At 42.9% G+C, this 125,912-nt stretch overlaps 1 pseudogene; it reads left to right on the forward strand.

The window, feature by feature from the left end:
* Positions 1-28,402: 28,402 nt before the first annotated feature.
* LOC123729192 (cholinesterase-like) lies at positions 28,403-109,416 on the forward strand (annotated as a pseudogene).
* The last annotated feature ends 16,496 nt before the right edge of the window (positions 109,417-125,912 follow it).

Below are 125,912 nucleotides of genomic sequence, written 5' to 3' on the forward strand. Positions count from 1 at the left end.
TTGGGTTCCACACATTGTGTCTGTGTGTGTTTGTGTGTGTGTGTGAATGAGGACTTATCAGTGGAAGAATTTGTTCTACGATGAGGAACAACATCAATATGCGCCAAACACACAGTAATTAAACAAGCGAACACACACAGACGCTCACTCGCACACACACACGCACTCACTCACACACACACACACACACACACACAATTAAGGCACACAATAAGGGACACTATCTTACTGTAGAGAAGTGCCCTCACAATAAGGAACACTATCTTACTGTAGAGAAGTGCCCTCACAATAAGGGACACTCTCTTCCTGTAGAGAAGTACCCTCACAATAATGGACACTCTCTTCCTGTAGAGAAGTGCCCTCACAATAAGGGACACTCTCTCACTGTAGAGAAGTGCCCTCATTAGGGTAAATCTTGATAGTGCACTTAACCAGACGCAATCCATTTGGTGTCCCTCCCTGTGCATGCCCACACACACACACACACACACAACAAGTTTACAATGTACCTCTGTAGTGCTTCTGAAGTGTTGTTCTTATATTGAAGCCATATTTCATCTTGGCCTAGTTTCATCTAGTGTCATGGAGTTTCCTTAAATTGCCTTTGGGGTTTGTACATGGAAGGGAATGTTGAGATTTCTTTCTCTCTCTCTCTCTCTCTCTCTCTCTCTCTCTCTCTCTCTCTCTCTCTCTCTCTCTCTCTCTCTCTCTCTCTCTCTCTCTCTCTCTCTCTCTCTCTCTCTCTCTCTCTCTCTCTCTCTCTCAACCCTGCCGTGATTGGGAGTCCCATAGGTCGGCGCACAATTGGCCCAGTGTCGTCCGGGTTTGGCCAGGGTAGGCCTGTCATTGTAAATAAGAATTTGTTCTTAACTGACTTGCCTAGTTCAATAAAGGTTAAATAAAATTAAAAAATTAAAAAATCTCTTTCTCTCTCCTTCTCTCTCTTGCGCACTCACCCTCTCTTTCTCCCTTCCTCCTTTCTTTCTGTCTGGTCTAAGTTTAATTGTTGTGGTGACTCACAGGTGGGGAGGAGGGATAACAAAAGGAAACACAGGGGGTGGGGGTGGAGAGGTAGAGTTACCAGGGAAACACTGAGGGGGTGGAGGATGGAGAGGTAGAGTTACCAGGGAAACACTGAGGGGGTGGAGGATGGAGAGGTAGAGTTACCAGGGAAACACTGAGGGGGTGGAGGATGGAGAGGTAGAGTTACCAGGGAAACACTGAGGGGGTGGAGGATGGAGAGGTAGAGTTACCAGGGAAACACTGAGGGGTGGAGGATGGAGAGGTAGAGTTACCAGGGAAACACTGAGGGGGTGGAGGATGGAGAGGTAGAGTTACCAGGGAAACACTAAGGGGGTTGGGATGGAGGATGGAGAGGTAGAGTTACCAGGGAAACACTGAGGGGGTGGAGGATGGAGAGGTAGAGTTACCAGGGAAACACTGAGGGGTGGAGGATGGAGAGGTAGAGTTACCAAGGAAACACTAAGGGGGGTGAGGGGGGTGGAGAGGAAGAGTTACCAGAAGTAGACTTTTCACCATAACATTTTATTCCCATTATTCCCATGTGCAGACTCCACCGTCAGAAATACAGAAAGTGATTTTTGTAAGATTGATAAATTGCTGTTGCATGGTTCCTGGAATTTGTTTATTTTCCTGCCATTGCATCACAAATTTTGTAACAAAAGTAAAATACATCCAGTCTGTAAATTGAAATGACTTATGCTGCTGCATTTTAATGTTTGTGTGTGTGTGTGTGTGTGTGTGTGTGTGTGTGTGTGTGTGTGTGTGTGTGTGTGTGTGTGTGTGTGTGTGTGTCTGGGTACCAACAGTTCCATGCAGCAAAGTGAGGGCATTAACAGACTAATACGTGAGTAATCTCTGTGTGCCACAGAAGCTGACCCTCCCCAGACAATATGTCCATCACTAAAATAGGACTTGGCCTACATAGCAGATGGACTTAAAATGGCATTTTAATGCCCAAACTGATAAGCCTCTCTCTCTCTGTGTGCTTCTGACTGAGTGTGTCTGCATGTGTGTGTCTTTACTATTTTCTACGTTGTCCATGTTTCATTTTCATCAACAGAATTACAACTAACCTGGGACCGTTTTTCCTTACTCCTCTCTTCTGTTTGTCCCCCAGTTAAGCTGGTCTGCGCCCTGCATATGTTTGTCCCCCAGTTAGGCTGGCCTGCTCCCTGCATATGTTTGTCCCAAAGTTAGGCTGGCCTGTGCACTGCATATGATTGTCCCCCAGTTAGGCTGGCCTGCGCCCTGCATATGATTGTCCCCCAGTTAGGATGGCCTGCACCCTGCATACGTTTGTCCCACAGTTAGGATGGCCTGCGCACTGCATATGTTTGTCCCCCAGTTAGGATGGCCTGCGCCCTGCACACGTTTGTCCCAAAGTTAGGCTGGCCTGCACACTGCATATGTTTGTCCCACAGTTAGGCTGGCCTGCGCCCTGCATACGTTTGTCCCCCAGTTAGGATGGCCTGCGCCCTGCATACGTTTGTTCCACAGTTAGGATGGCCTGCGCCTGCTACGTTTGTCCAAAGTTAGGCTGGCCTGCGCACTGCATATGTTTGTCCCAAAGTTAGGCTGGCCTGCGCACTGCATATGTTTGTCCCCCAGTTAGGATGGCCTGCGCCCTGCATACGTTTGTCCCCCAGTTAGGATGGCCTGCGCCCTGCATACGTTTGTTCCACAGTTAGGATGGCCTGCGCCCTGCATACGTTTGTCCCAAAGTTAGGCTGGCCTGCACACTGCATATGTTTGTCCCACAGTTAGGCTGGCCTGCGCCCTGCATATGTTTTTCCCCCAGTTAGGATGGCCTGCGCCCTGCATACGTTTGTCCCCCAGTTAGGATGGCCTGCGCCCTGCATACGTTTGTTCCACAGTTAGGATGGCCTGCGCCCTGCATACGTTTGTCCCAAAGTTAGGCTGGCCTGCACACTGCATACGTTTGTCCCACAGTTAGGCTGGCCTGCGCCCTGCATATGTTTGTCCCCCAGTTAGGATGGCCTGCGCCCTGCATATGTTTGTCCCCCAGGTAGGATGGCCTGCGCCCTGCATACGTTTGTTCACCAGCTAGGATGGCCTGTGTACTGCATACGTTTGTTCCACAGTTAGGATGGCCTGCGCCCTGCATATGTTTGTCCCCCAGTTAGGATGGCCTGCACCCTGCATACGTTTGTTACCCAGTCAGGATGGCCTGCACCCTGCATACGTTTGTTGCCCAGTCAGGATGGCCTGCATGTCTGTTTTCTAGTTAGGGTCACAAAGCTACCGGTATTTTACCAAAAGTTATGGATCATTCAGTAATTTTGGTAATTAACGTGTAATCTATGGCAATCTATTGTAACTTTGATAATTTATACTTGGATAACTTTAAAAAATGTGTTCATATGTAGTATTCATTTTTCTATATATGTTTCCATATTGTCCATGAGTTTCAAGTAGATATATCATGTGTTTCAAGACAACATAGCTTAACTAATTAAAAAAATCAACAATGGCATTATTTTCAATTAACTCTGCAACTCTTTCAACTACTGACTGGTTAGGTGCCAACACATTTACAACAAAGACATATTGACATGGTAAAATAAATACAAGTGTGTAAAAATTACAAAGGATATTTCATGCTGAAATCCTTATATTAAACAACAATGGTATTCAATATGTTCATGGTTTATATTTAATGTAATATTTAACAGCTTTTATAGTCTAGTTTATAAATATATATATCTTTTTAAATATATATTTTTTCATACTTACATACACATATAGAAATGTCCTTGTTTTGGATAGAAAAGCACATTTCTTGTCCATTAAAATAACATCAAATTGATCAGAAATACAGTGTAGACATTGTTAATGTTGTAAATGACTACGGTAGATTTTTTTATGGAACACCAGTCTCAACGTCAACAGTGAAGAGGCAACTCCGGGATGTTGACCTTCTACGCAGAGTTCCTCTGTCCAGTGTCTGTGTTCTTTTGCCCATCTTAATCTTTTCTTTTTATTGGCCAGTCTGAGGTAAGGCTTTTTCTTTGCAACTCTGCCTAGAAGGCCAGCATCCCGGAGTCGCATCTTCACTGTTCACATTGAGACTGGTGTTTAATGTGTACTATTTATTTAAGGTACCAGTTAATGACTTGCGAGGAGTCTGTTTCTCAAACTATACAATCTAATGTACTTGTCCTCTTGCTCAGTTGTGCACCAGGGCCTCCCACTCCTCTTTCTTTTCTGGTTAGAGCCAGTTTGTGCGGTTCTGTGAAGGGAGTAGTACACAGAGTTGTACGAGATCTTCAGTTTATTGGCAATTTCTCACATGGAATAGCCTTCATTTCTCAGAAAAAATAATAGACTGATGAGTTTCGGAAGAAAGATCTTTGTTTCTGACCATTTTGAGCCTGTAATCGAACCCACAAATGCTGATGCTCCAGATACTCAACTAGTCTAAAGAAGGCCAGATGTATTGCTTCTTTAATCATCACAAAAGTATTCAGTTGTGCTAACATAATTGGAAAAGGGTTTTCTTGTGATCAATTAGCCTTTAAAAATTATAAACTTGGATTAGCTAACATAATGTGCCATTTGAACACAGGAGTGACGATTGCTGATAATTGGCCTCTATCCGCCTATGTAGATATACCATTAAAAAGCTGCATTTTCCAGCTACAATGGTTATTTACAAGATTAACAATGTCTTTCTGATCAATTTTATTTTATTTTAATGGACAACAAATGTGTTTTTCTTTCAACAACAAGGACATTCCTAAGTGACACCACACTTTTTTTCTAAGTGACGCCAAAGTTTACATACCATACAGTTGAAGTCGGAAGTTTACATACACCTCAGCCAAATACATTTAAAATCAGTTTTTCACAATTCCATTTAATCCATGTAAAAATTCCCTGTGTTAGGTCAGTTAGGATGACCACTTTATTTTAAGAATGTGAAATGTCAGAATAATAGTACAGAGAATAATTTTTTTGCTTTTATTTCATTCATCCCAGTGGGTCAGAAGTTAACATACACTCAAATAGTATTTGGTAGCTTTGCCTTTAAGTTGTTTAACTTGGGTCAAACGTTTCGGGTAGCCCGTTTCGGGTAGGCCCATTCCTCCTGACAGAGCTGGTTTAACTGAGTCAGGTTTGTAGGACTCCTTTCTAGCACCCGCTTTTTCAGTTCTGCCCACAAATCCTTAAGCCATTTTGCCACAACTTTGGAAGTATGCTTGGGGTCATTGTCCATTTCAAAGACCCATTTGTGACCAAGCTTTAACTTCCTGACTGATGTCTTGAGATGTTGTTTCAATATATCCACATCATTTTCCATCCTCATGATGCCATCTATTTTGTGAAGTGCACTAGTCCCTCCAGCAGCAAAGCACCCCCACAATATGATACTGCCACCCCCGTGCTTCACGGTTGGGATGGTGTTCTCCGGCTTGCATGCCTCCTGTCACGAACGTCGTAATAATTGGACCAAGGCGCCGTGTGAGTAGCGTTCCACATCTTTATTATAATGTGAAACTTAGCCAAATACAAAAACAATAAATGAACAAACAAATGTGAAGACAGTGAAGTGCAAAATAGGCACCTACACAAAACCAAGATCCCACAAACACAGGTGGGAAAAATAACTACTTAAATATGATCCCCAATTAGTGACAACGATTACCAGCTGCCTCTAATTGGGAATCATTCAAATCACCAACATAGAAATAATAGCCAAGAACCCCACATAGAAATAATAAACTAGAATAGCCCCCAGTCACGCCCTGACCTACTCCACCATAGAAAATAAGGACTCTCTATGGTCAGGATGTGACACCTCCCCTTTTTCCTACAAACATAACGATGGTCATTATGGCCAAACAGTTCTATACTTGCTTCATCAGACCAGAGGGCATTTCTCCAAAAGGTATTTCTACCCATGTGCAGTTGCAAACTGTAGTCTGGCTTTTTTATGGCGGTTTTGGAGCAGGGGCTTCTTCCTTGCTGAGCGGCTTTTCAGGTTATGTCGATATTGTACTTGTTTTACTGTGGATATAGATACTTTTGTACCTGTTTCCTCCAGCATCTTCACAAGTTCCTTTGCTGTTGTTCTGGGATTGATTTGCACTTTTCGCACCAAAGTACATTCATCTCTAGGAGACAGAACATGTCTCCTTTCTGAGAGGTATGACGGCTTCGGGGTCCCATGGTGTTTATACTTGCATACTATTGTTTGTACAGATGAACGTGGTACCTTCAGGTGTTTGGAAATTGCTCCCAAGGATGAACCAGACTTGTGGAGGTCTGCAATTTTTTTCTGAGGTCATGGATGACTTCTTTTGATTTTCCCATGATGTCAAGCAAAAAAGCACTGAGTTTGAAGGTAGGCCTTGAAATACATCCACAGGTACACCTCCAATTCACTCAAATGATGTCAATTAGCCTATCAGAAGCTTCTAAAGCCATGACATCATGTTCTGAAATTTTCCAAGCTGTTTAAATGCAGAGTCAACTTAGTGTATGTAAACTTCTGACCAACTGGAATTGTGAAAAAGTGAATTATAAGTGAAATAATCTGTCTGTAAATAATTGTTGGAAAAATGACTTGTGTCATGCACAAAGTAGATGTCCTAGCCGACTTGCCAAAACTCTAGTTTGTTAACAAGAAATGTGTGGGGTGGTTGATAAACGGGTTTTAATGACTCCAACCTAAGTGTGTGTAAACTTCCGACTTCAACTGTACATACCACAGTGACACAGTACCCCCCTGTGAACTGAAGCTGAACCTTATTACAACATTATATTTAACCTTGTTTAAAATAAGCAATGCTGAGGTGGTAGACCTGACAAAATTGAATTAATTACAACCTACAGTGTAGGAAAAAAGTAATTGATCCCCTGCTGATTTTGTACATTTGCCCTCTGACAAAGAAAGGATCCGTCTATAATTTTAATGGTAGATTTATTTGAACAGTGAGAGACAGAATAACAACAAAAATATCCAGAAAAACGCATGTCAAAAATGTTATAAATTGATTTGCATTTTAATGAGGGAAATAAGTATTTGACCCCCTCTCAATCAGAGAGATTTCTGGCTCCCAGGTGTCTTTTATACAGGTAACGAGCTAAGATTAGGAGCACACTCTTAAAGGGAGTGCTCCTAACCACAGCTTGTTACCTGTAAAAGAGACACCTGTCCACAGAAGCAATGAATCAATCAGATTCCAAACTCTCCACCATGGCCAAGACCAAAGAGCTCTCCAAGGATGTCAGGGACAAGATTGTAGACCTACACAAGGCTGGAATGAGCTACAAGACCATCGCCAAGCAGCTTGGTGAGAAGGTGAGAACATTTGGTGCGATTATTCGCAAATGGAAGAAACACAAAAGAACTGTCAATATCCCTCGGCCTGGGGCTGCATGCAAGATCTCACCTCGTGGAGTTGCAATGATCATGAGAACGGTGAGGAATCAGCCCCGAACTACACGGGAGGATCTTGTCAATGATCTCAAGGCAGCTGGAACCATTGTCACCAAGAAAACAATTGGTAACACACTACACCGTGAAGGACTGAAATCCTGCTCAAGAATACATATACATGCCCGTCTGAAGTTTGCCAATGAACATCTGAATGACTCAGAGGACAACTGGTGAAAGTGTTGTGGTCAGATGAGTCCAAAACGGAGCTCTTTGGCATCAACTCAACTCGCCGTGTTTGGAGGAGGAGGAATGCTGCCTATGACCCCAAGAACACCATCTCCACTGTCAAACATGGAGGTGGAAACATTATGCTTTGGGGGTGTTTTTCTGCTAAGGGGACAGGACAACTTCACCGCATCAAGGGACGATGGACGGGGCCATGTATCGTCAAATCTTGGGTGAGAACCTCCTTCCCTCAGCCAGGGCATTGAAAATGGGTCGTGAATGGGTAAACCAGCACGACAATGACCCAAAACACACTGCCAAGGCAACAAAGGAGTGGCTCAAGAAGAAGCACATTAAGGTCCTGGAGTGGCCGAGCCAGTCTCCAGACCTTAATCTTATAGAAAATCTGTGGAGGGAGCTGAAGGTTCGAGTTGCCAAACGTCAGCCTCGAAACCTTAATGACTTGGAGAAGATCTGCAAAGAGGAATGGGAAAAAATCCCTCCTGAAATGTGTGCAAACCTGGTGGCCAACTACAAGAAACGTCTGACCTCTGATTGCCAACAAGGGTTTTGCCACCAAGTACTAAGTCATGTTTTGCAGAGGGGTCAAATACTTATTTCCCTCATTAAAATGCAAATCATTTTATAACATTTTTGACATGCGTTTTTCTGGATTTTTTTGTTGTTATTCTGTCTCTCACTGTTCAAATAAACCTACCATTAAAATTATAGACTGATCATTTCTTTGTAAGTGGGCAAACGTACAAAATCAGAAGGGGATCAAATACTTTTTTCCCCCACTGTATTCTACAGGTTAAAGGTTGCTTGGCTCATGTCTGTTAGTTCCATATTGTCACGCCCTGATCTGTTTCACCTGTCCTTGTCATTGTCTCCACCCCCATCCAGGTGTTGCTGATTTTCCCCAGTGTATTTATCCCTTTGTTTCCTGTCTCTCTGTGCCAGTTCGTCTTGTATGTTTCCAAGTCAACCAGCGTTTTTCCCGTTCTCCTGCTTTTAGCATTTCTCCTTTGTCTAGTCCTCACGGTTTTGACCGTTGCCTGTTTCTGGACTTTGTACCCGCCTGCCTGATCATTCTGCCTTCCTTCACCACGAGCCTGTCTGCCACTCTGTACCTCCTGGACTCTGATCTGGTTTTGACCTTTTTCCTGTCATCGACCATTCTCTTGCCTACTCCTTTTGGATTAATAAACATTGTAAGACTCCAACCATCTGTCTCCTGTGTCTGCATCTGGGTCTCGCCTTGTGTCTTTATAGTACGAACTGGCCATGACAGACCCAGAAGACATGGACCAGCTCCGCCACGCTGTCCCCCTGCAGGGAGCCACCATTTTGAGACATGAGGAGTTGTTACAGGGCCTTTTGCAAGGGCTCAGGTCCTTTACGGAACGCCACGACCCTGGGTTAAAGGCTGATATGAAGCAAATCAGAGAGTTAGCCTGCCACCTCTGAAAAACACCAATCACCCAGTCATTTTTTCCCTATCTGTCGTGAGTTTATACAGCCTATCCCAGCTCCCCGAGAGCCACGCTTACCTCCTGCAGAGCGATATTCAGGGAATCCTGCGGGGGTTTTCTTTCTCAGTGCTCGCTTATTTGTGAGCAACAGCCATCTTCGTTTCTTTAACCTCTCTAGGGCAGGCGGGACGAATTCGTCCCACCTACGTAACAGCCAGTTGAATCCTGTGGCGCGATTTTCAAATACCTTAAAAATCCTATTACTTCAATTTCTCAAACATATGACTATTTTACAGCTATTTAAAGACAAGACTCTCGTTAATCTAACCACACTGTCCGATTTCAAAAAGGCTTTACAACGAAAGCAAAACATTAGATTATGTCAGCAGAGTACCCAGCCAGAAATAATCAGACATCCATTTTTCAAGCTAGCATATAATGTCACAAAAACCCAGAAGACAGCTAAAAGCAGCACTAACCTTTGATGATCTTCATCAGATGACAACCCTAGGACATTATGTTATACAATACATGCATGTTTTGTTCAATCAAGTTCAGATTTATATCAAAAAACAGCTTTTTACATTAGCATGTGACGTTCAGAACTAGCATACTTCTGGGGAATTTACTAACAATTTACTAAATTACTCACGATAAACGTTCACAAAAAGCATAACAATTATTTTAAGAATTATAGATACAGAACTCCTCTATGCACTCGATATGTCCGATTTTAAAATAGCTTTTTGGTGAAAGCACATTTTGCAATATTCTAAGTACATAGACCAGGCATCACGGGCTAGCTATTTAGACACCCGGCAGGTTTAGCCTTCACCAAAATCAGATTTACTATTATAAAAGTTTGATTACCTTTTGTTGTCTTCGTCAGAATGCACTCCCAGGACTGCTACTTCAATAACAAATGTTGGTTTGGTCCAAAATAATCCATCGTTATATCCAAATTGCGGCGTTTTGTTTGTGCGTTCCAGACACTATCTGAAAGGGTAAATAAGGGTCGTGCGCATGGCGCAATTCGTGACAAAAAAATCTAAATATTCCATTACCGTACTTTCGAAGCATGTCAACCGCTGTTTAAAATCCATTTTTATGCCATTTTTCTCGTAAAAAGCGATAATATTCCGACCGGGAATGTCCATTTAGCTAAACAGAGGAAAGTAAACAAAGCTTTCGGTCGACGCGGGCACGAGCCTGAGTCTCACAGTACTGTAACCAGCCACTACCCAAACGCGCTACTTTGTTTCAGCCAGAGCCTGCAAAGCCACGATTCAGCTTTTTACCGCCTTCTGAGACCCTATGGCAGCCGTAGGAAGTGTCACGGGACAGCTAAGATCCTCACTCTTCAATAAACAGAGACAAGAAGAACGACACCTTGTCAGACAGGCCACTTCCTGAATGAAACCTTCTCAGATTTTTGGCCTGCCATATGAGTTCTGTTATACTCACAGACACCATTCAAACAGTTTTAGAAACTTTAGGGTGTTTTCTATCCATATGTAATAAGTATATGCATATTCTAGTTACTGGGTAGGAGTGGTAACCAGATTAAATCGGGTACGTTTTTTATCCAGCCGTGAAAATACTGCCCCCTAGCCATAACAGGTTAATTAATTTCATTCAAGTGATAAGTGGATTGAGCACACATAATACTTTATGTTCTCTATCCATCTGCCCTCTTCTGCCACTTTCTCTGTGTATTTTATGTTGCTTTCTCAGGTTCCTGTTTGTTACTGTCTCCTTTTTCTATACTCTTCTGTTATGGCCTGCTCTGTTCTTCTGGTGACTCTCTCCATCATAACCTGTTGTTCTGTTGCTGTCTCTGTGCCTTGTCTGGTGTCTCTGTCCATCATAACCTGTTGTTCTGTTGCTGTCTCTGTGTCTTGTCTGGTGTCTCTCTCCATCATACCCTATTATTCTGTTGCTATCTGTGTCTTGTCTGGTAACTCTCTCCATCATACCCTGTTGTTCTGTTGCTGTCTCTGTGTCTTGTCTGGTGTCTCTCTCCATCATATCCTTTTTTTTAACAGTTTTTATGTGTTGTGTCATTCTTATGTGGCTGTCTCTGTGTCGTGTCTAGTGTGTCTCTTTAGTTTTTCAATCTAAAACAATCAAGGGGATACTGGGCCAGCTTAAATTGTTTTGGGCCTGTGTCAGGGCCACCAAAATCATCATCTTCCCTACCAGTTGCCCCTGGCTGCAGCTGTTCTAAGTGCTGCTCTGGCCTGCTGTTCTAATTTGTCCTCCTTCTTGGCTCATCTGAAAGGTATCAAGGCAGAGGTGCAACATGTTTTTAGTTATTTTTAAAAGGAGACTGCACTCCTGATTTGCCCTTGTTTTCGATTTGGTTCATTAAGAAATGTGAGTTGCCTTGACTAAATTCAAATGTGAGTTGGTTTCAGTATGTGGTTGGATGTTAGGTGTCTTGTGTGTGTGTTCGCAGGTGGGAAGAGTTAGCTAAATGATTTAGGCAATTACCTTCAGCTGGCTGGTGTGCGACCTGACTTTGACTTTGCATAGCTTTGTATAAATTACACAATGTCAATTTTTATGTTGTAAACCTTTAGTCAAGAGGTGAGTGTAGCTGGTGCATCGAAGTCAGGTGCAGGAGAGCAGAGATGAGTGGACAAAGCACTTTACTAAGGCAATTATATGCACAGTATGGAGCGAACGGAGTACGCCGGGGCCCCCTCGATGTCCAGAGGGGGCGGAGGAACCTCCCGCACCTCAGACTCATGGAGCGGGCCTGCCACCACCGGCCTGAGGAGAGACACATGGAACGAGGGGTTAGCCTCTTACATCTAGATGTTCCACTAGCGGAACGCCTCGCCAATATCCAATGATAGAGCGTGGCGCGAATTACAAACTCCTCAAAAATCCCAAAACTTACATTTTTCAAACATATGACTATTTTACACCATTTTAAAGACAAGACTATCCTTTATCTAACCACATTGTCCGATTTCAAAAAGGCTTTACAATAAAAGCAAAACATTAGATTATGTCAGGAGAGTACCCAGCCAGAAATAATCACTCACCCATTTTTCAAGCTAGCATATCATGTCACAAATACCAAAACAACAGCTAAATGCGTCACTAACCTTTGATGATCTTCATCAGATGACACTCCTAGGACATTATGTTATACAATACATGCATGTTTTGTTCAATCATATTTATATCAAAAACCAGCTTGTTACATTAGCATGTGACGTTCAGAACTAGCATACCCACCGAAAACTTCCGCTGAATTTACTAAATTACTCACGATAAACGTTCACAAAAAACATAACAATTATTTTAAGAATTATAGATACAGAACTCCTTTATGCAATTGCGGGTTCCGATTTTAAAATAGCTTTTCGGTGAAAGCACATTTTGCAATATTCTGAGTAGATAGCCCGGCCATCATGGCTAGCTATTTTGACACCCACCAAGTTTGGCACTCACCAAACTCAGATTTACTTTAAGAAAAATTGGATTACCTTTGCTGTTCTTCGTCAGAATGCACTCCCAGGACTTCTACTTCAACACCCAATGTTGTTTTGGTTCCAAATAATCCATAGTTATATTCAAATAGCTCCGTTTTGTTTGTGCGTTCAGGTCACTATCCGAAGGGTGACGCGCGAGCGCATTTCGTGACAAAAAGAATTTAAGCATCTCCAATCCAAAATTAAATCTAGAATCGGCTTCCTATTTTGCATCAAGGGCTCCTTCACTCATGCTGCCAAACATACCCTAGTAAAACTGACTATCCTACCGATCCTTGACTTTGGCGATGTCATTTACAAAATAGCCTCCAACACTCTACTCAGCAAATTGGATGCAGTCTATCACAGTACCATCTGTTTAGTCACCAAAGCCCCATATACTTCCCACCACTGCGACCTGTATGCTCTCGTTGGCTGGCCCTCGCTACATATTCGTCGCCAAGCCCAGTGGCTCCAGGTCATCTATAAGTCTTTGCTAGGTAAAGCCCCGCCTTATCTCAGCTCACTGGTCACCATAGCAACACCCACCCGTAGCACGTGCTCCAGCAGGTATATTTCACTGGTCATCCCCAAAGCCAACACCTCCTTTGGCCGCCTTTCCATCCAGTTATCTGCTGCCAATGACTGGAACAAATTGCAAAAATTACATAAGCTGGAGACTTATATCGCCCTCTCTAACTTTAAGCATCAGCTGTCAGAGCAGCTTACCGATCACTGTACCTGTACAAAGCCCAACTGTAAATAGCACTCCCAACTACCTCATCTCCATATTGTTATTTATTTTTTGCTCTTTTTGCACCCCAGTATTCCTACTTGCATATCATCATCTGCACATCTATCACTCCAGTGTTAATGCTAAATTGTAATTATTTTGCCTCTATGGCCTATTTATTGCCTTACCTCCCTAATCTTACTACATTTGAGCACTCTGTACATATATTTTTCTATTGTGTTATTGACTGTACGTTTGTTTATCTGTGGTGTTGTTTTTGTCCCACTGCTTTGCTTTAACTTGGCCAGGTCGCAGTTGTAAATGATAACTTGTTCTCAACTGGCCTACCTGGTTAAATAAAAGTGAAATAAAAATGTAATTAGAAAAGTAGGATGCAAAAGCATAATCAGTGTTCTAACTCCCCCTTGCGCTGGTCTGGAACAATAAAGTGGTGACACAGGGTACCGTACTAAACCACAAATTACCTTTTAGGTACCACAGCATAATCACAAAACTTTTAGTGGAGAAACCACTGTAGCAACATTTGTAATTCACTCTGCTGTGAAGTAGTGATGTGTGACATACGGCTAGCTTCCTGAAACGGGTCATAAATTATACAAGATGAAAAAGGAAAACATGGTTTACAAATAATTTGCAGGTGAGGTGACAAAGCCTGTGAAATGTATATTAAGACAATTGCTACTTTTACACTTTTACACAGATACAGTAGACTGTATCACTTAAAGCTGCTCTACGGATTCTAATTACTGCACTGTGTGTGTGTGTGTGTGTGTGTGTGTGTGTGTGTGAGAGAGAAAGCGAGAGAGAGGTAGATGTAGGGTCAGAGAGGCTCATTGGATGGGTCAGAGTCTATGTTTAGAGTTGTTGACAATACACTAGAGGTACTGTATGTGTTCCAGAGTAGAGAGTGTTCCAGAGTAGAGATTGTTCCAGGGTAGAGAGTGTTCCAGGGTAGAGAGTGTTCCAGGGTAGAGAGTGTTCCATAGTAGAGAGTAGAGGGTGTTCCAGAGTAGAGGGTGTTCCAGAGTAGAATGTCCCAGAGTAAAGAGTAGAGAGTGTTCCAGAGTAGAGAGTGTCCCAGAGTAGAGAGTGTTCCTGGGTAGACAGTGTTCCGGATTAGAGAGTGTTCCATAGTAGAGAGTAGAGAGTGTTCCAGAGTAGAGATTATTCCAGATTAGAGAATGTTCCAGATTAGAGAGTGTTCCAGAGTAGAGAGTAGAGAGTTTTCCAGAGTAGAGAGTGTTCCTGGGTAGAGAGTGTTCCAGAGTAGAGAGCGTTCTGGTTTAGAGAGTATTCTGGATTAGCGAGTTTCCTAGAGTAGAGTGTCCCGGAGTAGAGAGTGTTCCAGAATAGAGAGCTTTCCAGAATAGAGAGTGTTCCAGAATAGAGATTAGAGAGTGTTCCAGAGTAGAGAGTGTTCCAGAGTAGAGAGTTTCCCAGAGTAGAGAGTGTCCCAGAGAAGAGAGTGTCCCAGAGTAGAGAGTTTTCCAGAGTAGAGAGTGTCCCAGAGTAGAGAGTGTCCCAGAGTAGAGAGTTTTCCAGAGTAGAGAGTTTTCCAGAGTTGAGAGTGTTCTGGTTTAGAGAGTATTCTGGATTAGCGAGTTTCCTAGAGTAGAGTGTCCCGGAGTAGAGAGTGTTCCAGAATAGAGAGCTTTCCAGAATAGAGAGTGTTCCAGAATAGAGATTAGAGAGTGTTCCAGAGTAGAGAGTGTTCCAGAGTAGAGATTGTTCCAGGGTAGAGAGTGTTCCAGGGTAGAGAGTGTTCCAAGGTAGAGAGTGTTCCATAGTAGAGAGTAGAGGGTGTTCCAGAGTAGAGGGTGTTCCAGAGTAGAATGTCCCAGAGTAAAGAGTAGAGAGTGTTCCAGAGTAGAGAGTGTCCCAGAGTAGAGAGTGTTCCTGGGTAGACAGTGTTCCGGATTAGAGAGTGTTCCATAGTAGAGAGTAGAGAGTGTTCCAGAGTAGAGATTATTCCAGATTAGAGAATGTTCCAGATTAGAGAGTGTTCCAGAGTAGAGAGTAGAGAGTTTTCCAGAGTAGAGAGTGTTCCTGGGTAGAGAGTGTTCCAGAGTAGAGAGTGTTCTGGTTTAGAGAGTATTCTGGATTAGCGAGTTTCCTAGAGTAGAGTGTCCCGGAGTAGAGAGTGTTCCAGAATAGAGAGCTTTCCAGAATAGAGAGTGTTCCAGAATAGAGATTAGAGAGTGTTCCAGAGTAGAGAGTGTTCCAGAGTAGAGAGTTTCCCAGAGTAGAGAGTGTCCCAGAGTAGAGAGTGTCCCAGAGTAGAGTTTTCCAGAGTAGAGAGTGTCCCAGAGTAGAGAGTGTCCCAGAGTAGAGAGTTTTCCAGAGTAGAGAGTTTTCCAGAGTTGAGAGTGTTCCAGAATAGAGAGTTTTCCAGAATGGAATATAGAGTGTTCCAGAGTATAGAGTGTTCCAGAGTATAGAGTGTTCCAGAGTAGAGAGTGTTCCAGAGTGGAGAGTGTTCCAGAATATAACGTTTTCCAGAGTAGAGTGTGTTCCAGAGTAGAGAGTGTTACAGAATAGAGAGTAGAGAGTGTTACAGAGTAGAGAGTTTTCCAGAGTAGAGAGTGTTCCAGAGTAGAGATTATTCCAGATTAGAGAGTGTTCCAGATTAGAGAGTGTTCCAGAGTAGAGAGTAGAGAGTTTTCCAGAGTAGAGAGTGTTCCTGGGTAGAGAGTGTTCCAGAGTAGAGAGTGTTCTGGTTTAGAGAGTATTCTGGATTTGCGAGTTTCCTAGAGTAGAGTGTCCCGGAGTAGAGAGTGTTCCAGAATAGAGAGCTTTCCAGAATAGTGAGTGTTCCAAAATAGAGATTAGAGAGTGTTCCAGAGTAGAGAGTTTCCCAGAGTAGAGTGTCCCAGAGTAGAGAGTGTTCCAGAGTAGAGAGTGTTCCAGAATAGAGAGTTTTCCAGATTGGAATATAGAGTGTTCCAGAGTAGAGAGTGTTCCAGAGTAGAGACTGTTCCAGAGTAGAGAGTGTTCCAGAGTGGAGAGTGTTCCAGAATATAGCGTTTTCCAGAGTAGAGTGTGTTCCAGAATAGAGAGTTTTCCAGAATGGAATATAGAGTGTTCCAGAGTATAGAGTGTTCCAGAGTGGAGAGTGTTCCAGAATATAACGTTTTCCAGAGTAGAGTGTGTTCCAGAGTAGAGAGTGTTACAGAATAGAGAGTAGAGAGTGTTACAGAGTAGAGAGTTTTCCAGAGTAGAGAGTGTTCCAGAGTAGATATTATTCCAGATTAGAGAGTGTTCCAGATTAGAGAGTGTTCCAGAGTAGAGAGTAGAGAGTTTTCCAGAGTAGAGAGTGTTCCTGGGTAGAGAGTGTTCCAGAGTAGAGAGTGTTCTGGTTTAGAGAGTATTCTGGATTTGTGAGTTTCCTAGAGTAGAGTGTCCCGGAGTAGAGAGTGTTCCAGAATAGAGAGCTTTCCAGAATAGTGAGTGTTCCAAAATAGAGATTAGAGACTGTTCCACAGTAGATAGTGTTCCAGAGTAGAGAGTGTTCCAGAGTAGAGAGTTTCCCAGACTAGAGAGTGTCCCAGAGTAGAGAGTGTTCCAGAGTAGAGAGTTTTCCAGAGTTGAGAGTGTTCCAGAATAGAGAGTTTTCCAGAATGGAATATAGAGTGTTCCAGAGTATAGAGTGTTCCAGAGTAGAGAGTGTTCCAGAGTAGAGAGTGGTCCAGAGTAGAGAGTGTTCCAGAGTGGAGAGTGTTCCAGAATATAGCGTTTTCCAGAGTAGAGTGTGTTCCAGAGTAGAGTGTTCCAGAATAGAGAGTAGAGAGTGTTACAGGGTAGAGAGTTTTCCAGAGTAGAGAGTGTTCCAGAGTAGAGAGTGTTCTAGAGTAGAGAGTGTTCCAGACTAGAGAGTGCTCCAGTGTACAGTGTTCACCAGTCCCTATTTTAATTGGGTATCGACTGTGTCTGCTGTGGCAGGTAGAGGTAAAAGTTAAATAAAAAATATCTAATCTCTCAATGTTGTAATCTCTCAACGTATTAATCAAAGGCACCAAATTCATGCATTTAGCTGTTTAAATTCCTTTCTTGCCCCCGGAACCTCTACTATATTTAGGCTAAGTCTTCAATGTCTTCAAATCCAAGAGACACCCCTGCTCTAAATAGCCTACCTTATTCCCCACCTCCATCTCTCCCTTCCAACCTCCTGTCTGTCTTTTGATTTATTTTAAGCGTAAACGAGAGAGAGAGAGAGAGAGAGAGGGTAAGAGAAAGAGAGAGAGATCACTTTGTTTCAATGACAGTGTGTCATGTCTCCTGCCTCAGAACGACATAACGGTTCTAGACACTTATTATCCGCAACCTTGATACGCACGCGCACACACGCGCACACACACATGCGCACACACACACACACGCACACACACAAAATGCGCATACACACACACGTGTACACACACACTCATTCATCATTCCAACTTGTAAATTAATCGCTTAATTCTCCCCAACCCCCTGCTTGGACGAATATAGAGGGGAGAGCAAACAACCCCACACAGACAACCAATCTGGCCCACATATAATGACTGGTGTTTATAAGCCCTTTCAAATGCTCACATCACATCACCCATAAAGCTGTGTGTCAACATGGCACATCAAAAGCTGTGTCTGACCAAGTTATATGTCTGTCGTCTTCTTCTAGGCCCAAAATGTGGGTGGAATAAATATACACAGTGAATATAAATAAATAAAGGCATTAAAAGAGAGGAGTGTGAAATGGGGCAGTTTGAAAGGCAGTCATTTCATGCCACGTCTTGCCATCAGCTGTAACACGGCTGGAGTGCACTGGGGACAGGAAGACACATCATAGCATGATGAATCACCACCGCTGACATGTCAATGTGGAGAGGAAGGGGAGGACAGGGAGGATAGGGACGAGAGGGAGGAGAGGAGGACAGGGAGGATAGGGACGAGAGGGAGGAGGGGAGGACAGGGAGGATAGGGACGAGAGGGAGGAGGGGAAGACAGGGAGGACAGGGAGGATAGGGACGAGAGGGAGGAGGGGAGGACAGTGAGGATAGGGACGAGAGGGAGGAGGGGAGGACAGGGAGGATAGGGACGAGAGGGAGGAGGGGAGGACAGTGAGGATAGGGACGAGAGGGAGGAGGGGAGGACAGGGAGGATAGGGACGAGAGGGAGGAGGGGAGGACAGGGAGGATAGGGACGAGAGGGAGGAGGGGAGGACAGGGACGAGAGGGAGGAGGGGAGGACAGGGAGGATAGGGACGAGAAGGAGGAGGGGAGGACAGGGAGGATAGGGATGAGAGGGAGGAGGGGAGGACAGGGAGGATAGGGACGAGAGGGAGGAGGGGAGGACAGGGAGGATAGGGACGAGAGGGAGGAGGGGAGGACAGGGAGGATAGGGACAAGAGGGAGGAGGGGAGGACAGTGAGGATAGGGACGAGAGGGAGGAGGGGAGGACAGGGAGGATAGGGACGAGAGGGAGGAGGGGAGGACAGGGAGGATAAGGACGAGAGGGAGGAGGGGAGGAGACACACTAACCAAGTTACCATAGAAATGTAATCTTTAAAAAAAGGCTTGGAACCTCTAACAATAGCCATTTGACCGCTAAACTCATGGGTAAACTCACAATGGCTGCCCAGTATGCCGTCATTGACTTGAATGGGGAAGGTACGTTCAATAGATCCTATCTCTATGCGGGTTACGTCACAAACAAAATGTAGGGTTCCTTGGTAAGGGTGATGGGTCCATGTGGAACCATACTTACCCAAAGAACCCTTTGAGCCCTTCAATGGTTCTTTGGAGTTAATAAATGGGTTCTTGCCTCTTTGAGTGATCATAAATACGTAGGGATGCGGCTCATTAGAATATTATGAGGCGTGGTTTGCTCATAGCTCTTTTTGTGCATCCATTCCAGTGTATCTAGTCTGTTGTTTATTTCCATGACACATTATATATGATTATGGCTTGTGATGGTGTCTTATGAAAGACTCACATAAGGCCTTGTGTCAATTAAGAATGGTTGACTAAATCAGTCAGTGGTTCTCAATTCTCTGTTCCAGAGGTATCTCACTTGATTCCGTATACGTAAGAACAAAACCTATGGAATTTGAACAATGTAACATGGCAATTAACCCCCCCCCCAAAAAAAAAAAAAAAAACTGTGGGAAAGGAACATTCTCCATAAAGGTTCTATAAAGAACCATGAAAAAAATGTTCTTTAATAGCCCCAAAGAGTTGTAACCATAGTGGAACCCTTTTGTTGGTGCTATATAGTTCCATTATTAATGGTTGTTTATAGAACCTTAGGAAAGGGTTCTTTGTAGCACCAAGCAGGTTCCATTTAGGACACATGGTTCTTTATAGAACCTTAAAAAAAAGATTCCACATAGCACCAAAAAGGTTTTACTAGGGTTACAAGTGCTGTCTTCATCAGCATCATAAAAGCTGATAGTTTCAAACAGATAAAATATGCATCCCAACTGAACTGAAATATTTTCAGAAACATGTTGGGTCGTTTTCACAGCTTTCCTTATTTCCTTACAGCGGTCAAACATTTGGAAATTTAGCACATATTTTTTGGTTTTGTTTTGTTATTGCATTTTGCTCCTCAGTCCTTAAAAATCTTTTAGAGATGACAGAGAATACTTTACCGATGTTGACAGAATGAATTCTTCAACCTTGTTATGTATGACATTATTCTGTTGGGCAAGGGTTGATTTAGTCTTCTAGGTCAACATATAATGACAGAAGAGAAGCTGCATGTATCAAATTACAGACAAGTTGACTAACAAATAGCCTACCAAAATTTTGGAAATTATCAGCAAAAACATATATCTAAATCAGGCAACAACAAGAAATCCTGCACCCCCTGTCAACATTATTTTGCACCGATTACTGGGTTAGGGGAGGGTGAGGGCCTCCAATGTTCACTTCATCACATAGCCTATAGTTGGGCGGTTGTGGGTGGGTTATTAGCAATTGCGTGCAGGTGCGGGTGAACAAGCAGCTTGACCTCTATGCTAATTGCACGTGTGTGCGCGCACCTCTTCTACTGTTGAATTGGCCAAGTGTTCCCTTTAAATCCACAAGTCCTCTGTCCTGCTACAGAACGCTGCCATACGAATTCATGTTTTGACAATTTGCCATGCTTTCCGTTCTTTAGCATAAAGAAAGCACTTATATGAATAAGATTTATTTATGCAACACACAGATGATTTCAATATCGTCAATGGCCTTAATATGCTTCAAGTGAATGATTATTATAGGAGGCATAAAAAATTGAAGTTTATTAAAACAACTTTATTTTTGTTTTAATGTGAAACAGTGAATGGGTTGGCAGGGAGGTATTGTTTGATTTAAATCTAATCACCTTCCCTCTCAAACACACCCCAGGGACCTCCTATTATCTTTTAAAATAGTTTGAAGAAGTTCCCCGTTATGAAATTAAATAATATGCTATATATGAAATATAGTTGTTAGCTTGGGTTATACCACAGCATTGTTGTATAATAATTTCTGATTTGCTAGAAGGGCATTCTAGACTTGACATTAAAACCAGACAACAGGACAGTAGAAAATATATCAAGACCATTGGAAAAGATATCGGGACAGTTGGAAAAGATATCGGGACAGTTGGAAAATATATCGGAACAGTTGGAAAAAATATATCAAGACAGTTGGAAAAGATATCGGGACAGTTGGAAAAGATATCGGGACAGTTGAAAAAGATATCAAGACAGCTAGAAAAGATATCGGGACAATTTGCAATCATGACGCAATAAGCACCTACACATGCAGACTGTACTTGCTACAAAATTCCAGAAAGCTAAAACAACAACTACACAAACTAAAATTGGGTACATTGTATATGCAGGTCCAATAAGGAAAAAACATAGCTAGCTGGAATTTATTTGATTTGGCAGGTATTCATTTTTTGCTAGCATCTGATGACCTAACGTGGTGAGTGATGAATATGAATTTCGCATTTAAAGCTGTCGAATCCTCCCACATGTTTCTAGTTTGAACAGCTGTTTTCAGCAACTTATATTTTTGAATTTGGTTGTCATATTGTCAGGTTTGCTAGCAATTGGCAGGTTTTGCTAGCTTCTAGCCTGGTGTTTGATATGCAATGCAATCCCCTCATAAGTAACAGTCAGTGTTGACTAACAGGACAGGTGAAAAACATTTCTAGCTATGCCAGGCAAAATGGGGCATTATAAGCTCATTGTTATGAATGTCAATAGAAAACAGCTATTTTGTAATCTATTTAGCTAGCTTCTAGCCTAGTGTTTGGGATTAGAACGTTGCCAGTGAGCGTGGCAACAAAACATAAAGAACGAACACCGACTGGGTCGCGTCCATAAATATCGAACTAATCGAATTAATGACTGGGTTGCGTCTCTAGCAACCACGATATGAGAAAGTTTGAATTTGCTTATGTTGACAGAATGAAAAATATATATACACTGCTCAAAAAAAAATAATAATAAAAAATAACACTTAAACAACACAATGTAACTCCAAGTCAATCACACTTCTGTGAAATCAAACTGTCCACTTAGGAAGCAACACTGATTGACAATAAATTTCACATGCTGTTGTGCAAATGGAATAGACAACAGGTGGAAATTATAGGCAATTTGCAAGACACCCCCAATAAAGGAGTGGTTCTGCAGGTGGTGACCACAGACCACTTCTCAGTTCCTATGCTTCCTGGCTGATGTTTTGGTTACTTTTGAATGCTGGCGGTGCTTTCACTCTAGTGGTAGCATGAGACGGAGTCTACAACGCACACAAGTGGCTCAGGTAGTGCAGCTCATCCAGGATGGCACATCAATGCGAGCTTTGGCAAGAAGGTTTGCTGTGTCTGTCAGCGTAGTGTACAGAGCATGGAGGCGCTACCAGGAGACAGGCCAGTACATCAGGAGATGTGGAGGAGGCCGTAGGAGGGCAACAACCCAGCAGCAGGACCGCTACCTCCGCCTTTGTGCAAGGAGGAGCAGGAGGAGCACTGCCAGAGCCCTGCAAAATGACCTTCAGCAGGCCACAAATGTGCATGTGTCTGCTCAAACGGTCAGAAACAGACTCCATGAGGGTGGTATGAGGGCCCGACGTCCACAGGTGGGGGTTGTGCTTACAGCCCAACACCGTGCAGGACGTTTGGCATTTGCCAGAGAACACCAAGATTGGCAAATTCGCCACTGGCGCCCTGTGCTCTTCACAGATGAAAGCAGGTTCACACTGAGCACATGTGACAGACGTGACAGAGTCTGGAGACGCCGTGGAGAACGTTCTGCTGCCTGCAACATCCTCCAGCATGACCGGTTTGGCGGTGGGTCAGTCATGGTGTGGGGTGGCATTTCTTTGGGGGGCCTCACAGCCCTCCATGTGCTCGCCAGAGGTAGCCTGACTGCCATTAGGTACCGAGATGAGATCCTCAGACCCCTTGTGAGACCATATGCTGGTGCGGTTGGCCCTGGGTTCCTCCTAATGCAAGACAATGCTAGACCTCATGTGGCTGGAGTGTGTCAGCAGTTCCTGCAAGAGGAAGGCATTGATGCTATGGACTGGCCCGCCCGTTCTCCAGACCTGAATCCAATTGAGCACATCTGGGACATCATGTCTCGCTCCATCCACCAACGCCACGTTGCACCACAGACTGTCCAGGAGTTGGCGGATGCTTTAGTCCAGGTCTGGGAGGAGATCCCTCAGGAGACCATCCGCCACCTTATCAGGAGCATGCCCAGGCGTTGTAGGGAGGTCATACAGGCACGTGGAGGCCACACACACTACTGAGCCTCATTTTGACTTGTTTTAAGGACATTACATCAAAGTTGGATCAGCCTGTAGTGTGGTTTTCCACTTTAATTTTGAGTGTGACTCCAAATCCAGACCTCCATGGGTTGATAAATTGGATTTCCATTGATTATTTTTGTGTGATTTTGTTGTCAGCACATTCATTTCATTCATTCAGATCGAGGATGTGTTATTTTAGTGTTCCCTTTATTTTTTTGAGCAGTGTATATTTCTACTGGTAAATGTGTGTTAGTGTTGTTTTCTTTGGCAACTGTGGTATAAGTGGGATAAACAGCTAGTCGTATCTAGCAAGCAAAAAATAAGAAAGTTGCCACTGAGCATGGCAACCGAACATAAAGAATGTATGACTGGGTCACTTTCATAAATATTGAGCTAATCGAACAAACAACTGATTCGGGTCTCTAGCAACCAAAAGATGAAAAAGTGATTTTGCTCATAAAAATACAAATATTTATACCAGTAAATGTGTGCTTTCATATTATTTTCTTTGGCAACTGTGGTATAAGCAGAACAAACACCTCCGTTTTGTACATTCCTTTGGAAAAATGAACTCAGCAAAGGGACTTGGTAGAGTCTTCCATTGTTTCCAAGGTAATGTAGAGAACGTTGGCTTTTATCCCTTACTTATACCATGCATTGTTGAATACTCGTATCTGATTGGCTAGAAGGGCATTCTAGAGCGTGCATTATTTTCCTTTTATAAACTGGGTGGTTCGAGCCCTGAATGCTGATTGGTTGATGGTATATCAGACCATATATCACATTTATTTTTACCTCTCTACTTACGTTGGTAACCAGTTTATAATAGCAATAAGGCACCTCAGGGGTATGTGGTATATGGCCTATATGCCATGGCTAAGGGCTGTATCCAGGCACTCCATGTTGCATTGTGACTAAGAACAGCCCTTAGAAATATACCACACCCCCTATGGCCTTATTGCTTAAATAATGTATGGTATCCCTTACTTATTCTCATGGGATATTTACCACCATGTTGACACCATCCCTGTCCCCTTCTCTACCATCCCTGCCCCCTACCCCTCCAACCCTGTTCCATACCCTGCCATCCCTGCCCCCTACCCTTCCAACCATGCCCTACCCTACCATCTCTGCCCCCTTCTCTATCATCCCTGCCCCCTACTCTACCATCCCTACCCCCTACTCTACCATCCCTACCCCCTACTCTACCATCTCTACCCCCTACTCTACCATCCCTACCCCCTACTCTACCATCCCTACCCCCTACTCTACCATCCCTACCCCCTTCTCTACCATCCCTACCCCCTTCTCTACCATCTCTATCCCCTACTCTACCATCCCTGCCCCCTACTCTACTTTCACTACTCTCCCTATAGGCACATGTGTTGCCTACCACAATGTAAAAAATTCTCCAGCACATCTGGATTTTCCGAGACACTGTTAGTCCTTTATCCCTTTACTAGAACTGCTCTGGCTGGTTAGTTGGTTAGTCAGTTGCAGTTGACTTTTCTGTAGAAAAGTATGTTGTACTTTTACAGGCTCCCAGCATGGCACCAGGACTAACACAAGAGCCACATGCGTGGATATGTAATATTGTGGTGATGTGTATGATTTGACACTAAAAGGTCTCCCTGGGATGTTATTGACAACGGCTGTGTCCAGCATTGAGGGTGTGTTAAACATAGACAGGAATGGGGAAATAGGCTATGTCAAGGGTCCCCCGGGCCGAATGTAACCCTCAATCCAATTTAATTTGGTCCGTCAATGACTTATTGCCCGCAATACCCATTCACACAGTGTTATTTGTTGTTGCTGTTTGTATACTTTGGGGACATACATTATCATCTGTATTATTCAATATCTTGCAATTCCAAAAAGCAGTATGTAACCCCATGAGGTCACAACACATTGAGCAATGGGAATGAAACAACAGTTTCTCAACAACAACGTTCTTACCACCATTTTGTCTGTGTTGTTGTAACCCTTTGTGAGGTTGACTTTCGTCCAACCAGTGAAGGTGTCAGTGGGTCACAGCAGCATGAAGGATGGTCCCCCACCACCGCTTGTGCTGTTGTAGCTTTCTCCTCAAACCACACCAGAGATTAGTACTTCAAAATACATTATTCACCCTAACAATGTGGCAGAATACCCATGGGGTGTGTCTGACATTTAGCTAGTTTGTTAGCTTGTGTGTGTGTTTGTGTGTGTGTTTGTGATAATAATACGCTGGGGGTTGCTTATATTTGTGTTACACACAACTGTTTAATGGAAGTGTGTTTCTTGCATATCCCAACTCCCCACTGAGATACTCGCAGGGAGTGGGGTCACAGCCAGGGGTCACCATTGTCCAGCGCCCCTGGATCAGTTAGGGTTCAGTGCCTTGCTCAAGGTCACAGCGACAGATTGTTCACCTTGTCGGCTCCAGTATTCCAACCAGCGACCTTTCGGTTAGTGGCCCAACACTCCAAACTCTAGGCTACCTGCAACCCTGTGTGTGTACATGTACCAGCTGAGTTGGTGTGTTTCTGTTTGTCTTTGTGCTACTTGATAAAGGTGCTATTTACTCTCATGAGTTAGCTATGACTGGCTGATGTGGCGATCCATTCTTTCACCACACACATAAAAGTGATGTCTTTCTTTAGTAAAGGGATAGTGGTCAGATACTAGTGTGTGTATTTGGGTGTATTTGGGTGTGTGTGTGTGTGTGTGTGTGTGTGTGTGTGTGTGTGTGTGTGTGTGTGTGTGTGTGTGTGTGTGTGTGTGGTCATATGGTTTGGGAAGGTGATATTGATTATGATAAGAAGTCATAAGATTCCTCCTTTATTTCTCTCGGGCCACCCCACACCACATCACACCACGCCACGCCACACCACGCCACAGCACGCCACGCCACGCCACAGCACACCACGCCACGCCACAGCACGTCACGCCACGCCACGACACACCACGCCACAGCACGCCACAGCACACCACACCACAGCACGCCACACCACGCCACAGCACGCCACACCACGCCACACCACGCCACAGTACGCCACAGCACGCCACACCATGCCACACCATGCCACAGCACGCCACAGCACGCCACACCATGCCACACCACGCCACAGCACGCCACGCCACGCTACACCACGCCACAGCACACCACAGCATGGGAATATTTGAATCAGAAACATATTTCAACTGCACAGGTAAGCTATTTCCACAAACACAGCAGCCATCTAGGTTGGGTTTCATTTAAAGTCCATGAGAAAAGGTAGATATGGAATTGATATCCTGCCTGCCAGATCTATTCATTCTGCCTCTAAGGTCATGTGAGACTGCTGGGATAATCTGTCTGGTCAGTGCAGACCTGATTAATCCAGGATTTATCCAATATCACAACAAGCAATCACGCTCTCTAATTTTAGATATTAATTTGTTTCCCACTTTCAGCTGAGTAATCTGTTTGGCAAGAAGATGCAGGCGGGTGGGTGGGTTTCTGCACGCCTGTCTGGTGTTGAAAGAGTCAGAGGGAGAGATTTGATCGTCTCCCACTGTGCACCCGCTCACATAGTCTTATCCTGAAATCAGCTTAATTCAAGGTGTCATTAATAGCTGTCAGTCTCCCTCACTCCATTTTTTTCTCTCCTCTCCCTCTGCCTTACTTGTTCTGTGCTTGTTGAAGCCAGTGGAAATCTTTGGAAAATCTTGAATGCTTCAACAAACTAATGGATTTGTAACTATATCAATCATCTCCAACTATTACTGAGTAATAGTATGTGTTTGTGTTTGTGTTTGTTCTGTGTGTGTGTGTTTGTTGATGTGTGTTTGTTGATGTGTGTTTGTTGATGTATGTTTCCTGATGTGTTTGTTGATGTGTGTTGATATGTATTGATTTTGTTGATGTGTTGTGGATGTGTGTTTGTTGATGTATGTTGATGTGTGTTTGTTGATGTGTGTTTGTTGATGTATGTTTCCTGATGTGTTTGTTGATGTGTGTTTGTTGATGTATGTGTCTCGATGCTTGTTTGCTGCGCATGCAATTCTTGATGTGTGTTTGTTGTGTCTGTGTTTCCTGATGTGTGTTTCTTGATGTGTGTTTGTTGTGCGTGTGTTTCTTGATGTGTGTTTGTTGTGCGTGTGTTTCGTGATGTGTGAGTGTCTATTAATCTATGTACCAAAATTGATATTTGTGTCGACTTCCAAAATCTTCAATGTGTTTTGACCTCTCCAGACATGAACATGTTACCATGGTGACCATTCACAAACACACATCACCCTGTCACTCCTGCTGTTCCACATACTCCCGGCCCCAGTGGCTCAGGTTGATGACCTCATCGACGACCTCACTGTCGCCACAAATCGTGCCAGAGTTCGTGGCACTCAGCTTCCTTCGCCAAGTGGTGGATATGTCAGAGCATTCCTGAGAATACCCTATTGGAACCCCCCCACACTACATGCAACTCCAACTCCTTCCAACCCCGGGATACAACTTCTCCTGGTAGGGATATGATATCAGAATGATGACATAGGCCTGTATAGTAAACAAACATTGCTTATGACATAGGCCTGTATAGTAAACAAACATAGCTTATTACATATACATGAATGTACTGCATATGTTTGTGTGCCTTTAAACCTGTTGATGTTAGTGACTGTCTACAGTCATTGAGTACAGTTATATGCACACAATAATGTAATTATTGTGGATAGTCAGGTTAATATAATAGTTTGTTTAAAACGTTTACATGTTTTGTAAGAAGAACGATTCCCCTAATAATCCTGTTTACATGGACACATCTGAGATCAGGAGACCTGATGTCACTCTGATAAATGTAGAAAACCTGTTTATATAAATGTTCTACCACAGTGACCATGTTATTTTTGGGAAGCATATTTGATTCTGAGTTCGGTCATATAAAGTTTGTTCGTGAAAACTACTTCTAAGACCTATACATTCAGTTGTTCCAAACTCACTTCACTTCACAAAGAGGGAGGCTCGCTAGGCTGGTGCTGGAACATGCTCAGATCACATATACTGCTGGAACGCCCATTAAGGTGTTTACATGTCCTAATCATTTGAAAGATTGCTCAGAAAACCAGGTGTTTTAATCAGCGTAGGCTTACTTCGATTTTGATTAAGATAAGCAGAGTAAGGTGTTTACATGACTATTGTATAATCTGTTTACTGACATAATCCGTTTAGTATCAAATTATTACTGTGTATGTAAACATGCTCAATGTTGTTTTGTAATCAAGTTGTTAACTGCACGTGTTTGACTATGATTTCCTTCCTCCCGGGGTTCCATGGAGCTGAGATGTGGAACCCCAACAGCAAGATGAGTGAAGACTGTCTCTACCTCAACATATGGACTCGTCCCCAAATGGACACACCCTAAACGTACCAAGAGCTCTTCCCCTGGTTCCTCATTGGCTCCTGTCATGATGTGGCTCTATGGGGGCGTGTTCACTACAGGCACTGTCCTGGAACTATAAAGTGAAACTAATATACTTATATTTATGTTTTCAATGTACACCAATTGTAAAGTTTGTTTTGATTGGACACAGGCTCGGTCCGTTGTATTTCCTGTCTCTTCCTGATAGTGAGGTTGTCCGTGGCGACGATGGAATGCATGACCAGCGCTTGGCTCTGTGCTAGGCAGCCAATAACATCGCTGCCTTTGCCAGAGACCTTTCAAAAGTTACTCAGCTTTTTTTTCTGTTACTCTTTTTTTATTCTCAATCTTTGTTTTACCATGTTTAATTAATCTCCTTTTTATGTTGGCTGCATCTGTGGGTCTTCATCTCCTCTCCTCTGGCAGCCATGGTCTGCTCAACAGGGCGATACTACAGAGTGGTTCCCATAACACTCCATTGGCTGTCATGACTCAACAGCAGGTCTGGAACAGGACCCTGTCCCTAGGTAGGCTGATGGGTTAGTCCCCTGACACCTCTGGCTGTCCTGGAGCAGTGTCTACAGAGAGGATATCATCAACCAGCAGTACACCGTTCTGTCTCTCCCCGCACTCATAGCATTGCCATTCACTCCTTCTGTCGACCAAAACTTCCTACCAGACATGCCCGAGGTGTGTGTGAATCTGTGGTTGCTTGTAGGGCCAAAAGGCACTGAACAAACAAGCAGTTGACATTCATGCATTCATGTTTCCAATGGCATTATGTCATAATGTCTAATCTTCTCTGTCTGGTCCTATAGGTTCTGCTCCGGACGGGAAACTTCCTGAAGACGGAGGTGCTGATTGGTTCGAACCAAGACGAGTGGACCCACTTTCTGGTTTACAGGGCACCGGGATATGACATCACTAGCCAGAGCCTGATCAGCAGGGAGGACTTCCTGAAAGGGGTGGACCTAGTGTTTATGGGGTTCGGTGATGTCACAAGGGAGATGGCCATCTTCCAGTACAGTACACTGATTGGACAGATGAGAATAGTGGGATGAAGAATCATGATTTGCTTGCACGAATGGTGGGTAGACTTTTGCCCAGAGGTAAGGACAACATATTGAAGAGTTCCACAAAGCTCTAATGCGGGGCTCTCCAACTCTGTTCCAGGAGAGCTACACTCTTATATGTTTTTTTATCCAACCCCAATTGTAACTAACCTGATTCATTTTATCAAGCAGTTAATTATTAGAATCAGGTGCATTAGATTAGGGTTGGAGTGAAAACGTACAGGATGGTAGCTCTCCAGGAACAAGGTTGGAGAGCCCTGCTCTAATGTTTGCCACAAATCTTGAATGTAAATCAACGTATTATTTACATGGAATGTTGAGTTGTGTAGTTAGTATTTGGCCCCTTCTGCTCAGTTTGTAATGAACTGTTCGCTGCTCTGGCACCCCAATGGTGGAACAAGCTCCCTCACGACGCCAGGACAGCGGAGTCAATCACCACCTTCCGGAGACACCTGAAACCCCACCTCTTTAAGGAATACCTAGGATAGGATAAAGTAATCCTTCTAACCCCCCCCCCCTTAAAAGATTTAGATGCACTATTGTAAAATGGTTGTTCCACTGGATATCATAAGGTGAATGCACCATTTTGTAAGTCGCTCTGGATAAGAGCGTCTGCTAAATGACTTAAATGTAATGTAATGTAAAATGTAACTCTCTGATCATCACCATACCTACACACAGAACACAGGGGGTAAGCCCTGCCTCTTCCTGTTTGACCACCACTCCTCCAACAATCCCTGGCCTGCGTGGATGGGCATGATGCAAGGCTATGAGACTGAGTTTATCTTTGGAATGCCGCTGAACAGTACCATGGGATACATAGAGGAGGAAGTTGTCATGAGCAGGAGGATGATGAAGTCCTGGGCCAACATGGGTAGGACCGGGTGAGAGAGACCTCATATAGATATTATACAGACATGGCTGAGACCAGGTGAGGCCTCTTATACAACACATTGGGAAAGTTTTCAGAAACTTTGACTTTTCCACAGTACTGTGCAGCCTTATACTAAAATGGATCAAATATACACTACCTTTCAAAAGTTTGGGATCACTTAGAAATGTCCATGTTGTTGAAAGAAAAACAATTATTTGGGCCTTTAAAATAACATAACATTGATCAGAAATACAGTATAGACACTGTTAATGTTGTAAATTACTATTGTAACTTGAAACGGCTAATATTTTATGGAATATCTACATAGGCATTCAGAGGCCCATTATCAGCAACCATCACCCTTACGCTCCAATGGCACATTGTGTTAGCTAATCCAAGTTTATCATTTTAAAAGGCTAATGGATCATTAGAAATCCCTTTTGCAATTATGTTAGTACAGCTGAAAGCTGTTGTGATGATTAAAGAAGCAATAAAACTGGCCTTCTTTAGACTAGTTGAGTATCTGGAGCTTCAGCATTTGTGGGTTCGATTACAGGCTCAAAATGGCCAGAAACAAATAACTTTCTTCTGAAAATCGTCATTCTATTCTTGTTCTGAGAAATGAAAGCTATTCTATGCGAGAAATTGCCATGAAACTGAAGATCTCGTACAACGCTGTGTACTACTCCCTTCACAGAAAAGCGCAAACTGGCACTAACCAAAATAAGAGGAGTGGGAGGCCCTGGTGCACAACTGAGCAAGAGGACAAGTACATTAGAGTGTCTAGTTTGAGAAACAGACGACTCATCCCCACAGTGAAGCATGGTGGTGACAGCATCATGCTGTGGGGATGTTTTTCAGCAGCAGAGACTGGGGGCTAGTCAGAATCGAGACAAAGATAATAGGAGCAAAGTACAGAGACATCCTTGAATGAAACCTGCTCCAGAGTGCTCAGTACCTGACTGGGTTGAAGGTTCACCTTCCAACATGACGACTCTAAGCACACAGTCAAGACAATGAAGGCATGGCTTCGGAACAAGTCTCTGAATGTCCTTAAGTGGCCCAGCCAGAGCCTGGACTTGAACCCGATCGAACATCTCTGTAGAGATCTGAAAATAGCTGTGCAGCAATGCTCCCCATCCAACCTCACATATCTTGAGATGATCCGCACAGAAGAATTGCAGAAACTCCCCAAATACATATGGGACAAGCTTGTAGTGTCATACCCATGAAGACTCAAGGTTGCAATTGCTTCCAAAGGTGCTTCAACAAAGTACTGAGTAAAGAGTCTGAATACTTATGTACATTTAATATTTCGATTTTTTCTTTGTAATACATTTGCAAAAATTTCTAACAACCTGTATTTCCTTTGTCATTTTGGGATATTGTGTGTAGAAAAAAAAGCTGTTTAATCCATTTTAGAATAAGGATGTAACGTAACAAAATGTGGGAAAAGTGAAGAGGTCTGAATACTTTCCAAAGGCACTGTATACTGAACAAAATTATAAAGAGCAACATGTAAAGTTTTGGTCCCATATTTTATGAGCTAAAATAAAAGATCCCAGAATGTGACGGTTGTTTGAAGGAGCGGACCAAGATGCAGCGTTTTCGTAGTTCCACATATTTATTAAAAGTGAAACTGAATGCAAATACAGAAAACTTGAATTACAAAAACAACAAACCGTGGCGCAGAGAGGAAAACACCCCCTGTCATGCCCTGCCCTACACTACTATAGAAAATGACATCTTACTAGGGTCAGGACGTGACACAGAAATGTTCCATACACACAAAAAGCTTTGTGCGAGGGGACAATAAAAGGCCACAAATGTGCAATTTTGTCACACAAGACAATGCCAGAAGTTTTGAGAGAGCATGCAATTGGCAGGCTGCCTGCAGGAATGTCCACCAGAGCAGTTACCAACATCATTTTAGAGAATTTGGCAGTACGTCCAAACGGACTCACAACCGCAGACCACTTGTAACCATGCCAGCCAAGGTCATCCATATCCGGCTTATTTACCTTCTGGACCGTCTGAGACCAGCCACCCGGGCAGCTGATAAAACGGAGGAGTTTTTCTGTCTGTAATAAAGCCCTTTTGTGGGGAAAAACATATTATGTGACCGACCGGCAGAAATCAATCTTATGTAGCAACATTTGAAATTGTGTTTTTTACATTGGATAAAAGTAGAGACTCAGAACTACAAAATGGTATATCATACACTACAGTTGAGGAACAATGACAAAGTAATTTTGCTTTGAAAGTCGATAAACTTGTAAACTCACTTTTGAGAAAATGGCCTTTGAATGTTTTTATTATACTACTGCAGAGCCCTTTTTTGTCTACACCCATTCAGTATCATTCACACCATCTTAAGTTTTAGCCCTAACCATCTCTTTAAGGGTTGATCCGAGCGTTCTGTATTAACAACAGCAGTCAAGCACCCAAGCTAACTTGCTAGCTACTACCAGACACAAAAGAGAGAACAGCTCAATGAACATTACTCACCCTAGCAGAGCTGGTTAGGCTGTTATGTTATCCAGTGAGTTGGTGAGTTTCGTAAATTCATAGCGTTTCACTCTCAGCGCGTTCAAGCGCACACTGGACACTCTGGCCAAGGAGTAGGGTTGATCTGAGTAGGGTTGATGGCTAGCTTGCTAGCTACTTCCAGACACATAACGAGAGAACATCCCACTCTGACCATTTTACTCACCCTAGCAGAGCTGGTTAGGCTGTTTTCATGTTAGTCAGAGCATTGGTAACTGTAACTGTGCTCCTGGCAACAATTTAATTACACTTTTTTTGCTGACATTTACTGACACCGGCCATATTCAATGGGTGTTGAGCGTTTGTAAATTCATCAGTTATTCTGCGCAATGGCAAACTCAGACCAGAGTCTTTTGTTAAGACATGTAGCTGGCTAGCTAGGTAAACAATGAACCATAATCCCAACTCATGACGTTACTACCCTGCATGAATCTGCAGGTAGCTAACCAACCAAGTTCAATAGCTAACATTAGGCTATAACTAGTCAAGCAAATAGTTCTGAGATACGAATAATAAGATCATACACATAATGTTAGCTAGCGAGTCAGACAGCTGATGTTAGCTAGCTAGCTTACAGTACACTTTAACTTGAAATGAAACCACTTTCTGTCAAATTTAGAAATGTGTAATATCTGAAAATGTAGCTAGCCAGACTATTTTACCTGTGGTCTGGTCTGAAATCGTAGTAGATAGCCAAAGCAAATTAACCAGCTAGTAAGTCTATCAACAGTTGGTGCAGAGACATTCTATTGAAATGGATACTTGCATAGTGGAGTCTTTTGTTAAGACATGTAGCTAGCTAGCTAGCTAGGTAAACAATGAACCATGAATCTGCAAATAGCTAACCAACCAGGTTCAATGTTCGCAAGCTAACATTAGGCTATAACTAGTCAAGCAAATAGGTCTGAGATACGACTAATAAGATCATACACATAACGTTTGCTGCGAGCCAGCCAGCTAAAGTTAGCTAGATAACAGTACACTATAACTTGAAATGAAAACACTTTCTGTCAAAATTAGAAATGTGTAATATCTGAAAATTAAGCTAGCTAGACTATCTTACTCGTATACATCATCGATGGACGCGTCTCATGTTGGACGCCATGGTTGCCGTTAGTTTGAAGATTTAAGCCGGATACAGGTTTCTCCATCTCCTTACCTATCATACTCGAATTCCACTGATTTCAAAACTCAGTCTGACAGAAAGTGGAGAGCATACAAGTAAAGTTAGCTAGCGAACAGTAAACTTTAACTTGACATTAGACTTATGCAGTTTTACTATGCGATACATAAAAAAAGCAGTGTTAGAGAGGGTCATCTAGGCATACTGACCAGCTCAAATAGACAGAAACTTGCTATACGGCAGGCCAATCCAAACTCATCTCTTGGCACATCCAGCCCAATCATTATGTCAGCCATTCATGGCTAGAGGGGGAAGGTTTCTGTCTTTTTCTGTGGCTAAACTAACTAGGCTTGTAATTTAACCATTTTATTCATATTGACCGATGGCATACAAGTTTGTTATTAAGGCACATGAAAGTTCACATGTTCCAGAAGGCATTTCTACCCCCAAAAAAGGTTACGTTCGAACAGCTCTACGGTGAAGTAGTGACCCGCAACAATCGTCTAGTTTCCAGAAACGGGTCACATATTCTGATTGGCTGGGTCTGGCTCCCCGGTGGGAGTACCCCTGCCCAGTCAAGTGAAATCCATAGATTAGGGCCTAATTAATTTATTTCAATTGACTGATTTCTTTATAAACTGTAACTCAGTACAATCTTTTAAATTGTATACAGCTGAAGTTGGAAGTTTACATACACTTAGGTTAAAACTCATTTTTCAACCACTCCACAAATTTCTTGTTAACAAACTATAGTTTTGGCAAGTCAGTTAGGACGTCTACTCTGTGCATGACACAATTCATTTTTCCAACAGTTGTTTACAGACAGATTATTTAATTTATAATTCACTGTATCACAATTCCAATGGGTCAGAAGTTTACATACACTAAGTTAACTGTGCTTTTAAACTGCTTGGAAAATTCCAGAAAATGATCTCATGGCTTTAGAAGCTTCTGATAGGCTAATTGACATCATTTGAGTCAATTGGAGGTGTACCTGTGGATGTATTTCAAGGCCTACCTTCAAACTCAGTGCCTCTTAGAGTGAAATCATGGGAAAATCAAAAGAAATCAGCCAAGACCTCAGAAAAAAAATGGTAAACCTCCGCAAGTCTGGTTCATCCTTGGGAGCAATTTCCAAATGCCTAAATATACCACATTCATCTGTACAAACAATAGTATGCAAGTATAAACACCATGGGACCACGCAGTAGTCATTCCAGTCAGGAAGGATACACGTTCTGTCTCCTAGAGATGAATATACTTTGGTGAGAAAAGTGCAAATCAATCCCAGAACAACAGCAAAGGACCTTGTGAAGATGCTGGAGGAAACAGGTAGAAAAGAGTCTATATCCACAATAAAACAAGTCCTATATTGACATAACCTGAAAGGCCGCTCAGCAAGGAAGAAGCCACTGCTTCAAAACAGCCATAAAAATGCCAGACTACCGTTTGCAACTTTTCATGGGGACAAAGATCATACTTTTTGGAGAAATGTCCTCTGGTCTGATGAAACAAAAATAGAACTGTTTGGCCATATTGACCATCGTTATGTTTGAACGAGAAAGGGGCAGACTTGCAAGCTGAAGAACACCATCCCAACTGTGAAGCACGGGGGTGGCAGCATCATGTTGTGAGGGTGATCTGCTGCAGGAGGGACTGGTGCACTTCACAAAATAGAATGGCATCATGAGGTAGGAAAAATATGTGGATGTATTGAAGCAATAACTCAAGACATCAGTCAGGAAGTTAAAGCTTGGTCGCAAATGGATCTTCCAAATGCACAATGACACCAAGTATACTTCCAACAAAGTCAAGGTATTGGAGTGGCCATCACAAAGCCCTGACCTCAATAGAACATTTGTGTGCAGAACTGAAAAAGCGTGTGCAAGCAAGGAGGCCCACAAACCTGACTCAGTTACACCAGCTCTGTCAGGAGAATGGGCCAAAATTCACCCAACTTAATGTGGGAAGCTTGTGGAATGCTACCCGAAACATTTGACCCAAGTTAAACAATTTAAAGGCAAGGCTACCAAATACTATTTGAGTGTATGTACACTTCTGACCCACTGGGAATGTGATGAAAGAAAGAAAAGCTGAAATAAATCATTCTCTCTATTATTATTCTGACATTTCACATTCTTAAAATAAAGTGGTGATCCTAACTGACCTAAGACAGGGACTTTTTAACATGATTAAGTGTCAGGAATTGTGAAAAACTGAGTTGAAGTGTATTTTGCTGAGGTGTATGTAAACTTACGACTTCATATGTATAGTATATATATCTGAGTCCTTTAGATGCCTTTTGGCAAACTCCAGGAGTGCTGTCATGTGCCTTTTACTGAGGAGTGGCTTCCGTCTGGCCACTCTATCATAAAGGTCTTATTGGTGGAGTGCTGCAGAGATGGTTGTCCTTCCGGAAGGTTCTCCCATCTCCACAGAGGAACTTTGGAGCTCTGTCAGAGTCACATTCGGGTTCCACGATTGCTCAGGTTGGCCAGGTGGCCAGCTCTAGGAAGAGTGTAGGTGGTTCCTAACTTCTTTCATTTAAGAATGATGGAGGCCACTCTGTTCTTGGGGACTTTCAATTCTGCAGACATTTTTGGGTACACTTCCCCAGATCTGTGCCTCAACCCAATCCTGTCTCGCAGCTCTAAGGACAATTCCTTCGACCTCATAGCTTGGTTTTTCCTCTGACATGCACTGTCAACTGTGGGACCTTAAATAAACAGGTGTGTGCCTTTCCAAATCCTGTCAAATCAATAGAATTTAACACAGGTGATCTCCAATCAAGTTGGAAAAACATGTCAAGGATGGTAATTGGAAACAGGATGCACCTGAGCTAAATGTTGAGTCTCATAGCAAAGGGTATGAATACTTATGTAAATTTGCAAACATTTCTAAAGACCTGTTTTTGCTTTTTCATAATGGGATATTTTGTGTAGATTGATGAGGAAACAATATAATTTCATCCATGTATATTATATATTATATACACAGGACCAGTCAAAAGTTTGGACACACCTACTCAATCAAGGGTGTTTCTTTATATTTACTATTTTCTACATGGTAGAATATTAGTAAAGACATCAAAACCATGAAATAATACATATGGAATCATGTAGTAAGCAAAAAAGTGTTATTCAAATCAAATTATATTTGAGATTTGAGATTCTTCAAAGTGGCCACCCTTTGCCTTGATGACAGCTTTGCAAACTCATTATCTCAACCAGCTTCATGACCTGGAATGCATTTCAATTAACAGGTGTGCCTTGTTGATTTGTAGAATATCTTTCCTCAATGCGTTTGAGCCAATCAGTTGTGTTGTAACAAGGAAGGGGTGGTATACAGAAGATTTGGATTTTTTATTTGGTAAAAGACCAAGTCCATTTTATGGCAATAACAGCTCAAATAACAAAAATGAAAGACAGTTCATAATTTCTTTAAGACATCAAGGTCAGTCAATCCTGAACATTTCTAGAACTTTGAAATATCCTTCAAGTGCAAAAACCATCAAGCGCTATGATGAAACTGGCTCTCATGAGGAACGTCACAGGAAAGGAAGACCCAGAGTGACCTCTGCTGCTGAGGATAAGTTCATTAGAGTTACCAAGCTCAGAAATTGCAGCCCAAATATATGCTTCACAGAGTTCAAGTAACATACACATCTCAACATCAACTGTTCAGAGGATACGGCGTGAACAGGCCTTCATGGTCGAATTGCTGCAAAGAAACAGCTACTAAAGGACACAAATAATAAGAAGAGACTTGCTTGGGCCAAAAAAGATGAGCAACGGACATTATAACGGTGGAAATCTGAGATTTATTGTCCCATCCACCGTTTCTTTGTGAGACTCAGAGCAAGTGAAAGGATGATCTCCGCATGTGTGGTTCCCACCGTGAAGCACGGAGGAAGTGGTGTGATGGTGTGGGGGTGCTTTGCTGGTGCCACTGTCAGTGATTTATTTATAATTCAATGCACACTTAACCAGCATGGCTACCACAGCATTCTGCAGTGATAGACCATTGCATCTGGTTTATCTTAGTGGGACTATCATTTGTTTTCAACAGGACCTCCAGGCTGTGTAAGGGTAATTTGACCAAGAAGGAGAGTGATGTAGTGCTGCATCAGATGACCTGGCCTCCACAATCACCCGACCTCAACCAATTGAGATTGTTTGGTATGAGTTGGACTGCAGAGTTAAGGAAAAGCAGCCAGCAAGTGCTCAGCATGTGTGAGAACTCCTTTAACCTCCCTGGGCAAGCGTCCCACCTAGTCAACAGCCAGTGGAATCGCGTGGCTTGAAATACAAATACCTCATAAATGCTATAACTTCAATTTCTCAAACATATGACTATTTTACACCATTTTATAGATACACTTCTCCTGAATCGAACCACGTTGTCCGATTTCAAAAAGGCTTTACAGCGAAAGCAAAACATTAGATTATGTTAGGAGAGTACGTCGACAAAAACAACCACACAGCCATTTTCCTAGCAACTAGCATGCATCACAAATACCCAAACCACAGCTAAATGCAGCACTAACCTTTGACGATCTTCATCAGATGACACTCCTAGGACATCATGTTACACAATACATGCATTTTTTGTTCGATAAAGTTCATATTTATATATAAAAACAGCATTTTACATCGGCATGTTAAACTGTAATTCAAAGAATTATAGATGAACATCTCCTTTATGGAAACGCTATGAAAGATTTCAAAAAAGCTTCACGAGGAAAGCACTCTTTGCAATAATCTGAGTACTGAGCTCAGAAAAATACACAAAGCTATACAGATAGCATCATCTAAAATCATACATTGCATTACAAATATTCCCTTACCTTTGATCAACTTCATCAGAAGGCACTTCCAGGAATCCCAGGTCCACAACAAATGTTGTTTTGTTCGATAAAGTCCGTAATTTATGTCCAAATAACTCCTTGTTGTTCGTGCGTCCAGTAAGCTACTCCAAGAGTAGAAAGCGCGCGGACGATGTCGGGACGAAAAGTTACAAAAAGTTGTATTTACGTTCGTTCAAACATGTTAAACGTTGCAAAACATCAATCTTTAGGGCCTTCAGAACGTGAAGATTCAATAATATTTCAACCGGACGGTTCCTGTGTCTTGAAAAAGGTTTTGGAACGGGAGGGATCCATGCTCATGAACGTGCTCCAAGAAGTGATGTCACCATCTGCCTCAACAACTTCCCCTCCTTGTCATTTGGGCTCTGTTCATCGTAGAAGCTTCAAACAACTTTGTAAAGACTCCCGACATCTAGCGGAAGCCGTAGGAAGTGCACAATTATTACTACGTCACTGTGTATTCAATAGGAAACGACTTGAAGAGAGCCCATGCATCCAGATTTCCACTTCCTGGTAGGATTTCTCTCAGGTTTTTGCTTGCAATATGAGTTCTGTTATACTCACAGACTCCATTCAAACGGTTTAGAAACTTCTGAGGGTTTTTTCTATCCGTATCTACTAACAATATGCATATCCTAGCTTCTGAGTTTGAGTAGGAGGCAGTTTAATATGGGCACATATGTTTTCCGAAATTGTCAATACTGCCCCCTAGCCCCAACAGGTTTTAAGAGTTAATTCCAGGTGAAGCTGGTTTGAGAGAATGCCAAGAGTGTGCAAAGCTGTCATCAAGGCAAAAGGTGGCTAATTTGAAGAATCTAAAATCTAAAATATGTTTTGATTTGTTTAGCACTTTTTTGGTTGCTACCTGATTCCATATGTGTTATTTCATAGATTTGATGTCTTCACTATTATTCTACAATGTAGAAAATAGTAAAAATAAAGAAAAACTCTTGAATGTGTAGGTGTGTAGAAACTTTTGACTGGTATTGAATATAACAAACAATAAGTTTAAGTCAGTGTAAAGTTTCTCTCTGGCATAATTGGTTGGTTGTTGTGTTTTCCCTGGCAGGACCTCAAGCATAGAGGAAGAGAATTGTCCACTTTTCATCCTGCATGGACCAACAGGAATACATCACACTAAACTCCTCCCTCTACACACTCAAAGGACGCTTGCAGCTCATCAGTGCCAGTTGTGGAACAACTTCCTCCTCAAACTGCAGAACGTCACTGGTGAGAACACACATAGGCAAACACATAGGCAAGTGTGACGGCCGTGTCAGACTACGCATAAAAAATATCCTTTCTTCTTATGCACGTTAACCTTGCATATAGTGGGCAGGGAGTGGGTGATGCTGCGTCAGGGCCCTCCAGGGGCCTCAAATGCCTAAACTAGCCTGTGGCGGTGCACTATGGCTGGGTTGGCTCAGTCTCCAGCTCCCCCTCCAGAGTGCTGGAGGTCTGAGTGGGAGTCGGGTCAGTCTCCACTTCACAGAGCACTGACTGTGGAGTGTGAATAACACTCTCACTCCCCTGCACTTAGCTCATTACGCACACACACGCACACACAGATGCACACACACTCACACACGGGCAAATGCAATCACACACACACACCTGCATTGGGCTCATTATACAAACATCATCCGTGGCCTCCCAGTTTTGAATTATCATGATAAACATCTTCTGTTTTTTTCATGTTGTGGCAGTGCATGCATATGATGTTTAACCCCAGGGAGTTTTCAGGTCAAGATCATTTTGTTATTCAACTACTTAGTCAAAGATAACTCACCAGAAACTATGCATTTAGAAAGGATTTTAGATCCTCTTGCCTTATTTAAATGTTTAGGATTTTTGAAAGACTAAAGTATTGTGTAGATATGAAGTTGTTTTCTAAATGGAGGCAGAGTTTTCTAAATGTGTGTTTTTTTTATAAGTTCTCATGGCACAATGCAAAAGACCATTGACTTTTAGTTGTTTTTCTATAATCCTGAGAGATAAAAGCTGATAGTTTAACAGTGTTTTGGAGCTGTGTGTGTGTTAGTGTGTTTGTGTGTGTGTGTGGGTGCGCGTGTGCGTGTGTGTGTGTGTGTTTTGGGGTTTGTCTCTGCAGATTGTATTTGTCAGCTTTGTGCTGTGCAAAAACACACATGGAGATACAGAGATAAACTCAGCAAAAAAGAAACGTCCTCTCACTGTCAACTGCGTTTATTTTGTGTAACATGTGTAAATATTTGTATGAACATAACAAGATTTAACAACTGAGACATAAACTGAACAATTTCCACAGACATGTGACTAACAGAAATGGAATAATGTGTCCCTGAACAAAGGGGGGGGGGTTAAAATCAAAAGTAACAGTCAGTGTGTGGTGTGGCCACCAGCTGCATTAAGTACTGCAGTGCATCTCCTCCTCATGGACTGCACCAGATTTGCCAGTTTTTGCTGTGAGATGTTACCACACTCTTCCACCAAGGCACCTGCAAGTTCCTGGACATTTCTGGGGGGAATGGCCCAAGCCCTCACCCTCCGATCTAAGGTCGGAGATGTGCTCAATGGGATTGAGATCTGGGCTCTTCACTGGCCATGGCAGAACACTGACATTCCAGTCTTGCAGGAAATCACGCACAAAACGAGCAGTATGGCTGGTGGCATTATCATGCTGGAAGGTCATGTCAGGATGAGCCTGCAGGAAGGGTACCACATGAGGGAGGAGGATGTCTTCCCTGTAACGCACAGTGTTTAGATTGCCTGCAATGACAACACGCTCAGTCCGATGATGCAGTGACACACCGCCCCAGACCATGACTGACCCTCCACCTCCAAATCGATCCCGCTCCAGAGTACAGGCTTCGGTGTAACACTCATTCCTTCGACGATAAACGCGAATCCCACCATCATCCCTGGTGAGACAAATCAGCGACTCCTCATTGAAGAGCACTTTTTGCCAGTCCTGTCTGGACCAGCGACAGTGGGATTGTGCACATAGGCGATGTTGTTGCCGGTGATGTCTGGTGAGGACCTGCCTTACAACAGGCCTACAACAGGCCTTCAGTCCAGCCTCTCTCAGCCTATTGTGGACAGACTGAGCACTGATGGAGGGATTGTGCATTCCTGGTGTAACTCCGGCAGTTGTTGTTGCCATCCTGTACCTGTCCCGCAGGTGTGATGTTCGTATGTTCCGATCTTGTGCAGCTGTTGCAACATGTGGTCTGCCACTGCAAGGACGATCAGCTGTCCATCCTGTCTCCCTGCAGCACTGTCTTAGGCGTCTCTGTCTTAGTACGGACATTGCAATTTATTGCCCTGGCCACATCTGCAGTCTTCATGCCTCCTTGCAGCATGCCTAAGGCACATTCACGCAGATGAGCAGGGACCCTGGACATCTTTCTTTCGATGTTTTTCAGAGTCAGTAGAAATGCCTCTTTAGTGTCCTAAGTTTTCATAACTGTGACCTTAATTTCCTACCATCTGTAAGCTGTTAGTTTCTTAACGACTGTTCCAATTGTTTATAGTTCATTGATCAAGCATGGGAAACAGTGTTTAAACCCTTTACAATGAAGATCTGTGAAGTTATTTGGATTTTCACAAATTATCTTTGATAGACAGGGTCCTGAAAAAGGGACATTTCTTTTTTTGCTGAGTTTATTTACAAGGTTGAGGTCAATTGTGTTTGTAACATTGAACTGGGATGGATCTCCTGTCTGCTGTGTGTGTGTGTAAGTGTTTGTTTGGAGCGGGACTTTGGAGTGTCTGGCCTTTGTGATTCGGGGGAAAGTGATTGATTTTGACGCTGAGATGGAAATAATCATTTGAGTCTAATTCCAGTGCAGACTTCCGCTGGGTTTTGTGTTTTGTTGCACAGAATGGCAGAAAAAAGGTTATCTGTATTAATTTGCACACACCCACACACACACACACACACACACACACACACACACACACACACACACACACACACACACACACACACACACACACACACACACCTCCTGATGTTCAGAGGTGGTTAATTCCAACACTATGTCATGTCCATTACCAATTGTGGTGTTATTTGATGTTGGCTTTGTCCTCAGTGTATTAGTTTGGGATGTTCGCTTTGCCCTCAGTGTATTAGTTTGAGATGTTGGCTTTGTCCTCAGTGTGTATTGTTTGGGATGTTGGCTTTGTCCTCAGTGTGTATTGTTTGGGATGTTGGCTTTGTCCTCAGTGTGTATTGTTTGGGATGTTGGCTTTGTCCTCAGTGTGTATTGTTTGGGATGTTGGCTTTGTCCTCAGTGTATTAGTTTGGGAGGTGCGTTGCATTTATATCACAAAAGATAGCAAAGCATATTCAAAGAAGAACAAATTGAGCAACGTGAATGACATAGACCTTTGGAAATGATAACGCATTGGGCAAAGCAAGAAGCAAAGGTTGCTGCCTAATTATTAACTTTCCTCACGAGCTGTCCCTTTACTGAAAAAAATGCTTCCGAGTTTATATCATTTTTTCTTGCGCTCTCTCTCTCTCGGTTGCTAGGTGATGAGTGTTCTTTAGGTCTGGTAACGTGACATAGTGAGTGTTCATTAGGTCTGGTAAGGTGGCATGGTGATTGTTCATTCAGAGAAAAGAAAGAAACCAGCCAAGCTAAGGAATGCAACAAATTTTCAGTATGGGATCAGTATGTTCCCATGGCAGTACAATCACATGGGATCAGTCTGTTACCATAGCAGTACAATCACATAGGATCAGTCTGTTCCCATGGCAATACAATCACACGGGATCAGTCTGTTCCCAACTCAATACAAACACATGGGTTCAGTCTGTTCCCATGGCAGTACAATCACAGGTATCAGTCTGTTCCCATGGCGGTACAATCACAGGGAACAGTTTGTTCCCATGGCAGTACAGTCAAATGGGATCAGTCTGTTCCCATGGCAGTACAATGACATTATATCGGTCTGTTCCCATGACAGTAGAATCACATTATATCAGTCTGTTCCCATGGCAATACAATCACATGGGATGAGTCTGTTCCCATGGCAATACAAGCACATGTGATCAGTCTGTTCCCATTGCATTACAAACACAGGGATCAGTAAGTTACCATGGCAGTACAATCCCAGGGATCAGTCTGTTCCTATAACAGTACAATCACAGGGATCAGCTGTAGATACAGTACAGAAGGATGGTAGGAGTAGATTAGTGTTTGAGGATGATCTGAATGCCAAATTATAATATCTCACTCTGATGCTGAGAGTTTAAGTTATGCTGAGTTGGAAAGTGTTTGAATGTTGGAAACACTTCATTTGCAGCCCCTTCTTGGGCAAGCTAAATCATGCTCACACCTCTGTCTCTCTCTTCCTACACATTCCGTCCTGATCCCTCTTTCTCTCTGCCTGCCTGTTTCACAGTCTGTCTGTCTGTCAGTGAGTGTTGGTAGAACAACAGTGGAATAATCACTACTCTGACCAGAGACTGAGTTGTCCAGAGGGACAGAAGCAGCAAGACTGTGACCAGAGCCTGAGCTGTCCAGAGGTACAGAAGCAGCAGGACTGTGACCAGAGCCTGAGCTGTCCAGAGGGACAGAAGCAGCAGGACTGTGACCAGAGCCTGAGATGTCCAGAGGGACAGAAGTAGCAGGACTGTGACCAGAGCCTGAGCTGTCCAGAGGGACAGAAGCAGCAAGACTGTGACCAGAGCCTGAGATGTCCAGAGGGACAGAAGTAGCAGGACTGTGACCAGAGCCTGAGCTGTCCAGAGGGACAGAAGTAGCAGGACTGTGACCAGAGCCTGAGCTGTCCAGAGGGACAGAAGTAGCAGGACTGTGACCAGAGCCTGAGCTGTCCAGAGGGACAGAAGCAGCAGGACTGTGACCAGAGCCTGAGCTGTCCAGAGGGACAGAAGTAGCAGGACTGTGACCAGAGCCTGAGCTGTCCAGAGGGACAGAAGTAGCAGGACTGTGACCAGAGCCTGAGCTGTCCAGAGGGACAGAAGTAGCAGGACTGTGACCAGAGCCTGAGCTGTCCAGAGGGACAGAAGTAGCAGGACTGTGACCAGAGCCTGAGATGTCCAGAGGGACAGAAGTAGCAGGACTGTGACCAGAGCCTGAGCTGTCCAGAGGGACAGAAGTAGCAGGACTGTGACCAGAGCCTGAGATGTCCAGAGGGACAGAAGTAGCAGGACTGTGACCAGAGCCTGAGCTATCCAGAGGGACAGAAGTAGCAGGACTGTGACCAGAGCCTGAGATGTCCAGAGGGACAGAAGTAGCAGGACTGTGACCAGAGCCTGAGCTGTCCAGAGGGACAGAAGTAGCAGGATTGTGACCAGAGCCTGAGATGTCCAGAGGGACAGAACAGCAGGACTGTGACCAGAAACCCTTGGAGCCCTAGACCTGGGACTGGACCATTACTCTGGTCAGCACTGGACCCATCCATTCCTCTGGTTTGGACTGGACCACAGTGGTTTGGATTAAATTGGACTGGATTGGACTGGAGCTTCAATTATGCATCACATGTATTAATGAGTTAATGATGAGCTTTGCTTTTCACTGAGACAATAAAGTGTCAGTAAATAAAAGTTCACAAGATACATTTGTTTCTTAATGTAATGCCAGGCCTTTTCACTGGTCACTGCCAAATCTGTCTGCACCGTCATATTTCTTCTTGTCCTTTCCATTGTAACTGTCTTGCTTTGTGTATCTGAAGATTTCATGTTTAGGTGTGTTTGGTGGGGTAAAGTAACGGGAGAGATGTTTCTGTGTGTTTGGTGGGGTCAAGTAACCGGAGAGATGTTTCTGTGTGTTTGGTGGGGTATAAGTAAAGGAAGAGATGTTTCTGTGTGTTTGGTGGGGTAAAGTAACGGGAGAATTTTCTGTGTTTGGTGGGGTAAAGTAACAAGAGAGATGTTTCTGTGTGTTTGGTGGGGTAAAGTAAAGGAAGAGATGTTTCAGTTGGTTTTGTGGGGTAAAGTAACGAGAGAGATGTTTCTGTGTGTTTGGTGGGGTAAAGTAAAGGAAGAGATGTTTCTGTGTGTTTGGTGGGGTAAAGTAAAGGAAGAGATGTTTCTGTGTGTTTGGTGGGGTAAAGTAAAGGAAGAGATGTTTCTGTGTGTTTGGTGGGGTAAAGTAACGGGATAATTTTCTGTGTTTGGTGGGGCAAAGGAGCGATAGAGATGTTTGGTGCAGTAAAGTAACAAGAGAGTAAACAGTGTCACAACGCAAAGGTCACATAGTGATGACTTAAAGATAATCAATAGGAAATAAACTATTCTGGCTGGATTCAGTTTTATACGATGATTTACAGACCTTTTCTGCAAGATTAATTCCAGTAAGTGTGTGTCTAGGTAAGTGTGAGTGTGTGTGTCTGTAAGTCGCTCTGGATAAGAGCGTCTGCTAAATGACTTAAATGTAAATGTTAAATGTGTGTGTGTACCTACAGTTGAAGTCGGAAGTTTACATACATTTAGGTTTGAGTCATTAAAACTCGTTTTTCAACCACTCCACAAATTCCTTGTTAACAAACTATAGTTTTGGCAAGTTGGTTAGGACATCTGCTTTGTGCATGACACAAGTCATTTTTCCAACAATTGTTTACAGACAGATTATTTCACTTATAATTCACTGTGTCATAATTCCAGTGGGTCAGAAGTTGACATACACTAAGTTGACTGTGCATTTAAACAGCTTGGGAAATTCTAGAAAATGATGTCATGGCTTTAGAAGCATCTGATAGGCTAATTGACATAATTTGAGTCAACTGTAGTTGTACCTGTGGATGTATTTCAAGGCCTACCTTCAAACTCGGTGCCTCTTTGCTTGACATCATGGGAAAATCTACAGAAATCAGCCAAGATCTCAGAAAAGTCTGGTTCATCCTTGGGAGCAATTTCCAAATGCCTGAAAGTACCACGTTCATCTGTACAAACAGTAGTACGCAAGTATAAACACCATGGGACCACACAACTGTCATACCGCTCAGGAAGGAGACACATTCTGTCTCCAGGAAATGAACGTACTTTGGTGTGAAAAGTGCAAATCAATCCCAGAACAAGAGCAAAGGACTTTGTGAAGAGGCTGGAGGAAACAGCTACAAAAGTATCTATATCCACAGAATAACGAGTCCTATATCGACATAACCTGGAAGGCCGCTCAGCAAGGAAGAAGCTACCGCTCCAAAACCGGCATAAAAATGCCAGACTATGGTTTGCAACTGCACATTGGGACAAAGATTGTACATTTGGAGAAATGTCCTCTGGTCTGATGAAAAAAAAAATAGGACAAATTTGGCGATAATGACCATTATATTTGAAGAAAAAAATGGGGAGGCTGGCAAGCCGAAGAACACCATCCCAACTGTGAAGCACGGGGGTAGCAGCATCATGTTGTGGGGGTGCTCTGCTGCAGGAGGGACTGGGGCACTTCACAAAATAGATGGCATCGTGAGGTTGGAAAATGATGTGGATATATTGAAGCAACATCTCAAGACATCAGTCAGGAAGTTAAAGCTTGGTCGCAAATGGGTCTTCCAAATGGACAATGACCCCAAGCATACTTCCAAAGTTGTGGCAAAATGGCTTAAGGACAACAAAGTCAAGGTATTGGAGTGGGCCTCCTTGCGAGCAAGGAGGCCCACAAACCTGACTTAGTTACACCAGCTCTGTCAGGAGGAATGGGCCAAAATTCACCCAACATATTGTGGGAAGCTTGTGGAAGGCTACCCGAAACGTTTGACCAAAAGTTAAACAATTTAAAGGCAATACTACCTAATTCTAATTGAGTGTATGTAAGCTTCTGACCCACTGGGAATGTGATGAAAGAAATACAAGCTGAAATAAATAATTCTCTCCGCTATTATTCTGATATTTCACATTCTTATAATAAAGTGGTGATCCTAACTGACCTAAGACAGGGGATTTTTACTAGGATTAAATGTCAGGAATTTTGACAAACTGAGTTAAAGTGTATTTGGCTGAGATGTATGCAAACAACCGACTTCAACTGTATATTCACTGTTTATTTACTGTATCTATGGGTGGACTTAAACAAATCATTTCTTCATACAGGACTATGTATGGTATGTGGTGGGGATAACGTTGACTACTCTGAGTGAGATATCTATTTATCTATTCATCTCTTTTACTTGTTATGTATGTATTTTTCTGTAACAGATGGTCTGAGATCTTTAAATGCCATAGCCTTTTATTTGGGCCATAACCAGTCTGGATCGTTTCTCAAAAAGTCATACACACACACACATAGACACACACACACACACACAGACACACACACACATACACACATTAACACACACAGTTTTGGACTGTTCCTTCCTGTGTGACCTTTTAAAAGTGACTCGGCATAACATGGCTGCCGGCTCCCACCTCAGAGTGTGTGTGTGCATCGGTGTGTGTGGAGGTTGAAGATAGGCCGTTGGCATTACGCATGACGGTGTGCCCTCGTTTTTGAAAAAGTTTTCCAACAAGAGAGAACATTGTCTGTGGTGGGACTTACGCATTGTGGATCCTTGCATCGAGAGAGAGAGACAGAGAGAGACGAGACAGAGAAAGAGATAGAGAGAGAGAGACAGAGGGAGAGAGAGGTAAACTATAAATGAGTGTGTAATGAGTTGTCTGCGTGATACAGAAGGATCGGTTTTAAGCAGGTTTGTGTGATGGCACATGAGCAGTGTAGGTGATGGACCTCTTATTGCCTTGAATGCCTGTGAGGTTTAAAAAATATTAAAAATTCACTTTAAATAAAGTTTGAGTTGATTTGATCTGTTTAACATTCCCTTCATGTCCATATGTGTTCCAAAATAGGTCATTTTTCATCTAATGTTTTATTTTGAATATCACATCATGTCTGTTTCTTAAGGGTTTCGGACTGACTAGAACTTGGAGAAATTATTTTTGATGTCATTGTTTCTTTTCCCCATCGAATCACTGTCAGAACAGATTTGAACCTGACACTTTAACATTGATGCGAAAACGGCATTCTGATTAATGTGTGTTGTCACTGTGAGCTTAATAAGATCAATTAAACAGATCAAATAATTTTCCTCAGAGCCAAGTCAAATTACCGTGGCAACCTGAGAGAAGAACCGTCACGAGAACCACATTACTGTCATTTTAGATAATGGCACTTTAATATGAATTGTTTAAGTGTGGTTTTTATATGTTTTATTGTGTCACACACACACACAGTACACACACTAGAGCTGCCTTCTATTCAAGGTTCTTTATCTCAATGACATTTCCTGGTTTAAATAAAAGTTTAAAAGCAACATGAATATAAAGTGACAGCCAGCCTTACACCTCCTGGTCACTCCTCTGGGGTGGCTGTGAGGTGAGGCTTGATGCAGAAATGTGGAGGCTGGACGACTGCTCATGAAGGCAGGGACAGTCTATTTAGGGTCAGACACTAGACTAACATGTTTTAATAATGTAGAGACTCTAAATGATCGCTCACTTACGTTGATAGAAAAAATATTAAAATATATATAGAAAGGACCAGACACGAGAAGGAGGGAAAGCGGGATGGACAGAGAGAGCTCCAAGAGAGAAAAAGTGACAGAATGAGAGAGCTGTCTACAGGGACCTGGGTTATTTCTCCTAGTGATTTCCACTGTGGCCACAGTAGGTTCCTGCCCTAGAAAACAACTGCCTTGTCTCTAATTAGACAGCTAATTGCAATCCAAAGCTGGCATGGCTTTAGACCAACAGTTTACCGCTCTTCTTTTTCTCTCCTCTGCATCTCTTCTGTTACTGGGTTTCAAATGGGTATTGGCCACGGAGTCTTATCATAGGCAGTTACAGACAGGCAGACTGGGTTACACCCGGGTATTGGCCACAGAGTCTTATCATAGATAGTTACAGACAGGCAGACTGGGTTACACCTGGGTATTGGCCACAGAGTCTTATCATAGATAGTTAGACAGGCAGACTGGGTTACACCTGGGTATTGGCCACGGAGTCTTATCATAGACAGGCAGACTGGGTTACACACGGGTATTGGCCACAGAGTCTTATCATAGATAGTTACAGACAGGCAGACTGGGTTACACCCGGGTATTGGCCACAGAGCCTTATCATAGGCAGTTACAGACAGGCAGACTGGGTTACACCCGGGCATTGGCCACAGAGTCTTATCATAGGGCGTTACAGACAGGCAGACTGGGTTACACCCGGGTGTTGGCCACAAAGTCTTATCATAGGGCGTTACAGACAGGCAGACTGGGTTACACCCGGGTGTTGGCCACAAAGTCTTATCATAGGGCGTTACAGACAGGCAGACTCTTATGCAGGCAGCATTTCAGGGCCTAACGAAAGGAGAGATGCAGAGGGTGAGATAGGAATGAAGACAAAGAAAAGGGTGAGACAGGGAAAGACAGAGAGAAAGGAAAGCGGGAACATAGAGGGGACATGCTCGTCCCTATGATAGCATGCATTTAGAATGATTTAAATGGACCTTGTGGTTAGAAAAGTGTCCACATCCCGTAGTCCACATACTGTGGTCCACATCCTGTATACCACATCCTGTATTCCACATCCTGTAGTTCACATCCTGTAGTCCACATACTGTAGTTCACATAGTCAGATATTAGACTGTTACTCTGACACTAGCTTGATGAACACATTTGAAGATTTGAAGAAAAAAAGAAAAATGAAAAAAAAAATCACCTCCAACTGTAAGACTCGATAGGTAGTCCCCGCCCCCAACTAACATTAATTCCCCCAGACGGACACTGATTCTCCTTCCGAAGAAATCATAAGATGCCAGGGAATAAATGCCATGGTAACTTGAGAGCTGATGTGACCGACACTGTCATCGGGGACAGAGCGACGCATCATTCAAATGAGACAGACGAATGTTAGAGAAAGATAGAGAGAAAATGAAAAGCCGCTTCTCAATGTGTGGAGGGATTTCTTGACATTGAACAACAGAGGGGGACACAGGTGAAATGTAAAAGCTTATCATGGAGAAAAGTATCATACAATTTTTTGAGGATGACTGGACAAGTTTTTTTATCAACTCTCCTACCTCATGATTTTATGCATACATTGTAGTTTAGTGATGGCTGGGCAGATAATTGTTTTAAATAGAGCATCAAATGTTATTGCTTTTATGTCTATAGGTAGATTAATTCAAACACGCCTCCCCGGTGTCTCGCAGAAGTGCATACACCTTTCTCATGTATTCACTTTAATTTGACCTCTCTCTCTCTCTCTCTCTCTCTCTCTCTCTCTCTATAAGGGCACAGGGCGAGACCCAGATGCAGAAACGGGAGGCAGATGGTTAAAGTCTCTGATATTTATTATAATCCAAGGGGCAGGCAAGAAAATGGTCGTGGTCAGGCAAAAGATCATAAACAAGGTCAGAGTCCAGGAGGTACAGAGTGGCAGGCAGGCTCGAGGTCAGGGCAGGCGGGTTCAGAGTCAAGGCAGGCAAGGGTCAAAACCATGATGACTAGCAAAAAGAGATAAGAAAAAGCAGGTGCACGGAAAAAACATGCTGGTTGACAAGACAAGACAAACTGGCGACAGACAAACCTAGGAATACCCAGAAACTAGGGGAAAACGGGTGACAGCTGGAGGTGGGTGGAGACAATCACAAAGACAGGTGAAACAGATTAGGGCGTGACACTCTCTCACAATTCAATTGAATGTATTGGCATAAGAAACATATTTACGTAGCCAAAGCAAGCAAAATAGATCAAAAACAAAAGTGAAATAAACAATATAAAATGAACAGTGAACATTATACTCACAATAGTAAAAAAATTTTTTTAGACATTTCAAATATCATATTATGTCTATATATAGTGTTGCAGCTATATGTAAATAGTTAAAGTACAAAAGGGAAAAAAAATAAACATAAATACAGGTTGTATTTACAATAGTGTTTGTTCTTCACTGGTTGCCCTTTTCGTGTGGCAACAGCTCATATATCTTGCTGCTGTGATGGCACACTGTGGTATTTCGCCCGATAGATAAGGGAGTTTATCAAAATTGGATTTGATTTCGAATTCTTTGTGGGTCTATGTAATCTGGAGGGAAATATGTGTCTCTAATATGGTCATACATTTGGCAGGAGGTTAGAAAGTGCAGCTCAGTTTCCAACTCATTTTGTGGGCAGTCTGCAGTCTTCTAATGAAAGCCAGGTCTACCTACGGCGGCCTCTGTCAATAGCAAGGCCATGCTCACTGAGTCTGTACATAGTCAAAGTGTTCCTTAATTTTGGATCAGTCCCAGTGGTCAGGTATTCTGCGACTGTGTATTCTGTTTAGGGCAAAATAGCCCTGTTAATTCTTTCCAATGTGTCAAGTAATTATCTTTTTGTTTTCTCATGATTTGGTTGGGTCTAATTGGGTTGCTGTCCTGAGGCTATGTTTGTGTTTCTGAACAGAGCCCCAGGACCAGCTTGCTTAGGCTTCTCCAGGTTCATGTCTCTTTAGGTGATGGCTTTGTTGTCTTAGGTTTGGGAATTGCTTCCTATTATGTATTTGTAGAATTTAACGGCTCTTTTCTCAATGTTGATAATTAGCAGGTATTCTGATCTGCATGAATTATTTGATGTTTTACGTTCTACAGCGAGGATATTTGTGCAGAATTGTGCATTCAGAGTTTCAATTTGGTATTTGTCCCAATTCGTGAAATCTTGGTTGGTGAGAGAACCCCAGACCTAACAATCGTAAAGGGCAATGGGTTCTATAACTGACTCAAGTATTTTTCGCCAGATCCTACTTGTATGTCAACTTTTATGTTCCTTTTGATGGTGTGGAAAGCCCTTCTTCCCTTGTCTCAGATCGTTCACAGCTTTGTGGAAGTTACCTGTGGCACTGATGTTTCGACCGAGGTATGTAGAGTTGTTTGTGTCCTCTAGACAATGGTGTCTATGGAATTTGATTTGTGGTCCTGGCAACTGGACCTTTTTTGGAACACCATTTATTTTCTCCTATTAATATTTACTGTCAGGGCCCAGGTCTGACAAAATCTGTGCAGAAGATCTAGGTGCTGCTGTAGAACCTCCTTGGTTGGGGACAGAAGCACCAGATCATCAGCAAACAGTAGGCATTTGACTTCAGATTCTTGTAGGTTGAGGCCGATTACTGCAGACTGTCCTAGTGCCCTCGCTAATTTGTTGATATATATATGTTGAAGAGGGTGGGGTTCAAGCTGCATCCCTGTCTCACCCCACGCCCCTTTGGAAAGAAATGTGTGTGTTTGGCACACTTATTTGTGTACATTGATTTTATGTTGTATTTTTTTCCAACAATAACTCTTTCCATCAATTTGTATAGCAGAACCTCATTCCAAATTGAGTCAAAAGCTTTTTTGAAATCCACAAAGCATGGTAAGACTTTGCCTTTGTTGTGATTTGTTTGTTTGTCAATTAGGTTGTGCAGGGCAAATACGTGGTCTGTCGTACGGTAACAAGTACATTGTTTTCGCTGAGGAAATGAACGAGTCTGCTGTTAATGATAATGCAGAGGATTTTCCCAAGGTTGCTGTTGATGCATATCCCACAGTAGTTTTAAGGTCAAATTTGTCTCTGCTTTAGTGGATTAGGGTGATCAGTCCTTGGATCTAAATATTGGGGAAGATGCCAAAGTTTAAGTATAGCCAATTGGAATTTCCAGTTTGTATATTTTGTCATTTCATTTAGGACACCACCAACACCACATGCTTTTTTGGGTTGGAGGGTTTGTATTTTGTTCTGTAGCTCATTCAATGTAATTGGGTTCTGGTAGTCTTTAATAGTTGATTCTATGATTTGTATTTGTTCATGTATACATTTTTGCTGTTTGTTCTTTTTTATTGAGCCAAAAGGTTTGGAGAAGTGGTTTCTCCATACATATCCGTTTTGGATAGATAACTCTTCATGTTCATGAAAAGCGTCCAGACATGCAACAGAAACAGAGTTAATAACACTTAAGGAAAGAACCAAAGGGAGTGACAGATATAGGGGAGGTAATCAGGAAGGTGATGGAGTTCAGGTGAGTGTTTTGAGGTGCACATGCGTAACAATGGTGGCAGGTGTGCGTAATGATGAGACAACTGGCGACAACAAGCGCCAGAGAGGGGGATCGGGAGTAGACGTGACATATAGGCTTTCGAAATAGCTTCGGACTGAACATTACTTACTCAGTTACAGGTTAGATTATATTTTCGGCTTTCTGCTGAAGTCGATGCCGCTCCTTGTTCGGGCGGTGCTCGGCGGTCGACGTCACCGGTCTTCTAGCCATCATTGATCCATTTTTCATTTTCCATTGGTTTTGGCTTGTCTTCCTACACACCTGGTTCCAATCCCATTCAATACATGTTGTGTATTTAACCCTCTGTTTCCCCTCATGTCCTTGTCTGAGATTGTTTGTTGTTATGTGCTCGTGTTTTTGGATTGGTGCGCGACGGGTTATTGTACCCATGTTTATTTTATTATGTACTTTAGTTTTGGAGTTTGTTTTTAACTTTATTAAACTCCTCCAGTTACACCACGTTTGTTTCTCCTGCACCTGACTTCCCTGCCATCTACACACATGATGTGATATTCTGCTTTTTTTGTTGGTTGATGATTTGTCAGAAAGTTTGCTTGATAGTCCTTGGCAGTAAAATCCTTGGTAATAAAAATCCTTCCAGAATCCTTCCAGGTCATTTTGCCCAAAATCAGGTTGTACGTTTGGAGTTTTGATTTGGAGTTATTGTTATGTTGTGGAGGGTAGTATCCTGTATATGTCCTTGTAAAAATTGAAAGTTTAAACAACCCTAAATCTATCTTTTTATAAAAACATGCTGAAAAATTCAGGAGCTCATGCCCTCTCTTTATCTATCACTGTCTCCCTCTCTCTGTCTCCCTATTTCTGTCTTGCTCTGTATCTCTCTCTCTCCATCTCCCTCTCACTGTTTCCCTATCTCTGTCTCGCTCTCTCTCTCTCACTCTGTCTCTCTCACTCTCGCTCTCTCTCTCCATCATTAGTTTGCAAGTTACCTAGCCAATCAGGTTGTTATGGGGAGAGTCAAGTCCAGCAGTTTTACTTGCAGCAGGCGATTCAAGTAGATGCTCTGTCATTTGAAAAAGTGTCTGAGTCAACTATGCTAAAGAAGCTGACTGCCAGATTTGTAAGGGATGCTGCGGTAATTATCACCCCTTGTAACTCACATTGTAAATCTGTCTATTGAACCAGGGATTTTTCCCAGTGAACTAAAACTTGCAATGGTCATTCCTCTATATAAAAAAGGGAATAAACTGGAATAAGCTGGATACTGGAAAATATCCGCCTGTATCAATCTTGTGTATTTTATCGAAGGACATGGAAAAGATTATGTTCGAGCAGATTGACAGTTACATTTCCTTACATAATCTACTATATGAGCTCCAATCCGGCTTTTGGAAATCCCATTCCACCTAAACTATATCTCACTGACCACATCAGGAATGAAGTTGATAGGAGGAAAGAATGTTGTATAGATGTTAGATTTCCGAAAAGTATTTGATACAGTGGATCATCAGATTATGTTAATCAAAATAAGAGCCATGGGCTTTAACAATTTAGCAGTAAAATGGGTTAGTTGTTATCTGTAAGGAAGGAAACAGATGTGGATGGGACCCTGTCTATACCCAAAACCTTGAACTGGTGTACCCCAAGGGAGTGGGGTATGGCGAGTGACCGCATTTCAGCCGTGCGTAATTGGCCGACTCCCACCACGGTAAAGGAGGTGCAGCGTTTTCTAGGGTTTGCCAATTACTACCAGAGGTGTATCCGGGGTTTTGGTCAGGTAGTGGCTCCCATTACCTCACTGCTGAAGGGGGGCCCGGTGCGTTTGCAGTGGTCGGCTGAGGCGGACAGGACTTTTGGTCACCTAAGTGCTCTGCTTACCTCAGCTCCCGTGCTGGCACATCCGGATCCCTCTTTGGCGTTCACGGTGGAGGTGGACGCATCCAAAGCTGGGATAGAAGCTGTACACTCTCAGCGCTCGGGTACGCCACCGAAGCTCCGCCCCTGTGCCTTCTTCTCGAAGAAACTCAGGTCGGCGGAGCAAAACTATGATGTGGGGGACCGGGATCTGTTGGCTGTCGTCAAAGCGTTGAAGGCGTGGAGACATTGGCTTTTCTCATCTGGACTGACCACCACAGCCTGGAGTAGATCTGGGCAGCGAGGAGACTGAATCCTCGCCAGGCAAGGTGGGCCATGTTTTTTACCCGTTTTGTTTTCACCCTTTCTTACAGACCAGGTTCCCAGAATGTGAAGGCAGACACATTGTCCCGGCTGTATGACACAGAGGAGTGGCCCATGGATCCCACCCCCATACTACCGGCCTCCTGCCTGCAGGCGCCGGTAGTGTGGGAGCTGGACGCGGACATTGATCGGGCGTTACATGCAGAGCCCGCTCCACTCCATTGTCCCGCTGGGCGTCTGTAAGTTCCGTCTACTGTCTGTGACCGGTTGATCTATTGGGTCCACACATCACCCTCCTCTGGTCATCATGGAATCGGGCGGACGGTGCGCTGTCTGAGTGGGAAGTACTGGTGGCCCACCTTGGCCAAGGACGTGAGGGTTTATGTTTCCTCCTGCTCGGTGTGCGCCCAGTGTATGGCTCCTAGGCACCTGCCCAGAGGTAAGCTACACCCTTTACCCATTCCACAACGGCCATGGTCGCACCTGTTGATCGATTTCCTTACCGATCTCCCCCCATCACAGGGTAACACCACGATCCTGGTTGTTGTGGATCGTTTCTCTAAGTCCTGCCGTCTCCTCCCTCTGTTTACGCACGTCTTCCGGCACTACGGGTGCCTGAGGATATAGTGTCTGATCGGGGTTCCCAGTTCACTTCGAGGATCTGGAGGGCGTTCATGGAACGTCTGGGGGTTTTCACCCCGAGAGTAATGGGCAGGTGGAGAGAGTGAACCAGGATGTGGGTAAGTTTCTGAGATCTTATTTCCAGGACCGGCCGGGGGAGTGGGCGGCGTCCGTGCCCTGGGCCGAGATGGCTCAGAACTCGCTTCACCACTCCTCCACTAAGCTCTCCCCCTTCCAGTGCGTACTGGGGTATCAGCCAGTTCTGGCGCCTTGGCATCAGAGTCAGACCGAGGCTCCTGCGGTGGAAGACTGGTTCAGGTGCCCAGAGGAGACATGGGACGCCGCCCATATTCACCTCCAGCGGGCCTTGCTGCGCCAGAAAGCCAGCGCAGACCGTCACCGCAGTTAGGCCCCGGTGTTCGCAGACCGGGTCTGGCTCTCGACCCGAAACCTGCCCCTCCGCCTGCCCTGCCGGAAGCTGGGGCCGTGGTTTGTGGGGCCATTTAATGTCCTGAGGAGACTGAACGAGGTGAGTTACAGGTTACAGCTTTCCCCCGATTACCGTATTAACCCCTCGTTCCATATGTCTCTCCTCAGGCCGGTGGTGGCTGGCCCGCTCCAGGAGTCTGAGGTTCCTCCGCCCCCTCTGGACATTGAGGGGGCTCTGCCATACTCCGTTTGCTCCATACTGGATTCGAGGCGTCGGGCGGGGGGCCTTCAGTACCTCGTGGACTGGGAGGGGTACGGCCCAGAGGAGAGATGCTGGGTCCCGGTGGAGGACGTATTGGACCCTTCAATGCTGCGGGAGTTCCACCGTCTCCATCCAGATCGCCCTGCACCTCGCCCTCCGGGTCGTCCCAGAGGCCGGTGTCAGAGCGCTGCTGGAGCCACGCATCAAGGGGGGTACTGTCACGACTTCCGCCGAAGTTGGTCCCTCTCCTTGTTCGGGTGGCATTCGGCGGTCGACATCACTGATCTTCTAGCCATCGCCACTCCACCTTTCATTTTTGCATTTGTTTTGTCTTGTTTTCCACACATCTGGTTTACATCTCCTCATGATTACTATGTGTGTTTAGCCCTCTGTTCCCTTCACGTGTGTGTGGGGTATTGTTTATTGTCTAGGTTGGCACGCTTCCGGCTGGGTTGCGCCGGGTTTTATTTGTACCCGTGATTTGTGGCAGCCGGTACTTTGTACTTGGTTGTTGTACTTTGTGCTGCCTCACTTGTTCTTTGGGCATTTGTTTTTGTGACGCGGTTGCGTTCTGTTCTTACTATTGCCTCAGTAAAGTGCTTCTTGTTCACTCATTTCTGCTCTCCTGCGCCTGACTTCCATGCACCAGCTACATCCACCACATGACATACCCCCAAGATAATACAAAATAAACTGCAGACATCTCAGAAATTTGTCAGGATTATTCTTAAACTTCCATCACGTACTCATCTTGACAATTCCCATTTTGATAGCCTCAGATGACTCAAAGTGGAGAAGAGAGTCCTGTTCATAAGATTGTCCACAGTATGGTCCCCAGGTACCTATTCCACTTGTCCTCTTGCTCAGTTGTGCACTGGGGCCTCCCACTCCTCTTTCTATTCTTGTTAGAGCCAGTTTGTGCTGTTCTGTGAAGGGAATAGTACACAGCATTCTACGAGATCTTCAGTTTCTTGGCAGTTTCTCGCATGGAATAGCGTTCATTTCTCAGAACAAAAACAGACAGACGAGTTTCAGAAATAAGTTATTTGTTTCTGGCCATTTTGAGCCTGTAATCAAACCCACAAATGCTGATGCTCCAGATACACAACTAGTCTAAAGAAGGCCAATTTCATTGCTTCTTTAATCATCACAACAGTTTTCATTGGATTAGCTAACACAACATACTATTGGAACACAGGACTGATGGTTGCTCATAATGGACCTCTGTACGCCAATGTAGATGTTCCAATAACAATCTGCCGTTTTCAGCTACATTAGTAATTTACAACATTAGCAAGGTCTACACAGCATTTCTGATTAATTTTATGTCATTTAAATGGACAAATTTCTTAGAAAAAAATGACATTTCTAAGTGACCCCAAACTTTTGAATAGGAGTGTATGCATCCAGGCAGGTAGCGTTCTTCTGGCATCCACCAAGCCTAGATTTGTCCATCGGACTGCCAGATGGTGAAGCGTGATTCATCCCTCCAGAGAACACATTTCTGTTTCCTCAAGAGTCCAATGGCAGCGAGCTTTACAACACTTCAGCCGACGCTTCGCATTGTTCATGGTGATCTTAGTCTTGTGTGTGGCTGCTCAGCCATGGAAACCCATTTCATGAAGCTCCTGACTAACAATTCTTGCGCTGATGTTCCTTCCAGAGGTAGTTTGTAACTCGGTAGTGATTGTTGCAACCGACGACAGACGATTTTTGCGCGCTGTGCGCTTCTGCACTCGGCGGTCCCATTCTGTGAGCTTATGTGGCCTACCAATTCGAGGCTGAGCTGTTGTTGCTCATAGACGTTTCCACTTCATAATGACAGAACTTACAGTTGATCAGGACAGCTCTAGCAGGGCAGAAATTTGACTAACTGACTTGTTGGAAAGGTGGCATCCTATGACAGTGCCACATTGAAAGTCACTGAGCTCTTCAGTAAGGCCATTCTACTGCCAATGTGTGTCTACGTAGATTGCATGGCTGTGTGACCCATTTTATACACCTGTCAGCAACAGGTGTGACTGAAATAGCCGAATCCACTTATTCGAAAAGGGTGTCCACATACTTTTGTATATATAAATTCAGCAAAAAAAGAAATGTCAATTTTTCAGGACCATGTCTTTCAAAGATAATTTGTAAAAATCAAAATAACTTCACAGATCTTCATTGTAAAGGGTTTAGACACTGTTTCCCATGCTTGTTCAATGAACCAAAAACAATTAGTGAACATATACCTGTGGAACGGTCATTAAGACACTAACAGTTTACAGATGGTAGGCAATTAAGGTCACAGTTATGAAAACTTAGGATACTAAAGAGGCCTTTCTACTGACTCTGAAAAAACACCAAAAGAAAGATGCCCAGGGTCCCTGCTCATCTGTGTGAATGTGCCTTAGGCATGCTGCAAGGAGGCATGAAGACTGCAGATGTGGCCAGGGCATTAAATTGCATTGTCTGTACTGTGAGACGCCTAGGACAGCGCTACAGGGAGACAGCTGCACAAGATCGGTATATCAGAACATCACACCTGCGGGACAGGTACAGGCTGGCAACAACAACTGCCGGAGTTACACCAGGAATGCACAATCCCTCCATCAGTGCTCAGACTGTCCACAATAGGCTGAGAGAGGCTGGACTGAGGGCTTGTAGGCCTGTTGTACGGCAGACATTACCAGGAACCAGACATTACCGGGAACAACGTTGCCTGTAGGCACAAACCCACCGTCGCTGGACCAAACAGGACTGGCAAAAAGTGCTCTTCACTGACGAGTGGCGGTTTTGTCTCACCAGGGGTGATGGTCGGATTCGTGTTTATCGTCGAAGGAATGAGCGTTACACCGAGGCCTGTACTCTGGAGCGGGATCGATTTGGAGGTGGATGGTCCGTCATATTCTGGGGCGGTGTGTCCTAGCATCATCTAACTGAGCTTGTTGTCATTGAGGCAATCTCAACACTGTGCGTTACAGGGAAGACATCCTCCTCCCTCATGTGGTACCCTTCCTACAGGCTCATCCTGACATGACCCTCCAGCATGACAATGCCACCAGCCATACTGCTCATTCTGTGCATGACTTCCTGCAAGACATGAATGTCAGTGTTCTGCCATGGCCAGCGAAGAGCCCGGATCTCAATCCCGTTGAGCGCGTCTGGGACCTGTTGGACCAGAGGTTGAGGGCTAGGTCTAGGGCCATTCCCCCCAGAAATGTCCAGGAACTTGCATTTGCCTTGGTGGAAGAGTGGGGTAACATCTCACAACAAGAACTGGCAAGTCTGGTGCAGTCCATAAGGAGGAGATGCACTGCAGTACTTAATGCAGCTGGTGGCCACACCAGATACTGACTGTTACTTTTGATTTTGCCCCCCCCCTTTGTTCAGGGACACATTATTCCATTTCTGTTAGTCACATGTCTGTGGAACTTGTTCAGTTTATGTCCCAGTTGTTGAATCTTATTATGTTCATACACATATTAAGTTAATTTTGCAGAAAATAAACTCAATTGACAGTGAGAGGACGTTTCTTTTTTTGCTGAGTTTAGTGTATTTGGTACTTAAACAAAATATATTAAGAATAATTCTGCAGAATTCTTTATGAAGATTTTCCATTGGGTTTTTCTCCCAATGCTTAAAATCTTCATAACAGGTTAGCCCCAAACCCCACTTCCATATAGGTAAACTTACACTATTGAATATTTTCTAGCAGATTTGGATCAGAATTTTTCATTTTTAAATGTCTTATTATTATGGAGTAAAATGCTTTGCGGGTCTTTTATTTTAGTGCATTCACTGGGGGAGGATTGATGGAGCTCAGCTGTCTCTTTGATGTGAGATTTTAAGCCAGGTCTACCGTGAGTTCCGTTCTCTCTGAAAGCTAAAGGCTGGGATGGATTGGGCTGAGTCTCAATTGATTTATTACAGCGGAGTTGAGAGTGAGTGAAGGTGTGTGTGCAGGCTTGTGTGTGTGTGCATGCACGTGTGTTGGTGTGTGTGAGAGAGTGGTGATTCCTCCAAGAGAGGCAGAATATCCCCTTGTAGATCCACTACTCGCTCCTACAGAGAAACTGTGTATGGAAGATGAATGTACAACAGATTTGACCAGTGCCTTTTTCCATCTAAATGTCAGTGACACGTGCACACACACATTCAGGAGCCTGAAAGGCAAGGCTGTTCAGCAGATTATCTCTGACTCCCCAGGACCACCAAACCTCCTCTCAGGCTTTCCTCACTGTGCAGAAGAAGAAGAAGAAGAAGAAGAAGAAGAGAGAGAGAGAGAGAGAGAGAGAGAGAGAGAGCGAGAGAGCTGACATGGAGCGTGGTTAGTGGCTCACAGAACTGAAACTGGTTTGCTTTATACAATTTCATTAGTGGAAACAGACCAAATACAACGATCTACGGCCCCGGCGGCCTGTGTAACTGTCTTCAGGACAAAGAAGATCTCTCCTATTATACCCATCATCTGAAAGACAAGGAGAGGTGAGGTGAGGTGAGGACAGGGAGATGGGAGGGTAACCACCAAATGAATACATTCATCAAAATGCTCAGAGGGAAATTCTTAATAAGAAGAGTGTGGTGATGGAGTTACTACCTGTTATACTCCGACAGAGGATACATATTTCCTCCCTTCCTTCCACTGTAAGTTTATGCATATTTTCTGCAGGACTGAAAGCTAGTCAATAGTCATATAATTGTCTCCTGGCTGTGTATCAGTCAACACTCCATCCAACCTGGTTGTGTTGTGTCATTAATCTAGACAGGGTGTTATCAGCCGGTAGACTTCCTGCTGTGTTGTCTCGCCTCGTCTCTTGTTTCTCCATCATGGATCATTGAGATTTCCCTTTATACTCAGCTGACGAGCCGTACTAGTCTGCATGCAACTGCACCTGTGTTACCCAACACTACTAGTTACTTATATAGATGATGTATGGATATCAGGTCATGGTTAAGGTATTGAAGTTCATAGCAACTGTTATGAGCCAAATAGCCCTAGCAATTTGATATTCTACCTGCCATCGTATTGTTATGCAGACATAACCGCAGTCGGAAGTCAATTATGACTTCTCATGATTGGTCCTGATCATAGAATATGTTCTGAAGGGCATTTAAAGAGTCAGTCACCACTCAGCCTGCTGGCACTTGCTCCTTTCTGGCTTGGCCCTCAGAGGGAGGGAGGGAGGTAGGGAGGGAGGGAGGGAGAGAGAGAAGAGAGAAGAGAGAAGAGAGAAAGAGAGAGAGGGAGGGAGGGAAGAGAGGAGAGGGAGAGGAAGAGGAAAGAAAAATTGGAGAGAAAAGAAAAGTGTGATCAAAGCGTGTCTTGGCTCAGAGCCTGAGCTCTCTTCTCCTTATCCCCGGAACTAGGCTCTCAGCTGAGCCAGTGTCCCCAGCAAGCAGTCGCTCGCTGTCAATAACACACACACACACGTGCACACACACACATGCACATACATACACAAGCACACACACGTGCACACACACTTAAAGCAGCACTGAAATTTGCTCACGCACACACGCACACCTCCTTCTCGGTTTCCTTTCATCGTGGTTTGATGCCATTTCTGATTCTTAATACCCACCACTTCATATCCCCAAATATTGAGAGTGAACTGCAGAGCACAGTTCTGTAAATTTCACTTTCTTTCTCTCTGTCCCTCTCTTCCCTCTCACTTCCCCCTCCCCTCTTTGAAAACCTTTGCTCAGGGAAACTAAATATATAATCAGCTTAGGCGTGTTGATGCATCAGACATTTTTAATCAGCAATATTGAAAAGAGAGAGCAGCTCGCAGTTAAGGAGCTTGGCAGAGTGGAGGTGTGGAGGGAGGGAGGGAGGGAGGGAGGGAGGGAGGGAGGGAGGGAGGGAGGGAGGGAGGGAGGGAGGGAGGGAGGGAGGGAGGGAGGGAGGGAGGGAGGGAGGGGAGGGAGGGAGGGACCAGCGGACCCCCATTAGGTTTAGTTTTTTCTCCTGCCTCCTTTTTTAATTTCTCCTCAGAAGGGATGTAGGGGTGCTCTTAGAGATGTAATGGACACTGCAACACAATTCTCAAGTGCTCCTCTCTTTCTCCCTTCTTTCTCCTCTCTTTCCTTTGAAGCCTGTCTAAAACAAGAACAACACAAGACACATTTTCTTTAGAAAGGGGAAATGAATGATAAAGACACTGGGTTTGACTTTACAAATGTCTAACCTGAACCTTCTAGACTTGTGGGTATTGTCCTGAACCTTCTAGTCCAGTGGGTATTTACCGGAACTTTCTAGACTAGTGGGAATTGACCTGAACCTTCTAGAATAGTGGGTATTGACCTGAATCTTCTAGACTAGTGGGTATTGCCCTGAATCTTCTAGTCTAGTGGGTATTGCCCTGCATCTTCTAGTCTTATGGGTATTGATCAGCACCTTCTAGTGGGTATTGACCTGAACCTTCTAGAGGGTATTGACCTGAAATTTCTAGACTAGTGGGTATTGACCTGAACCTTCTAGTCTAGAGGGTATTGACCCAAACTTTCTAGTTGGTATTGACCTGAACCTTCTAGTGGGTATTCTAGTGGGTATTGACCAGAACTGTCTACTTTGTATTGACCAGAATAGACTAGTGGCTATTGACCTGAACTTTCTAGACTAGTGGGTATTGACCTGAAACTTATAGACTAGCGGGTATTGACCTGAACCTTCTAGTGGGAATTGACCTGAATATTCTAGTGGATATTGACCTGAAACTTCTTGTCTAGTGTGTATTGACCTAAATGTTCTAGTGGGTATTGACCTGAACATTCTAGTGGGTATTGACCTGAACCTTCTAGTGGGTATTGACCTGAACCTTCTTGTCTAGTGGGTATTGACCTGAACCTTCTAGTCTAGTAGGTATTTACTTCCAGACTGTAAGATCAGAGACAGGGTTGTTCAGATAAAATGCGGTTCTTCAGACAATTGGTACATTCTTGTATATGGTCCGATTTGCGTAAATTCTGGTCGCTGTACGCTGACATCTTCATTCTGCTTTCATCTAACTTTTATTCACCCATTCCAGTCTCATTGAGATAACATAGTTTAAGAGGGAGGCTTTAGATAGCTTCATTATTTGACCACAGAAGCCCAGACAAAATAAAAAACAACAACAACATAATGTTTTTTATCCCTTTATTGGAGGCCCGATAAATAAACTCCCATCCCTGCTCTCGGAAAATACTTAACATGGGCGGGAATCTCTCTCGTTCCAAGCAGGGGAATTCTAATGGCCCCCACTCAATTGGGAAAATAGTCAGAACGTTGGGAAGTTGGAGGGGTTGAGAGAGGCATAGAGAAAGGAGAGTGGAAGTGCAATGTTTTTGATCCCCCTTGGCTATATTAATGTAATGTAACGTTACTGTATCTATATTTACAGACAAAAAAAAGTTGGCTAACAGTATATTCATTCTAATCATATCCCTGTCGGGCTAAATTGGATTAAAGGGGCGCTTTGAAGGTCGGAGTATGTTTATCCAAAGAGGGAGGAAGGTAGTCTATGGTGTGTGCAGCTGTACCTATTCAGAACTGTGTATGCGTGTGTGTTTGTTATTGTGTGTTCGTGTCTGTTTGTGTGTTTGTGTGTACGTGTGTTGGTTTGTGTGTGTTTGTGCGTGTGTGTGTGTGTGTGTGTGTACGTGCGTACATGGGTGCGTAGATGCGTGTGTTTGAACATGCAAACGTGAATGGAAGAACAGCACATCTTGACGTGGAGAAATAACACATTGGGCCTGCAGTATGTGGCCTGGTGGAACTGTAATGGTAACCTTCATAAGGCCTACTCACTCCACTGTGTTGACGGAGGTACTGTAATGGTAACCTTCATAAGGCCTGGTCACTCCACTGTGTTGATGGTGGAACTGTATTGGTAACCTTTAAAAGGCCTGGTCACTCCACTGTGTTGACGGTGGAACTGTAATGGTAACCTTCTTAACCTCTATGGGCTAGGTGGGACGCTAGCGTGCCACCCGTGGTGCACTCCATCAACAGCAGGTGCATTTCAAGAGCGGCAAATTTGAATCCAAATAAATGTCAAAATTCTAATTTTTCAAAAATACAACTATTTTACACCATTTGAAAGATAAACATCTCCTTAATCTAACCACGTTTTACGATTTCAAAAAGGTTTTACGGCGAAAGCATAAATTTAGAGTATGTTAGGACAGTACATTTACAAGAGTTGTGTGTAATGTTTTGTCAAGTCAAAGACAGGGTCACCAAAACCATAAAACCAGCTAAAATGATGCACTAACCTTTTACAATCTCCATCAGATGACACTCCTAGGACATTATGTTAGACAATGCATGCATTTTTAGTTCTATCAAGTTCATATTTATATCCAAAAACAGCGTTTTACTATGGCATTGATGTTGAGGAAATCGTTTCCCTCCAATAACCGGCAGTCAAGTCAGCGTCACAAATTAAATAATTAAAATTAGAAAACATTGGTAAAATATTATATTGTCATTTAAAGAATTATAGATTTACATCTCTTGAACGCAATCAACTTGCCAGATTTAAAAATAACCTTACTGGGAAATCACACTTTGCAATAATCTGAGCACTGCGCCCAGAAAAATACGCGTTGCGATACAGACTAGACGTCATGTTGGGGAGATCTAAAATCGAAAATACTATGTAAATAATCCATTACCTTTGATTCTCTTCATCAGATGTCACTTCCAGGTATCACAGGTCCATAACGAATGTAGTTTTGTTCAAAAAAGCTCATCATTTATGTCCAAAAATCTCCGTCTTGTTAGCACATGATCTAAGCCAGCCGGACTTCTCGTCATGAACGAGGGGAAAAAATATATTTCCGTTCGTTCAAACATGTCAAACGTTGTATAGCATAAATCATTAGGGCCTTTTTAACCAGAACATGAATAATATTCAAGGTGGACGAATGCATACTCTTTTATAACGTATTGGAACGAGGGTACCCAACATGAACTCGCGCGCCAGGTGTCTAATGGGACATCATCGTTCCATGGCTCTTGTTCGGTCAGATCTCCCTCCAGAAGACTCAAAACACTTTGTAAAGGCTGGTGACATCTAGTGGAAGCAATAGGAAGTGCCAAAATATTCCTAAGCCCCTGTGTTTTTCAATGGGATAGGTTTAAAGTCAATACAACACATCAGGTATCCACTTCCTGTCAGAAAATGTCTCAGGGTTTTGCCTGCCAAATGAGTTCTGTTATACTCACAGACACCATTCAAACAGTTTTAGAAACTTTAGAGTGTTTTCTATCCATATATAATAAGTATATGCATATTCTACTTACTGGGTAGGATTAGTAACCAGATTAAATCGGGTACATTTTTTTTATCCAGACGTGCAAATGCTGCCCCCTAGCCCTAACAGGTTTTAAGGCCTAGTCACTCCACTGTGTTGACAGAGGTACTGTAATGGTAACCTTCATAAGGCCTGGTCACTCCACTGTGTTGACAGTGGGGTGGTACCGTAATGATAACCTTCATAAGGCTTCAGGCTGAAGAGACAGCTGATGGTCCCCCTCCACTGCCTGCCATATCATAACATGCATGACATACACAGCGGGCCAAAACGTGTATATGTCTAATTCAAAGTAAAATACATCAATGAGTCAGGTCAAAAATAATGTCTATGATCACACTTTATGAGATCTGATCTTAACTCTTAATAAATAATCCTCTGTGTAGTTCAGGCTGTTAAATGTGGCCTGCTGGGTAATGAGAGTGGTGATCTATCTATCAGGTCCAGAGCGAAGTGATGCTCCATGGGTAGTTTTCTTTTTCCTCCACCTCGTTAATAATTTAAAAGGAGTCAGCAATCAAACCAACACTCAATTTACTATCTTGTACAGTAGCTCATCCATATGCATGAGCCCAAACCTATTTAGATAGGAGAGAGACTGTCACGCTACACAGCACTCTGAGCAATGGAATCCAAAATCCCTCTCTCCCTCTGTTTTTCTGTCACTCTTTTTCTTTTGCCATCATCTTCTCATCTTCTCGCTCTGTCTCTTTTTTTCTGTCTCACTTTCTCCCTCCATGTCTTATCCACTGTCTGTCTGTCTGTCTGTCTGTCTGTCTGTCTGTCTGTCTGTCTGTCTGTCTGTCTGTCTGTCTGTCTGTCTGTCTGTCTGTCTGTCTGTCTGTCTGTCTGTCTGTCTGTCTGTCTGTCTGTCTGTCTGTCTGTCTGTCTGTCTGTCTGTCTGTCGCTGTGTTTTGAATGTATCAGAGATAGCAAGTATGCATTGAGATATAAGTATTCATTTAAAACTCTCACCTCTTAGGGTGTTGTTTGTACAGTGTATGTGAATGGAAGATGAGTCGATGCATCAGAGGACGTGCGCATGTGCGTGATTGAATATGCTCTAATACTCTGCTTCTAACCCAAGCCACAGAGTAGAAATGAAGAGGATGGCTTGAACTGCAGAGAGAGTTCCATGCCCATGTTAGCGGTTGATGTTATTCTTAACCTCTTGGGGCTAGGTGGGACGCTAGCGTGCCACCTGTGGTGCACTCCATCAACAGCAGGTGCATTTCAAGAGCGGCAAATTTGAATCCAAATAAATGTCAAAATTCAAATTTTTCAAAAATACAACTATGTTACACCATTTGAAAGATAAACATCTCCTTAATCTAACCACGTTTTACGATTTCAAAAAGGTTTTACGGCGAAAGCATAAATTTAGAGTATGTTAGGACAGTACATTTACAAGAGTTGTGTGTAATGTTTTGTCAAGTCAAAGACAGGGTCACCAAAACCATAAAACCAGCTAAAATGATACACTAACCTTTTACAATCTCCATCAGATGACACTCCTAGGACATTATGTTAGACAATGCATGCATTTTTAGTTCTATCAAGTTCATATTTATATACAAAAACAGCGTTTTACTATGGCATTGATGTTGAGGAAATCGTTTCCCTCCAATAACCGGCAGTCAAGTCAGCGTCAGAAATTAAATAATTAAAATTAGAAAACATTGGTAAAATATTATATTGTCATTTAAAGAATTATAGATTTACATCTTTTGAACGCAATCAACTTGCCAGATTTAAAAATAACCTTACTGGGAAATCACACTTTGCAATAATCTGAGCACTGTGCCCAGAAAAATACGCGTTGCGATACAGACTAGACGTCATGTTGGGGAGATCTAAAATCGAAAATACTATGTAAATAATCCATTACCTTTGATTCTCTTCATCAGATGTCACTTCCAGGTATCACAGGTCCATAACGAATGTAGTTTTGTTCAAAAAAGCTCATCATTTATGTCCAAAAATCTCCGTCTCGTTAGCACATGATGTAAGCCAGCCGGACTTCTCGTCATGAACGAGGGGAAAAAATATATTTCCGTTCGTTCAAACATGTCAAACGTTGTATAGCATAAATCATTAGGGCCTTTTTAACCAGAACATGAATAATATTCAAGGTGGACGAATGCATAGCCTTTTATAACGTATTGGAACGAGGGTACCCAACATGAAGTAGCGCGCCAGGTGTCTAATGGGACATCACCGTTCCATGGCTCTTGTTCGGTCAGATCTCCCTCCAGAAGACTCAAAACACTTTGTAAAGGCTGGTGACATCTAGTGGAAGCAATAGGAAGTGCCAAAATATTCCTAAACCCCTGTGTTTTTCAATGGGAGAGGTTTAAACTCAATACAACACATCAGGTATCCACTTCCTGTCAGAAAATGTCTCAGGGTTTTGCCTGCCAAATGAGTTCTGTTATACTCACAGACACCATTCAAACAGTTTTGGAAACTTTAGAGTGTTTTCTATCCATATATAATAAGTATATGCATATTCTAGTTACTGGGTAGGATTAGTAACCAGATTAAATCGGGTACATTTTTTTTATCCAGACGTGCAAATGCTGCCCCCTAGACCCAACAGGTTAAATAACACAAACCCCAGAGTGAGAATATAGATTTATTTGAGAAGGACAAATCGCAGATGTTATGCTGGGAGGTAGATGTTCAGTCTCCCCGATCCTCAGTTTCTCTCCACAGAACAAAGTAACTAGAAGCAGTAAGACTGGGCCAATGGCCAAATAACAAGTATCCTGCTCCAGACTCAATGTACAGACCAATGAAAATGTGGCACACGTAGCGCTGAGTCCAGGGCTGACATTCCACAGATTCTATACAGCTGTTAAACTGAGACCCAACTATTTCATTTGACAATTCCCTATTGACCATTAGTACTCTATTTAGTTCACTACTCTCGTCCTTTGCGTTGTGTATTTATCTTCAACATATTCTTATACCCATGACTCTGTTATCCTCTTACATCTAGACGTTGCGCTAGCGGAACGCCTGCTCCAATATCCAATGATAGGCGTGGCGCGAATTACAAATTCCTCAAAAATACAAAAACGTATGACTATTTCACAGCATTTTAAAGACAAGACTCTCCTTTATCTAACCACACTGTCCGATTTCAAAAAGGCTTTACAGCGAAAGCAAAACATTAGATTATGTCAGCAGAGTACCAAGCCAGAAATAATCAGACACCCATTTTTCAAGCTAGCATATAATGTCACAAAAACCCAGAAGACAGCTAAATGCAGCACTAACCTTTGATGATCTTCATCAGATGACACACCTAGGACATTATGTTATACAATACATGCATGTTTTGTTCAATCAAGTTCATATTTATATCAAAAAACAGCTTTTTACATTAGCATGTGACGTTCAGAACTAACATACCCCCCGCAAACTTCCGGGGAATTTACTAACAATTTACTAAATTACTCACGATAAACGTTCACAAAAAGCATAACAATTATTTTAAGAATTATAGATACAGAACTCCTCTATGCACTCGATATGTCCGATTTTAAAATAGCTTTTTGGTGAAAGCACATTTTGCAATATTCTAAGTACATAGCCCAGCCATCACAGGCTAGCTATTTAGACACCCGGCAAGTTTAGCACTCACCAATATCAGATTAACTATTATAAAAGTTTGATTACCTTTTGTTGTCTTCGTCAGAATGCACTCCCAGGACTGCTACTTCAATAAAAAATGTTGGTTTGGTCCAAAATAATCCATCGTTATATCCGAATAGCGGCGTTTTGTTCGTGCATCCAAGACACTATCCGAAATGGTAAATCAGGGTCGCGCGCATGACGCAATTCGTGACAAAAAAAATCAAAATATTCCATTACCGTACTTCGAAGCATGTCAACCGCTGTTTAAAATCCATTTTTATGCCATTTTTCTCGTAAAAAAGCGATAATATTCCAACCGGGAATGTCCATTTAGCTAAACAGAGGAAAGAAAACAAAGCTTTCGGTCGACGCGGGCACGAGCCTGAGTCTCACAGTACTGTAACCAGCCACTACCCAAACGCGCTACTTTTTTTCAGCCAGCGCCTGCAAAGCCACGATTCAGCGTTTTGCCGCCTTCTGAGAGCCTATGGCAGCCGTAGGAAGTGTCACGGGACAGCTAAGATCCTCACTCTTCAATAAACAGAGACAAGAAGAACGACACCTTGTCAGACAGGCCACTTCCTGCATGAAATCTTCTCAGGTTTTTGCCTGCCATATGAGTTCTGTTATACTCACAGACACCATTCAAACAGTTTTAGAAACTTTGGAGTGTTTTCTATCCAAAGCCAATAATTATATGCATATTCTAGTTACTGGGCAGGAGTAGTAACCAGATTAAATCGGGTACGTTTTTTATCCAGCCGTGAAAATACTGCCCCCTAGCCATAACAGGTTAAGGTATATTTTCACAATGATTTATCCAGTCACGTAGTCACCACTGCGTACATATTGATTTACACAGTCAACACAGTGACAGTCAACACAGTCACAGTCAACCCCATCACAGTCAACATAGTTACAGTCAACACAGTCACCACAGCTAACAGCTATTGGTTTTATACTCAAACTGTCAAACACAAATAGGAGCATGCATTCGCACATAGATTTGTATGTTTGTAAATGTGTAGTTGTGTGTCTGTACATGTACGTGTGTGTTTGTGCGTGTGTGTGTGAGTGTGTATTTGTTTATCCATATGTGTCTGTGTTTGTGCCCACATGTACAGTACCAGTCAAAAGTTTGGACACAGCTACTCATTCAAGGGTTTTTCTTTATTTTGACTATTTACATTGTAGAATAATAGTGAAGACATCAAAACTAGTAAATAACACATATATGGAATCATGTAGTAACCAAAATAGTGTTATACAAATCAAAATATATTTTATATTTGAGATTCTTCAAAGTAGCCACCCTTGCCATGATGTTAGCTTTGCACGCTCTTGGCATTCTCTCAACCAGCTTCACCTGGAATTCTTTTCCGACAGTCTTGAAGGAGTTCCCACATATGCTGAGAAATTGTTGGCTGCTTTTCATCAATTTGTTTGAGTTCGGGTGACTGTAGAGGCCAGGTCATCTGATGCAGCACTTCATCACTCTCCTTCTTGGTCAAATAGCCCTTACACAGCCTGGTGGTATGTTGGGTCATTGTCCTGTTGAAAAACAAATTATATTCCCACTAAGCACAAACCAGATGGAATGGCGGATCGCTACAGAATGCTGTGGTAACTATGCTGGTTAAGTGTGCCTTGAATTCTAAATAAATCACTGACAGTGTAACCAGCAAAGCACCACCACACCATCACACCTCCTCCTCCATGCTTCACGGTGGGAACCACACATGCAGAGATCATCCAATCACCTACTCTATGTCTCACAAAGACATGGCAGTTGGAACCAAAAATCTCAAATTAGAGGTCATCAGCCCGAAGGACAGATTTCCACCGGTCTAATGTCCATTGCTCGTGTTTCTTGGCCCTAGCAAGTCACTTATTCTTATTGGTGTCCTTTAGTAGTGGTTTCTTTGCAGCAATTTGACCAGGAAAACCTGATTCACGCAGTCTCCTCTGAACAGTTGATGTTGAGATTTGTCTGTTATTTGAACTCTGTGAAGCATTTCTTTGAGCTGCAATTTCTGAGGCTGGTAACTCTAATGAACTTATCCTCTGCAGCAGAGGTAACTTTGGGTCTTCTTTTCCTGTGGCAGTCCTCATGAGAGCCAGATTCATCATTTGCTTTTTCGACTGCAATTGAAGAAACTTGAAAGTTCTTGACATTTTCTGGATTGACTGACCTTCATGTCTCAAAGTTAAGATGGACTGTCATTTCTCTTTGCTTATTTGAGCTGTTCTTGCCATAATATGGACTTGGTATTTTACAAAATAGGGCTATCTTCTGTATACCACCCTTACCTTGTCACAACAACTGATTGGATCAAAAGCATTAACCTCTCTGCGAGTAAGGCTAGTTTGCTGAATTTCCGCCTGTCTGATGTGTCAAAAGTAAACTGCTTGTTTCTCAGGCCCAGAAGCTAGAATATACATATAATTAGTAGAATTGGATAGAAAACACTCTGAAGTTTCTAAAACTGTTAAAATAATGTCTGTGAGTATAACAGAACTGATATAGCAGGTGAAAACCCGAGGAAAATTGATCCATATATTTATTTTTTGGAGCTCAGAATGACTTCCAATGCAATGCTATTGAAAGATCAAATTTCCACCTCCCAGATTGCAGTTCCTATGGCTTCCACTAGGTGTCAACAGTCTTTATACAAGGTTTTAGGCTTGTTTTTTGAAAAATTAAGAAGTATTTGTAGTCGTTCCATGTTGGGCGCCAGGGCAAAAGTAGTCTATCTGCGCGTGTGAACGTGGGTGCTCTCTTCGTTCTTTTCCTTTGCTATTGAACATTGTAATCTCTGCCTGAAATATTATCATTTATTTAGATATTACAAAACCTGAGGATTAATACAAAATATTGTTTGACTCGTTTGGACGAACTTTGCTGGTAACTTTTTGGAATCCTTTGTACAGTGAGGGAAAAAAGTATTGATCCCCTGCTGATTTTGTATGTTTGCCCACTGACAAAGAAATGATCAGTCTATAATTGTAATGGTAGGTTTATTTAAACAGTGAGAGACAGAATAACAACAAAAAATCCAGAAAAACACATATCAAAAATGTTATAAATTTATATGCATTTTAATGAGGGAAATAAGTATTTGACCCCTCTGCACAACATGACTTTGTACTTGGTGGCAAAACCCTTGTTGGCAATCACAGAGATCAGACGTTTCTTGTAGTTGGCTGCCAGGTTTGCACACATCTCAGGAGGTATTTTGTCCCACTCCTCTTTGCAGATCTTCTCCAAGTCATTAAGGTTTCAAGGCTGACGTTTGGCAACTCGAACCTTCAGCTCCCTCCACAGATTTTCTATGGGATTAGGGTCTGGAGACTGGCTAGGCCACTCCAGGACCTTAACCTCTTGGGGCTAGGTGGGACGCTAGCGTGCCACCCGTGGTGCACTCCATCAACAGCAGGTGCATTTCAAGAGCGGCATATTTGAATCCAAATAAATGTCAAAATTCAAATTTTTCAAATATACAACTATTATACACCATTTGAAAGATAAACATCTCCTTAATCTAAACACGTTTTACGATTTCAAAAAGGTTTTACGGCGAAAGCATAAATTTAGAGTATGTTAGGACAGTACATTTACAAGAGTTGTGTGTAATGTTTTGTCAAGTCAAAGACAGGGTCACCAAAACCATAAAACCAGCTAAAATGATGCACTAACCTTTTACAATCTCCATCAGATGACACTCCTAGGACATTATGTTAGACAATGCATGCATTTTTAGTTCTATCAAGTTGATATTTATATCCAAAAACAGCGTTTTACTATGGCATTGATGTTGAGGAAATCGTTTCCCTCCAATAACCGGCAGTCAAGTCAGCGTAACAAATTAAATAATTAAAATTAGAAAACATTGGTAAAATATTATATTGTCATTTAAAGAATTATAGATTTACATCTCTTGAACGCAATCAACTTGCCAGATTTAAAAATAACCTTACTGGGAAATCACACTTTGCAATAATCTGAGCACTGCGCCCAGAAAAATACGCATTGCGATACAGACTAGACGTCATGTTGGGGAGATCTAAAATCGAAAATACTATGTAAATAATCCATTACCTTTGATTCTCTTCATCAGATGTCACTTCCAGGTATCACAGGTCCATAACGAATGTAGTTTTGTTCAAAAAAGCTCATCATTTATGTCCAAAAATCTCCGTCTCGTTAGCACATGATGTAAGCCAGCCGGACTTCTCGTCATGAACGAGGGGAAAAAATATATTTCCGTTCGTTCAAACATGTCAAACGTTGTATAGCATAAATCATTAGGGCCTTTTTTAACCAGAACATGAATAATATTCAAGGTGGACGAATGCATACTCTTTTATAACGTATTGGAACGAGGGTACCCAACATGAACTCGCGCGCCAGGTGTCTAATGGGACATCATCGTTCCATGGCTCTTGTTCGGTCAGATCTCCCTCCAGAAGACTCAAAACACTTTGTAAAGGCTGGTGACATCTAGTGGAAGCAATAGGAAGTGCCAAAATATTCCTAAACCCCTGTGTTTTTCAATGGGATAGGTTTAAAGTCAATACAACACATCAGGTATCCACTTCCTGTCAGAAAATGTCTCAGGGTTTTGCCTGCCAAATGAGTTCTGTTATACTCACAGACACCATTCAAACAGTTTTGGAAACTTTAGAGTGTTTTCTATCCATATATAATAAGTATATGCATATTCTAGTTACTGGGTAGGATTAGTAACCAGATTAAATCGGGTACATTTTTTTTATCCAGACGTGCAAATGCTGCCCCCTAGACCCAACAGGTTAATGTGCTTCTTCTTGAGCCAGTCCTTTGTTGCCTTGGCCGTGTGTTTTGGGTCATTGTCAAGCTGGAATACCCATCCACGACCCATTTTCAATGCCCTGGCTGAGGGAAGGAGGTTCTCACCCAAGATTTGACTGTACATGGCCCCGTCCATCGTCCCTTTTGATGCGGTGAAGTTGTCCTGAGATGAAAATATATATTAAAAAAATGGCCCAGGGGTGCAAGATGTTTGACTAATGCAATCGCTAAGCCTCAGGGGAGAGTGTGGTACGTGGAGCCAAAGGGGTTAATTGAGCCACCCTTGTTTCTAGGAAACTATACACAACATGAATCATTTGATCAAATATTTGGGAAGAAGTCATAATTTCATGGAGTCTGTGAAGGAAGAAACCACATTGAAAAAAGTGTTCCCAAAAGTTAGGTCCAAAAAACAGATTTTCACCAAGTCAAATAATTTTTTTTTGTTTGAGGTCTCAAGTATTTTATCCAATGTTCCCTAAAAAAAAATCATCACTGAGGCTGCATCCACTTTAACCTCTATGGGCTAGGTGGGACGCTAGCGTGCCACCCGTGGTGCACTCCATCAACAGCAGGTGCATTTCAAGAGCGGCAAATTTGAATACAAATAAATTTCAAATTTCAAATTTTTCAAACATACAACTATTTTACACCCTTTGAAAGATAAACATCTCCTTAATCTAACCACGTTTTACGATTTCAAAAAGGTTTTACGGCGAAAGCATAAATTTAGAGTATGTTAGGACAGTACATTTACAAGAGTTGTGTGTAATGTTTTGTCAATTCAAAGACAGGGTCACCAAAACCATAAAACCAGCTAAAATGATGCACTAATCTTTTACAATCTCCATCAGATGACACTCCTAGGACATTATGTTAGACAATGCATGCATTTTTAGTTCTATCAAGTTCATATTTATATCCAAAAACAGCGTTTTACTATGGCATTGATGTTGAGGAAATCGTTTCCCTCCAATAACCGGCAGTCAAGTCAGCGTCACAAATTAAATAATTAAAATTAGAAAACATTGGTAAAATATTATATTGTCATTTAAAGAATTATAGATTTACATCTCTTGAACGCAATCAACTTGCCAGATTTAAAAATAACCTTACTGGGAAATCACACTTTGCAATAATCTGAGCACTGCGCCCAGAAAAATACGGCGTTGCGATACAGACTAGACGTCATGTTGGGGAGATCTAAAATCGAAAATACTATGTAAATAATCCATTACCTTTGATTCTCTTCATCAGATGTCACTTCCAGGTATCACAGGTCCATAACGAATGTAGTTTTGTTCAAAAAAGCTCATCATTTATGTCCAAAAATCTCCGTCTTGTTAGCACATGATCTAAGCCAGCCGGACTTCTCGTCATGAACGAGGGGAAAAAATATATTTCCGTTCGTTCAAACATGTCAAACGTTGTATAGCATAAATCATTAGGGCCTTTTTAACCAGAACATGAATAATATTCAAGGTGGACGAATGCATACTCTTTTATAACGTATTGGAACGAGGGTACCCAACATGAACTCGCGCGCCAGGTGTCTAATGGGACATCATCATTCCATGGCTCTTGTTCGGTCAGATCTCCCTCCAGAAGACTCAAAACACTTTGTAAAGGCTGGTGACATCTAGTGGAAGCAATAGGAAGTGCCAAAATATTCCTAAGCCCCTGTGTTTTTCAATGGGATAGGTTTAAAGTCAATACAACACATCAGGTATCCACTTCCTGTCAGAAAATGTCTCAGGGTTTTGCCTGCCAAATGAGTTCTGTTATACTCACAGACACCATTCAAACAGTTTTAGAAACTTTAGAGTGTTTTCTATCCATATATAATAAGTATATGCATATTCTAGTTACTGGGTAGGATTAGTAACCAGATTAAATCGGGTACATTTCTTTTATCCAGACGTGCAAATGCTGCCCCCTAGCCCTAACAGGTTAAGTTGCAGTTTTAACAGTGGCCAAGTAGGCTACTGGGGCTATTTGAACATAATGTAGGCCTACCAGAGTGGCCTACCATCAAAAATAATGGAGAAAATTAATCCAAAAAAGATGGAAATAGCTGTTAGTAGCAATATGTGGTGTTCAATGTAGGCCTACATTCCATGAGACTTTTGGGAAAAAAACAATGACATTAACGTGCTTATCCACTTGTCCTTCAGACAAGGATGTGACTGAAAATGTTGTTGTGTTATTTGATGCAAGAAAGTACTTTACATAATGAAATGCACTATTATTCCCATACCATTATTACATAGAATCAGACAAATGATTCTACCCTCTGCTTATTGGCTACTTAGCATATTCAAGCCTGACTCAAAATGCAACAATGCTCCTTTAAGACAAAAAAAAGCTCTTTACCTGACTTGCTTTTCAAAGATGTCTAGAATTGTACACATTTGTGTTCTTGTAGAAAGCAATCACTCCCATATTGCTGACTACAAATTATCTATAACGAGGCTAATAACTCATAAACTAGCAAAGGATATGAACAAAATGTGCACACGTGTCTACAGTGCATTCATAAAGTATTCAGACCACTTGACTTTTTCCACATGTTGTTACGTTACAGTCTTATTCGAAAATGTTTTAAATAAATGTTTTTCTTCATTAATCTACATACAATACCCCATAATGAGGAAGCGAAAGCAGGTTTTTAGAATGTTTGCACATTTATTATAAATAAAAAACAGAAATACCTTCAGACCCTTTGCCGTGAGACTAGAAATTGAGCTCAGGTGCATCCAGTTTGCATTGATCATCCTTGAGATGTTTCTAGAACTTTATTGGAGTACACCTGTGGTAAATTCAATTGATTGGACATGATTTGGAAAGGCACACACCTGTCTATTTAAGATCCCACAGTTGACAGTGTATGTCAGAGCAAAAACCAACCCATGAGGTCGAAGGAATTGTCTGTAGAGCTCCAAGACAGGATTGAGTCGAGGCACAGATCTGGGGAAGGGTAACAAAACATTTCTGCAGCATTGAAGGTCCCCAGAACACAGTGTCCTCCATAAGTCTTAAGTGGAAGAAGTTAGGAACCACCAAGACTCTTCCTAGAGCAATCGGGGGAGAAGGGCCTTGGTCACGGAGGTGAACAAGAGCCCAATGGTCATTCTGACAGCTCCAGAGTTCCTCAGTGGAGAGAACCTTCCAGAAGGGCAACCATCTCTGCAGCACTCCACCAATCAGGCCTTTATGGTAGAGTGGCCAGACGGAAGCCCACTCCTCAGTAAAAGGCACATGACAGCCTGCTTGGTGTTTGCCAAAAGGCACCTAAAGACTCTCAGGCCATGAAGGACTCTCAGACCAAAAATATATGTAGACATCTTTGTTAGAAGGAATACTATATTTCCCTTGACAAAGTGATGTTGAATGTAAAACCTCTCAACTTTCCCCACTCTCCCCTACATTACATACACTGACCTATAGTTGTTATTGCTAATGCCATACGATTGTTAAAAGTTAGCAGTACTATACATCCCCAAAGTGAAAGCTAGCTAGCTGATGCCTTGCCCACATAGGACTGATACTAATAGTAAACCTACCCCACAGGCTGAACTACATAATACATTTAGAACATTTGCAAATGTATAGCCTCTTGTTTTTTTTCCTGCTCTGGCTTTCTCCAGTATCTTCTGCTAGCAGGTAGGAGCATCTGTAGCCCCATTGTTCTATTCCCAGCACAACCTCCCTTGGTGCTTACTATCTGCTGGCTCTGCAGCCTGAGGCTGATAACAGGATAAAGTGACTGTAAAAGAGGCTAGTGACTGGGGGAGTGAGGTTTCTGGCTGGGGGCAATCCCTTGGGTCTACCACTGACAGCATCAGACCATGGGGAAGGTCGCATTGGAAGCCTGGGGTGTGGTAGGAGGATAGTGTGTGTTTAGTATTTGTGAGTGAGTGTGTGTGTGTGCATGTGAGGAGAGGTAAAGAGGAAAGAGTGGGGGAGCGGAGAGGTAATCACAAACTGCCAAAGGCGGTTATCCAGACGCTGCCTCACCAACCGGCCATTTGCCCACACCATGCATCCAAGCAGATACACACACAGTCCAGTTGTCTCCACCAACTGCCAAATTGAGGTTTATTAGACGCCTAGTGCAGAAATCGTCCCATTTATTCTCAATATATTAGAGGTGTCATGGGGAGACTCCTGTTAGCCTATTTATTTATTTATCTATTCATTTGGGGGTGCTGTTGGTTACAACTTTAAGTTGTATAGTGCAATGCAGGCACATGGGAACTGTAAAAACCACTTCACACTTTTATTGAGAACAAAGCAAAAGAAAGAGAGGGAGAGAGAGGGAGAGAGAGAGAGGGAGAGAGAGAGAGAGGGAGGCTGAGAGAAGGGATAGAGGAGTGGGAATGTCCTCATCCTGTCTCCAGCTGTTTAACGTCAGGATTTGGGTCATTAATCACACAACATTCTGTGGGAATTAAATGGTCCTACTGAAGTGGAATTTTAGGTGTATTCAAACTTTTGACTGGTACTGAGTATATATATTTATATATATATATATTTTGACTGGTACTGAGTATATATATATATATATATATATATATATATATATATATATATATATATATATATATATATATACTCAGTACCAGTCAAAAGTTTGAATACACCTACTCATTTAAGGTTTTTTATTTTATTTTACTATTTTCTACTTTGTAGAATAATAGTGAATATATCAAAACTATGAAATAACATTTAAGGAATCATGTAGTAACCAAAAAAGTGTTAAACAAATCAAAATAGATTTTAGATTTTAGATTCTTCAAAGTAGCATAGAAAGTAGCCTTGAAAGTAGCCTAGACAGCTTTGCATTCTCTCAACCAGCTTCATGAGGTAGTCACATGGAATGCATTTCAATTAACAGCTGTGCCTTGTTAAACATGAATTTGTGGAAGTTCTTTCCTTCTTAATGCGTTTGAGTCAATCAGTTGTGTTTGGTTAACCTGTTATGGCTAGGGGGCAGTATTGACACGGCCGGATAAAAAACGTACCCGATTTAATCTGGTTACTACTCCTGCCCAGTAACTAGAATATGCATATAATTATTGGCTTTGGATAAAAAACACCCTGAAGTTTCTAAAACTGTTTGAATGGTGTCTGTGAGTATAACAGAACTCAAATGGCAGGCCAAAACCTGAGAAGATTCCATGCAGGAAGTGGCCTGTCTGACAAGTTGTCTTTCATCTGGACACTTTTTATTGAAGACTGAGGATCTTTGCAATAACGTGACACTTCCTACGGCTCCCATAGGCTCTCAGAGCCCGGAAAAAAGCTGAACGATATCGAGGCAGCCCCAGGCTGAAACATATTATCGCTTTTGGCAAGTGGCCGATCAGAGTACTATGGGCTTAGGCGCGTGCCCGAATCGACCGAATGCTTTATTTTCTTTCGTCTGTTTACCTAAACGCAGATTCCCGGTCGGAATATTATCGCTTTTTTATGAGAAAAATGGCATAAAAATTGATTTTAAACAGCGGTTGACATGCTTCGAAGTACGGTAATGGAATATTTAGATTTTTTTGGTCACGAATTGCGCCATGCTCGTCACCCTTATTTACCCTTTCGGATAGTGTCTTGAACGCACGAACAAAACGCCACTGTTTGGATATAACTATGGATTATTTTGAACCAAACCAACATTTGTTATTGAAGTAGAAGTCCTGGGAGTGCATTCTGACGAAGACAGCAAAGGTAATAACATTTTTCTTATAGTAAATCTGACTTTGGTGAGTGCTAAACTTGCTGGGTGTCTAAATAGCTAGCCCTGTGATGCCGGGCTATCTACTGTGAATATTGCAAAATGTGCTTTCACCGAAAAGCTATTTTAAAATCAGACATATCGAGTGCATAGAGGAGTTCTGTATGTAATTGTTATGCTTTTTGTGAACGTTTATCGTGAGTAATTTAGTAAATTCACCGGCAGTGTTCGGTGGGAATGCTAGTCACATGCTTGTCACATGCTAATGTAAAAAGCTGGTTTTTGATATAAATATGAACTTGATTGAACAAAACATGCATGTATTGTATAACATAATGTCCTAGGGTTGTCGTCTGATGAAGATCATCAAAGGTTAGTGCTGCATTTAGCTGTGGTTTGGGTTTATGTGACATTATATGCTAGCTTGAAAAATGGGTGTCTGATTATTTCTGGCTGGGTACTCTGCTGACATAATCTAATGTTTTGCTTTCGTTGTAAAGCCGCTTTGAAATCGGACAGTGTGGTTAGATTAACGAGAATCTTGTCTTTAAAATGGTGTAAAATAGTCATATGTTTGAATTTTTTAGGTTTTTGATTAACGCGCCACGGGATTACACTGGCTGTTACGTAGGTGGGACGATTTCGTGCCACCTACCCTAGAGGTTAAAGTGTAATATTGTCATTCTAAGATTTATAGATGAATATCTCTTGAAAGCACCTGTAATGCCAGATTTAAAATTAACTTTACTGGGTAATCATACTTTGCGATGAAAGGGGATGCGATACTCTGAAAAATAGGCTAACGTTACAGGTCAGCGCCATCTTGGAACAATCGCATATCACATCTAGTCTTGTATACTATTGTCAATAATCCCTTACCTTTGGTTGTCTTCATCAGAAAGCACTTCCAGGATTCCCAGGTCCACAACAAATGTATTTTCGTTCGAAAAAAATACTCCTTTATGTTCCAAGAGCTTGTTCTTGTTAGCGCGTCTGAAGGCTGCTCCAAAACCCCGTCGGCCACGGGACAGCCATTTCGAGAAAATGCATTTTTTTCCCCATTTAGGTTCGTTCAAACATGTCAAACGTTGTATAACATAAATCTTCAGGGCGTTTTTCAACAAGAGAGCCAATAAGATTCGAGGGGGACGATTGCATTGTGTTTCAAAACGTTTCGAAAGGGGAGGGTAACCAGGGGCGTCGGCGTCATAATGGTGATGGCCCTCTCCGTGTGACCACGTTCCACAGCGTCTCATTCATTCAGTTTTCACAGTAGGAGTCTCAAATCACTTTGTAAAGACTGGGGACATCTAGTGGAAGCAATAGGAAGTGCTCAATGAACCATAGCTCACGGTGTGATTAATAGGCAACGTGATGAAGTTGAGTTCGCAATTCAGAATTCCACTTCCTGTTTCGATCTGTCTCGGGGTTTTGACTGCCATATGAGTTCTGTTATACTCACAGACACCATTCAAACAGTTTTAGAAACTTTAGGGTGTTTTCTATCCACAAGTATTAATTATATGCATATCCTATTTTCTGAGTTTGAGTAGGAGGCCGTTTAAAATGGGCACGAATTTCTTTCAAAAATCGCTTTAGCGCCCCCTATCCTAGGGGAACGCCAAGAGGTTAAAATACATTTTTATGCGAAAAAATTAAAACATGGTGTTCCCTCGTGCACGCGCCTCAGTCTCATTGTTCTCTGATCAACCATTATCCAAATACGCTACTGTTTTTCAGCCAGGGCCTGCAAAGACATCATTCACCAGTTTGCCGCCTTCTGAGAGCCTATGGGAGCCGTAGGAAGTGTCATGTTACAGCAGAGATCCTCAGTTTTCAATAAAGAGAGTGTAGAAGGCCAAGAAATGGTCAGACACTTCCTGTAAGGAATCTTCTCAGGTTTTTGCCTGCCATATGAGTTCTGTTATACTCACAGACGCCATTCAAACAGTTTTAGAAACTTTAGGGTGTTTTCTATCCAAAGCCAAAAATTATATGCATATTCTAGTTTCTGGGCAGTAGTAATAACCAGATTAAATCGGGTACGTTTTTTATCCGGCCGTGCAAATACTGCCCCTTACCCTAGAGAGGGTAACATCGGCAGTTGTCATCACAGGCAGCTCTATGGTGAGAAACATCTTGCTTCCCAAGCAAAAACACTGTGCTACCCAGGAGTTTGAGTACAGGTCATCACAAGGCTTCTTCCGACTTAATGACATGCATGTCAATCTCTCATGGCTCCAAGTGGATGAGAGATTTATTTCATTATTACTTGTTTTTGTAAGATGTGCTGACAAGCTGAATGAACCGACTTGTATCTTAAACAGGACAAACGTTTTCAGCTGTGCTATCATAATTGCAAAAAGGTTTTCTAATGATCAATTAGCCTTTTAAAATGATAAACTTGGTTTAGCTAACACAACGTGTCATTGGACACAGGAGTGATGGTTGCTGATAAAAACAGAGTTTAAATGTACAGTTGAAGTCGGAAGTTTACATACACCTTAGTCAAATACATTTAAACTCATTTTTTCACAATTGCTGACATTTAATCATAGTAAAAATTCTTAGGTCAGATAGGATCACCACTTTATTATCAGAATGTGAAATGTCAGAATAAAAGTTGAGCTTTTATTTCTTTCATCACATTCCCAGTGGGTTAGAAGTTTACATACACTCAATTAGTATTTGGCAGCACTGCCTTTAAATTCTTTAACTTGGGTCAAACATTTCGGGTAGCCTTCCACAAGCTTCCCACAATAAGTTGGGTGAATTTTGGCCCATTCCTCCTGACAGAGCTGGTGTAACTGAGTCAGGTTTGTTGGCCTCTTTTGCTCGCACACGCTTTTTCAGTTCTGCCCACAAATTGTCTACAGGATTGAGGTCAGGGCTTTGTGATGGCCACTCCAATACCTTGTCTTTGTTGTCCTTAAGCCATTTTGCCACAATTTTGAAAGTATGCTTGAGGTCTTTGTCCATTTGGAAGACACATTTGCGACCAAGCTTTAACTTCTTGACTGATGTCTTGAGATGTTGCTTCAATATATCCACATCATTTTCCAACCTCATGATGCCATCTATTTTGTGAACTGCACCAGTCCCTCCTACACCAAAGCACCCCCACAACATGATGCTGCCACCCCCGTGCTTCACTGTTGGGATGGTGTTCTTTGACTTGCAAGCCTCGCCCTTTTTCCTCCAAACATAACAATGGTCATTATGGCCAAACAGTTCTATTTTTGTTTCATCAGACCAGAGGACTGATTAAACAATCTTTGTTCCCATGTGCAGTTGCAAACAGTAGTCTGAATTTTTTATGGTGGTTTTGGAGAGGCGGCTTCTTCCTTGCTGAGCGGCCTTTCAGGTTATGTCAATATAGGAATCATTTTACTGTGGATATAGATCATTTTGTACCTGTTTCCTCCAGCATCTTCACAAGGTCCTTTGCTCTTGTTATGGGTGACACGTCCTGACCATAGTAAGATGTGATTTTCTATGGTAGAGTAGGTCAGGGCGTGACAGGGGATGTTTTGTGTTTTTCTATGTTTTGTATTTCTATGTTTAAGTTCTAGGTTTCTATATCTATGTTGTTGTTTTTTGGGATGATCTCCAATTGGAGGCAGCTGGTCCTCATTTACATTACATTTACGTCATTTAGCAGACGCTCTTATCCAGAGCGACATTCAAATTGGTGCATTCACCTTATGATATCCAGTGGAACAACCAATTTACAATAGTACATCTATATCTTTTTGGGGGGGGAGGGTGGGGGGGGGTTAGAAGGATTACTTTATCCTATCCCAGGTATTCGTTGAAGAGGTGGGGTTTCAGGTGTGAAGGTGGTGATTGACTCCGCTGTCCTGGCATCGTGAGGGAGCTTGTTCCACCATTGGGGTGCCAGAGCAGCGAACAGTTTTGACTGGGCTGAGCGGGAACTGTGCTTCCGCAGAGGTAGGGAGGCAAGCAGGCCAGAGGTGGATGAACGCAGTGCCCTTCTTTGGGTGTAGGAACTGATCAGAGCCTGAAGGTACGGAGGTGCCGTTCCTCTCACAGCTCCGTAGGCAAGCACCATGGTCTTGTAGCAGATGCGAGCTTCAACTGGAAGCCAGTGGAGTGTGCGGAGGAGCGGGGTGACGTGAGAGAACTTGGGAAGGTTGAACACCAGACGGGCTGCGGCATTCTGGATGAGTTGTAGGGGTTTAATGGCACAGGCAGGGAGCCCCGCCAACAGCGACTTGCAGTAAGATGACAAGTGCCTGGATTAGGACCTGCGCCGCTTCCGCGTTGTCTCTAATTGGAGATCATACTTAAGTAGGGTTTTTTTCACCTGTGTTTGTGGGCAGTTGTATTCTGTTTAGTCTCTGTACCTGACAGAACTGTGAGCTGATAGTTTTCTGTTATTTTGTCTTTAGTGTTTTTGAGTTAAATCATTTCATCATGAGCACTCAACACGCTGCGCTTTGGTCCCCTCTCTACGACAGTCGTTACAATGGGATTGATTTGCACTTTTCGCCCCACAGTACTTTTATCTCTAGGAGAGAGATCTCGTCTCCTTCCTGAGCAGTATGACGGCTGCGTGGTCTCATGGTGTTTATACTTACGCACTATTGTTTGTACAGATGAACGTGGTACCGTCAGGCGTTTGGAAATTGCTCCCAAGGATGAACCAAACTTGTGGAGGTCTACAAATATATTTCTGAGGTCTTGGCTGATTTCTTTTGATTTCCCCATGATGTCAAGCAAAGAGTCACTAAGTTTGAAGGAAGGCCTTGAAAAACATCTATGGGTACACCTCCAATTGACTCAAATTATGTCAATTAGCCTTTCAGAAGCTTCTAAAGCCATGACATCATTTTCTGGAATTTTCCAAGCTATTTAGGCAGTCGATTTAGTGTATGTAAACTTCTGACCCGACTTGCCAACACTATAGTTTGTTAACAAGAAATTTGTGGAGTGGTTGAAAAACGATTTTTAATGACTCCAACCTAAGTGTATGTAAACTTTCGACTACAACTGTATTTGGCTAAGGTGTATGTAAACTTCCGACTTCAACTGTATATTCTGTGATGAAGTTGCTTTGAACTTGTCCCCTCTGTTGTCAGAGAATATTCCTGCATCTCCTATTGTTTCACTTTTAAATGATTTCTCTGTACTTAATTTATCTCTCTGTCAGAAGTGCATTCTTGCTGGCCTAACAGCTGGAAAATGTTTTTTAGCAGTACGATGGAAGCCTCCACTTTTTTGGATGTCATTTTTATGGAGCTGTCTACCTCTCGCATTCACGGAGCTAAAGATGACACTTTGAACCAATGGATTCTTGGTGCAAAAACACTTTGATGTGTTGCTTTGATTTTCATATTTTTATTATATTGAACCATGTATTTATTTAATTTGATCTCTTAGGTCCTCAGGTGGGGTGGGATTGTAATGGGGGGGGGGGGGTATCTTCATGTTGTATGTATTTATGTTCGCTGTCAATTATTATTACTAAATAAAAACATTTGATCAGAAAAATTAACATCTCTGGATGGTCTTCCCTGTGGCTCAGTTGGTAGAGCATGGTGTGTGCAATGCCAGGGTTGTGGGTTCGATTCCCACGGGGGGCCAGTACAAAATGCATGAAATGAAATGTATGTATTCACTACTGTAATTCGCTCTGGATAAGAGCGTCTGCTAAATGACTAAAATGTAAATGATGTGTTTCAGCACTCCAAGTTGGTGGCAGTTCAGTTGCCATTCATTTTGGTTTTACATAGCACTTCATTTTAATTGTGCAGGAGTTACTGTAAATGAACTCTTGTAATTTTACTGTTCAATCATCCAGTTTTCTGTTATAGAAATAAGGCCTTGTGTCGCATCCCGACCATAGAAAGCTTTTATTTTCTATGGTAGAGTAGGTCAGGGCGTGACTGGGGGGTTAGTCTAGTTTATTATTTCTATGTGGGGTTCTAGGTTTGTTTTTCTATGTTCGTGATTGCATATTGTCGTCACGGTTCGTTTATTCTTTATTGTTTTGTATTTTTTCTAAGTTTCACTTTCTAATAAATTATGTGGAACGCTACTCACGCTGTGCCTTGGTCCGATTATTCCAACGAACGTGACATCTTGCTTATAAATGGCCTCCACCAACACTGCTCTAAACACAAACCTTGTACTTTACTCCTTACCTCCCTATTCCATACCTTTCTGCCTCTCCCTCCAAATGCACACATTTTTATTTTCTCCTCCTCTCTTTTCTCTTCCCCTCCCCTCTCTTCCCCTTTTCTCGTCCCCGCTCCTCCCCTCTATTCTCCTCCCCTTTCTTCCCCTCTTGTCTCCTCCCTGCTCCTCTCCTCTCTTCTCCTTCCCTCTCCTCCCCTCTCCTCTCCTCCCTGTTCTTCTTATCCCCGCTCTTCTCATCCCCACTCTTCTCCTCCCCTCTTCCTCTCTTTTTCCTCCCCTCTCTTCTCCTTCCCTCTCTGCTCTTCTCATCCCCGCTATTATTATCCCCGTTATTATCATCCCCGTTATTAACATCCCCGATATTATCATCCCCGCTATTATCATCCCCGTTATTATCATCCCCGCTATTATGATCCCCGTTATTATCATCCCCGCTATTATGATCCCCGTTATTATCATCCCCGTTATTATCATCCCCGCTATTATCATCCCCGTTATTATCATCCCCGTTATTATCATCCCCGCTATTATGATCCCTGTTATTATCATCCCCGTTATTATCATCCCCGCTATTATCATCCCCGTTATTATCATCCCCGTTATTATCATCCCCGCTATTATCATCCCCGTTATTATCATCCCCGTTATTATCATCCCCGTTATTATCATCCCCGCTATTATGATCCCCGTTATTATCATCCCCGCTATTATCATCCCCGTTATTATCATCCCCGTTATTATCATCCCCGCTATTATCATCCCCGTTATTATCATCCCCGCTCTTCTCCTTCCCTTTCTACTCCTCCCCTTTCTTCTACTCCCCTCTCTTCTACTCCCCTCTCTTCTACTCCCCTCTCTTCTACTCCCCTCTCTTCTCTTCTACTCCCCTCTCTTCTCTTCTACTCCGCTCTCTTCTCCTTCCTCTCCTCTCTTCTCCTTCCTCTCCTCCCCTCTCTTCTCCTCCTCACTGTTCTTCCCTCTCTTCTACTCCTCTCTTCTCCTCCCCTCTCTTCTCCACTCTTCTCCACCCCTGTCTTCCTCTCCCCTCTCCTCCCTTCTCATATCCTCCCATCTCCTCTCCCAGGCTGCTCCTCTTCTCCCCTCCCTCTCCGCACTGTAGTAACACCACTGTGTTGCAATTTTGCATCAGCTGTGTTTGTGTGTGTGTGTGTGTGTGTGTGTGTGTGTGTGTGTGTGTGTGTGTGTGTGTGTGTGTGTGTGTGTGTGTGTGTGTGTGTGTGTTTGCCCCTCCTCGTACCTCATCTAACCTATCCTTCTGGGAACAGCAAAGTGGCTCTCTGAATGCATACGATTATTTAACAATTACCCTTTCAAATGAAACAACATTCCTATTTATTGGTTGCTAATTTGTTTAAACTGAGACGCAAAACGCTGATCCCTTCCAAAATGTCCATTTGCGCATTTCTAAAAAGGGCATTATTATGAGTGTGTGTAACTTTGTGAGAGTGTGAGTTCTTAGAGCAATGAGTTTCAGGCTTAAACTTGTTCCCCAATCCAGTTCCGATCAGTCCAAGGTTATCTCTCCTCTCCTCTCCTCTCCTCTCCTCTCCTCTCCTCTCCTCTCCTCTCCTCTCCTCTCCTCTCCTCTCCTCTCCTCTCCTCTCCTCTCCTCTCCTCTCCTCTCCTCTCCTCTCCTCTCCTCTCCTCTCCTCTCTCATCTCTCTCTCTTCCTGAAGTTTAACAGATGAGTGTATGACAAAGGAGCTGATCGTGGACTGAAAGAAAAGGAGGACCGAATAAGCCCTCGTTCACATTGACGGGGCTATAGTGGAGTGGGTCGAGAGTTTTAACAAACTCTCATGGTCCAAACACACCAAGACAGTTGTGAAGAGGGCATGACAACAACTTTTCCCCTTCAGGAGACTCAAATGATTAGGCTTGAGTCCTCAGATCCTTTAAAAGTTTGACAGCTGCACCATCGAGAGCATCCTGACCAGTTGCATCACCGCCTGGTATGGCAACTCCTCGGCACCTGACAGAGGGTAGTGTGTACGGCCCAGTACATCACTGGGGCCATGCTTCCAGCCATCCAGGACCTATATACTAGGTGGTGTCAAAACTATAACAAATTTTTTCGATACATTGTAAAAATGTCAGTATTTTCCCTTGGCTCTACCCCAGCCAGGTGCAAATTGGGGGAGGGACACAAGAAATAAGTAACTTTGTATGTGTGGCTCCTTACCCAAGTCATAGACTGTTTCTCTGCTACCGCACGGCAAGCGGTACCGGAACGCCAAGTCTTGGCCCAAAAGGCTCCTTAACAGCTTCTACTCCCAAGCCAAAAGACTGCTGAACAATTAATCAAATGGCTACCGGACTACTTATATTGACAACCCCCCCACCCCCCATTTGTTTTGTACACTGCTGCTACATGCTGTTTATTGTCTATTCATAGTCACTTCACCCCTACCTACATGTACAAATTACCTCTAACCTGTACCCCCGCACACTGACTCGGTACTGGTACCCCCTGTATATAGCATTGTTATTGTTATTTTATCGTGTTACTTTTTATTATGTTTTACTTTAGTTTATTTGGTAAAAGTTTTCTTAACTCTTGTTGAACTGCACTGTTGGTTAAGGTCTTGTAAGTAAGCATTTCACAGGAAGGTCTACACTTGTTGTATTCGGTGAATGTGACAAATACAGTTTGATTTGATGGATTATGAATGACAGTCATCCAATATGTTGTAATAGAAACAAGGCCAAATAATCATCATCCCTCATCTTAAACGGCAACGACCGCCACTGACACACACTCACACACACACACACACACATCGAAGTGGCTGATGATTGATGGGGACTATGGCGACCTGTCAAAAGCTGACCTCTTTAATCACACCGTATATACCCCACTCGCCTAGCCACCTCCTATTCACTCAGGTCAGGTTAACACTAACGCTGTCGCACACACCTCAATGGATATATCGGTCTCAGTTGGTTGCCAAGGTAATATGGGTCACTTCTGGTTCAGCCAACTTCTCACTCATCTGAGCGCCAGAACAAAATAGAAGAAAAGAAGTGAGTAGAATAAGAAGCAGGTCTGTAATTTGTGATGATGGTGTTTTGTGTAAGCAGGTCTGTAATGGGTGGTGTGGGTGTTTTGTGTAAGCAGGTCTGTAATTTGTGATGAGGGTGTTTTGTGTAAGCAGGTCTGTAATTTTGTGGAGAGGGTGTTTTGTGTAAGCAGGTCTGTAATTTGTGGTGTGGGTGATTTGTGTAAGCAGGTCTGTAATTTTGTGGAGAGGGTGTTTTGTGTAAGCAGGTCTGTAATTTTGTGGAGAGGGTGTTTTGTGTAAGCAGGTCTGTAATTTGTGGTGAGGGTGTTTTGTGTAAGCAGGTCTGTAATTGGTGGAGAAGGTGTTTTGTGTAAGCAGGTCGGTAATTGGTGGAGAAGGTGTTTTGTGTAAGCATGTCTGTAATTTGTGGTGAGGGTGATTTGTGATTTTTAGGTTATAGTCCTGCTGAAAGGTGAATTCATCTTCCAGTGTTTGGTGAAATTAGACTGAACCAGATTTTCCTCTAGGAATTTGCCTGTGCTTAGCTCCATTCCATTTTTTTTATCCTGAAAAACTCCCCAGTCCTTAACGATTCCAAACAGTCCTTAACGATTAATAACATGATGCAGCCGCCACTATGCTTGAAAATATTGAAAGTGGTACTCAGTAATGTGTTGAATTGGATTTGCCCCAAACATAGAACTTTGTATTTGGGACAAAAAGCGAATTTCTTTGCCATATTTTCTGCAATATTGCTTTAGTTACTTTGTTGTAAACATGATATATACATTGGAATATGTTTTATTCAGTACAGGTTACCTTCTTTTTACTCTGTCAATTAGATTAGTATTGTCGAATAACTACAAAGTTGATGAGCCATCCTCAGTTTTCTCCTATCACATCAATTAAACTCTGCAACTGTTTTAAAATGTTTCAATGGTGCATATTTAGAAGTTTGTGAGGGTCTTACTTTTCACCTTCTCCACTGCGGCTTGACTCTCTGCTGTTTCCTGAAGTCCACGATCAGCTCCTTCGTTTTGTTGACATTGGGGGAGAGGTTATTTTCCTGGCACCACTCCACCAGGACCCTCAGCTCCTCCCTTCAAGCAGGAGCTCCCCCCTTTCGGCGTTGTTGGTAATCAGGCCTGCCAATGTTGTGGTGTATGCAAACGTGGAGATTGAGTTGGAGACTTTCGTGGTCACACAGTCATGGGTGAACAGGGAGTACCGGAGGGGGCTGAGCAAGCACCCTTGTGTGGTCCCTTCTGTTGAAGATCAGCGTAGCGGAGGTGTTATTGCTTACCTTCACCACCTGGGGTCGGCCAGTCACGAAGTCCAGGACCCAGTTGCAAACGACGGGGTTCAGACCCATGGCCCAGAGCTTAGTGATGAGCTTGGGCACTATGGTGTTGAAGGCTGAGCTGTTTTCAATTAACAGTATTCTTACATACGTATTGGTCTTGTCCAGATGGGATAGGGGCAGTGTTGAGTCATCCGTGGATCTGTCGGGGCGCTATGTAAATTGTAGTGGGTCTAGAGTGTCGGGGAAGGTGGAGGTGATTTGATCCTTAACTCTCTTAAATGTCTTACTCATGTCGACCACGGAGAACGAGAGCTCACTGTCCTCGTGAGCGGTGGTGGCTCATGTCGGTGGCACTATGTTTTCCTTGAAGCGGGGAGAAGAATGTGTTTAGCTTGTCCGAGAGCAAGGCATCGATGTCCACAACGTGGCTGGTTTTCCCTTTATTATCTGGAGACCCAGCCATATACATCTCATGTCTGAGCTGTTGAATTGAGAGTCCACTTTGTGTCTGTACTAACATTTTCCCTGTTTGATTTCTATATGTTCCCAGTCACCTTGCCATGGTTAAATGCAATGGTTCGCACTTTTAGTTTTGCGCTGCCATCTATCCACGGTTGGATAAGTTCTAATCGTCACAGTGGGAACACCATCCTCTGTGCACTTCCTGATGTACTCAGTCACCGACTCAGTGTATACGTCAATACTATGCTCAGAGGCAACCCGGAACATATCCAAGTCCACGTGATCAAAACAATCTTCAAGCAAAGATTCCAATTGGTCAGACCAATGTTGAACAGTCCTTATCACATGTACTTCCTGTTTAAGATTCTGCCTATATGAGGGGAGGAGCAGAATGGATGTATGATCTGATTTGCCGAAGGGAGTGCAGGGGAGGGACTTGTAGCCATCCCGGAAGGGGGAGTAGCAATGGTCAAGAGTTCTCGATGAGCGAGTAAGACAGGAGATGTGTTCATAAAACTTTGGGAGCGTTTTCCTCAGATTTGCTTTATTAAATTACATGTAAATAACTATCCAGTAAATGTACATTGATAGACAGTGACAGACAGAGAAGGGAGAGTGTTGGTAGTGGTGGGGGAGGTAGACAGGAAGTGAAACACTGCTCCATCGTCTACACGCCTCTGTCTTCTTCCATCATCCCTTTGTCTTGGGAAACGTCATTGCAGATGGAGGGAGTGTGAAAGACATATTGCATCCCCCCAGCCCAAACATACAGAACTGTAAACAGTATTAAAAAGAGAGCAGAAAAGAGTGTGAGGGACATGAGAAGAGAGTGTAGGAGAGAGAGAGTAAAATAGAATAGATGACGCAGGAACCTCAGACCTTATGACCTTGTAGTCAATAACTTGAATCATGATGGTATAATGGAAGTGTGTGTGTGTGTGTGTGTGTGTGTGTGTGTGCCTGTGCGCACGTATGCGTGCGTGGGTGTGTGTGTGTGTTCTTTTTTCCTCACTGTTGATGGGGTCACTACAAGTGTCTACATCTCTGCAACCTGTTTAAAGAGCTGATAAATAACCTGATAAACAATCATCCTAAATGTCCTTTATTAAATACAAAAAGCTGATAAATAATCATCCTGAATATCCTGTTTAGAAACAGGCAGGCTGATGGACACTGATAACCCACGCTGGCAGTTTCACAGCACACATAGAAAAGCTGCTACTTTCTATTCCATCAAATTGCAGCAGTCTGTCCATGTGAACATGATCGTTGAGTCATATGAGAATGAATGTAAGCATATGTAACTACTAAATGTGTACACAGGATCTTCCACTCTTAGTTACCTAAGAGATACGGGGTAATGTGATGTGGAGAAGAACCTTAATGAGGAAATCTGTGAGTCAGATACCACTAATGAGCTGGAATGCCCTTGAACCCTCTCTATGTTATATTTCTACATCTCCTGCGGGAGAGCCATGACCAACCATGTGTTTCCCTCTGAAACACATGAGAGAGATGTTGATTACTAAGGGACATTAACAGTTGTGTGTGTGTGTGTGTGTGTGTGTGTGTGTGTGTGTGTGTGTGTGTGTGTGTGTGTGTTTCGTTTTGTGTGTGTGTGTGTTTGTTTTATCTGTGGCAGTGATCATGTCTGTGAGTGTAATCCGGTGTTGATTGTTATGGGAACATTATCTATCCCCTTAGACACGCTCCCAACACATTCCTTCTTTGGAACGCTGCTGCTCTGCCGTCACGGCAATAAACACCGGGAATTCACTCCGACACACAAGACCCCCAGGGCAGGATTTAGGAAAAAGAGATTGCTATATTTCTGTTACCATAACACACACATAATATGAGCAGGCAGGATTCGGGAAACAGAGATCACAGGATTCTAATTTTCTCTAGAAGAGAGACAGAGCAGCAGACACAGGTGTACATGTGTTTGTGTTCTAGCAGAAAGGTTCCCATGCTTTTTCCATTTCCAACCCAGGGCTTGGATAAGGCCTCACACATTACTGTTTTGAAAGGCTATCACCTAAGACAGAATTTGTGATAGCTTTGGATCCTCCTTCCCAACCCAGGAATTTAGTCAGCAATTGAGTGCCAAAACCATAAATAAAAGACCATCAATAACAAACCGGTCCTCCCCTGAATGGCTTGTGGGAGGATTACAGAGATAAATCAGTAAAGAGTGTCCGTTCAACATATAAAATAAAATAACATTGTATTTGTCATATGCGCCAAATAATCTAAGGGACAATTTAAATAGTCCGGGTGGCCATTTGATTCATTGTTCAGCTGTCTTATGGCTTCAGGGAAGAAGCTGTTACGGAGCCATTTGGACGTAGACTTGCCACTCCGGTACCGCTTGCCGTGCGTAAGCAGAGAGAACAGTCTATGACTTGGGTGACTGGAGTCTTCGACCAGTTTTTGGGCCTTCCTCTGACACCGTCTAGCATATAGGTCCTGGATGGCAGGAAGCTTGGCGCCAGTGATGTACTGGTCCGTACACACTACCCTCTGTAGTGCCTCACGGTCGGATGCCGAGCAGTTGCATTACCAGGCGGTGATGCAACCGGTCAGGATGATCTCGATGGTGAAGCTGTCAAACTTTTTGAGGATCTGAGGACTCAAGCCTAATCATTTCAGTCTCCCGAAGGGGAAAAGGTGTTGTCGTGCCCTCTTCACAACTGTCTTGGTGTGTTTGGACCATGTGAGTTTGTTGAAACTCTCGACCCACTCCACTACAGCCCCGTCAATGTGAACGGGGGCATATTCGGTCCTCCTTTTCTTTCAGTCCACGATCAGCTCCTTTGTCATACACTCATCTGTTCAATTTCAGGAAGAGAGAGGAGAGGAGAGGAGAGGAGAGGAGAGGAGAGGAGAGGAGAGGAGAGGAGAGGAGAGGAGAGGAGAGGAGAGGAGAGGAGAGGAGAGGAGAGGAGAGGAGAGGAGAGGAGAGGAGAGGAGAGGAGAGGAGAGGAGAGATAACCTTGGACTGATCGGAATAGGATTGGGGAACAAGTTTAAGCCTGAAACTCATTGCTCTAAGAACTCACACTCTCACAAAGTTACACACACATATACTGTACACACACACTCATAATAATGCCCTTTTTAGAAATGCGCAAATGGACATTTTGGAAGTGATCAGTGTTTTGCGTCTCAGTTGAAATAAATGAGCAACCAATAAATAGGAATGTTGTTTCATTTGAAAGGGTAATTGTTAAATAATCATATGCATTCAAAAAGCCACGTTGCTGTTCCCAGAAGGATAGGTTAGATGAGGTACCAGAAGGGGCAAACACACACACACAGCTGATGCAAAAATGCAAAACAGTGTTGTTACTACAGTGCGGAGAGGTAGAGGAGAACAGGAGTAGCCTGGGAGAGGAAATGAGAAGTGCGGAGAAGAGTGGAGAGGGGAGGGGAGGAGAGGGGAGGAGAAGAAAAGGGAAGAGAAGAGAGGGGATGAGGGGGGAGGAGAAGAGAAGGGAGGAGAAGAGAGGGGAGGAAAGGGGACAGGAGTGAAAGAGAGGAGAGGGGAGGAGAGGTAGGAGAGGGAAGGAGGAGAGGGGAGGAGAAGAGAGGGGAGGAGAGTGGAAGAGAGGGGAGGAGAGTGGAAGAGAGGGGAGGAGAGTGGAGGAGAGGGAAGGAGAAGAGAGGGGAGGAGAAGGGAGTGGAGGAGAGGGGAGGAGAGTGGAAGAGAGCGGAGGAGAGTGGAAGAGAGGGGAGGAGAGTGGAGGAGAGGGAAGGAGAAGAGAGGGGAGGAGAAGAGAGTGGAGGAGAGGGGAGGAGAGGTTGAAGTGAGGGGAATAGAAGAGAGGGAATGAGAGGGGAGGAGAGTAGAAGGGAGGAGAGGGGAGGAGCAGAAAGGGAATGAGATGGGAGAAGAAGAGTGGGGAGGAGAAGAGAAGAGAGGGAAGGGGAGGAGAGAGGAGGAAAAGAGAAGGGAATAGAGAGGGGAGGAGAGGGAATGAGAAGAGAGAGGAGGAGAAGAGCGAGTAGGAGAAGATTAGAGGAGAGGGAAGGAGAAGAGAGGTGAGAGGAGAGGAGAGGAGAGGAGAGGAGAGGAGAGGAGAGGAGAGGAGAGGAGAGGAGAGGAGAGGAGAGGAGAGGAGAGGAGAGGAGAGGAGAGGAGAGGAGAGAGAGGAGGAGAAGATTGGAGGAGAGTGAAGGAGAAGAGAGGGGAGGAGAGTGAAGGAGAAGAGATGGGATGAGAGGAGAGGAGAGGAGAAGAAAGGGGAGGAAAGTAAAGGAGAGGAGAGGGGAGGAGAAGAGAAGAGAGGTGAGGGGAAGAGAGGTGAGGGGAAGAGAGGGGAGGAGAAGAGAGGGGAGGAGAGGGAAGGAGATGAGAGAGGAGAATAGCGAGGTGGAGAAGAGAGGGGAGGGTAGAAGAAGATGGTGGAGGAGAGGGATGGAGGAGAGGAGAGGAGTGGGGAGTTAAGAGCGGGGAGTAGAAAAGCGGGGAGGAGAAGGGCAGGGAGGAGCAGGGGGGGGAGGAGAAGGGCGGGGAGGAGGAGACCGGGGAGTTAAAGAGGGGAAGGAGAAGAGGTGAGGAGAAGAGAGGGGAGAAGAGGGGAGGACAGGAGAGGGGAGGAGAGGGAAGGAGATGGGAGGGGAGGAGAGGAGATGGGATAAGAGGGGAGGAGAAGAGAAAGCAGGAGAGGAGAAGAGAGGGGAGGTGAAAATAAAAGTCAAAATACAATTTAAATATGCGTGTTTTTTGTGGGAGATGCAGATACATTTGAAGTTGGAAGTTACACACTCCTAAACCAAATTCATTGAAACTCAGTTTTTCCCCAATTCCTTACATTTATTCCTAGTAAAAATTCTGTCTTATGTCAGTTAGGATCACCACTTTATTATAAGAATGTGAAATGTCAGAATAATAGAATAGAATGATTTATTTTGCGTCCCACCTACTCAACAGCCAGTGTAATCCCGTGGCGCGTTATTCAAATTACTCAAAAATGCAATAACTTTTTTCAAACATATGACTATTTTACACCATTTTAAGGACAAGACTCTCGTTAATCTAACCACACTGTCCGATTTCAAAAAGGCTTTACAACGAAAGCAAAACATTAGATTATGTCAGCAGAGTACCCAGCCAGAAATAATCAGACACCCATTTTTCAAGCTAGCATATAATGTCACATAAACCCAAACCACAGCTAAATGTAGCACTAACCTTTGATGATCTTCATCAGAAGACAACCCTAGGACATTATGTTATACAATACATGCATGTTTTGTTCAATCAAGTTCATATTTATATCAAAAACCAGCTTTTTACATTAGCATGTGACTAGCATGTGACTAGCATTCCCACCGAACACTGCCGGTGAATTTACTAAATTACTCACGATAAACGTTCACAAAAAGCATAACAATTATTTAAAGAATTATAGATACAGAACTCCTCTATGCACTCGATATGTCCGATTTGAAAATAGCTTTTCGGTGAAAGCACATCTTGCAAAATTCTCAGTAGATAGCCCGGCATCACAGGGCTAGCTAATTAAACACCCAGCAAGTTTAGCACTCACCAAAGTCAGATTTACTATAAGAAAAATGTTATTAGCTTTGCTGTCTTCGTCAGAATGCACTCCCAGGACTTCTACTTCAATAACAAATGTTGGTTTGGTTCAAAATAATCCATAGTTATATCCAAATAGCGGCGTTTTGTTCGTGCATTCAAGACACTATCGAAAAGGGTAAATAAGGGTGACGAGCATGGCGCAATTCGTGACAAAAAAATTCTAAATATTCCATTACCGTACTTCAAAGCATGTCAACCGCTGTTTAAAATCAATTTTTATGCCATTTTTCTCATAAAAAAGCGATAATATTCCGACCGGGAATCTGCGTTTAGGTAAACAGACGAAAGAAAATAAAGCATGGGGTCGACTCGGGCACGCGCCTAAGCCCATAGTACTCTGATCGGCCACTTGCCAAATGCGATAAAGTGTTTCAGCCAGAGGCTGCCTCGATATCGTTCAGCTTTTTTCCCGGGCTCTGAGAGCCTATGGGAGCCGTAGGAAGTGTCACGTTATAGCAAAGATCCTCATTCTTCAATAAAAAGAGCCAAGATGAAACACAACTTGTCAGACAGGCCACTTCCTGCATGGAATCTTCTCAGGTTTTGGCCTGCCATATGAGTTCTGTTATACTCACAGACACCATTCAAACAGTTTTAGAAACTGTAGGGTGTTTTCTATCCAAAGCCAATAATTATATGCATATTCTAGTTACTGGGCAGGAGTAGTAACCAGATTAAATCGGGTACGTTTTTTATCCGGCCGTGTCAATACTGCCCCCTAGCCCTAACAGGTTAAATTGTCTAACTTGGGTCAAATATTTCGGGTAGCCTTCCACAAGCTTCCCACAATATGTTGGGTGAATTTTGGCCCATTCCTCCTGACAGAGCTGGTGTAACTGAGTCAGGTTTTTAGGCCTCCTTGCTCGCACACACTTTTTCAGTTCTGTCCACAAATTTTCTGTAGGATTGAGGTCAGGGCTTTGTGATAGACACTCCAATACCTTGACTTTGTTGTCCTTAAGCCATTTTGCCAGAACTTTGGAAGTATGCTTGGGGTCATTGTCCATTTGGAAAACCTATTTGCGACCAAACTTTAACTTCCTGACTGATGTCTTGAGATATTGCTTCAATAAATCCCCATAACTTTCCAACCTCATGATGCCATCTATTTTTTGAAGTGCCCCAGTCCCTCCTGCAGCAAAGCAACCCCACAACATGATGGTTGGGATGGTGTTCTTCGGCTTGCAAGCCTCCCCCTTTTTCCTCCAAACATAACAATGGTCATTATGGTCAAACAGTTCTATTTTTGTTTCATCAGACCAGAGGACATTTCTTCAAAAGGTATGATATTTTTCCCCATGAGCAGTTGTAAACCGTAGTCTGGCTTTTTTATGGTGGTTTTGGAGCAGTGGCTTCTTCTTTGCTGAGCAGCCTTTCAGGTTATGTTGATATTGGACTCGTTTTACTGTGGATATAGATACTTTTGTACCTGTTTCCTCCAGCATCTTCACAAGGTCTTTTGCTGTTGTTCTGGAATTGATTTGCACTTTTTGCACCAAAGTACATTCATCTCTATGAGACAGAACGCATCTCCTTTCTGAGCGGTATGACAGGGTTAATGGTCCCGTGGTGTTTATACTTGCATACTATTGTTTGTACACATGAACGTGGTACCTTCAGGCATTTGGAAATTACTCCCTAGAATGAACCAGACTTGTGGAGGTCTACAATTATTTTTCTGAGGTCTTGGATGATTTCTTTTGATTTTCCCATGATGTCAAGCAAAGAGTCACTGAGTTTGAAGGTAGGCCTTGAACTACATCCACAGGTACACCTCCAATTGCTCAAAGTATATCAATTAGCCAATCAGAAGCTTCTAAAGCCATGAAATAATTTTCTGGAATTTTCCAAGCTGTTTAAAGACACAGTCAACTTAGTGTATGTAAACTTCTGAAACACCGGAATTGTGATACAGTGAATTGTAAGTTAAATAATCTGCCTGCCAATTGTTGGAAAAATTACTTGTATAATGCACAAAGTAGATGTCCTAACCGACTTGCCAAAACTATAGTTTGTTAACAAGAAATGTGTGTAGTGGTTGAAAAACGAGTTTTAATGACGCCAACCTAAGTGTATGTAAACTTCCGACTTCAATTATAGGTATGAAATGGGGAGGTAGGGATTAAAGTACAAGGTTTGTGTGTAGAGCAGTGTCAGTGGCGGCCATTTTTTACAAGCATGGCCTTATTTCTATTACAGAATACTGGATGATTGAACAGTACAATTACCAGAGTTCATTTACAGTAACTCCTGCACTATTAAAATGAAGTGATTTGTAGAAGCAAAACTAGTGGCAACTGAACTGCCAACTTGGAGTATTGAAACACATCATCTTGAGATGTTTATTTTTCTGATCAAATGTTTTTATTTAGTAATAATAATTGACAGCAAACATAAATACATACAACATGAAGATACACCCCCCCCATTACAATCCCACCCCACCTGAGGACCTAAGAGATAAAATTAAAGAAAAATTAAAATAAAACATCAAAAATCAAAGCAAAACATCACAAAGTGTTTTTGCACCAAGAATCCATTGGTTCAAAGTGTCTTCTTTAGCTCTGTGAATGACATCCAAAAAAGTGGAGGCTTCCATCGTACTGCTATAAAACATTTTCCAGCAGTTAGGCCAGCAAGAAGAATGCACTTCTGACAGAGAGATAAATTAAGTACAGAGAAATCATTTAAAAGTGAAACAAAAGGAGATGCAGGAATATTCTCTGACAACAACAAATTTTAAACTACTTTATCCCAGGATATAGACACCCGAAGGCATTTCCTAACCATGTGTAAAAAGGTACCAGGTTCATTAAGAGGGCACAATTTACAGGAGGTATCATTCAAAATGTTCAAATGAAACAGCTCATGAAGAGTTAGATAAGTCATGTGTCCAAAATTCTAAAGGATCTGTTGGTGATAAGGATTCCTGGAAGATATCATCCTGAGATGTTTTGAAACATAACATGGTGTGTTGTAACACCACTTAATCAAGTGATTTACAACACCTTGCGAAGGACTAACAGAAAAGATTGAGAACACTATTTTGGTGTTTCGAGTCCTGTTTAGTGCAGGATCATCTCTTTTGGTGTTATTTAGTCACTCTAAAGCCTCTAAACACCATTGTGATCTTTTGAATCCTTTCTCATGAAGAATTAGAAACCTTTGTCTGAAATGTAAATATTTGATAAATCGCCATTTTATAACTTTTGTTACATTTTTAGTCTTTATATGAAATGCAAGGTGATTAACCTGTTAGGGCTAGGGGGCAGTATTTACACCGCCGGATAAAAAACGTACCCGATTTAATCTGGTTACCACTCCTACCCAGTAACTAGAATATGCATATACTTATTACATATGGATAGAAAACACCCTAAGGTTTCTAAAACTGTTTGAATGGTGTCTGTGAGTATAACAGAACTCATTTGGCAGGCAAAGAACTGAGAAGGTTTCATGCAGGAAGTGGCCTGTCTGACAAGGTGTCGTTCTTCTTGTCTCTGTTTATTGAAGAGTGGGGATCTTAGCTGTCCCGTGACACTTCCTACAGCTGCCATAGGGTCTCAGAAGGCGGTAAAAAGCTGAATCGTGGCTTTGCAGGCTCTGGCTGAAAAAAAGTAGCGCGTTTGGGTAGTGGCTGGTTACAGTACTGTGAGACTCAGGCTCGTGCCCGCGTCGACCGAAAGCTTTGTTTACTTTCCTCTGTTTAGCTAAATGGACATTCCCGGTCGGAATATTATCGTTTTTTTACGAGAAAAATTGCATAAAAATGGATTTTAAACAGCGGTTGACATGCTTCGAAGTACGGTAATGGAATATTTAGATTTTTTTTGTCACGAATTGCGCCATGCGCGAGACCCTGATTTACCATTTCAGATAGTGTCTGGGACTCACGAACAAAACGCCGCTATTCGGATATAACGATGGATTATTTTGGACCAAACCAACATTTGTTATTGAAGTAGCAGTCCTGGGAGTGCATTCTGACGAAGACAACAAAAGGTAATCAAAGTTTTATAATAGTAAATGTGATATTGGTGAGTGCTAAACTTGCCGGGTGTCTAAATAGCTAGCCCGTGATGCCTGGGCTATGTACTTAGAATATTGCAAAATGTGCTTTCACCAAAAAGCTATTCTAAAATCGGACATATCGAGTGCATAGAGGAGTTCTGTATCTATAATTCTTAAAATAATTGTTATGCTTTTTGTGAACGTTTATCGTGAGTAATTTAGTAAATTGTTAGCGAATTCCCCGGAAGTTTGCGGGGAATTTGCTAGTTCTGAACGTCACATGCTAATGTAAAAAGCTGGTTTTTGATATAAATATGAACTTGATTGAACAAAACATGCATGTATTGTATAACATAATGTCCTAGGGTTGTCATCTGATGAAGATCATCAAAGGTTAGTGCTGCATTTAGCTGTCTTCTGGGTTGTTGTGACATTATATGCTAGCTTGAAAAATGGGTGTCTGATTATTTCTGGCTTGGTACTCTGCTGACATAATCTAATGTTTTGCTTTCGCTGTAAAGCCTTTTTGAAATCGGACAGTGTGGTTAGATTAACGAGAGTCTTGTCTTTAAATAGCTGTAAAATAGTCATATGTTTGAGAAATTGAAGTAATAGCATTTCAAAGGTTTTGAAAATCGCGCCACAGGATTCAACTGGCTGTTACGTAGGTGGGACGAATTCGTCCCGCCGGTCCCATAGAGGTTAAATCCAAAGAGTTCCATTGAGTTCAATCCCTACATTTTCTTTACTTTTGTTTGTCCTCATTAATGATTGAGCAACATTTTAATTGGAATATTTTTTTATTATTTTGGTAAAATGAAATTAACAAATCATTGAAACGACTTGAATGCATTTTTTAAAATATATTTTATGACAGTTATGAAATGACAGACGGGATGGTGATAGGTGGGAGAAACAGATTGAATGGTTGGAGCAGGGAACTGATTCCTGGTCTTCGGTGGGGAGAGGGCTGATGTGTCTAAACCGGTTGCTTTCTCACTAAACCACGGGCTCTGCATAACTTGCATTCATTTTAATAAAGTATGTGTTGGTTGCTTTTTTTGAGTCAATTTCAATTCACCCCAGAACAATTTCTTGCAGTGTGGCTGTGTGGGTGAGTTGGTAAACCTTTAATGAAAAGTACCATCTTACTGCCCCTTCTTGAAAACAATAAAGGTGGAATTCCACAAAAAAATATTCTTCATAGGCCCATATCATCAATAGAAAATGTGGTTATTAACCATTGCATTTTTCATTATCATTTTTTGACCCCTTTTTCGTGATATCCAATTTGTAGTTACAGTCTTGTTCCGTTGCTGCAACTACAGTACGGACACCCTCCCGTAACCCAAATGACGCTGGGCCAAATGTGCGCCGCCTCATGGGTCACCCGGTTGAGGCCGGCTGCGACACAGCCCGGAATCGAACCCAGGTCTGTAGTGACACCGAAAGCATTGCGATGCAGTGCCTTGGACCGCTGCCCCGCTCGGGAGGCCAACCATTGCATTTCTAAACCATTGATTGTATGAGAAACACAGCTTGTGTGTTTTGATGCTGCCTTTTACATGCACTGAAACCCTCAAAAAGTTTTTTCACAACACTCTCTTAAAAAGACCAATATCCAGCTTTAAGAATCACTTTGGGTGTTTCAGTGTACACAGTTTCTGTTTTAAATCATATTATGTGCATTAAAACACTTACATTGGGTTTACATTTAAAAACCCTCCAAATACCAGATCTCAGCTACTTTAACCTGTTGGGGCTAGGGGGCAGTATTTGCACGGCCGGATAAAAACGTACCCGATTTAAACTGGTTACTACTCTTGCCCAGAAACGAGAATATGCATATAATTAGTAGATTCGGATAGACAACACTCTAAAGTTTCTAAAACTGTTTGAATGGTGTCTGTGAGTATAACAGAACTCATTTTGCAGGCCAAAACCTGAGAATATTCCAAACAGGAAGTGCCCTGTCTGACAATTTGTTGTCCTTCTGTTGCATCCCTATCGAAAATACAGCATCTGTGCTGAAACGTGACATTTTCTAAGGCTTCCATTGGCTCTCTAAAGCCGGCAGAAAGTGGAATGTGGTGTCTGCTGTCTCTGGGCAAAGAACAGCAGCTCTGTTTGTGAGTGGTCAGAGACTACTCCATTTTTTTCTTTCAGCCTTTGAATGAATACAACGTTGCCCGGTTGGAATATTATCGCTATTTTACGAGAAAAATCGCATAAAAATTTATTTTAAACAGTGTTTGACACACTTAAACCACTTCGGACGCATTTGGCCCAGCGTTTTAGAAACTTTAGGGTGTTTTCTATCCAAATCAATCAATTATATGCATATTATAGTTTCTGGGCAGGAGTAATAACCAGATTAAATCGGGTACATTTTTTATCCGGCCGTGAAAATACTGCCCCCTATCCTAAAAAGGTTAATATTGTTTAACGTATTTGATAATTTGCCAATGTACCCCACGTTGGCAGGCATTTCTGAGCACCCCCTCACAACAGTGAGGCGAGGAAATTTCTGTTTGCGACAACCAATCATATCGCCGTCTGCAACCAGGAAGTAACCAATAATTGCACTCGCCAACCAATCAGAGACGCCAGTGCAACCAGGAGGTAACCAAGAATTGACCAATGAGGGTAGAGCTATGGCGGGACCTTTAAACTCTAGTCAAGAGGACCATGGAAAAATGTATTTCATTTCAGGTAATTTTGTTTGAGAGTTTTCTTTCTTTTCTGAAGTAACGTTAGCGTTTTTGTTGTCTGCTGTTTTTATTGATCATCATCATCGATCGGAATATCTAGCAGGTAAAATCAGTGCATTCGGCTACAGTAATATGTTAGCACGGTTCGGTTAACAAGATTTACAGTGAAGCTACAGTAACGCTATCTAATGCGAAGGTAGACTAGTGTTTTGACACTGACACAAGTGATCGAAGTAACGTTAGCTAGTTTAACGTCTGAATCTGACCATCAAAATAGTCTGTTAACCCCACTGTTTTCATACTAATCTGGAGTTATTATCTTCATTAATGATGATGTTTAGTTTATGGAGATAATAGATAAGTAAATTAAGGGATCGTCTTTTGATGGTGTTTAATCTATTGATCTAATTAAATTAGTAGTTCTACTTTTCAGCCCTTCCAGCCTGTATTTGAAGTATTTATAGTGATGACTTGCATTTTAAATTATATACTAGGCCTTCACGGTATGTCTCATGTGATATGATAACCTGTTCTTTGGGGAATTTATCATCAATACATTTCTCGTGTGGGGATGGTGTTGTCTTTTGATTTCAGGGAGAGACGTATACCTTCCCAAGGGATGGCAATACATTTGGCCTGATGTGGACCATAGTGGTCGGGGAATGGGATTCCAGAGATGGACTTTGCCAGGGTTGACAAAATGTGGTGGGACCGCCCTCCACCAGCATCTGCAGCTCAGTAGAGATGGAGAGGTACTTTGCAAATCCTCTGCTGCTCTGGATGCCCAGGAAGCCCTGGCATGTAAAGCTGTATTGTCCACATTCTGTGCAGTAGGAAGGTCATCAGTTGGAACATATGGTTCCTTACACTGTTCCACGCAAATAGACTGGTAATGGCAAAATAATTTAATTAATAATTTAATTCAGCCTTCATATTTAATACAAAAAGCAACACATTTCTCTTTGTGAAATATTATTATTGACTTATTCCATTCTCAGTCCGGTGTATTCTCATGTATATATAAAAAAAAAAATCTTTTTTTTTCTTTAGGGGAGCTGATAGGTTTGGAGTACCTCTTCGATCAGACTGGTTTGGTGTTGCAGGATTACAAGGCTGCCATTGAGGAACTGGAGACAGGTGATCCTGATGTCCAAGGGGAGGATGATGAGGGCTTTGTGGAGCTTGTGGAATTTCAAGACCTGACAGTTCTAGTGCTGGAGACAGCCCTGCCTCTTGTTGGCACCTTTCGTCCTACTCCCAACCCCTCTAGCAGCATCCAGACCACAGCTGCATCAATCAGTCCCCTGTCCTCCACTCCTCTACGGGCTACTCCACCACCTGGGCTTCTCTCCTCCACACCTGTGCTAGTCAGTCCCTTGTCCTACGTTCCTGTTCGGGCTAACTTTACTCCTTAGTCCATGTACCATGAATGTTATTTTTAAAGTGTGAATTGGCTCTGGCAGTCAAAACAGCCAAATACTCCATCTAAAGTATTGGGATAGTGAAATGTTTTGTTGTTTTGGCTCTGTACTCCAGCACTTTGGATTTGCAATGATACAAAGTGCAGACTGTCAGCTTTAATTTAAGGGTATTTTCATCCATATTACAGCACTTTTTGTACATAGTCCCATAGTTACATAGTAATTTAAGAGGAACCAAAAGTATTGGAATAAATTCACTTATGTGTATTAAAGTAGTCAAATGTTTAGTACTTGGTCCCATATTCCTAGCACGTAATAATTGCAACAAGTTTGTGACTACAAACACTTGCTCCTTGTTTTGGTTGTGTTTCAGATTATTTTGTGCCAAATATAAATGACTGATAAATCATGTATTGTCATTTTGGAGTCACTTACTGGAAAAAAAGAACAGAATATGTTTCTAGACACTTTGTCACGGCTGTCGTTGGTAATGGAGGACCAAAACGGAGCAGGTATGTGTATACTCATCTTCTTTATTATAAGGAAAGAAGGCAAACCCAAAATAAACACGTATACAAAAAGAAACACACCGACAATAAACAGTCCTGTAAGGCTTGACGCTATACACGGAACAATCTCCCACAAATGACAAACACACCCTAATATATGGGACTCTCAATCAAAGGCAAATAGACAACACCTGCCTTCAACTGAGAGTCCCAACCCCAATTAACCAAACATAGAAACAGACACGCTAGACTAAACATAGAATACATGAAAATCAAACAGTGCCCAAAAACCCCGGAATACTTAAATCAAATGCCCCTTCAACAAACACACCACCCCGAACCACATAAAATGAATACCCTCTGCTACGTCCTGACCAAACTACAATGACAATTAACCCTTATACTGGCCAGAACGTGACACACTTCTACATTAATCAAAATCAAATCAAATTTTATTTGTCACATACACATGGTTAGCAGATGTTAATGTGAGTGTAAAGAAATGCTTGTGCTTCTAGTTCCGACCATGCAGTAATATCTAACAAGTCATCTAATAATTTCACAACAACTACCTTATACACACAAGTGTAAAGGAATGAATAAGAATATGTACATAAAAATATATGTATGAGCGATGGCTGAACGTCATAGGCAAGATGCAATAGATGGTATAGAGTACAGTATATACATATGAGATGGGTATGTAGGGTATGTAAACATTATATGAAGTGGCATTGTATAAAGTGGCGAGTGATACATTTATTACATCCAATTGTTCATTATTAAAGTGGCTAGAAATGAGTCAGTATGTTGGCAGCAGCCACTCAATGTTAGTGATGGCTGTTTAACAGCCTGATGGCCTTGAGATAGAAGCTGTTTTTCACTCTCTCAGTCCCCGCTATGAGGCACCTGTACTGACCTCGCCTTCTGGATGATAGCGGGGTGAACAGTCAGTGACTCAGGTGGTTGTTGTCCTTGATGATATTTTTGGCCTTCCTGTGACATCGGGTGGTGTAGGTGTCCTGGAGGGCAGGTAGTTTGCCCCCGGTGATGCGTTGTGCAGACCTCACTACCCTCTGGAGAGCCTTACGGTTGTGGACGGAGCAGTTGCCGTACCAGGCGGTAATACAGCCCGACAGGATGCTCTCGATTGTGCATCTGTAAAAGTTTGTGAGTGTTTTTGGAGACAAGCCGAATTTCTTCAGCCTCCTGAGGTTGAAGAGGCGCTGCTGCGCATTCTTCACCACGCTGTCTGTGTGGGTGGACCATTTCAGTTTGTCCGTGATGTGTACGCCGAGGAACTTAAAACTTTCCACCTTCTCCACTACTGTCCGGTCTATTTGGATAGGGTGCTGCTCCCTCAAGTCCATGATCATCTCCTTTGTTTTATTGACATTGAGTGTGAGGTTATTTTCCTGACACCACACTCCGAGTGTCCTCACCTCCTCCCTGTATGCCGTCTCATCGTTGTTGGCAATCAAGCCTACCACTGTAGTGTCGTCTGCAAACTTGATGATTGAGTTGGAGGCGTGCATGGCCACGCAGTCATGGGTGAACAGGGAGTACAGCAGAGGGCTGAGAACGCACCCTTGTGGGACCCCAGTGTTGAGGATCAGCGGGGTGGAGATGTTGTTTCCTACCCTCACCACCTGGGGGCGGCCTGTCAGGAAGTCCAGGACCCAGTTGCACAGGGCGGGGTCGAGACCCAGGGTCTCGAGCTTAATGACGAGTTTGGAGGGTACTATGGTGTTAAATGCTGAGCTGTAGTTGATGAACAGCATCCATACATATTTATTCCTCTTGTCCAGATGGGTTAGGGCAGTGTGCAGTGTGATTGCGATTGCATCGTCTGTAGACCTATTGGGGTGGTAAGCAGATTGGAGTGGGTCTAGGGTGTCAGGTAGGGTGGAGGTGATTTGGTCCTTGACTAGTCTCTCAAAGCACTTCATGATGAAGGAAGTGAGTGCTACGGGGCGATAGTCATTTAGCTCAGTTACCGTAGCTTTCTTGGGAACAGGAACAATGGTGGCCCTCTTGAAGCATGTGGGAACAGCAGACTGGGATAAGGATTGATTGAATATGTTCGTAAACACACCAGCCAGCTGGTCTGCGCATGCTCTGAGGATGCAGCTTGGGATGCCGTCTGGGTCGGCAGCCTTGCGAGGGTTAACACATTTAAATGTTTTACTCACGTTGGCTGCAGTGAAGGAGAGTCCACAGATTTTTGTAGCGGGCCGTGTCGGTGGCACTGTATTGTCCTCAAAGCGAGCAAAGAAGTTGTTTAGTTTGTCTGGGAGCAAGACATCTTTTTGTAGTCCGTGATTGACTGTAGACCCTGCCACATGAGCCGTTGAATTGCGACTCTACTTTGTCTCTATACTGACGCTTAGCTTGTTTGATTGCCTTGCGGATGTGGATGCTACCAGGATTACAGATACTCCTGATGAATTGTGAATAATGATGATTGAGAAAGTTACAGATGCTCAAATATCATACCCCCAAGACACGCTGTATGACAAGGGCTATGTTGAGAGGTAGCTTGCAAGTAAGGATTTCATTGCACTGTTTACACCCCACTGTATTCTGTATATATGATGATTAAAATTGGATTTGATTTAATTGGTTTTGATTTTTGACCGTAAAGATGCTTGCCATTTCAGGAGGCAGTTATAAAAGACAGTACTCAAGGGATATTTATCTCTGGATAGATTTGGCCAGGAGCGCTGTACTGCCCCGAGTTGTTAACCAAGCAACAAGGCAGTTCAGCCTTTAGAGGTAGCAGACCTTCAAGTAGGTTGTTGAAAATGATCTGTGGTATGCTGGGTATTTGGTGGCATTGATGAAAAGTGATGCAAAAAACATGCTGCCAATCAGATTACTTTGTAGGAGTCCCACCATCCAGCATCCAGTCCATACCTCTAACCGCATCAGGCATCTGCTCCTGTACGGACTACTCCACCACCAGCTGGATCTCTGTCCGTGGCCTTGACACCTGTGCCCGGCAGGGCCTCTGTTCATGATCTCCACACCTGTGCCCAGCTGGGTCTCTGTCCATGATCTCCACACCTGTGCCCTGCTAAGCCTCTGGCCGTGCCCTCGACACCCGTGGCCGACACCTGTGCCCTGCTGGGCCTCTGTTCATGATCTCCACACCTGTACCCGGCTGGGCCTCTGTCCGTTCCCTCGACACCCATGCCCAACACCTGTGCCCTGCTGGGCCTCTGTTCATGATCTCCACACCTGTGCCCGGGTGACACTCAGTCAGTCCCGTCCGCTGCTCCTTACGGGCTGGGCAGTCTGATGGAGCCAGCGATCAGTCGCTCTCCATTTTCAGTTAATTATATATTTTTGTAATTATTTTTGTTCAATTGTTTGTCCCTCTGTGGTGTTTATTTAACTGTATATACAGCATCATTTGTCATTGATGTATTTATTACTCAACAGTATTCTCCCCTTCCTCTTAATTCACTTTGAGCACAAAAGCCCTTAGCTGAATTCTCTAATTACATTTGTTCAATTAATGTCAGTCTTTGAATGCTCCATTGTATAAACTATTTAATTTTCCTGCTTGTGTGCCTTGTGCACTGATTTCAAACAATTACAGTAAATTTGTCATTCTCACGTCTTTCTCCAATTCTGTGTCTTCAGTTACTTCCTTCATTTAAAATCAAAACAATTTTGTCAACATTACGTTTTCAATGTGAATTTATCAACTAACCTGTTGGGGCTAGGGGGCAGTATTTGCACGGCTGGATAAAAAAACGTACCCGATTTAAACTGGTTACTACTCTTGCCCAGAAACGAGAATATGCACATACTTAGTAGACTTGGATATAAAACACTCTAACGTTTCTAAAACTGTTTGAATGGTGTCTGTGAGTATAACAGAACTCATATGGCAGGCCAAAACCAGAGAAGATTCCATACAGGAAACGCCCTGTCTGACAATTTGTTATCCTTCTGTTAAATCTCTTTCGAAAATACAGCATCTCTGCTGTAACGTGACATTTTCTAAGGCTTCCATTGGCTCTCAGAAGGCGCCAGAAAGTGGAATGACGAGTCTCCTGTCTCTGGGCAAAGAACAGCAGGATAATTTGTGAGTGGTCAGGCTGGGGACAGTGACATTGGAGATGCGCGTTCATGACAATTCTCCATTTTTTTCTTTCAGCCTTTGAATGAATACAACGTCGCCCGGTTGGAATATTATCGCTATTTTACGAGAAAAATAGCATAAACATTTATTTTAAACAGCGTTTGACATGCTTCGAAGTACGGTAATGGAATATTTTGAATTTTTTGGTCAAAAAATGCGCTCGCGCGTCACCCTTCCGATAGTGACCTGAACGCACAAACAAAACTGAGCTATTTGAATATAACTATGGATTTTTTGGAACAAAAACAACATTTGTTGTTGAAGTAGAAGTCCTGGGAGTGCATTCTGACGACGAACAGCAAAGGTAATCAAATTTTTCTAATAGTAATTCTGAGTTTAGTGAGCACCAAACTTGGTGGGTGTCAAATTAGCTAGCCTGTGATGGCCGAGCTATCTACTCAGAATATTGCAAAATGTGCTTTCGCCGAAAATCTATTTTAAAATCTGACACAGCGATTCCATAAAGGAGTTCTGTATCTATAATTCTTAAAATAATTGTTATGTATTTTGTGAACGTTTATCGTGAGTAATTTAGTAAATTCACCGGAAGTTTGCGGTGGGTATGCTAGTTCTGAACATCACATGCTAATGTTAAAAGCTGGTTTTTGATATAAATATGAACTTGATTGAACAAAACATGCATGTATTGTATAACATAATGTCCTAGGAGTGTCATCTGATGAAGATCATCAAAGGTTAGTGCTGCATTTAGCTGTGGTTTTGGTTTTTGTGACATATATGCTTGCTTTGAAAATGGCTGTGTGATTCTTTTTGGCAGGGTACTCTCCTGACATAATCTAATGTTTTGCTTTCGCTGTAAAGCCTTTTTGAAATCGGACAATGTGGTTAGATTAATGAGAGTCTTGTCTTTAAAATAGTTTAAAATAGTCATATGTTTGAGAAATTGTATATAGCATTTTTGAGGTATTTATATTTCACGCCACGTGATTCCACTGGCTGTTGGCTAGGGTGGGACGCAAGCGTCCCACCTAGCCCAGGGAAGTTAACGGCAACATCCGGTGAAGCTGGAGTGCGCCAAATTCAAATTACAAAATTGTAATATTAAACATTCATGAACAAACAAGTGTCCTACATGATTTAAAAGCTTACCTTCTTGTTAATCCAGCCACCTTTTCAGATTTCAAAAAGGCTTCATGGCAAAAGCATACCATGTGATTATCTGAGGACAGCGCCCCACTCACAAAAGCAATTAAAACATTTTTCAAACCAGCAGAGACGTCACAAAAGTCAGAAATAGAGATAAAATAAATCACTTACCTTTGAAGATCTTCCTCTGTTTGCAATCCCAAGGGTCCCAGCTACACAACAAATGGTTGTTTCGTTCAATGAAGTCCTTCTCTATATCCCCAAAAAGTCAGTTTAGTTGGCGTGTTTGATTCAATAATCCAGACGTTCCGCTAGTTTAACATGCATTCAAAGGAATCCCAAAATGTACCAATAAACTTCGTCCAAACAAGTCAAACAATGGTTCTAATCAATCCTCAGGTATCCTTATATGTAAATAAATGATAGAACTAAAGACGGAATGTAGTATGTTCAATACCGGAGATAAATAACGAGGTGTGTGCCCTCATCCATGCGCGCCACAAGACTACAGTCAAAATGAGAGCCACCTTGAAAAACTACAATTACTAAGTCATTTTTCAAAAAACAAGCCTGAAACCCTTTCTAATGACTGTTGACATCTAGTGGAAGCCACAGGAACTCCAATCTGGGAGCTATTTATTTGTATATCCCATAGACAAGCGTTGAGTAGGACAATGACCTCAAAAATATTCTGGATGGATTTTCCTTGAGTTTTCGCCTTCAATATCAGTACTGTTATTGTCACAGACATTATTTTAACAGTTTTGGAAACTTCAGAGTGTTTTCTATGTTTTCAATTATATGCATATCCTAGCATCTGGGCCTGAGTAACAGGCAGTTTACTTTGGGCACGTAATTTATCCGAACTTCCGAACACTGCCCCCTAGCCCAAAGAGATTTTTAAGATGTTGCTACAACTTGATTGGAGTCCACCTGTGGTAAATTCAATTGATTGGACACGATTTGGAAAGGCAAACACATGACTATATAAGGTCCCACAGTTGTCGGTTCATGTCAGAGCATGGAAAAAAATGTCTGCAGCATTAAAGGTCCCCAAGAACACAGTGGCCTCCATCAATTTTTTAAATGGAAGAAGTTTGGAACCACCAAGACTCTTATTAGAACTGGCCGCCCCCGGCCAAACTAAGCAATCGGGGGAGAAGGGCCTTTTATCAGCTAGGTGACCAGGAACCCGATGATCACTCTGACAGAGCTCCAGAGATCCTCAGTGGAGATGGCAGAACCTTCCAGAATGACAACCATCTCTGCAGCACTCCACAAATCAGGCCTTTATTGTAGAGTGGCCAGACGGACGCCACTCCTCAGTAAAAGGCACATAACAGCCAGCTTGGAGTTTGCCAAAAAACACCCAAAGGACTCTCAGACCATGAGAAGCAAGATTCTCTGGTCAGATGAAACCAAGATTGAAAGCTTCGGCCTGAATGCCAAGTGTCACGTCTGGGGGAAACCTGGCACCATCCCTACGGTGGAGCATGAAGGCGGCAGCATCAGGCTGTGGGGATGTTTTTCACTGGAAGGGACTGGGAGATTAGTCAGGATCAAAGGAAAGATGAACGGATCAAAGTACAGAGAGATCCTTGATGATAACTTTCTCCAGAGTGCTCAGAACCTGAAGACTGGGGCAAAGGTTTACCTTCCAACAGGACAACAACTCAAAGCACACAGCCAAAACAACACAGTTGTGGCTTCGGGACAAGTCTCTGAATGTCCTTGAGCAGCCCAGTCAGAGCCCAGACTTGAATCTGATCGAACATCTCTGGGGAGACCTGAAAATAGCTATGCAACGACGCTCCCATTCAATCTGACAGAGCCTGAGAGGATCTGCAGAGAAGAATGGGAGAAACTCCACAAATACTCCACAAATACAGTTGTGCCAAGCTTACCCAAGAAGACTCGAGGCTGTAATCACAGCCAAAGGTGCTTCAACAAAGTACTGAGTAAAGGTTCTGAATGTATAATTAAGTAAATATGATTTTTCATTTGTGAATATTATTGAAATAAATGTTTTTATAATTTCACAGAAAATTCTAAAAACCTTTTTTAGTTTTGGGGAATGAAGACATTGGGGGAGCTGGGCATGACGCCACTGGAGGAGTTGGGAGATGAAGCCACTGGGGGAGCTGGGAGATGAAGCCACTGGAGGAGCTGGGAGATGAAGCCACTGGAGGAGCTGGGGCATGAAGCCACTGGGGGAGCTGGGGCATGACGCCACTGGAGGAGTTGGGAGATGAAGCCACTGGGGGAGCTGGGAGATGAAGCCACTGGAGGAGCTGGGAGATGAAGCCACTGGAGGAGCTGGGGCATGAAGCCACTGGAGGAGCTGGGAGATGAAGCCACTGGAGGAGCTGGTAGATGAAGCCACTGGGGGAGCAGGGGAAGAAGGCCACTGGGGGAGCTGGGAGATGAAACCACTGGGGGAGCTGGGAGATGAAGCCACTGGAGGAGCTGGGAGATGAAGCCACTGGAGGAGCTGGGGCATGAAGCCACTGGAGGAGCTGGGAGATGAAGCCACTGGAGGAGCTGGTAGATGAAGCCACTGGGGGAGCAGGGGAAGAAGGCCACTGGGGGAGCTGGGAGATGAAACCACTGGGGGAGCTGGGGAAGAAGGCCACTGGGGGAGCTGGGAGATGAAGCCACTGGGGGAGCTGGGGAAGAAGGCCACTGGGGGAGCTGGGAGATGAAGCCACTGGGGGAGCTGGGGAAGAAGGCCACTGGGGGAGCTGGGAGATGAAGCCACTAGGGGAGCTGGGGAAGAAGGCCACCGGGGGAGCTGAGTCAGGAGGCCTCTGGGGGGACCATTCAAGGCTGAGAATCAAAAGAACACTTTACTGGCTTGTTTGCTCTCTCAATCCCTGTCATGAAAAAGCCTTCAGAACAGCCCTAATAAAATACACACACGTACACAGCGGAGGAATCAAATACACACACGTACACAGTGGAGGAATCAAATACACACACGTACACAGTGGAGGAATCAAATACACACACGTACACAGTGGAGGAATCAAATACACACACGTACACAGTGGAGGAATCAAATACACACACGTACACAGTGGAGGAATCAAACACACACACAGCGGAAGACGACCATCCCTCTTATAGTTCTTTGAATCACAGAAAACAAAACGGAGCAGAAAATGTACAAATCAACAAACCACTCATGGACATTGTAGTTTACCCCAGGGTCAAACACACACAGATACACACACTCACTCAACTCACACACAGAGACGCACACATACACACAGACACTCACACTCAACTCACATGCACAGACACACATGCACACTCACACACGCACGTGCATACTCACGCATACACACAAACATAGGCCTACAATGCACACACATCCACACACACACACACACACACACACACACACACACACACACACACACACACACACACACACACACACACACACACACACACACACACACACACACACACACACACACACACACACACACACACACACACACACATATATATGATGTCATAGAAATATCCTTTTGATACACTATGACCTTTTGAAAAAGGTCTTGGTCCATGCCTGGGGTACACATGGCCATGCACCAGTTATTGAGTTACACACATGCCGACACACACACCCCTATACACCCACACACACACGTACTATACGCAGAGACACACACCTCTACCCCTTGCTCTCTCACTCCATCCCTCTCTCCTTTCATCTCTCTCCCTCTAGACGGTTATTCACGACATTTTTACTCATGCATATTCATGATGACCCCTGCAGCAGGCTCATATAGAGTTCCTCACCGTGGCAATATCACCAAAGTGAGGTGGGACTCTGAGGTGACAAACTCTGCAGAGCAGGAGAGTACTGCATCAGCACATAACAACATACTTCTCTCTCTCTCTTGCTCTCTCTCAGTTCAACTCAATGGGGCGTTATTGGCATGGAAAACATGTTTACATTGCCAAAGTAGGTGAAATAAATGGTAAACAAATGTGAGAAGACACAAAACAACATGAATAAAAAACTGTTAGAAATTAACAGTAAATGTAAAGACATTTCTCAATGCAATGGGCCAACAATCTTGCTGCTTTGATTGCGGACTGCGGTATTCCGCCGAACAGATTTGAGAGTTTATCAATGTTTGATTTGTTTTAAAATTATTTCTGGGTCTGTGTGATCTGTGGGAAATATGTATTTCTAATGTGGTCATACATCTGACAGGAGTTAAAGAAGTGCAGCTCTGTTTCCACCTCATTTTGTGGGCAGTTTGCACATACCTTATAAAGATCCGCCCTATTTATTACATTTTCGCCTGAAATTACATCCCCAAATCTAACTGCCTGTACCTCAGGCCCTGAAGCAAGGATATGCATATTCTTGAGACCATTTGAAAGGAAACACTTTACAATTTCCCGAAATTTGAAAGAAATGTAGGAGAATACAACACATTAGATCTGGTAAAAGATAATACAAAGAATAAACCAACCCTTTTTTTGTATTTTTTTGTACCATCATCTTTGAAATGCAAGAGAAAGGCCATAATGTATTATTCCAGCCCATGTGCAATTTAGATTTTGGCCACTAGATGGCAGCAGTGTATGTGCAATGTTTTAGACTGATCCAATGAACCAATGCATTTATGTTCAACATTTTGCATCAAGACTGTCTAAATGTGCTTAATTTGTTAATTAACCGCTATGGGCTAGGTGGGACGCTTGCGTAACAGCCACTGGCAGCCTGTGGCGCGATTTTCAAAACCTTAAAAATCCTATTACTTCAATTTCTCAAACATATGACTATTTTACAGCTATTTAAAGACAAGACTCTCGTTAATCTAACCACACTGTCCGATTTCAAAAAGGCTTTACAACGAAAGCAAAACATTAGATTATGTCAGCAGAGTACCAAGCCAGAAATAATCAGACACCCATTTTTCAAGCCAGCATATAATGTCACCAAAACCCAGAAGACAGCTAAATGCAGCACTCACCTTTGATGATCTTCATCAGATGACAACCCTAGGACATTATGTTATACAATACATGCATGTTTTGTTCAATCAAGTTCATATTTATATCAAAAACCAGCTTTTTACATTAGCATGTGACGTTCAGAACTAGCATACCCCCCGCAAACTTCCGGGGAATTCGCTAACATTTTACTAAATTACTCACGATAAACGTTCACAAAAAGCATAACAATTATTTTAAGAATTATAGATACAGACCTCCTCTATGCACTCGATATGTCCGATTTTAAAATAGCTTTTTGGTGAAAGCTGATTTTGCAATATTCTAAGTACATAGCCCAGGCATCACGGGCTCGCTATTTAGACACCCGGCAAGTTTAGCACTCACCATAATCATATTTACTATTATAAAAGTTTGATTACCTTTTGTTGTCTTCGTCAGAATGCACACCCAGGACTGCTACTTCAATAACAAATGTTGGTTTGGTCCAAAATAATCCATTGTTATATCCGAATAGCAGCGTTTTGTTCGTGCGTTCCAGACACTATCCGAAATAGTAAAGAAGTGTCGCGCGCATGGCGCAATTCGTGACAATAAAATTCTAAATATTCCATTACCGTACTTCGAAGCATGTCAACCGCTGTTTAAAGTCAATTTTTACGACATTTTTCTCGTAGAAAAGCGATAATATTCCGACAGGGAATCTCCTTTTCGGCAAACAGAGGAAAAAATCCCAAAGGCGGGGGCGGTCGGGGTCACGCGCATAAGCCCAGTGTCCCTTGATCGGCCACTTGAGAAAGGCGATAATGTGTTTCAGCCTGGGGCTGGAATGACAACATTCTGTTTTTTCCCGGGCTCTGAGCACCTATGGACGACGTGGGAAGTGTCACGTTAGAGCAGAGATCCTTAGTAAATGATAGAGATGGAAAAGAAGTTCAAGAAATGGTCAGACAGGCCACTTCCTGTAAAGGAATCTCTCAGGTTTTGACCTGCCATTTGAGTTCTGTTATACTCACAGACACCATTCAAACAGTTTTAGAAAATTTAGGGTGTTTTCTATCCATATGTAATAAGTATATGCATATTCTAGTTACTGGGTAGGAGTGGTAACCAGATTAAATCGGGTATGTTTTTTATCCAGCCGTGTCAATACTGCCCCCTAGCCCTAACAGGTTAATAACTTTCAAGTTAAAAACTGTGCACTCTCCTCAAACAATAGCATGGCATTATTTCACTGTAATAGCTACTGTAAATTGGACAGTGCAGTTAGATTAACAAAAAATTAAGCTTTCTGCCAATATCAGATATGTCTATATCCTGGGAAATTGTTGTGTTACTTACAACCTCATACTAATCACATTAGCCTACATTAGCTCAACCGTCCCGTGGATGGGACACCAATCCTGAAGAAGTTTAACTTCATTGGGATAGGGGGCAGCATTGGGAAGTTTGGATGAAAAGTGTGCCCAGAGTAAATTGCCTGTTACTCAGGCCCAGAAACTAGGATATGCATGTAATTGGTAGATTTGTATAGAAAACACTCTAAAGTTTCCAAAACTGTTAAAATACTGTCTATGAGCATAACGGAACTCATATGGCAGGCAAAAACCTGAGACAAATCCAACCAGGAAGTTGGAAATCTTAGGTTTGTAGTTTTTTAAGTGATTGCCTATCCAATATCCTGTGTCTGTGGGGTCAGATTGCACTTCCTATTGCTTCCAATAGACGTCAACAGTCTTTAGAAGTTGTTTCAGGCATGTATTGTGAAAGGCGATCGAATAAGAGCTGTTTCAACAAGTGGTCAAGCTGTAAGACATTAGTTTAGTCTTGCGCGTGGCCGTGAGCGCGACGCTTGTTCTCTTTCCTTTCTAATGACAACGGAATTGTCCGGTTGGAATATTATTGAGGGTTTATAATAAAAACATCCTAAAGATTGATTATATACATCGTTTGACACGTTTGACACACACACACACACACACACACACACACACACACACACACACACACACACACACACACACACACACACACACACACAGAGGGTGAGAAGAGATAGACTAGAGGGGAAAAAAAGAGGTCAACAGAGGGAACAAAAACGGAAAGGTGAGAAAGAAACACAGCGGAAGAGAGAGATAGACCAAGGGGACGAAAAGAGAGAGTAATAGAGGGATAATTCAACAGAGAGAAAAAATACATAGAAAAACAATGTTAAAAGAGTGTTAAAATGGTCCACAAATTTTCTATAGGATTGAGGTCAGGGCTTGTGATGGCCACTCCAATACCTTGACTTTGTTGTCCTTAAGCCATTTTGCAACAACTTCGGAAGTATGCTTGGGGTCATTGTCCATTTGGAAGACCCATTTGCGACCAAGCTTTAACTTCCTGACTGATGTCTTGAGATGTTGCTTCAATATATCCATATAATTTTGTGGAGTGGATGAAAAACGAGTTTTAATGATTCCAACCTAAGTGTATGTAAACTTCCGACTTAACTGTATGTTTGGCTGCGGTTGAGTGCAATGTCTTTCAGGGTCCTGGCATTGGTGGGGACAGTCACTTTTTAGAGGTGTACCTGGTCGTGGAGGCTGTCCAAATCGAGGCATAGTAAGGGGGAATGTTTTTATGGTAGCAGGATGAACGTCTTTTCATGGTAGCAGGGTGAAGATGACCATTTGTTTGTAAGGGAAAGTGGAAGAAGCTTTCTCAATCACTCCCTTGAGTGCTATGGCCACCATTTCATGCTGGGCCCACAGGTCGTTTGTGCCTGTGTGAATTATGATGTGGCTGGGGGATCCTAGTCGGTCCGGTACATCAGCTCCAGGGCGGGTGTTTGGACACCACAGTTTAGCCACTTTAGATAAGATAATATAATTAATGTAGGTGGGTGTTTACAGTTGAAAACACTTTGTTAAACACATTTCCAATTCACACATGAATAAGTGCATTCAGTGCATTTTGGAAAGTATTCAGAACCCTTGACTTTTTCCAGATTTTTTAAAAGTTAAAGCTTTATTCTAAAATTAATTAAATTACTGTTTTTCCTCATCAATATTTAGATTTTTTTTTGCAAATGTATAAAAAATACAATAAATAACATTTACATAAGTATTCAGACCGTTTACTCAGTACTTTGTTGAAGCTCCTTTGACAGCGGTTACAGCCTCGAGTCTTCTTGGGTATGACGCTACAAGCTTGGCACATCTGTATTTGGGGAGTTTCTCCCATTTTTCTCTGCAGATCCTCTCAAGCTCTTTCAGGTTGAATGGGGAGCGTCGCTGCACAGTTATTTTCAGGTCTCTCCAGAGATGTTCGATCGGGTTCAAGTCCGAGCTTTGACTGGGCCACTCAAGGACATTCAGAGACTTGTCCTGAAGTCACTCCTTCGTTGTCTTGGCTGTATGCTTAGGGTATTTGTCCTGTTGGAAGGTGAACCTTCACCCCAGTCCTGAGGTCCTGAGCACTCTGGAGCAGGTTCTCTCTGTATTTTGCTCCTTTCATCTTTCTCTCTCTGACTAGTCTCCCAATCCTTGCTGTGAAAAACTTCCCCACAACATGATGCTGCCACCACCCTTCTTCACCGTAGGGATGGTGCCAGGTTTTCTATCAGATGTGACGCTTGGCATTCAGGCCAAATAGTTTAATCTTGGTTTCATCAGACCAGAGAATCTTTTTTCATTGTCTTTAGGTGCCTTTTGGCAAACTCCAAGCTAGCTGTCATGTGCCTTTTACTGAGGAGTGGCTTCTGTCTGGCTACACCAATAAGGCCTGATTGGTGGAGTGATGCAGATATGGTTGTCCATCTGGAAGGTTCTCCCATCTCCACTGAGGAACTCTGGAGCTCATTCAGAGTGACCATCGGGTTCTTGGTCACCCCCTGATTGCTCAGTTTGGCCGGGCAGCCAGCTCTAGGAAGAATCTTCTTGGTTCCAAACTTCTTCCATTTAAGAATGATGGAGGCCACTGTGTAATTGCTGGTGACATTTTTTGGTACCCTTCCCCAGACGTGTGCCTCGACACAATCTTATCTCGGAGATCTATGGACAATTCTTTTGACCTCATGGCTTGGTTTTTGCTCTGACATGCAGTGTCAACTGTGGGACCTTATATAGACAGATGATTGCATGAATACTTTCTGAATGCACTGTATGTGAACTAGACATTTATTTTCAGGAAAGAGTTCAGGAAAGAGTTTGTTTTCCTGCACACATGTCCAGAATGAGACTATCCCTCTACTGCTTTCTCTCCCCCTCTCTCTCTCTCCCCCTCTCTCCCCCCCTCTCTCTCTCTCTCCCTCCCTCCCTCTTTCCCTCTCTCCCCCTCCTTTCCTCCTTCCCCCTCTCTCTCTCTCTCTCTCTCTCTCTCTCTCTCTCTCTCTCCCTCTCTCACCATTCTCTCTCTTTCTCACATCTCTCTCAATCTTTCTCTCTCCCTCTTTCTCTCTCTCTCCCTCCTTCCCTCCTTCCTCCTCTCTCTCCCTCTCTCTCACTCTTTCTCTCTCTCTCCCTCCTTCCCTCCTTCCCCCTCTCTCTCTCGCTCTGTCTCTCTTTCTCTCTCTCTCTTTCCCGCTCTCTCCCTCCTTCCCCCCTTCCCCCTCTCTCTCTCTCCCTCCCTCTCTCTCTCTCTCTCTCTCTCTCTCTCTCTCTCTCTCTCTCTCTCTCTCTCTCTCACCATTCTCTCTCTTTCACACATCTCTCTCTCACTCTTTCTCTCTCCCTCTTTCTCTCTCTCTCCCTCCTTCCCTCCTTCCCCCTCTCTCTCTCTCCCTCCTCTCTCTCTCTCTCTCTCATCAATCTCTCTCGTTCTCACATCGCTCTCCGTCTCTATTTCTCTCTGTCTCTCTCTCTTTCTCACCTCTCTCACTCTTTCTCTCCTGCTCCCCCTCTCTTTCTGTGTCGCTGTATAATAATCATAATATAAATGATTTCTCTCTTTCATCTCAGGTCACGCCCCCCTGGAGGCCCAAAGATTCCCTCCACCATGACTCACCTGCATACATACAGTCTACTGGAACTGAGCCTGTGTGTATGTATGTGTGTTGTGTTGTGTTGTGTTGTGTTGTGGTGTGTTGTGGTGTGTGTGTGTGTGTGTGTGTGTGTGTGTGTGTGTGTGTGTGTGTGTGTGTGTGTGTGTGTGTGTGTGTGTGTGTGTGTGTGTGTGTTGTGTGTGTGTGCATTTTTTCCCGAGTGTGGATGAGGTGGCTGCAGGTTCATTGTGCCAGTAGCACTGAACTGAGCCAAGAAAAAGTCTTCCTCAGAAAAAAACTCAGCATTGTACTGTTAAATGAGATGTGACATGTCTTTCTATTTCTCTCTTAATCTTCCCTCTTTCCCTCTTTCACTTGTTCACATGCTGTGAGGCCGTATGCTCAGGTTGGCAAGTCTGGCATACAGTACACCATTTCAGAAGGTCTACTGCTGTGCTGAGAGGACATGCACACTCTCACACACACACATACAAACACACACACACACACACACACACACACACACACACACACACACACACACACACACACACACACACACACACACACACACACACACACACACACACACACACACACACACACACTCATAGTGTCCCTGGCAAGAAACAATTGAGCCATGATCATGGAGAGAAAAGCAGGAATAAGCAGGAGAATATTTGGTAGAGGTGAAATCTGATATCTGTTACCATATGCTACCATAGTGAACCTCATTCATCATCCGTGATCTGTTACCATATGCTACCATACTAAATGAACCACATTCTTCATCTGACATACGCAGTCATCATCTGAGATCTGTTACTATATGGTACCATACTGAACCTCAGTCATCATCTGAGATATGTTACTATATGGTACCAAACTGAACCTCATTCATGATCTGATACCTATTACCATATGCTACCATACTGAAGCTCATTCGTCATCCGTGATCTGTTACCATATGCTACCATACTGAACCTCAGTCATCATCTGAGATATGTTATTATATGGTAAAATACTGAACCTTATTCATCATCTGAGATCTGTTACTATATGCTACCATACTGAACCTCATTCATCATCTGAGATATGTTACTATATGGTACCAAACTGAACCTCATTCATCATCTGAGATATGTTACTATATGGTAAAATACTGAACCTTATTCATCATAATCAAACATTGTATGTTTTATCCTAGCATCTCTCTCTTTAATCTCCCTTTCCCTCTCATTCGCCTCGATAGCTCCGTACCCTGTCTGTCTGCATCACTCTCTCTCTCTCTTTCTCGCTCTCGCTCTCTCTCTCTCTTGCTCTCTCTCTCCCTCCCTCTCTCTCTCTCTACATATATATTTCTCTCTTACTCTCTCTTTTTCTCTTTCTCTCTTTTTCTCTTTCTTTCTTTCTTTCTTTCTTTCTTTCTTTCTTTCTTTCTTTCTTTCTTTCTTTCTTTCTTTCTTTCTTTCTTTCTTTCTTCTTTCTTTCTCTCTCTCTCTCTGTCTCTCTCTCTATATATGTATTTCTCTCTCAGGTGTGTGTGTATTTATTCAGCTCTATGACTCTTCACTGAGCACTAGTTTAATGTGACTCTGGAGGAACATTGTCTATAAGAGAGGGTAGCGGAAGGTCAAACTACTGACGACCATTTTAACACTCTTTTAACATTGTTTTTCTATGTATTTTTCCTGTCTGTTGAATTATCCCTCTATGACTCTCTCTTTTGGTCCCCTTGGTCTATCTCTCTCTTCCGCTGTGTTTCTTTCTCACCTCCATTTTTGTTCCCTCTGTTGACCTCTTTTTTTCCCTCCGGTCTATCTCTTCTCACTCTCTCTGTGTGTGTGTGTGTGTGTGTGTGTGTGTGTGTGTGTGTGTGTGTGTGTGTGTGTGTGTGTGTGTGTGTGTGTGTGTGTGTGTGTGTGTGTGTGTGTGTGTGTGTGAGTGTGTGTGTGTGTGTGTGTGTGTGTGTGTGTGTGTCTTCTGGCTGGTAAAGTGCTGGGTGTGAGTGTGCCGCGTAAAATTATAGAGTAGCAGCATTCTACACTGGGCCAGACACACACACACACACACACACACACACACACACACACACACACACACACACACACACACACACACACACACCCACACACACACACACACACACACACACACACACACAGGCACCACATACAAACACACACACACACACCTGAGATGAAACACCTCTCCCATTCATCTGGATATGGGATAACTATGAATCCTGAATCACTGTACACTATTTAATACTAGGGATACTGCTACTGTTACTGCTGTTTCTCATATGTATAACAGGCCCACAGGGAAGCTAACCAGTGTTACTGCTGTTTCTCATATGCATAACAGGCCCACAGGGAAGCTAACCAGTGTTACTGCTGTTTCTCATATGTATAACAGGCCTATAGGGAAGCTAACCAGTGTTACTGCTGTTTCTCATATGTATAACAGTCCCACAGGGAAGCTAACCAGTGTTACTGCTGTTTCTCATATGTATAACAGTCCCACAGGGAAGCTAATCAGTGTTACTGCTGTTTCTCATATGTATAACAGTCCCACAGGGAAGCTAACCAGTGTTACTGCTGTTTCTCATATGTATAACAGTCCCACAGGGAAGCTAATCAGTGTTACTGCTGTTTCTCATATGTATAACAGGCCCACAGGGAAGCTAATCAGTGTTACTGCTGTTTCTCATATGTATAACAGGCCCACAGGGAAGCTAATCAGTGTTACTGCTGTTTCTCATATGTATAACAGGCCCATAGGGAAGCTAACCAGTGCTACTGCTGTTTCTCATATGCATAACAGGCCCACAGGGAAGCTAACCAGTGTTACTGCTGTTTCTCATATGTATAACAGGCCTATAGGGAAGCTAACCAGTGTTACTGCTGTTTCTCATATGTATAACAGTCCCACAGGGAAGCTAACCAGTGTTACTGCTGTTTCTCATATGTATAACAGTCCCACAGGGAAGCTAATCAGTGTTACTGCTGTTTCTCATATGTATAACAGTCCCACAGGGAAGCTAACCAGTGTTACTGCTGTTTCTCATATGTATAACAGTCCCACAGGGAAGCTAATCAGTGTTACTGCTGTTTCTCATATGTATAACAGGCCCATAGGGAAGCTAACCAGTGCTACTGCTGTTTCTCATATGTATAACAGGCCCATAGGGAAGCTAACCAGTGTTACTTCTGTTTCTCATATATATAACCGGCCCATAGGGAAGCTAACCAGTGCTTCCGCCATTAGTCCTGTGGTCTAGACATGTGGCTTCACTGTCAAGACTAAGATATGGTGTAGTTAGCCTCTGCAAAAAATCTGCAATCTCGCTCAGAGAGTGGATTTTTTGCATTTCCTTGGGAGGGCTGTAGACAATCCACACTTCTAGCCCAAGTTTTCTTCTTGTAGTTGATGAGCACACGTATAGAGGTAAGTCTACTTAGCTGCTAGTTCAGAGACTGTTCTCATAGACATTGTCCAAACAAAGGAATTAGATACTATCTATACACAGCTTTAATCTTCAGCAGTGTGTTATGACAGAGGATTTCAGGACATGCATTAACACACACAGCCTTGGTGACCATTAAAAAGACCGGCAGTATCGCTTAGTCTGAACACACAGTATGGTGTAAATATACGCCAGACTGAACAGTTGATTATGACAATGTATGAAGTTTATTTTACATTTGTTTTTTTTATACTAATTTAAGTCAGTCACTATCTAGACTGTATGTCAGTACTGAAGTTAGATGACACATTCTCTGCTACATTATAGGACACATATTGTTTTGTTTATTTCTGTCCTTGTGATATAATGTACGTGTGTAGGTAATGCTCAAGATTAACTTTGAAATTGGACTTCGGTCCATGTCCTGAGGATGTCAGGACATAGCTTCAAAACAGGCCACTGGGTTTTTCTAGGATGTTGGGCTCGGGGGTGGTGTTGTAATCCCATGACTCTGGAGCCCATGACTCTGGAGCCCATGACTCTGGAGCCCATGACTCCGGAGCCCATGACTCCGGAACCCATGACTCCGGAACCCATGACTCCGGAACCCATGACTCCGGAGCCCATGACTCCGGAACCCATGACTCCGGAACCCATGACTCCAGAACCCATGACGCGTGTTCGATCCCAGTGGTAGATGCTGGTTGACGTTTGTTGTGACGAGTCTTGTCCTGGAGGCAAAACTGAGCAATTTCCCCTTAGATAGGCCAGATGCAAAGTCAAAATTGTCTATATTGTTAAAAAATGTATTTAAGGTTAGGGTTTGGTGTGACGGTTGTCGTAGGAAGGAGCGGACCAAAGTGCAGCATGTGTGTCGTTCCACATTTTATTTTCACTGTGAAACTATGCAATACATACACAATAAACTAAACAAACAAACCGTGACGCAGAGTTGAAACATACACTACACAAAAACAATCTCCCACAAACCCAGGTGGAACAAAATCCTACTTACGTATGATCTCCAATTAGAGACAATGATGACCAGCTGCCTCTAATTGGAGATCATCCCAAA

Source organism: Salmo salar, chromosome ssa20 (genome assembly GCF_905237065.1).
Source record: "Salmo salar chromosome ssa20, Ssal_v3.1, whole genome shotgun sequence".
Classification (NCBI taxonomy): Eukaryota; Metazoa; Chordata; class Actinopteri; order Salmoniformes; family Salmonidae; genus Salmo; species Salmo salar.